The 144179-nt window shown below is 39.9% G+C and overlaps 2 protein-coding genes and 2 pseudogenes across 2 annotated transcripts; all 4 read right to left on the bottom strand.

Moving 5' to 3' along the window:
• Positions 1 to 24065: 24065 nt before the first annotated feature.
• Lix1 (limb and CNS expressed 1) lies at positions 24066 to 81069 on the bottom strand. Its single transcript, NM_001106214.1, is given in 6 exon segments — positions 24066 to 24593; positions 27178 to 27255; positions 37467 to 37562; positions 40073 to 40213; positions 58386 to 58549; positions 80554 to 81069. Coding segments are annotated over 6 exon segments (849 nt in total). The 5' UTR covers positions 80636 to 81069; the 3' UTR covers positions 24066 to 24305.
• Positions 81070 to 90653: 9584 nt separating this feature from the next.
• Positions 90654 to 107141, bottom strand: Riok2 (RIO kinase 2). The gene is given in 10 exon segments (NM_001009687.1): positions 90654 to 90942; positions 93922 to 94018; positions 96159 to 96680; positions 97919 to 98011; positions 98505 to 98696; positions 99746 to 99834; positions 102037 to 102212; positions 103218 to 103334; positions 103976 to 104114; positions 107065 to 107141. Coding segments are annotated over 10 exon segments (1656 nt in total). The 5' UTR covers positions 107131 to 107141; the 3' UTR covers positions 90654 to 90777.
• A 7226-nt stretch (positions 107142 to 114367) lies between these two features.
• On the bottom strand, positions 114368 to 115236 carry LOC108349836 (40S ribosomal protein S2 pseudogene; annotated as a pseudogene).
• A 3627-nt stretch (positions 115237 to 118863) lies between these two features.
• Positions 118864 to 126162, bottom strand: LOC148007180 (glyceraldehyde-3-phosphate dehydrogenase pseudogene; annotated as a pseudogene).
• Positions 126163 to 144179: the final 18017 nt, after the last annotated feature.

Below are 144179 nucleotides of genomic sequence, written 5' to 3'. Positions count from 1 at the left end.
TTACGTTTCCTGGCTTTCTTCCCTGCCACCCAGAGCAGCCAAGACTATTACAAGATTCACTTGAAGGGACACTGAATTAAGTAGAAAAGAAGCAGACATTGGGGTCTGACAGTTGGCTTTGACTCCCACCCACTAAGAGGGAGAAGAAGTTTATTGTTTCAGTTGATACCTGGGTTTTGGTGATATATTGTTTGTTGCTGTTATTTTTAGAGTGCCTCGCTTTCTTTATTTTGAAAGTTGGGTGTAAGAAAAGCCCTTCTTATTCCTTGGAACAAGTCCATGGCTTAGCCTACAAGCAAGAGAGACTGTTCTGTTTCACTCATTTTCTATTCCCTGTGTGCAAATGAAGCCTCAGGCAGCTTACCCAGCAGCCCTAGGAGCAGGGGCACTGCACTCCTCTCTGCAGGCAGTGTATTCATTACTGAAAACAGAATGTAATAATCCAAACCTCTAAGCAGGGTGTAATAATCCAAACCTCTAAGCAGACAGTATTGTGAGCGTAGGACGTATCTCTAAAATTTCCTTCAATGTAAGCAGACTCATAGCGTTAATCCCAGCACTGGGAGACAGAGAAACATAGATGTTTGTGAGTTTGAGGTTTAGCCGGAGCTACATAGAAAGATGCCATCTTAAAAAGGACATATTCAAGGGATATACATTTTTAAAATTCTATGTTTAATTTAAATAAAATATTGGACACGGATTACTTTTATTATATTTTGGAAGATATCTATTCATTTGGCTTATAGATCATTAATTAGGTTATTGTTGATCTTATAAAGTGTTTATAAAGTTCTTTGTTCATATATTATCCTTTCCGTTCTCGTATTTCCATTTGACTCTGTATAGATATAAATTCTAATTTTGGTTTAAATTACCACCATTCCCTCTATTTCCCAGAACATATTAATTAGTTAACATAATTCACCCATTATGCCAATATTTTGGGTGAAACAGGTCTGGTTCTACATGCTTTTTTTTGTTTTCTCTTACTTTTAAACTATATTGGTCTGTCTCTTGGTGGCTTTTAAAATATAAATCTAGAACATAAAATTCCACCAACCTTCAGCATATAATCTGTCCTTCCTGAATAGAATCATAAGGACTGAAGAGATGGATTAGTGGGCAGGAGTTCTTGCGGTGCAAACACCAACCAATCCATGGATCCTCAGCTCCCATGTAGAAAAGATAGGTGTAGCAATGAGCTTGTGTAACTCCAGCAGTTCATTCAGGTGGGATGACAGGAGAGTCTCCCGGGATCCCCGACTAGCAGGTCTAGCTTTCAACAGAAAGAAGTGGTTATCTCCATATTCTATGATACAGTGTCCTTCTCTGGCCTCTGCAGGTACAGGTGCTTACATACACAGCCCGCAAATGCAATGGGAGATACCCGTTCAGGTCACAGGTCAATTACCTGGAGATTTTATCTGGACTTCGTATCAAACCTTTCCAAGAATCGAGGTGACTCTATTAGAGCAAAGTTTAGGAAGCTGTTTCAACTTATTGTAGTCACCCAGGACTTTTATTTTTCCTTCTTACGTCTTCGTCCACTCCTGCTACTATTTTAAGGACCTTAATTATTTTAAGGATCCTATTTGGGAAGAAAGTACCAATTGTCTTAAAGATTTAATTTTCTCTACGTTGAAAGTCTTAACAGTCATTCTTTTTAGGTCATGGCCTACTGTGATATCCTGAGGCCAGCACCTTCCATAGGTAAGAGCTATGTGTTTTATTTCAGATGAGGTATTTTTGCTAGTGGCTCACTGGTTATATATGCGTAGACGACTGATGACTCTGACATCAAACACTGGCTAAGCTTGCAGAACCAGGCTCCCTGCGGTAGAAATGAAATGTTAAATAGTCTTTATGCGTTTTAAATTAATTGATTAGATGCTGAGAACCGACCCTGTACTAAACAGGTGCTGAACTACATCCCAGCCTAAAACATTGAGTAGTTTTTGAGAGTTCATAAACTGTAATTCAAACACACTGCAGTTCATAAAAACGGTGTACACTTATTCTAACAGCTCTCCATCTTAAAACAATTAAGCATTATTCATGTGTCTAGGACACAGAGGAGAGAAAAGTTACAAAAGCAGTATAAAGTAGGAAGAGAGCTTTGTCTGTGGGCACGTATCCCAACACACACCTACAGTTAAGCTTCGCTAAGGCTCAGTTCCATGGGCTTCATGAGAGTAAAGAAGCTTTGTGTAAAAGAGAAGTCAGGTTAATGAAGCCCAAGAAGAAGGAAGACCAAAATGTGGATGCTTCAGTCTGTCTTAGAAGGGAGAACAAAATATTCATGGGAGGAAATACAGGGACAAAGAATGGAGCAGAGACTGAAGAAAAAGTCATCCAGAGACTGCCCCACCTGGGCATCCATCCCAGATGCAGCCACCAAACCAAGAGCCCTACTGATAGAGATGAGGATGGTTGCAGCTAACCATTGGACTGAACAAGGGGACCCCAATGGAGGAGTTAGAAAAAAGACTGAAAGAGCTGAAGGTGTTTGAAACCCCATAGGAAGAACAACAATATCAACCAACCAAACCCCACCAGAGCTTCCAGGGACTAAGCCACCAACCAATGAGTACTCATGGAGAAACCCCTAACTCCAGCCACATAAGTAGCAGAGGATGGCATTGTCCAGCATCAATAGGAGGAAAAGCCCTTGGTCCTGTGAAGGCTTGTTTCCCCAGTGTAGGGTAGTACCAGGGTGTTGAGGTTGGAGTGGGTGGGTGGGAGTGGGAGCATCCTCACAGAAGCAGGGGGAGAGGGAAAGGGGATGGGAGAGGGGAGAAAAGGGATTACATTTGAAATGTAAATACATAAAATATCCAAGAAAAATAAAATTAAAAAAAAGTTGGGTTAATGCTGGATTTATGAGCTGAAGTTACACTGCCAATAGAGGCAGGTGCTTAAGACCAGGCATTGTGGACTCATGGGTCTGTCTTTGGGGGAAAGACTGAAGAGAACCTTTCCCACGCATTAAATAAAGAAGCCAGAACTTAAGGAAGACCTGCTTTATAGGCTGAGTGACCATGAGTAGCTCTCAGGTTACTGCAGAAGCAGAAAAGCCTAGTGGTCCTTCAGGTCTGAGGGACCAAAACTCACCCTGACACCCTGGCTCAGAATCATCAATCTATGCTAGTCTTAGTTCCCTGGTAGTGGGAGAAACAGCAGTGCCTCAGGCCACCCCTCTGGCATTATAGCTAGTATTTTAGAATATGTGTCTTTGTCCTTAAGAAGTTACAGGAGATTATGTGTTGAGTCAGGAAATCAAGATTTCTGCACTGATTGGGGGGGATCACATTTGGTAAACAAAGAGAACGAAAGCCAGCAACTCTGAATGCTTTGTTATTTCTTAAACTTTTCACTGAAGGATGAAGTGGGAATTTTAAGGGTTCTTAGGAGCAACTCCTGTCTGTGTTGCCTGGAAATTGGCAGTTCAGTTCACGGGTCAGCAGTGGCAGCTCGATCTACTCACAAGCACTTCTTCACAGATACACCAGCACTTCCAGTGCGGGAGAGTCGGAAGAGCAAACATGAATCAGCAGTGGTGGCACTACCTAGCAGGGACAGCCAGGCTTCAGCTTCTGCCTATGTCATCAGGAGGGACCCTGAGAGAAGCCAGGAAAAGTTCCCAGCTGTGTCTCTCTCAGTGAAGTGAAGAGCAACAAAAAAGTTTCAAGACCAACAGGTATTGCACAGCTAGCTCTAAAAGCAAGCCGAGCTCAGCCTCAATTCGTCACTGTCCCTGGAGTCCTTTTTATTCTCCCTCCAAACATCATGTGTCTTCCACTGGTCTTGCCTCAGCATGTGTGTCTGTCTCAGCTGACAGCCCAAGTTGGCAGAAGTGGCAAGAAACCACACTACACTGTCAGATGTTTTAGGTGTTTTTCTCTCTATGGAGTCCGGACGAAAGGAGCTCAACTATGCAGTGTAAGGTGAACCAACATATGCGTATGGGTAGGGAAGAATCCTTCATCACGTGTGGTTTCATGTGCTTGCTTTAGTTAGCAGAACATCCTTTCACCTGTGTCCACTTCAGGAAAACACTCCACATGTTTGCCCTCCAAAACACCATCCAACAAAACTGACTCTCTGAAGAACCCTTAAGTGTCCAGTTCAGATGGACCTTTTGGAAACTTTTATTTCAATCATCCTTGAAGATTCCTGTTCACTCATTAAGACAACTCAGAGCTCACACCTGTCATCCTGGGGTGGGGTGGGGTGGGACAGCAGGAGGAGGAGGATTGCCTTGAGATCAGGATCCTGTTAGCTAAGTAGTAACTTCCAGACCAGCCCAGGTCACAAAGAAAGACTGAAAATAAAAACCATGAGTTCGGGTTTGACTTTCTTCCTTAATGCTTTCCAGATGTGTCTTTTCTACCTTCCTATAGAACCCCCGTGCCACTGTCACAACACAATACAGTAACCTGGCTGGGTGTGGCTGCCCACTGTATTTTGAGCTCCTTGCATATCATGGTGCCTGTCACAGTTTTACTCTGTGACTGTTTATTAAATTAAGGGAGTAAATGAATGTAGCATTGGTCTTGCCTTCTGAGGCCAGACAGCCGTAGAACATGTCGGCTTTCTTGAGTTAGTGCTTTATCAACATCCCTGGACAATACTGCTCAAGCCTTAACTGCCAATACACGTGTGTTACATGCCCTGTGAGTTTTATAAACTGTGGTAGGACAGAGAGTTCAAACGTGAGTAAGACAGAGCTTATACTCTAGAAAGGCTTAAAATGCAGAGGCAGATAACGTTAATGTCATGTCACCTTTGAGAGAGAACCCATGGGAAGTGCCAATATGAGCAAAAGAGAGCATGTGCTTTTAGTCTGGGGTTTTATTAAGTAGTTTTGGCCCTGATAATGTTGCTAAACTTACAAAAAGGTAAAAGTTTTTTGAGATAAGATCTAATCTCTTAGACCATACTGGCCTGAGACTTCCTCTATAACCCAAGCCAGCCTCAAAGTTGTGCCAATGCTCTAGCCTCACTTCCTATTAGCGAGGTTGGGAGTTAATCGTGGATTTACCTGTTACCTATCATACATCATACTTTATTCTCATTGCTTTAAAATTGTGACATTTCACCTGAAAAAGAAACCTGAAAGGAGAATAGTATCTTCAGCTTGAATATTCAACAAATGATTTAAGAAGCTTGCGCTGGGTTCACGAGCAGGCATGCACAGGCTGGGCAGTCTTGTTTTATTCCTGGCTCTTGTATAGATGGACATGATGTCAGAGTTACATAGGGTTGAGGCACATACTGGGCTAAGAAGTAAATCCCAGATCTACTTTCTGTTACCCATTCTTTACCACTGTACCTGGAGGTGGGACCTGGGAGAATGGAACTGACCAATGAGGTGGAGTAGAGTCTCATGTAACAGCCTGCTTTGTTTACAGCATCAGCAAATTTATACCCTGACGGTTAAGAGGAATCACATGAGTAAAGTATACAATCACAAGTGCAAACCACCACGTGTGGCGGACAAATCATACACAACAAAAACATTTTTTTCATAGAGGCATATACACATCTAACAATAGCCACATATAATAAATAATATTCAAAAACTCCCTCTTATCCACTACATCTGGAGGGATGTGAAAACACACTCCAAGAACAATGTGCTCTTGAAGAAACTGAGCTCACAAGCCACTTGCTCCTTTTTCTTGGAGTTTTCTCACAAGTAAGCACTCAGAATTCTCCTCATGTGACTCCATTTTTTTTGGACTGTGTTTCAACAAACAGTATGAGCTTGGGTAAACCACATAAAGCCATTAGCTTTAGTTTTATTATCTCTAGAACATGATCGAAAAAGTTACACCGTGTGGCAGTTGGGATCATTAAAATGTAAATTATAATTGAAGTTCTCAACAAAGTTCACATCTTCATCAATATTATGAAGACATTATGGGCTCCATGGGGTGTCCATGCTTTTTCACTGCTTACTTTCCCTTGTAAGTATAATGGGCTGGTGAGACGGCTCAATGGTTGAGAGCACTGATTGCTCTTCTGGAGGTCCTGAGTTCAATTCCCAGCAACCACATGGTGGCTCACAACCATCTGTAATAGGATCCAATGCCCTGTTCTGGTGTGTCTGATGAGAGCGACAATGTACTCACATACATAAACTAAATAAGTAGATTTAAAAAGAAAAACATAATTCCTAGCCAAGAACAGCTGCTGTCTTGAGGATTTGAGGTTTTGTCAGTAGTGTTCATGTTGGAAAAAAAAAAGCCTCCAGGACAGAAGCAACAGAGTTTTACACCAGTTTCTACATCCTTAAAGTTCCTGAATGAAACTGTATGAAATAAATTGAAAAAAAGACTGAAAATGCTGTGTAACCCTGCTTTCTCTACTTGTGCTAATGAATGGATTTGACAGGAGACCAGCAACTTAGGTAAGTCCTAGGACTCCAAAGAATTGTCAGAGCAAATCTCAGCATGTCAACATGATTCCCTCCACATTAAACAGACATACCAGAAGGGTCATAGCACGGCCTGTTGGCTTCCCTGCAGCCCAGAGCCATGAAATTGACAGATGCGGTTCAGAATAGTCTTGCTTTAAGAATGATCGTCAGGCTGATAATGTCAGTGTCACTTGGAAACTTGCAGATTGATGTGTTTCATTAAGATCTACTGACTCAGAGACTGGACTTCAAAAGATCCGCAGCTGATTCTTACGCCCATGAAAGTCTGAGAAATAATGAATTGGTCAACAACGAGGAGGGATTTACACTAAGAGCCTTCTAACTTCTCATTTTATTATTATTATTATTATTATTATTATTATTATTATTATTATTATTGATAAGCCACTTAATCTCTGACTGAATTTGTACTCTATAAACTGAAGATATAATAGTTCTTACAGCACAGAGCTGTTGAAGAGCAAATACTTGGACATTTATAAAGCATTGACATAACACAGTAAGAGAAATAAGTGTTTGCATTTTACAAACTCACGTAACATAGGAATAGAAACAGAAAATTATGAGCCTCCAATCATTAAGTCAGAAGCCTCTAAGCCTGGTTTCTGCAGATGAAGAACTATGAAGAGAAATGCCAGGTTTGAGTGGGTCAGCTATGAAATCTTGTCAGATAGCTCAGGAAAGGTCAGCAAACTTCCTATCTACCGATTGCATGCCAGATACACTTATATTTTTTCTTCTATCTTTCATAATCATAAACTTTAGTTTCCCTTCAAATCTGCTGGCTAAGAAAAGCAGAGTGCTTCCCACTGCAATCGAGACATCTGTTTTTAATTATTTTCATCGCTGATGTCTAATTCTGAGATTAAAAAATGCTTGTCATGGGGTTGGGGATTTGGCTCAGTGGTAGAGCGCTTGCCTAGCAAGCGCAAGGCCCTGGGTTCGGTCCCCAGCTCTGAAAAAGAAAAAAAAAATGCTTGTCATAATGGCATTTACAAGAATATCGTCCATGTTTACAATAGGAATTTGATTTTACTCCCTAACCAATTGATAACATTCTCTGATTACATCTTGATTTGACCCTGACCAAGTTAGCTAGTTCAACAGTAGTACGTATATACATTAGAAATTAGCAATCCAGAGAAAGGCATTTGAAAGCTGTACATTGTGTACCTGTGTGATGTCTCCTGATAATTGAACTGAGTCTCATGCATGCTAAGTGTACAATCTACCACTAAAATATACTTCGAGCCCATGTAAAACACATTTTACAAGTTGTAGAAAATTAACTTTGAACTGTATATTATAATTTTTTGTAAGAATAGGGTCTCACTAAGTTGCCCTGGCTAGTTTGAATCGCTTAGACTTAAGGGATCCCTCTATGTCTGCCTGCTAATCAGCTGGGTTATGGCTCACGCACTGCACCTGGGTAAAATGAATCCAAACTCGCTACAGTTATCAAGTGTTAGAATCATTGTATGACTACTATTTTTGGCAGAAGGACAGAAACATAAACAGATATGCAAGGTAGATTATTAATGCAATTAGGAAAGATTAAGAAAACTGTGGGGAAAGACTCTAAATACTTGTACAGTACATGATTAGAGCACGATGGAATTAACATTTCAGAAACCTCACAACCTTGAAATGTTAAGCTATCAATGATTATTGCATCACAGTCACCTTTACTCTAGAGTAACTGGAGTAAATTGTTTTCATTTTGACTTATATATGCCTTCCAAAGCCTCTCCATCTTTCTACGTATAATTCCTTCAGACAGCCAAGTGGGAGAGCTCTTCATTTTATAGATACAGGTATGTGGCCAATCACAGTTAAGATACAAACTGAGTTACAGAAATCCTTTTATGAGATTTATCTTTTAAATTTTTTATTCGTGTGCATATACGTGTGAACATCTGAGTACAGCTGCCATTGGAGGCCCGAAGAGGACATCAGATCCCTTGGAGCTGGCATTGCAGGTAGTTGTGACCTCACCAGGGTGGATTCTGGGAACCTAGGTCTGGGCCCGTGCAACAGCTGCGAGTCCTCTCCACCAGTGACGCAGCTTCTTAAACCCAAGAGTCACATAAACGCCTACTCAGAGACCATGCTACTGTTTGCCTTCTGTGCTGGGTAATCTTTGTCTAAAGTAATGCAATATGTTTCTGAGAAATAAAATACTTCTGCTGGTGTAAATACTTAGAATATAATTAGAAACTATGTTGATTGAGGGCAATTGCAGTAGTAGGTCCTCCTCTCGGGTATATGGCCTCTACAGTGATGGGTAGTAAGTGTAAGAAGCTTCTCTTTTGCAATGGATGGAGACTATTACAAAAACCAAATTAGGGAATATAAGTGACTGTGGGAGACTTGGCTCCACCCTAATGGTCTATACAACACAACCCTTATGTATGAAGTTATCAAATCTAACCATCTATCTACAACACAACCCCTATGTATGAAATCACCAAAATACAATCAAATAAAAGCCTAACTTCACCTGCCAGGAGAGGGATAGACTCTGGGAAAACCTTCTCACTAGACAGGTGGGTTTTTTTGTTTTTTGTTTTATTTTGTTTCTTTGTACCAGCTTTAGCTCAGTTTGCTCTGCTAGGACATCATAATGCTAGAGGTTTTTTTTTTGTTGTTCTTTTTTTCAGAGCTGGGGACCGAACCCAGGGCCTTGTGCTTCCTAGGCAAGCGCTCTACCACTGAGCTAAATCCCCAACCCCAATGCTAGAGTTTTTAAATTCTCTTTAATTACGTGGACAACCTCTTCTCGTGCAAAAAAAGTGACTTTGTTTTACACGCTCAAAGTTTAGTTAGAGCTTAAGACTATCAGAACTCATTCGCAACAGAGGAAAATGAGAGAATGGGGGCAGGAATCTCACAGCTGTCATTGTTCCTTGGTGCATTCCAAGTGAATTTGTCAAGGAATCTGCTGTGAGGGTGAAGGACCTCATTGTTTAATAATACACTGGCTTAAGATATCATTTGCCAACCTCACTGAGGAAACTCAGTACATCACCAGCACATGGGCCCCATGTGAGCTTTTCGCTGTCCTTCTTGCTATTTGGCTCTTCAGAGTCCACCCCTTTCCCTGGATGGGGAGGGAACAATAACACACAAAGGCTGTTGTAGACTATGGGACATCTGTGTGATATTATTCCAAAACACAGCATCATGGCTTGATGGAAACCGAAGACTAGAAGCAAAAATATACAATGGCAAAGCCCAGTTAACTGGCGCTAGGGAAGAAGGCACATAAAGGAGAAATCGCCGGTATCATTTGCAAGGGGTCTTTAATGTTGTGCTTTGAATTTTCTTTCTGCTCCACAGACCTCCAATAACGGCCAAGTCATCCTCTATGGGGCAGTGCCACAGAATACACACGTCTTCCTTGTCCTTTGGTTACAGCAAAATCTGGTTTGTCGATAAGGAAGGTGACGGAGACACCGTGGCTGCTTTTCATATTTAAGACAAGCTTCAGACAGACAGAGAGCTACAATAAATGTGTATAAATTCCCTATTTGGCAGAAATGGTGGCGATGAGGATGTATTATAGGATGTTTTTTTATGGCCATGTTCTATAAGTAGTAAGTCTCTGTCTTTCCATGAAGATGCTAATGGCCTCTTATCTCTATGGCAAGTAATATTATATGATCTAAGATAATAGATATCTCTCTCTCTTTTTCCTTTTTTGGTTGAATGAAAATTCACTACTGCCAGTGGAAAACTAGAAGGACGAAGTAATATGAGTTCCTGAGTAGATTCTTTGTCAGATCACAGGATTGATTTTGAAATTTAACGTGTTTGCTTTTCATAACAAATGTGTGTGTGTGTGTGTGTGTGTGTGTGTGTGTGTGTGTGTGTGTGTGTAGTTTTAAAGAAAAAAAGCCTTGCCTATTAGAACAGCAATCACAACAATTCTGAGACGTAAAACGGTGGCATTGTGGAATTATATCACCTATGCTACATCTATAATTAGTTCACTTTTTGGAGTGTAATCTGATCTGGTAATATATGCCAGGAAGTTTTTACATGTTAAAGATTTTAAAATATTCAAGCCATATTTGTTATTAGTTTCACACAAAATAATATCACGATTCGAAAATGTAGTCAAGTTCATTTAGATGGAAAATTTCATAAAATGAGCCCTGAAAACATTTAATAGGAGAGTTTGGATATTTACTACTTGAAATAATAAATTCGAAAGAGACAGTGTTTGTGTGCTATGCATGCAGGATGGTGCCACTGAAGGTACCAGAGACTGGAAACAAAATTCCTCTGAAGAGCAAATATACTGGCTGATGACGTACTATTGTGGACAAGGATGGTAAACACAGTAACGAATGGAAAGGTGTACAGGAAATAGCATTAAATGACTAAAATGGATTGTCAATAATATGAACACAAACCAGAGCTAAACACGCTATAAAAAGGAGATAAAGCAACTTAACATTTATTAGACCTCTTTCTCCTTCTAAATATACTTTCATAAAACACGAGACTCTCTTTGCTAAAGAATGTTCAACTCTGTGGTTTCACTTTTCCAACAGAAGCATCAGATAGCTAAAGCAGAATGGAATTTGAATCATTATTCTGTGTTACCAATTGCTGAGGGTCACATCACAAACACCTCCTACAGAGCAACAGGAATCCTCGGGAACAAGACATTATTTTTTTTTTATTAACCTTTTTTGAGTAAAAATAAATTAATAGTAGTAATAAGAACATTTTCCCCTTACTATTAAAAAGAAATACACAATTTACATGAAATTTCTATGACTAATGCATGGCAAAAACCTAATTGGATATTAACCAGCATTAAATCCTGAAACTGCCACACTTTTTTTCCTTTTGGGTTTGTTTTCAGCCTTCAGCTTTAATTTAAAATGTTTTCCCGTTGTATGAAATTGTGACTTACTGCCCTTTGCTCAAGTCTATGCTTTTCCTGAAATGCTAGCCTCATACTCTACCAAACTTGTTATTTCCATTCATGATTAATTTGTTTAAGGGATCTGGATTTTATGTATTACTTTGAAATTCATTTTTTCCATCAATCCATATTGAACTTTTATATATCTGTAAAGAAAAAAAAATCTAACTTACTTATTTTGAAAACTGCATGTTGTGGACAAATACTTCCTAAGATAAATGTAATTTGAGAGTCAAATGTGAGACACATGTGCAATTACATATCTGTTTTTTCTATATATAGAAAGATTAAAAAATAGCTGATTTTGTATGCAGATGCATGTTTGCATGTGTGTGGTACAAGAGGTCAACACTGAGAATGTGTGTAGAAGGCTTGTGAGTTACTCTGTGGTTAATCTCTACCACAGAGTAACCCAGATGAACCCAGAGCTCACAGCAGGACTGGTCTAAAAGTTCTTGACATGCAAGTTTGATGACATAAATTAGATCCCACAAGCCCCCATAGAGGTGGGTAGAGAGAACTGATTCTTTAATGTTGTCCTCTGACTTCAACATGTGCTCCATGGCACGTGTGTTCACACTCATAGGTCATGTACACATCCACATCCACAAACACAAATAATAAAATACATTTCTTAAAAGATGGAAACAAATAGACAAAATATGTTTTAAAATATATTTGTCCAATATATCTGATATAATTTCTGAATGTAGCCATATAAAAATTACTAATAGGACTGGGGAGATGACTACAATGGATAACATATTTTCTGGGCTCGGGCATGAGGAAGAGTTTGGATCTTCAGATCTGGGTGGGAATAATATATGAACATTGCAGCAGCCAGTCTCTCGTCCTACCTCTCTAAAAGTGGAGGCAGGAATCCTCAGAGCAAGCTGGCCAGCTAGACTAGTTCTGTTGTGAGCTCTGGGTTCATCTGGGTGACCTGTGGTAGAGAGTAACCAGGGAAGGCTCACAACCTGTCTTCCACACATATTCCCAGCGTTGACCTCATGTATCATACACATGCAAACATGCATACTCACACAAATTCATACCAAAATATTACTGAAACCTTTTACCTCATGTTTTAAAACTCTATTATGTAGTCACAGAAGCAAACTCTACGTTAATGGTTAGTAGGTATGGTGCCTTGTCACTACCAGGTTGAACAACACAGGGAGTTATGCACTACTTAACTCCCTGCTGAGGAACATTTCAATGTTTTCCATTATAAACAATCAAATTAAAATGTGCCCAGAAAGAAGGCAAGTACTCCATTATGGGAAACATTCAAGTTCAACAGGAGTTATGAAAGAAAAAACTCCAGGTTGGGGGTGTAGGACCCAATCAGCCCTACATCCGGGAGGTCCCACTCATGAAACACGGAGACGAAAGCGATGCAATCAAGCAAGAGGTTTAATGATCTAGTGCACTGTGGTGGTCCTGTAATCGGGACAGAGGCGACCCTGAATGACAAAAGCATACCTTTTTTATACTGTTGTGGAGGACAGCCTTTGGCAAGAGTGTGAGTTGGTCCTTGATGACGCACAAGGACCTTTACACTTCTTAGCAGAGAGGAATCTTTGGCAAGTGGATGGGGGACTGCTAAGGGCCCTTCTCTTTTCGTGGTTAGCTCATTTCCTGGAAGAGGGAGTTATCTTAAATTCTTTGGACAGGGTGTTAAAGTCCCGGCCACCTGGAGTTTCCCTAAAGTAGCCATTGTCATTAAAGTCTGAATCTTACAGGGGATCATTACTTCCCAAATCAGATTGGCAATGAATAGTTATAATCTACCTGCTGTTGGAGAAGTGTGAACTCAAGTAAAATCTCTATTTTTGTTCTTTGACTCCAAAAATATTCACTTTGACATTTATTTTTCAGAAAACTTCTATCAATGCTGGGGTCTCTTCTTTTGTAATACCTACTAATCTTGAGTGTTTCCCACAATGGACTGCTTGTCTTCTTTTGGGGGGGGTGGTAATAAAAGGAGATTCTCGTTCGTGTCTAATTTCAGGACTTTTCTCTTGTACCCACTGGAGCACCTCATGGTTTACATCTGAAATCTGATCACTGAGAAAGTCCTTACTTTTCAAACCTGGTGCAGGAATGGAGGCCGTTCGCACTTAAGATTTTGGTTCAATTGTAGAAAGTGACAGTTTTCGGCACATCTACTATTGTTCTAAGCTCCCCATTTGTAAAAGTTAAACAAAAAATGCAAGGTAGCCATCTTTTCTTACTATTGAATATAAGAAGTATTTTTGCTATCAAGTCAGAGAAGCTGGCAGGGTCTATATAAAGGACTAATATATTGAATATAACTGGATATAAAGGACTTCCGGTTTCATAGTTACAAAACAACATCTGAGCAAAGAAAAGCTTTGTGTACTTTCTAGCAAATCAGATGGTTGTAAAATGATGCAAATATGTAATATTGCTTGCAAACGATGGATGATAAGCCAATACAATAGTAAGAGAAAGTAAGGCAGGAGAAAGAGAGAAAGGAAGGAAGAAAATGAAACAGATTAGCTTTATTAGGAATATATGTTAATGAGAAGGTCTTTATTACTACAAGGTAAATTACACAGAACTTTAATTCTCAACAGGACTACAAAGTAATTTGAATCAAATAAATGTAATGTGTGACAAGACAACATGAAAAAGAAACTGAAGATTGAATCTAGCAAAGAATTGTCTTCGTAGGTTCACGGGAAAATAAGGTTGCAGATTTAGAACCAAAGCTTTCTGTTTGCAATAACTATTGCGAGGAAGAGAAAACGTTCTGTTTTGAAAATTTTTAAAATTAAATTGAAGAAAAAAATTGAGGAGGAGAGATTAACAGGAAAACCATCATTTTCATTATGAGCAGAACAGATTAGCAGAGGCTTGAAGAAGCGCTTTGCAGGCTGGGTAGTGAAGAAGCGCTTGGCAAACTGGGTAGTGAAGGAGCGCGTGGCAGGCTGGGTAGTGGTGACAACTTTTGGGAAGGAAAGGGGATATGTGGAGAATAAAGACTGTCTAATTGTGAAGATGAAAACTCCCTGAGAAATAGAAACTACCCCAGAGGAGCCTGTCAAGAAGGGTGTCATATGTAGCAATGTGTCTGGGTGTGGCGACTCCTTTTCTTTGGTTGCTGAGATTCCCAAGGGGCAGGAAGAGAGCAGAGTTCCTTTATGGAGAGTCGATCTTTTTTTTAAAATAAGAGGATATCAGAAAAAGTCCCTCCCTGTGCTCTGAGGGAAAAAGGCCGGAGAGATTTTAGAGCTTTAGTTCAAAGAACTCAACAAGTCAAAGCACCGTACATCCAGATGTCATTTTCTGAACCCAATAGTGCAATTAGTCACTCACCCCCATGGGCTTGCTCCCTTCTTTTGCATAGAAAGACTTTAAGCTTAACCATTATTCTTACTCTGACACATTGTTTTCTAACTGGATGTATAGTTTCTGAGGTGGTCCCCCGTCCCTCCCCCTGTAAATCCTACTGTAAACAAGTGTGACATTTGCAATGTCTAGGATGAAGTGCCTGGATGAAGACACAGCCCATCGAACCCTCTTTTCCATTGTGTGTGAGCCAAGCCCTGTTGGCTTTTCACAGGAAGTTGGTAAATGGGGTAAGGAGATACTGTCCTTGATTCACATGAACTAATGAAAAAAGACCCCAACCATGTTGCCAAAAAAAAGGCAAAGTTGAAGGAAAGTTGTCTTAATTTATTGAACTTCATCTTTAACAAATGTCATCATTGAGGATAAAAGGAATTATATTTTGACATTTATAATTCACGGAGTCTCCTCTCTTATTTTTTAAAATTTAATTTGCACTAGTGGTTTTGTAATTAATGTTTTTTACCCAATAGACAAATAGGTAGAGATGGTAGATGATAGATAGTATTGGAATTCTGTCTAAGCTCCACCCCTTCAGCTATCTGGAAACAGCCAGGTATGCTCTGCCCCACAGTTGCCTAGCAACAGCCAGCTATGCCTGATTATATAAGGGGCTGCTTGCCCCCTCCTCTCCCTCTTACTCCCCTACTGCCCTTGCTTCTCTGTTCTCTTCCCCTCTGTCCCTGTCCCTATCTCCCCATCCCCCTCCTCTTCCCTCCACGAGCTCATGGTGACCAGCCTTTCCTCTCCTCTCCTCTCCTTCTCTCATTAAACCTCTCCACTGGGAACAATGTTGGCTTGGTGTGTTCTGTCCAGGCACGGCCGGAGATTTAAACCCTAACAGATAGCCCAGATCATTTTACTTATTAGCCGAAACGGTAAGCCATCTCATTCTTTTTAATTGTAGGTAGGTGTGGTCTCAAATTGACCTTTCAGGTTTTTCTAGCAATCTGGAATCTCAATAGCTCATCTGTGCTTTCATATTTTCTCTCTGGAAACCATCTTTCACCAAATGCTACTTACTTGCTTCTAGGTATCATCAACAAATCACTTATGGCACTAGTACAATGGGTGGACACAGTGGATCACGTCAGAATAATGTTTCCCACATTATGTTATGACTGTCTAAGTCACAGCTCACAGATCAGCAGGGCATGCTTAAGGTTTTTAAGTAACTCAGACTCAAGTAGGAATGAATAAAGGGTCTGGGCTATTGGACTGTGTATTTCTGTTCCAACTGTTAGCATTTGTTGGGTTAACAATTCCCCTTTTATTTGGGAGCATTAGCAGCCACTGTAAATGAAAGCTAGTGCCCAGCAGAAACAGAGTAGAGGAAAATTTCTCACTCACTTGCATAGCACCAATTCATCAGTTCTGAAGATATATGAAGTGGGACTGCAGAGTAATACGAGTGATTAGATTTTTGTGGGCAACAGAGTTCTTACAAATAAATGAGCAACATCCCCTTCAGGAGTCCTCAGGGTGTCTGTCTGTGTGTTCTTATGCAATTGGTCTGGAAGCATTTTTAGATTTCCCCTCTGGGGAGAACATTCATTTGAGTATCTTTAGTAGTGGCAGTTTGTCCTTGAAGGAAGAATTTGATTTTTTTTTTTTTTTTGGAAATGGTAAAATATATTCATGGTACACATCTGTTGCTTTTGTCTACCCAGAAGTCTTTTTCCCAATTTCTGGTTGAAGAGACTGCATTTCTTCTATTGTGTATGCTGTCTTTGAAGGTCTTTGAGAAGGAAATAGTTTTTAAATATCTTGGGAAATTGCCATTTTCCCCTCTGGTAACTGAACCCATATTTTGCTTCCCTCCTTTTCTACTATGTCAAAGTTGTCTAGATGGGCTTTACTTGACCACTGGTTCTAAAGAAATAGACAGGTAACACAGGTCTGACCACAGACATCAACTCAGAAACAGACTTGGGACAAAGGCATCATGATGGTTCTTGGATTGGAACTGGTTGGGCCACTTACTCAGATGGCTACCATCTTGTTGCAAGAAGAAAGTACAACAATTAAAATGGACCCAGAATTTAAGAAAGCAGACCCTGAGACATGCACAACCATGTATGTGTGTGCCCATAGCCATAAGAAACCATGTAAAGATGTCAAATCCTGGTTTGTTTTTCTGGTAGGAAAAGTCATTCTTTTTGTTTGGTTTGTTTTCAGAAATTTGATAGAAAAGACCATGATTAAACGGGGTTAGGGAGTGAAGGATAGGGAAAACATCAATCTGGAAATGAGAAGCTACCCCCAGGGAAGTGTTTTCGTATAAGGCCCTATACCCACAGCTGTTCCTTGTTCTACCTTTCGGATCTGGAGACCAAATAAGAGCCTTACACATGCTAGGTAAGTGCTTGACCATTGAGCCGAACCCCAATTGCTTGGTTTATCAGACTCAGGTCTTGTGGATCAAAATTTTAAGTGCTCTATAGCTAAGTAGTCCTGTCTGGGAAAATTGGAACCAATTTTGGTCTTGCTCTTAAAGGCACGCATACACACACACACACACACACACACACACACACACACACACACACACATACCACCACCACCACCACCACCACCACCACCACATCATCAGAGTTGAATTAATTTGTTTACAAATGAACTTATGGAACACAATTCATGCTGAAATTAGGAACTTCCTATAAATTGAAATCTGATATTTCCCATTGGAAACCAGCGATCATTAGAAATCAAAAGCTATGAGAGTAAAGTTCTGCTCCCCTTCCTATACCAGTTTTGCTCTCAAAGATATGACCAAGGTTTACTTAGATCGAAAGAAGGAGTTTTTCTATAAGCTAATAAATGGAGGTTGTGATGGTTTGAATCCCTAGTAGGGTGCTTAAAAGTAATACCAGACATTGGTGCCAGCGTGCTCTTTTGAGAGGAAATGCATAGCTCTTTGCCCCTTCTGCCAATTTCTAGCTTCCACAGGGATACTCCTCTGCATGTTCTTACCTGAGAGTCCAGAACTACACTACTCAGTGAAGGATGTATTAAGTAATTTCAGGCTGGGTTATGAAAGACTGGAGTGTGGGTCAGAAGCATGGAAAGAAGTATTAAATAACCTAGAACTGCCTAGAATTTGCTCAGTAGTCCTGCAACACAGCAGAACTTTTTTTTTTTTTATTAACTTGAGTATTTCTTATATACATTTCGAGTGTTATTCCCTTTCCCGGTTTCCGGGCAAACATCCCCCTAATCCCTCCCCCTCCCCTTCTTTATGGGTGTTCCCCTCCCCATCCTCCCCCCATTGCCGCCCTCCCCCCAACAGTCTAGTTCACTGGGGGTTCAGTCTTAGCAGGACCCAAGGCTTCCCCTTCCACTGGTGCTCTTACTAGGATATTCATTGCTACCTATGGGGTCAGAGTCCAGGGTCAGTCCATGTATAGTCTTTAGGTAGTGGCTTAGTCCCTGGAAGCTCTGGTTGCTTGGCATTGTTGTACATATGGGGTCTCGAGCCCCTTCAAGCTCTTCCAGTTCTTTCTCTGATTCCTTCAACGGGGGTTCTATTCTCAGTTCAGTGGTTTGCTGCTGGCGTTCGCCTCTGTATTTGCTGTATTCTGGCTGTGTCTCTCAGGAGCGATCTACATCCAGCTCCTGTCGGCCTACAGCAGAACTTTTTTAAAAAACAAGGACCTCTGGTGATTCTGTGTGTATGACTCACAAGCAGTATGTGAAAAAAGGAGTCCACACATACCTCGGGGCAGAATCTGGATCAGATGAGTTGTTAGTTATGAGGTGTTATAGAAAAACACCTTGGAGATTAGATTAGTCTGTGGTAGCATTTCCAGGGATAACTAGGCCATGAGAGCTCTGACCTAATCAATGGATTAATGCCTTCACGGATTTATAGTATGATGATATTGTTGGTAGTACATAGGGCATGGACACTGGTTGGAGTACGCCACTGAAAGTATGTCTTTTGGGGTTGTATTCTGTAATGGCTTTTTCCTATATTCATCTTTTCTGTTTTTTAGCTGTCATAATATAAACTGACCCCCCCATTTGTGTGTGTGTGTGTGTGTGTGTGTGTGTGTGTGTGTGTGTGACTGTGTGTACCCTTTTCCTCTTTTAGTTCTTGGTTACAGAGAAAACATGCTCAAGGAAAAGTATCTACTCTGGTAGCCTAGAAGAGATCCAAATTTGGGTTTGGGTCCAAGATCAATTGGAGCCATGGCTCTACAGGTTAGGTAATGGACTTGAGTCAGTGATGACTATAGAAAGCAGGCAGTAGCAATCAACTGTAGAACTGTCTGATGCGATATATGCAAGACCGATGCCTGGACCATGTGCTTAAAAAGTCTGATTTCACTTGAAACAGTCTGACCATGTAATATTTTTAAAGTTCTTTGGTTATTTTACATATACAACCAAAAACACTGGGGTAGAGAAAATGAGCTCTATTATACTGTAACCCTAGATGAAAACAGTATCAACACTCTAGACCATTTGCTCTAAGTTTCAGCGTAGAAGAAGGCTGTGATTTGAATTTTTATGAACACCACAAAACCAGAAGGTGACAATGTTTGGGCTACTGTTTACCTGTGAACATAGTGAAAGGTAAGAAAAACTTTGAGAGTCTGGCTTTGGCTACAAAGAAAGACACTGCAAAATAAAAATAAGAACTCTAAAACATCCAGACTATAGTCAACTAAAACAATTATTTTGGCTGAAAACATTTTTCACAAAGAAATGGGACAGTTATAAATGTTGGTATTCTGTCTAAACTCACCCTCACAGCTACCTGGCAACAGCCAGGTGTGCTCCACCCCACAGTTGCCTGGCAACAACCAACAGTGCCTAACTGTAAAGGGGGGTGCTGGCCCCCTCCTCTCCCTCTTACTCTCTCTTGCTGCTCTCATGCCCTCCTCCCTGTCCCTTCTCTCCCCACCCCTACCATTTTCCCTCCACGTGCCCATGGCCGCCCTTTCCTCTCTTCTACTCTTCTCTCATTAAACCTCTCATGTGGAACCATGTTGGCTTGGTGTGCTTTGTCCGGGCGCTAGCAGAGATTTAAACCCCAACAATAAACTTTTGGGTTTTTTCCCATTTATTTATGTCCAGATTGAGGGCACCAAAATTACCAGGATCCAAGGACTTGTTTCTTTTCCTTTTCTAGAAATAGTTGATGTTAAGAACAAAAACACTCGCAGATGACATGATAGTATATTTAAATGATCCCAAAAGTTCCACCAGAGAACTACTAAAGCTGATAAACAACTTCAGCAAAGTGGCTGGGTATAAAATTAACTCAAATAAATCAGTTGCCTTCCTCTATACAAAAGAGAAACAAGCCGAGAAAGAAATTAGAGAAACGACACCCTTCATAATAGACCCAAATAATATAAAGTACCTCGGTGTGACTTTAACCAAGCAAGTAAAAGATCTGTACAATAAGAACTTCAAGACACTGAGGAAAGAAATTGAAGAAGACCTCAGAAGATGGAAAGATCTCCCATGCTCATGGATTGGCAGGATTAATTTAGTAAAAATGGCCATTTTACCAAAAGCAATCTACAGATTCAATGCAATCCCCATCAAAATACCAACCCAATTCTTCAAAGAGTTAGACAGAACAATTTGCAAATTCATCTGGAATAACAAAAAACCCAGGATAGCTAAAGCTATCCTCAACAATAAAAGGACTTCAGGGGGAATCACTATCCCTGAACTAAAGCAGTATTACAGAGCAATAGTGATAAAAACTGCATGGTATTGGTACAGAGACAGACAGATAGACCAATGGAATAGAATTGAAGACCCAGAAATGAACCCACACACCTATGGTCACTTGATTTTTGACAAAGGAGCCAAAACCATCCAATGGAAAAAAGATAGCATTTTCAGCAAATGGTGCTGGTTCAACTGGAGGGCAACATGTAGAAGAATGCAGATCGATCCATCCTTATCACCCTGTACAAAGCTTAAGTCCAAGTGGATCAAGGACCTCCACATCAAACCAGACACACTCAAACTAATAGAAGAAAAACTAGGGAAGCATCTGGAACACATGGGCACTGGAAAAAATTTCCTGAACAAAACACCAATGGCTTATGCTCTAAGATCAAGAATCGACAAATGGGATCTCATAAAACTGCAAAGCTTCTGTAAGGCAAAGGACACGGTGGTTAGGACAAAACGGCAACCAACAGATTGGGAAAAGATCTTTACCAATCCTACAACAGACAGAGGCCTTATATCCAAAATATACAAAGAACTCAAGAAGTTAGACCGCAGGGAAACAAATAACCCTATTAAAAAATGGGGTTCAGAGCTAAACAAAGAATTCACAGCTGAGGAATGCCGAATGGCTGAGAAACACCTAAAGAAATGTTCAACATCTTTAGTCATAAGGGAAATGCAAATCAAAACAACCCTGAGATTTCACCTCACACCAGTGAGAATGGCTAAGATCAAAAACTCAGGTGACAGCAGATGCTGGCGACGATGTGGAGAAAGAGGAACACTCCTCCATTGTTGGTGGGATTGCAGACTGGTAAAACCATTCTGGAAATCAGTCTGGAAGTTCCTCAGAAAATTGGACATTGAACTGCCTGAGGATCCAGCTATACCTCTCTTGGGCATATACCCAAAAGATGCCTCAACATATAAAAGAGACACGTGCTCCACTATGTTCATCGCAGCCTTATTTATAATAGCCAGAAAATGGAAAGAACCCAGATGCCCTTCAACAGAGGAATGGATACAGAAAATGTGGTACATCTACACAATGGAATATTACTCAGCTATCAAAAACAACGAGTTTATGAAATTCGTAGGCAAATGGTTGGAACTGGAAAATATCATCCTGAGTGAGCTAACCCAATCACAGAAAGACATACATGGTATGCACTCATTGATAAGTGGCTTTTAGCCCAAATGCTTGAATTACCCTAGATCCCTAGAACAAACGAAACTCAAGACGGATGATCAAAATGTGAATGCTTCACTCCTTCTTTAAATGAGGAAAAAGAATACCCTTGGCAGGGAAGGGAGAGGCAAAGATTAAAACAGAGACTGAAGGAACACCCATTCAGAGCCTGCCCCACATGTGGCCCATACATATACAGCCACCCAATTAGACAAGATGGATGAAGCAAAGAAGTGCAGACCGACAGGAGCCGGATGTAGATCGCTCCTGAGAGACACAGCCAGAATACAGCAAATACAGAGGCGAATGCCAGCAGCAAACCACTGAACTGAGAATAGGTCCCCCGTTGAAGGAATCAGAGAAAGAACTGGAAGAGCTTGAAGGGGCTCGAGACCCCAAAAGTACAACAATGTCAAGCAACCAGAGCTTCCAGGGACTAAGCCACTACCTAAATACTATACATGGACTGACCCTGGACTCTGACCCCATAGGTAGCAATGAATATCCTAGTAAGAGCACCAGTGGAAGGGGAAGCCCTGGGTCCTGCTAAGACTGAACCCCCAGTGAACTAGACTATGGGGGGATGGCGGCAATGGGGGGAGGGTTGGGAGGGGAGCACCCATAAGGAAGGGGAGGGGGGAGGGGGATGTTTGTCCGGAAACGGGAAAGGGAATAACACTTGAAATGTATATAAGAAATACTCAAGTTAATAAAAAAAAATAAATAAAAATAAAAAAAAGAAATACTCAAGTGAATAAAAAAAAAAAAAGAACAAACACACTCGTGAACTGTAGCTTTAAAAAAATGGGTAGCCAAATTCAGAATATCGAAGGAATAATGATTTTTATTAAATCTGTAATATTCTGATAAAGTTGCCCAAGTTTAGTGCCTAGTTTGTCTTAGTTTCTTTGTTCACAACAACAACGTCGTTATATTTTGATTTTTATAAAAATTAAGCTATCATTGCCCAAACAATACAATTCTTTATTTCAGAATGATGGTAATAATATTAAAAATATGGTCTATGGGTTATTAGATCTCTCTTGTGAAGTATAAGATTATGCTTTTAAAATCATGAGCTTCAAACTAAGGGTTAGTCATGCTCTGGGCTAATCCATAAATTTGGGGGCAGGACCATATGTTTTATGAAATTGTTATATTTGGCTATGAGCTAGTCTATGGCTTTTTATCCAATTTTCCGGGAGTTCATAGCAACAACTGACACCTTCAGGGTTCCATCTTCTTAGAGACTCCTTTACTCTTGTCCTTTCCCACAGTTCAGTATTAAGAACAAGACACGAGCCAGTGTTTGTTTTGTTTCTCTCCTATGTTCCTCTGTGCCAGTGTTACAGACATGGGATACTCTTTCGACACAATGTCCTGGCTGAAGTTGATTTGCTATTAGATAGGGTCACCCATGGCCGTAACCTTTGTTACTTTTGCTGAGGCTTCTGGGAATATTCCAAGGAAAAGCAGTCTACATGATTTTCGGTTCAGAAAATTTGTACAGTGTCATGATTATAAAACAGAAGAGAAGCTGGATATTGGTCAACCCAATCTCTGTTCTTGCACCTAATCAGATATTATTCTTCTGAGGTGGACATGGCCAATACAGCAAAGATGTGCCACGTGTAAAGATCACAGCCAACATGTGGAAATGTGCTGGATTTGAAATGACAGAGATTTTGTGAAAAAAATTAAATAGAAATGTCTTTTACTTAAAAAAATTGTTCAACAAACAAACCAAAAAATCCTAATTCCTTCCCAGGATTACAAAAGCCTAAAGTTTTCTTCCTGATATTTAGTCTCATAATGGGAAGTGATGTGATTTTTTTTTGGCTAAAATATCATTTTAAAATGGAATCCGTCTAACATTACACATCATTACCTTTTTAGGACATTGGAATAGGGAAGTTATGTACTCAATTTCATCTTCTCTGAGAAATGTATGTGATAATTTTTGTTATTAGAGCTAATTTCAAAATATATGATGAGAATACAGTAATTTTCAGGAGGTTTCAAAAACATGATGACTGTTGTACATTTTTTTAAAAAAAATCACCTGTACTATTTATTTAATCTTAAGTATTTAAAACATTATTAGAAGATGGGGGTTGTGGCACATGTCATTAATCCCAGTACTCAGAAGGCAGAAGCAGGCAGATCTCTGAGTTCACGGACAGCCTGGTCTATAGAGCAAGTTCCAGGTCAGCCAGGACTACATAGAGAAACTGTGTCAAAAAAAAAAAGTTAGCATGATAGCATGATGCTTTCCCTAGTCCTGGTTGCTGTTTTCTTCCAAGACTGCTATACTGGACTTTTGTGTGAAGCAAAGCATACAGTTGAGCAAGGCTCATGTCAACTAGGCTTTCTAGATTAGATCAAACCCTGAAGGACACATTCTAAAGCATTTTGTTGTCTTTCTTTTATTTTGAAGTAGAACCACTAAGGGGATGGTTGAAAACATACATGAAGTTGCAAGTTGGGGTCTGGATCAGTCAACAACCCTAGCCTCCCATTCTGTGACCAGACTGTGTAAGAGCAGTACAGTGTTCAGGTACTGACTGTCATGCTAAAATGTCTAACAACTTCCGTCAAGTAGATTCCTGCTGCGAAAGTCCTCAGGAAACCCGAGACTAGCCTTGCTAGCCTTGCTAATGATAACCACACAGAGCTGTGAGGCTCAGTTGGTCATCACTGGGTGAGGAAGGGTCAGGGTCACAATAGATCTGTGTCAGAGCCAAGCTCAGGATTTCTTTTTTTTCTTTGTAAAATCGTAGTTCTTGTCCAGCCTTCCTGGCTTCCTCCAGCTGCCCCAGGGCTGCACGCAGCTCTTGAGAGAGAATTCCTGGTGATTCACGCTCCTTCATAATCCAGTCCAGGGCCATATGGCTACGCATCTTTTCATCTAAAGAATATTGGGAATAATAGGAGATGACTTCCTAGAACCAAGAAACAAAAGTTCAGAGTGTCAATAAAGAGGAACAGAGGTGCATGCGTGCAAGGCCTTCCATACCTCCCCAATCATATGGCCTTCAAACAACTAACTCTAACTTTAAAACTCTGAAACCAGATCTCATTGACATATTTCCGAAAAGGAAATGATGAACTAATCATGTCTCGCAAAGCCTGTCACTCCAGGCTAAGTCAAAAACCTAACACTAGAAAATACTGCAATGTTCACAAAATGAAGCTCTGGAAAATATAAGCCTGTCCTTGAAAATGTATTCCTGTAACAACTAGTTTAAATATGACTTAATTCTTCATTGGATCCTTGGGTCTCGTACCTTTGCCTTTCACAAGACAGAAACCTGAAAGAAGTTACAGACAAGTTGAGGTAGAAGAAGGTTTGGCCATGCCTATTTCAGAAATGAGGAAGGATTCAGTCACGGGGCCTTCAGAACAGGACTTTGAAATTCAAGACTCTCCTTCCCAGCTTCTGTGCTTTGTCGTTGGAACACAGTTGAAGAGTGGGGTCTTGTGAGGAGAATTTTGAGTGCTTGTAAGAAAACGCCAAGAAAGCAAGACTGTTGGGGTCAAGGTTGTCTTTGTTTTATTCAAATGTTGATTTCTGTACTGGCAGAGAGCTGAGTACTGTTCAGATTTCGGTATTGTTATTTTTATAGATCATCACCTGCCTCATACTTTGCAAGCATACATCTCCCTCACCTTCTGATTGGTTTAATAAAGATCTGATGGCTAATAGCTAAGAGGGACAGGAAAGGTAGGACTTGCGGGTCAAGATAGGAGGGAGGGGTGGAATGAGTAGGTGCCTGGTCTGAGGGAGAAGTCACAGGCCACATGGCAGACGCAGACTAGATGAGTGGGGTTAATTTAAATGAGATGAGCTAGTTGGAGGTGCCCAGCTATAGTGAGTGCCTAAAGTGTCATAAATATTAATAAGTATCTATGTGGTTATTCAGAAGCTGGTGGGCCTGAGACAGTCCATCCAAACAAGACAAGAAGAATCTTGTGATCTCTGTTTCTTTAAAAACATCTAATTGTTCTTGGAATATATTTTCATGCTCCTTCCAGGTGTAGCAGATAGGAGTGAGCTTCCTTCATATTTTTTCATTACTGTTGCCTCTAGGGAAGCCATGTGTGGCTTGTCTGCCATGTGGAGCTTGCTCTTGTGACTCTTCTTAACTCTCAAAATATATGTTGTCAGAATCTCTGAGTGAGCTGGGCTATGGCAAGAGACTTTAGTCCACCTCATTCATTGGTCAGTTCTCCCAAGCCTCACTGCCTTGAGACTGGTAAACACTTTGTTAACATAAGGAACACAAATATCCAAGTAGCCCACAATAAGCGCAGAAGAAAACAGTTCAAAAATATATGATAGAATAGGTGGCTTTCACTACTGGTATTACAAAGATACCTTTGTGATACACCGTTTCTTGCTTTTGCAAAGCAATTAAAAAATTAGCCACTCCTTTCGATTCATCTCTGAAAAAATAACCATCTATCATGCTGTCACATACATGTTTGATCACGGGGAATGGATGCGTTGCTTATTTTTATTTTCAAGAACATATGGTATTTATTTATGACCTTAACAAATTAAAAACAATCATGGAAAAGTGTTTATAACCGACCCAACATATTTCAAAGGACTTTAATAAAATCAAAGGGAAGGAAAAAAAAATAGCCCAGGCCGTTGTCAGCTACGCGTCTCTTTTCTGTCCTTGACCATTTGAGAGCCAGACTTTCTAAGCAAAGAACAAAATGGACTGGGGCTGCAGAGCCTCCACCCGCATCTTGCTGACTATTAGAGGCTTAGTTCTTCATACGAATTCTTATTAGGAAATTCTCGAAAATCAATTATTGTCTTCCAAGTTCCAATGGTGTGAAGAGAAAGCATACATCTCACAGGACAACGTGGAGAAAATATGAAACATACAGGACAAGGTTTACATTTGGTACTAAACAGAGGAAGGGTTCTTATTCTAAGTAATGAAGACATTGCAAAAACAAAGAGGGGTAACTTCTAAAATGAAGGTGACTAAATTCGAGGGTGTCCTTTTCATGATCTTTTCTGCTGCTTTTGAAGAACTTTTAATGGTTGAGAAATAACCTTTTAGTATAACGATTCTGTCTGTGTTTAATCTAGGAGGTTTTGAAAGCAACTTGTTCTCTTTCTTTCTGTACTGGAAAGTGCAAGAGGGCATAGATCCAAGGTATGAAACTGGTGGCACAAGGTAAGTCAGTACCTCACTGAGACTCCAACACTGTCTTAATGGTTACTTCACTCTGCTTCCAGTATAATGGGTGTTCAGATCAAACCTATACAAAGCCAACATTCTTACTGTGTTGCAATCTCTGATTCAGTATTTCTTCACTTGTCCCTGCTCTTAACTCAATAGGAAAATATAAATTTAAAACAAAAAAATTGCATAAACAGAGGAGGTTTTAGTCCGTAAGTGTAAAATGTAAACAAGTGTCTGAACAAAGAAAACCTCTTCGAAGTTTGCTAAGCTCCTGACCTTGTCCTCAGCACGCTAATCGGTGTCGAGCAGAACATCTCACCTGTCGAGAGCACTTTGTTTCACGGAGGGCTTTCAGGCTTCCATTCCAGTGAAGTAGTTGGAAAATGGTCATTAGTTCCTACAAAACCCAAACATCTGTCATTGATCTTAAAGAAGTACATGCCAGTAACAGCTGAGTAGACGTAAGTCTGACCCCCAGAAGCAAAGGAAACAAGATATAGCATATTGTCATATACCTTAAGGCTTTCCAAAGAATAGAGTCCTGAGGCCCCTGAAGTGTAATCCCCATTCCCTTGCTCTGTCCTATATTCAATACAAAATTACTAAATGATTGACAAGTGTCTTTGACACTAAAAATATACACATTAAAATAATTCATACACACCAAAAGTTACTTAAGTATGTCAGAACATAGGAAAACTAAAATCCAAAGTTATGTACATATCATTTTTAATAGGCAGAGACTGAAAACATTTTAAATGTTCATTTTTTAGAACAATTAAAGGACGATTTGTCCATATTACTGAACACTGCATACATAAGGGATATAAACACCCTCTAAGCTGTAATACAAAGAAGTCTGTGATGTATTGTTAACATAACAGAAAAGCACACAATGTGTGCTTTTGTGTTTTATTTTAAAAGAATAGGAGATTCCTATACACAGATTTACTTGTAAATGCCTATAAGAGTTCTTAAAAGATGCAAAAGAACCCTGTAATAGAGAGTCCTAGGATCTCACCTGGTGGCAGAACATTTACTTAGTGTGCATGAGTTTCAATATTGAATCTCCAGCACCAACACAATAAACAAAATTCGATCTGGTAACATGCCTGACTTGAGAGAAAGGGGTGGGAGGGATTCTTTGCAACATTCTAGAGGAAAGATTTTACGTTTTAAATCATATAAGTAAGTGACATTAAAGAAAACACAACTGCAATTTTAAAAATGTAAACTGAAAAATAAATATGCCTACATTCCTAAGTAAAATTTATAGGAATCCATCTGCTTTGGACCATGCTCCTTCCAAAATTTGATCCAAAATGGACCAAACAAAATAGAATCACTCATGTTAAAGTTCCCTGTCAACAATTTGAAATATATTATTCACCTGACTTTCTCAAAAATCAGGAAAGGGGGCAGGATAAAGAGAAGGAGGAAGGGAGGCATGGGGGAAGGGAAAGAAAATTTTCACCAGCATAAAAAGAGAGGTAAACTTCTCTGCTTTAAGAATGTCTTAAATAGGGCTGGAGAGATGGCTCAGTGGTTAAGAGCACTGACTGCTCTTCCAGAGGTCCTGGGTTCAAATCCCAGCAATCACATGGTGGCTCACAACCATCTGTAATGAGATCTGATGCCCTCTTCTGGTGTGTCTAAGACAGCTACGGTGTACTCATATACATTAAATAAATAAATCTTAAAAAAAAAAGAATGCCTTAAATACATGGAAACAGCATGGTTGTATTTACCCTAAAACAAAGGGTTCTGCATTCAGTGTTCTCATCCTTGAGTGAGCACAACAGGAACCTGTCAGCTCTATTCCCACTTCCCTGCATAAAGTCAAGGTGAGCAGAAGCCCAGCAGGCTGAATATTTCCATTTTCCTAATGTAGTCACAATTTTCCACTGCAATAGCTGTCTTTTACTTATTCAGGGATTTTGCTTTTGTTCTTTGTTTTGTTATTTAGCTAGACATAAATTATGGATCAATACCATAAACCACAACCATGTAATCCTGGAAAATAACATTATATAGTTAAGAAACTTCCTGCTCATGAAAATAGTTAGGAAATCTTAGCATCTAGACAGATGTCCTATTGACTATTCATAACAACAGTCTCTTACTGACTCTTCTGTTTGCTCGAGAACATGCTTTTCTTCTGAAAGGTATAATGTTAGCTTGCAGGCACGTTAAAGTTATCTGGCTTGTCTCGGAAATGTAGGATTATCAGAGGAACGAGCAGCACTAGTCTCAGTGCTACAGTGGCTATTTCTAGTTTTCATCCTGAGATACAGTTGGGCACATTGTCTCCACCATACGATGCGTATCCCAAGGGACATTGAACGTGAAGTAAAAGCAAAACCATTTGTTTCCATCGATTAAATATCACACACATATAAACTACGTTGGTCCTTCCATGCCGAACAAAGACCCCACTGTACAGTGTTCTAAGTCAAATGCCCAGAAACTTTCCCTGTTCCAGTCCTTCTCTCTGGCCCCATGCAGTTCATGATGCCAGCACATCACTACAGGAATATGAAAATGTCAGAGCACTTCAGCAGACTACTAAATCTTGCCCAATAGGGCTCTCACCGTGCTTGTCAATCCACTCATCAGAGTATCCCCAGTTGCTCAGGAGAGTAAATTTCTGCTGCCTTCCTCAATGCTCCCTTTAAAACCACACAAACTCTTGCCACTCATGTCATTGTGGCTTTGCAGCCACCAAATGAATATAAATTCTCTATGTTCTATGTTGTAATAAAAGTTTCTTTGATTTCACATTAAAAATCTACTTGAATCTTGCACTTGTTATATTTTTATTTGTGTGTCATGTATACCCATACATGTACACGTGAGTAGATGTATGCACAAATATAAAGGAATGTAGAGGTCAGAGGTGAACAGTGGATGTACTGCCTAGTAATCAGTAACTCAGCCACCCTTTTTTTATTTTCTATTTTTTGAAACAGGGTCTCAATGAACTTGGAGCTCACTGATTTGACTAGATTGCCTGGCAAGCCCTAAGTATCTTCTTGTCTCCATCTTCCCATTGCTCAGACTACAGGCTTGAGCCACCATGACTGGCTTCTTGGGCCCATGCAGAGGGCAGAGTTAAAGTCCTCATGTCTGTGTGTAAGCACTTCAGCCTGAGTTATATCTACAGCCCTGTATTTCTTTTTTAATAAAAAAAAATCACTTTGCTTCTTCAGTTGACCCCTTGCCCATCCCAGAACTGCAGTTGGTTTTAAATATATTTACTTTTTTCTAGTTCTGGAGATCAAACGCAGAGCCTTGTATATGCTTGGCAAGCCCCATACCATTGATATATACTCACGGTCCCTATATAAATTTGGCAGCCGAAAGAGAGAGGCAGGACTTGCGTTACAGCTTGTACTGTCTGTATTAGCATTTTTCCGAGATGATACTGTCTAAGTAATAACTTATTGCTAATATGGCTCTTGATGCCCTCTTTGACTGTTTTTGTTGTTGATGTATACTCTTTCTTTCTTCAGGGTCTTCTGAGACCCCATTCTCATCTCTGCACCAATGCCTGCTTCTTGCAGAATGTGCTGTTGTTCATCTACCTGGAGAACCTCCCAGAACTTTGCAACCCATGGTTATACTGTGAGCAGACCCATGAAGCTTTCTCATGCCCCTTGGCAACCTTTATCTCTCAAAGGCTCCCCAAAAGGCTGGAACTCTTCTTGTCTCTAGGAGGAAATGTCATTTTACCCTCCCACTGCTCCGGTTTATCTAAAAAGTGCTTCCTCCTGAGTGTGGCTCTGGGTCTTGCATTTCTTTACGGAAGGTGACCACCTTCTCATCCACCTTCTCTCCATCTAGCTTTTGTCCTGCTGTGTGAAAACACTTGCCATCATTGTATAAGGTATTCCTAATTATTTACACTTCTCTTCTGTTTCCTTATGTGTGACCAAATTCTCTTTTGTTGTTGTTTTGTTTGCTGGGTTTGTTTTTATTATTTATTTATTTGTTTGTTTGTTTATTTATTTATTATTTTTCCTTTTCCAAGACTGAGTCTCACTATGTAGCTCTGGCTGTTCTGAAGGTTGCGTTATGTGGACAAGGCTGATATCGAACTCAGGGGTCCACCTACCTCTTCCTCCTGAGTGGTGGGAGTTCAGTTCTCTTCACAACTTCCTGAGGATTAGTTTGTGCTTAGTCCAGTGCCGCCATGCTCTGAGTATCTATCAATGGAAATTCATGCACAACTTCCAAGGACTTCTGTAAAGCATTCTTTTCTAGTTTCACGGTGGTTCCTGCTGCCTGGTTTTTGCCCTGGCTTTGTATCTCATCAAGCCCTGACCTCCACAGGAACTTGGAGTCACCTACTCTGTGACAATTTGCTCTGTTTTTAAGTTGTGGAATTTGTGAAATAGGCTAATCCTGTAGGTTTGGGAGCCTGGCTGGGCTGAAAGGAACATGAGAGGCTCATTAGGTTGAGGTATACAAGGTAAGACTTAAACTGGGTGGGGCTATTCATGAATATTCTGGCATTGTTGCACACATGTTCATCTCTAGTACTGGGAAGGCAGCAGCAGGCAGATCGTGTGCTTTCAAGGCAATCCTGGACTACCTACTGAAACCTTGTCTTAAAAAAAATTATTATTATTGTATTTTGTTTATTAGGATGGCTTTTTGCATTCATTTCATATTTAAAATACATTGTTGTATAATATTATCTATGTTACTCACTGAGCTTGTTTTTGATGATTTTTATTGGATATTTTCTTTATTTACAATTCAAATGTTATTCCCTTTCTGTTTTCCCCCTCTAAAAACCCCCTTTCCCATCCCTCCTTCCCCTGCTTCTATGATGGTGTTCTCCCACGAACCTACCCACTCCTTTCTGCCTCCTCATCCCAGCTTCCCATAGACTGGGGCATCCAGCCTTCCTTCACAGGACCAAGGGCCTCTGCTCCCATTGCTGCCCAACAAGACCATCCTCTGTTACATATGTGAATGGAGTCATGTATAACTCCATGTGTACTCATTGGTTGTTGGTTTAATCCCTGGGAGCTCTGGAGGGTCTGGTTGGTTGATATCGTTTTTCCTATGGGGTTGCAAACCCCCTCAACTACTTCAGTCCTTTATCAAACTCCTCCATTGGGGACCCCATTCTCAGTCCAATGGTTGGCTGCAAACATCTGCCTCTGTATTTGTTAGGCTCTGGCAGAGCCTCTCAGGAGACAGTTATATCAGGCTCCTGTCAGCAAGCACTTCTTGGCATCTACAATAGTGACTGGGTTTGGTGACTGTATATGGGATGGATCCCCAGGTGAGGCAGTCTCTGGTTGGCCTTTCCTTCAGTCTCTGCTCCACACTTTGTCTCCATATTTCCTCCTGTGAATATTTTGTTCCACCTTCTAAGAGAGACTGAAGTATCCACACTTTGGTCTTCTTTCTTCTTGAGCTTCATGTGGTCTGTAAACTCTATCTTAGGTATTCCAAGCTTTTGGGTTAGTATCCACTTATCAGTGAGTGCACATCATGTGTGTTCTTTTGTGACTGGGTTAGCTCACTCAGGATGATATTTTCTAGTTCCATCCATTTGCCTAAGAATTTCATGAAGTCATTTTTTAAAAATAGCTGAGTAGTATTCCATTGTGTAGATGTACCACATTTTCTGTATCTATTCCTCTGTTGAAGGACATCTGGGTTCTTTCCAGTTGTGGCTATTATAAATAAGGCTGCTATGGACATAGTGGAGCATGTGTCTTTGTTATATGTTAGAGCATGTTGGGATATATGACCAGGACTGGTATAGTTGGGTCCTCAGGTAGTATTATGTGCAATGTTCTGAGGAACCGGTTACCAGACTGATTTCCAGAATGGTTGTGCCAGCTTGCAATCCCACCAACAATGGAGGAGTGTTTCTCTTTCTCCACATCCTCACCAGCATCTGCTGCCACCTGAGTTTTTGATCTTAGCCATTCTGATTGGTGTGAGGTGGAATCTCGGGGATTTTTTGATTTGCATTTCCCTGATGAGTAAGGATGTTGAACATTTCTTTAGGTGCTTCTCAACCATTCACTATTCCTCAACTGAGAATTCTTTGTTTAACTCTGTACCCCTAGGGAAATGACACCCTTCACAGTAGCCACAAATAATATAAAATACCTTGGTGTGACTTTAACCAAGCAAGCGAAAGATCTGTACGACAGGAACTTTAAGTCTCTGAAGAAAGAAATCAAAGAAGTTCTCAGAAGATAGAAAGATCTCCTATGCTCATGTATTGGCAGGATTAATACAGTAAAAATTGGTCATCTTGCTGAAAACAGTCTACAGATTCAATGCAATCCCCGTCAAAATTCCAACTCAGTTCTTCATAGAGTTAGAAAGAGCAATTTGTAAATTCATTTGGAATAACAAAAATCCTACGAGAGCAAAAACTATCCTCAACAATAAAAGAACTTCTGGGGGAATCACCATCCCTGACCTCAAGCAGTATTACAGAGCAATAGCGATAAAAACTGTATGGTATTGGTACAGAGACAGGCAAGTAAATCAATGGAATACAATTGAAGACCCAGAAATGAACCCACACACCTGTGATCATGTGGTCTTTGACAAAGGAACTAAAACCATCCAGTGGAAAAAAGACAGCACTTTCAACAAAAGGTACAACTGAGGGTCAGCATGGAGAAGAATGCAAATCGATACATTCCTATCCCCCTGTACAAAGCTCAAGTCCAAGTGGATCAAGGACCTCCACGTAAAACCAGAATCACTGAACTTTTTAAAGCATCTTTGGATTTTGTGCCAAGATTGATCCTTGCTTGCTCCTTGTATCACTTGCTCCTCCTTGTCTGGGCCTTTTCAGGTTTGTCTCAGCAAACTGCCCTGGGTTTTATCCTCAACCTAATCGGTTTTTTGAGCAAAGCCCCTGGTGTTTTTATTTTGCACTGAGCCCCACAAATTATATAACTGGTCTTGATCAGCAAAGTGAATTGTAAACTGAATGGTGAATAAAGCCTGTGTTTTCTTTGCTCGGCAGGGAAAATTGCAGTTGCTGCTCTCCATCCACAGCCCACAGCTCCTGTCCTACTTTGTCATTCACTTCGTTTAATCCTGCAACAACTGGGCTCTGTCCTGGAAACTGCCTGCCTGCTTTCACAATGGCTTTTCAGCCGCTCTGCGTCGCTTTGAGTTGCCTCTTCTGGGAGTTTGGGAGGCTGACTTGGTTCTGCGATTCATCAGAAATAAGAAAAACAAACACTGTAAATGGAGAACTTGGAAAACAGGTGGGCACCATCTCCCCACCCAAGAAAATGAGTTTAAGAGGAAATTTGTTTATGGGATGAGGCTTTAAAAGGCGACCTGGAGAATTTAGCACAGATGTAAATAAACAACTCTTCCTTGGGTTGCATTAGTCTTCAGAGTAAATATATTAACCAGCTTCAGTCAAATTCTGCCTAGAGTCTGACCTTGACAAGACCCAGCGCCCGCTGGTTGCGGCTCCTGTCCCTCCCACTAACAGCAGGTAGTTTTCTCCCAGGCAAGCTTACCTCACAATAGGCAGCTCCTTGCCTCCCAAGGAGTGAAGGTAAGCTGAAGCCTATTGCGATTCCTCAGCGCAGCAGGACTGGCCCACCGAAACCCAAGGGCAGTCCAGAGACACCAACCTTGTTTTTCTACGCTATAGTCAACCATTCCTAGATCCAAACACCCTTCTGTAACCACCCCCGCTCCAGGAGGGGGCACTGATTTGTGCCTTTGCAGAAACAGCACAAGTCTGTATTCTTTTCCCTTCATGTGTAGACACAAGCTGATAACATCTGCCCAGACCCTATGGAACAAGCTAGGCCACAGCAGGCAGGCGGAAGGAAAAGCTTGGCTCCCTGGGTCCTCCCTCCTGACCCGAGGATTCGGGTTTTCCTGCCTTCTATCTTTTCCCTTTGTCCTTATCCTGCCTCCCAGCCTTTAGGAAGCATTTCCAGAGTGTGGTTGAAGTGATTATATATCATTTAAATACCTTACGGTGGACCACACAGAAAGCAGACCAGCAAGACAAGGGTTAAAGAGATAGAGACCAAAGATTGAGTAGAGTCTTTCATAGTACTTAGAAGGAGTTTTAAGAAAAAAAAATAATTAAAAAAAATTGCCTTATCAGCATTGGCAGACTAAGCCACCCATGTTCAAAATCATTTTTTTTAAACTTCTGCTAAATCTCGTACAACTTCTTTGTACAGGGGTAACAGTAACAGATATAGATATATTTGAGGTTAGATTGTAGGGAAACATTATAGGCCTTTTATAGTTTCTTCTTTTTATTGTAAGGGAGGAGGTCATGAAGCATTTTGTCAGGGAGTCTTGTGAAGCTTGTGATTATATAAAGGTGTGTGTGTGTGTGTGTGTGTGTGTGTGTGTGTGTGCGCGCGCGCGCGCGCTCGCGTGCGTGTCTGTTTGCGTGCGTGTACGTGCGCGTGTGTGTATGTGTGTGCGTGCGTGTGCATGTGTGTACGTGTGTGCATGTGCATACGTGTGTGTTTGTATGTCTGTTTGGGTGTGTGTATGCGTGTGTGTGCATGCGTGTTTGCATGTGCATGTGCATACGTGTGTGTGTGTGTGTGTTTTGTGGGGGCGTGGGGGTGCTCCATCAATGAAGTAGCCTGTTTTAAAGTAATACAATCCTGCAGAGTCATCCTTAACCTTCATGGAGTGTTTACCATACGCCAGGCTCTTCTAGACTCTTCTCATTGGGCCCTATTTTACCTTCACACTGGTACTGTGAAGTAATACTGGGATTTCCTCAGATTTATACACAAATGAAAAAATAGATCTACAGATAAGGAGCAGAGTAAGACTAGAACCATCCAGTCCATTCCCTGGGTCCTTAACCACTCCAGAGAAAAGTTGGTAGCGTTGGGCTTCGGCTGCAACACAATGATTAAGTTTTGTCATGATAAACAATATTTGTCCATAACATTTTGTAGGTCTGATTACTTCTTAAAATCAAACTGAAGAAAACAGAAGCACTGTGGGTATGGCTGTACTATTACATATTAATTCTAACTTGTTCTCTGTGGTTGGATATTTTAGTGCCTTCAAGCTTAGCTCTTTATAGGGATGCACATTTCCTTCCAAATCACTGCTGAATTTTCGTCTGCCTATTGCCAGAATACGAGAATCTGATATGTAAGAAAAGGAGAGAGATTGCCTTGCATGGGTCTGAAGCCAGGAGCTCAGCCATCTCTTAAGTAAAGATAATCTCCCTCGGATAATAACAACTATTTCATATAGCTGTTGTAAGGGTTAAATTTTAGTAATGTTGTCAATACTCAATACGATGTCCCCCCAAAATATAAATAAGAATCAGGTATTGATACCATTGCTATTAATGTAATTTTCATATTACAAATACAGATACAATAAGCCAGTTGTAATTAGCCATCAGTAAGCCCAAAATGTATACAGTACAGCTAATCCAGGGAACCTCACAGGCTTGCAGAGTATGCCTTCGACACGCTCAAAACATTTGCACTGGCTTGCCATCGGGCAAAAGTTTATAATGAAGAATTAAATATCTTCTGTGATTTATTGAGCAATATACTGAAGAGACAAGGAGCTGTATTGTTTCCATGCCAACGTAAAAGTGGGAAATCGTAAATTGAGGACTGTGTGTGGTAAGTAACGGAGTTCCTCAGCTGTTACCGCTTGTCAGCTGTGGAAGACGTGGTGCTAATGTTGGTTTCTCTCCTAGGAGGGAGAGGCACATGCTTTTCAATAGAAACATCAGAACTGAAGTAGTGCTTTAGCAACTACCTCCTTAGAAACCTTTATCTGTGACTTCTGGAAATCAAGGAAGCATAAGCATTATTATATTATACACACATTATTAAAAACAAATATATAAGACGAAAAGAGTTGCACATTTCCCAAGCTTCCAGATTGGATCAGCAAACGAAAATGGTCATAAGCAATATTTTTAACTAGTAATAAATATTTGATTTTGTTTAAAGGGGATCTTAGTCCTAAAGATCTAGTTTAGTGCTACTAAGTTGCCAAACAGTCATTACTCACCTGTGTCTAAGAGATATAAAGTAGTGGATGCCCCGAGTAGTTCTGTGGGGTTTTAAATGGGTATGTCTTTTCTCCTGTGCCATGCCTCTTTCTCCTGTTATTCTCCTCTATGTTTCGGGTTAGTTTTGTTTGGGAAAAAGAAAGACTCTTTATTGTCCTCCTTTTTGTTTTAAGACGGGGGGCCTTGAAGTTTGTAGGCAGGGACTCTCATAAGAGCAGTGTACCGTGATTGCTACCTGATTTGGCTTATTGAATGTGGCTAAAATGAATTTATCATGCTGGATTCTAAAAGCAGACTCTTGGTATTAGTGCTAGTGATAAGAGTTGTGTGTCTTGGGGTTGGAGAAATGGCTCAGTAGTTAAGTGTGCATCCTATAACTTAAGCTCCAGGGAGATCTGTGATACTCTGCCCTCCACAAGCATCTGAACTTGTGCACACACACACACACACACACACACACACACACACACACTATTAAGAACAAATAGATAAGATGAAAAGAGTTGCACATTTCCCAAGCTTCCAGATTGGATCATCAAACAAATAAACGGCAGGGAGTCAGGCACCTGAAACTCCAGCATAGTCTTCCCCATGTTTGACTCCAGCATGTAGTGATAGGCTCCCACACTTGTGCTGGGGTCATCCGCATCGTCTAAAGTGCCCTTGGGAAGGAAAACAAACAAAGAAACTGTCACTGATAATTTCTTCCCTTCTTTAAATGATCAGGACCTAATCCAATGGACCTTAAGGTGCTGATATACAGTTCCTCTTGGATTAGATACTTAGTCTCACATGATTCAAGTAAAGAGTGTTTCATGATCAGCTTGAAAGTGGTTTTTGCTTAAAATGGTAGCACACTGTGTAAGTGCTGATAGGATGATGATCCCAAAGTCGGGATTCCTATATGTTTGCCCTATTAATTTGCTATATAAATTCCTATATCAATGCTTTGTGTGTGTCTGCTCTCCATGGCTGTCACTGTGGGTTACGGAAATCTTGCAACATCCAGACTGTACAACAGAACTTAAAACAACGGTGCGGTTGTACGGCCCATTGCTTTCTTCCTGCCTGTTTCTTCAAGGAAAGTTTTCATAATAAGCTGCAGTTAACAACTTGAGTGTCTGTTGGTTTATATATATTTTTTATACTCAGACCATTTAATCTTTAAGAAGCAGGAAGGGAGGCGACAGGTAGAAATGAAAGTCCTTTTAAGCTTGGTGGTAGGGAACAGCACTAGGCAGCAAACACAAGCTCTGGAGTGGCATTTCCTTCAGTACCCCATGACCTTGGATTCCCAGGACGGTGGGCAATAGCAAGGTTCTGAGGCTGAACTAACAACGGTCAGCATCAGACAGCAGCAAATATATAGCTTCGAACGCAATAACATTAACACTGCTTCTGAAATATTTATGTTGGCCTTTTAGATATCCTAGGGGAAATCCATCCGAAAGCCTGCAAGCCATATATACTCTCTCTCTTTAGAAATTGCCATGAAAAATGACAGATTACATTTACATTGAGAGCCCTTTCCTGTTCCTAAGTAAAGTCCACATGTTTATAAATCAGGCATCATTTTCCTAACTTCTCTTCCTCAAAGGCTCTTGAAATTTACAGGGTCGGAAAATAAAGGCTTCCTTTTATCTTCGGACCAGACATAGTGCAGAACTCTCCACTTTCTCCCAGCCAAGCTACTAGTCCTACTGTCCTGCTAATGCCATCCCATCTCTCCTCTAAATGATAAGCGCACTTAACAAGGGGGAAAGAGTCCCTAACAGTCCGATCATCTCCTTCAGCAGCAGCGGCCCTGTAAAGGCAGAGCCTGTCAATTTAGCTCAAGAGGCAGAAAAGGAGGTGGGGGATGGGGTTGCACTATGGCCTTCAATTTCAGTCCTCAGGAGGCAGAGGCAGGTGGATTCCTGTGATGCTAAGGCCAGACTAATTACATAGGGAGTTCCAGGACAGCTAGGACTACATTGTAAGATGCAATCTGGGGCTGGGGGTGAGGGAAAAGGGAGAAGAAGAGGCAGAGGGAGAGGAAGAAGAATAGGAGGAAACTAACAAAGTTTGCTCTGCTATAATTCAAACTCCTACTCTGGAGCACAGACAGAAAAACATCTGCTGTAGGCGGGGCCCAGATTTCCTCTGTGGCTTTCTTTTTTTTTTCCCTCCATCTTTATTAAATTGGGTATTTCTTATTTATATTTCAGTTGTTATTCCCTTGTTTCCAGGCCAACATCCCCCTCCCCTTCTCTATGAGTGTTCCCCTCCTCATCCTCCCCCCATTACTGCCCCCCCAACAACCACGTTCACTGGGGGTTCAGTCTTGGCAGGACCAAGGGCTTCCCCTTCCACTGGTGCCCTTACTAGGCTATTCATTGCTACCTATGAGGTTGGAGCCCAGGGTCAGTCCATGTATAGTCTTTGGGTAGTGGCTTAGTCCCTGGAAGCTCTGGTTTTCAGGTGGAGATACTGGGCAGGAACTCTCTACCATTTATTGGACAAGTAAATATTCAGCCGTGGATGACTGAGAAATTTTCTTATTTAAATTTCTAAGATGCATTTTGATGTGTCATTTTTCTCTCAAAGCCTTTATTATATCTGTCACAAAAAGTTTCAAAGCTTACTGGAAGATGTAAACGGCTAGAAACCATGATTATTCTAACACACAGAGCTGTCTAATCGGCCTGCACTTTTCTTTAGCGCTATAAACTGCAAGACTGCACCCTAGCTGGGGAATAAGCATTTACAGTAAGGACTTCAAGTAATTAGCAGAGCCAGTTAAGTTTGGGGGAAATTAGAACTAGTTTGTCATTTGACTATAAGTTATTCTTCCATTGCATACATTCTTGGACACTAAAAAGTACCTATATTACTCAAAAAGCAAACACAGGAATCAGTGTGATCATGTGATCTTCCTCAGTCTGAAACTTGATCTGTTTGGATCCTGGATTGTCAAGAGTATTAATTAGCAAGATGTACAATGGGCAGCCAGCTCCACCTTCGTGATTTCCAACCTAAAGTTCTATTTTGCTGAGCATTAGTAAGTCACTGGACAAAATTTAACCTGCACATTGTTGAAATGAGAAATTTGCTTGCTTTAGTATTTCCCAAGATTCAAATGTCCCCACGATGTTCTCACAGAGGCCACCTCTTGCCTCCCTTTGGTACTCACCCTGGTGGAGGCTACTGCTTCCTGAACACTCTCCATGATGAACTCCTTGGTGATCCTTCGGGAGGGCAGCTCATTGAAGAGAGAGTTGATGAGTGCCACTTTAGCAGCGTCTCGCCTGGCCTCAGCTCTACTTAAGCAGCACTTGAGAAGGAAGGAGAAGGAGCTATTAAAGAAGTCAGCATCTCACCATTCCAACACTGCTCATGTCATGGGTTCTGGACTCAGATGGTTGGCATTCAACTCTTAACAGTATACACCTTTGCACTAGTTAATTATTCTCTGCTCATGATTTCCTTCTTAGTAACACAATAGAAGAGTTGAACTTGAAATCGATTGGTTGATATAGAGAGAGCCAAGCATGATCATGATACTTGACATATTGTCGTGGTCCATGAAAACATGTCAGTCATATATATTTTGCCATCATGGCACTGATAAGAATGTGTAAGCTAATGCAAAAGGTCCTACCGTCCATACCTACTGCTTTTACACTTCTAGTCTCCCACCATTTGTTCTCCACCTTTTCCCCCAGCAGTAGTTCTCTGATTTTCTTGAGCATCACCCTTTCCACTTTGCTTATATAGTTTGGGTAGGAAACTAGTTGGTTAAGTTTAAGGGAAATTAAACTTAAAATTAAACCGGACTTAACCGAAGCCATTTGTTTTTCCCAAAGTTAGGGGTCACAGACAGCCTGTGTACTCATAACTCATTAAGTAATTTTCAAGTTTGGCAGAGCAACAAGTCACATGCAATCCTAGTCCTTTAAAGGCTGAAGGAGGGAGAAAATGATTTTGAGGCTAACCTAAGCTAGAGAGGGAGTGTGAGGTTTTGGCTGAGTTGTGGAGTACTTCCTTAGTATGCACAAGGCCCTGGGTTTGAATACCAAGGCTGTACAATAGTTTTTATCTGTGTTCCCAAACTAATATTAGTCTCCATTCTCCTAGCGGGCTTCCCTCATTGTTCACACAGGCTTGTCTGTGCATCTCACTTCCACTCTGTCCTCTAGTCTCCTTTTCTAATGCTTAAAGGTTCTCATCCTTCAAGTTCTACTTTAGTGTGGTGTTCGAGTGTCCAGAGACAGAGGTGGGAGTCCTAGAAGAGCTGGAATGAGACGATACCTTTACAGCATTTCAAGGTGGGATTACCACTCTCCAAGAGGTTTCTGTGAACACTGAGCTATAGACGCTAAGGTTCCTAGTGGGAAACTAGTCTCATGAAGAAAAGTCAAGTCAGTGGGGTAGCCAGGCAGCACGGGCTTATAAGATGTAGTCTGAGTTTTGGTGGCTGTTCTTCCTCATGCACAGTTTCTACAATGTGAAATGTGAGGCTTTCAGAAACATTATGATGCATGGCATGAAAGGAGAGGCAAAGTACCAAGGGTCACACTTTATTTTTTCAGTTTCACAGCCTCAAGGTTTTTATTCCCCCAATAGGGAAAAACCCAAATTCCTCTGTGTGTGTTCAGCATTCTTCACCCTATGCTGACCTTTCTGCCCTGTCCAGAGACACACACTTGTATCATTTAGAGCTCAGTCTCTTCTCCCCACTACTACAATCCCAGTTTGAATCCTTGTGATCAGATTCCTGATTTTCCAACCTTCCAAATAGTAGGGCTGTTCTAGTAGAACAATCATGCAGTTAACAATTGATCACTTCTTTTGGTCCCACTCCAAACTTTTGTGCTTATGGTTATGGTGTTTGTATGCTTCAACAGTCTTCAGTGTCCAAGATCAGTGCTTTAAGATCCCTATGTACAGTCAGGGCATGGAAAAGGTAGTAAATTATAAGGACATAGTGTGTGTGGTGTGTGTGTGTGTGTGTGTGTGTGTGTGTGTGTGTGTGGTGTGTGCATGTGTGTGTGTGTGTGTGTGGTGTATGGGAGAGAGAGAGAGAGAAAGAGAGAGAGAGAGAGAGAGAGAGAGAGAGAGAGAGAGAGAGAGAGGAGGTTTAAGACTTTGACTCCAGTTTATGGTGCTATTGGAAGATGGTGGAAACTTTAGGAAATGGGGCCCAGTGGAAGAGAAAGTTAAGCCATTAAAGGCATGCCCCAGAAAGAAATATTGGAAGCCTAGCACCTCTTCTCTCTCTTTTTGTCACCTGATTGAAACCATGAATGCTCTCCGCCTTGATTCACTATAGACCCCAAAGCAGAAGAGGCAATTGACTATGGACTTCTTGAGACCATATAGATCTTGGAAACCATAAGCAAAATGAACTTTTATTCTCTTAAAGTAGATTCTCTCGGATATTTGGTATGGTGAAAGGAAATGACCAAAATACTTTTAAATGAATAGAGTTGAAGTTCTAGACTATATGTATATATATGTGTGTGTGTGTGTATGTGTGTGTGTGTGTATGTGTGTGTGTGTGTGGGTATGTTGGGTCTCTTTCATGTTTGACAAGCAAGACAAGCAAGAAGGCTTTTGGTATAGCTTGAGGCAACAAACATTTCAAACTTTAGATATCTTTCAAGGGTTGAAATACTTACATTAGATCAGAGAGTTCCTGCTTACATAGTTTTATTTTGTGCTGTAGTCTTGGCCAGAAATATAAAGGACCATAAGGTTTGAGTCAGTTTGAGTGCTTTAAAGCTGCCTTTTTGGCAATTTTTGCCTACCACTCTCAAGCCAGGCTGAAGGCACTGACCATCTTTGAATATAATTGTTTGCTGGTCTTTGCCTGCTATTTCCTACCTTCATGCCTTGATTGTTACCCATTTATTTTGTGTCCCTCTTGTATCATATAATCGTGAGATAATTTCTTTGCATCCCTGCCCTGTTATGATTTGCTGAATGGATAACAGGCTGAAGTATAGACTAGTCAGTAACAATTCAATAAAACACCTGATAAAATGTGTAAGAAGTTCTTTCAAGAATAACTATATATACTTCTTATTCTTAAAAAGTACCATTTTATATACTTTTATGGTATTGTAATCCAGCAATATGAAAATATAATAACTGTGGATCAAAATTCATAAGGATAATTGGCTATTATGTTTAGACCCTGATATGAGCATTTTTGCCAATGCATAGGCAAAAAATGTCATGTTTCTTGTTCTTTGAAAAGTTAGCTTCCCATTAAAAAAGCAAAGGTTTTGCCAATATCACACAACATCTGTAACAGCAGTTCATTTTAATATCAGTTTTGCTTTATAAAATCTACAACAGAGCCTTGAGGTTTTTAGAATTTAGGAAATAAAAGTCAGATCAGAGCACTCGTAAGAAATATTTTTCTGTCTAAATAATAGCAGTTTAAGACAACGTTGTTTGTGTGTGTGTTTGTGTGTGTATGCGTTTGTGTGTTTATGTGTTTGTATGTGTGTGCACGTGTGTGTGTTTGTGTGTGTATGTGTGTGTGTTTGTGTCTTTGTGTATGCATGTGCATGTCTGTTTGCGTGCACGTGAGTGTGTGTGCCTGTGCATAGGTGTGTATATGTGTGTGTTTGTGGGTGTGTGTATGTGTGTGTGTGTGTGTGTGTATGAGAGAGAGTGCACTGCATAGTTAAAAGAAGCTATCTATTTAAGTAAGAGCAGTTAAGTACAAGATCAAAAGCAGCATGTACATTTACAGCAGTATGGCACTGCCTCATAGATCAAAGAAGAGTCAGGCAGGCCGGCCATAGACAGAGCCTTTACCAGGGAAGCAGGAAAAAAGAAGGCGGGAGACTCAGCTAATATCAAAATATGGAATCAGACACCTGTCTTTACTTGTTCAATTATTTCGGGGTATTGTTGGTTTTTTGTTTGTTTGTTTTCTTGCTTGCTTGCTTTTCCCTCCCAATGGGGAGAAAGTGTGCCTGTTAATAAGCACATAAAATAAAATCAGTTCAGAGCCATCAAAGAACTTTCCTCTCTATTGTTCTTTGTATTTCTGAAAGACAAGTTCCTCAGAATGTCTATAATGTTAGCCAGCTGCTTTCTTCTGAAACTACAAATCCAAGCCAGTAACTGCCGCCTGTTTTGGTTTTGAGAGCTTTAAGGAGGACCTTTCCCCCATAAGAACTTGTACTTGAGCAAGCAATTTAACTCATTTGCAATCTGCTTGGGGTGTCAAAGCCAAAGTCCAGATGCTTCTGTAAGAACAAGCACTTTCAGAGTCACCCCCGAACAGTGGGGGCCACTGTAAGAAAATAAAATATGGCAAGCTACAGGGTGTTTTATTGTTTTCCAATCTGGTTATCAAGGACATCAATGGGGGTAAGTGAAGTATGATGTTATTTCAAAGCAGCTCCCTGCTGGAATTAGACTTCCCTGTATGGTTTATTCTTGCTGTTTTTCCACCAGACCTCATCATAAATATAGATCTGTAAACTGTGCCTCATGTGCTCTCCATTCTTACTTGCTAATACCCAGAGACAGCTTCCATCGTCTGCACTCTGTGCAAGTTCTGAGCTTGAATATTCAACAGCCATGATCTTTAGCAAAGTCAGCTGTGGACTTCTCAGGCATGCGAAACTAGATGCTTTGTGAGTGGCCAGCAGACCCCACTCAGACGTTTTTTCCTAGCTACTCAGCTGCCTTTTATTTGTGGGTAGATTGTAAGCCATTATAATCATTAATGTCTTCTTAAAACTAAAGCAAAAACAAACAAAACCTCTCCTCCCTGTGAAGCTACAACCTCCCCTGGCCCCCGCAAAAAACAAAAAACAAACAAACAAAAAAAAACCAAAAACCCCAAAACCACAAAATGTGGTATAAGTTGGGAAAGCCATTTAAAGGTAATGATGGGCCCAAAATACAATCAATGATCCATCCCCTTTCCCAGCATTCACATTTTCACCTCAGCGTTAGTCAGTGGAGCACGGCAGAAGTGACAGTTGTATTTCTCTGTTATGGTTCATAAAAAAAACCCCATGGCTTTCAAATTGGTCCTGTCCCCATTTTCTCTGATTGCCTGTATGAGGAAAAGCTAATGATATCTGTGAGTAGCCCTATGGAAAGGCATACATGGTCAAAAATAAATAAATAAATAAATAAATAAATAAATAAATAAATAAATAAATAAATAAATAAAAACCTTTTGTCAATAACCACCTTGGAGAGTCTGGAAGGAGACCCAGTCCAACCTTCAGATAACAGCATCTCATCTCGCAGCCTGACTGGTGCCTCCAGCAGAGGGTGAGCCAGAGAGTCCCAGATAAACCGATTTCAGGGTCCTGAACACGTTTGTAAGTTTCAAGGCAATTTAGTATGCAGCAGAAGATAACTATTACAGAGACTTCGCTTGCTTCAGGTCGTTTAGAAGTTTCTTTAGCACACTCGTGGGGAGAGCTCAATAGCAGAGAGATTACAGCTGATCCTGAGCATTTGGGTGCTGTGCTAAGCACTGTAAAGTTAATATCATGTCTAGTTATTATAACAATCTTATGAGGTTGGTTTTATTATTACACTTACTTTGCAAAGGTTATGCATCCCAAGGTGTGGTTGACTTAAAAATTCACCCTCAAGTATATCTGAGCAGTAGATTATTTTGTACTTTGTAGGAAGGCTAACCCACATTTAGCCAAGATCACATACCATTCCTTAAACCCATACAGTCCTCCAGACACATTTCCCACTTGATACTCTATGGGTCACTTTTACAGAAGATTCCAAACTTGACTTTACATAAAAGAAAAACGGGAGAAAACGCAGTCCATTATAAAACAAAAAACAAAAAACAAAAAAAAACAAAACAAAAAAAAAAACCCTAGCTTATTGGGGAGGCCAATGTGTCATTAAGGTCACCTTAATGTCTTCTTTCCTATTCTCTGCTTTTCTGGACTATAGGGCAAGGCAGAGATAGAAGGATCAGCTATGGCTTGATCAGAGATCACATATAACTTTGTCTCTGGCTGGATGTGCCCTCATAGATATCATGGGGGTTACGTACTATTGTATAATGTAAGTGTTGACCAACAATTGTAAGAAGTGTTTGGTAACTCTTCAAGAGTAAAAGTCATTTCCATTAAACTTTCCAAAGTCTACTGGATAAGACAATTTCCCCAAGCCCAAATCCTTTGGCTTTGTATTTTATTTTGGAGTTTAGGTCATCAGGACCCCACAGATGATCCAATGAAGATCTCCACTGAATCTACCTAAAAACTCAAGTGCAGTAGTTCAAAACCTTGAATGTTCACGTTGCTGTTACCTGGTGACTTATTAAATATGTCTATTTCCAGGCACCCAACTGAGTCAAAACACCTAATGTTAGATGTGTGAGTCATAGTGAATGGTATGCATGTATGTATCTAGGGTAGAGAATACTGATTTCATTGAATGTGCCTGGAGGACAGTCTTTAGGAGAATATGTCTAGAGGTAAGCAGAAAATTTGGGGTGTTGGTTCTCTCCATCTCCCATGGGTCCCAGAGATTCAGCATCAGGCAAACAGTTTTACCTGCTGAGCCACCTTGCTGGCTTCCACCTTATTTGGGGACAGGATCTTTCACTGAACTCGGAGTTGACCAATTACTTAGATTGGCTGGGTAGCAAGCTTGAGGACCCAGTTCTGGGATCATAGGCATTTGTCTCTATGCCTCGCTTTTTTTTTCCTTAATGTGGGTACTGGGGATCAAACTCATAACCTCACATTTGTATAGCAAACACCAACTCCCCAGCTCCCAAATATGCATTTTAATAAGCCTTCTAGATGATTCTGAAGTCCCTAGACCCATTCTTAGCAGAATGCTATTTCAGCTGCTTCTACCTATCTCATTTCTAACTGGCAGTGGCAGAATTTGGTTTTGTAGGTCCTTGGACTTACAATATTTCATGAACATTATTGAAGAAAAGCAATGAAAATTTTAAAGTAAAATAAGTTGACATTATGTTTTTAGTCAGTCTGTGTAGAAGTTTCTTTGTCTTCATGATAAATCCCCCTCTGTGAACATAGAACAATGCTAGTTTCTCAATAGAGGAACTGTTTTCAAGTAAGGCAACATTCAGGGTAAAAAGTTCTTTGTTGGGGTTGGGGATTTAGCTCAGTGGTAGAGCACTTGCCTAGGAAGTGCAAGGCCCTGGGTTTGGTCCCCAGCTCCGAAAAAAAGAACCAAAAAAAAAAAAAAAAAAGTTCTTTGTTAGTTGACGGCTTTTCCGAATTACATTGAAGTTCTGCTTTTATTCTCGGGAGTTTTTTCTTTCTTCTGTGAACAACACAATGTCAAGATACAATTAAGATTAATCATACATATACAGCCACCCAATTAGACAAGATGGATGAAGCAAAGAAGTGCAGACCGACAGGAGCCGGATGTAGATCGCTCCTGAGAGACACAGCCAGAATACAGCAAATATAGAGGCGAATGCCAGCAGCAAACCACTGAACTGAGAATAGGTCCCCTATTGAAGGAATCAGAGAAAGAACTGGAAGAGCTTGAAGGGGCTCGAGACCCCAAAAGTACAACAATGTCAAGCAACCAGAGCTTCCAGGGACTAAGCCACTACCTAAAGACTATACATGGACTGACCCTGGACTCTGACCCCATATGTAGCAATGAATATCCTAGTAAGAGCACCAGTGGAAGGGGAAGCCCTGGGTCCTGCTAAGACTGAACCCCCAGTGAACTAGTCTATGGGGGGAGGGCGACAATGGGGGGAGGGTTGGGAGGGGAACACCCATAAGGAAGGGGAGGGGGGACGGGGATGTTTGCCCGGAAACCGGGAAAGGGAATAACACTCGAAATGTATATAAGAAATACTCAAGTTAATAAAAAAAAAAAAAGGAAAAAAAAAGATTAATCTGTAGGCTATCCTCAAATCAAATAGTAGCTAATTATGTTCTTCCTTTCTTCCTTCCTTCCTTCCTTCCTTCCTTCCTTCCTTCCTTCCTTTCTTTCTTTCCTTCTTTCTTTCTTTCTTCTTTCTTCCTTCCTTCTTTCTCTCTCTCTTTCTTCCTTCCTTTCTCTCTTTCTGGTTTTGAATGAAAAGAAGTTCTTAGAATAACTTAAATAAAATTTGATAATTATAGGCAAATTTTTAGTAGAAATGCCTAACAAGAAATTAGTATCACTTTTAGCAATTTATGAAACACTTTAGAACTGTTTATAGATGGGCTCGTTATAGGATATCTTCTTGTCATTCTGACACAACTCAGAGTGAAGAATAACTTTCATAGAACCTGTCAGTGGATTGATTTTCATCCATAACTTGTTTTAGAAAACAAGCCGGATACATGTGTCAAGTCATCATTTTTATACCCAAGATTTTATTGAATATATATCCTAGGTTCTGTTGGAAAGCATGTGGAAAGACATCAACTCCATGTTAACAGGCTTCCTAGAATTATTCATCCATGTGCTTTAAAGATTAACAAAAAAAAAATCCTTCTCATCTGAATCTACAGAGCTAAATTAAGTACACTCTACTTAGTGCATTTGAACAACAGCTGAGGAGCTGTAAAGGCATGGTGAGCAAAATTTTGAATAAATGTAATGTTAGTGTATGCAAATGTTACAAACTAAGGATATGAAAACCCAAGTTAAGGATGCATCCTTGCTGGGTTAAAGACAGATCAGTGAGAATGTAGGTAGACCTCACTCTACGGTGCGGTGCACAGTACCCAAGGGGCTCTCCCAGGCTAAGATTTTGCAAGTGACAAAACAAACAAACTGACTGCAAGAGGTGAGAATTCTTGTCCTAATCGTAGATGTTATAACATCTGTCTTTCACATGGTGGAGAACATTTTGCCTTTGCAACCTGTAGTCCACATTTCTGCACGTGACTTGCAGAGTTTTTGTGTATGGCCTGTGGGCTCTGGTCAGTGTCACCAACACCTCAGTTTCATCCTGACAGCGAGCAAGCCTTCCACAAAAAGAATTCCACAAGCCAGACCCTACTGCTCTTAGTTTTAACACTTTGACCTCTCTGGTCAAAGCATGAACATTTGCATGTGTTCCAATATATTCGGCTGTGGATATATTAGCATCCGCCCCTTCCAAATGCTGATGTGAAAAGGGCAACCTTTGAGCCTCCATCACTCGGGTTAATAGCATCCCTGCAGGTCAGGCTGGAGGCAAGTATGTAGGGAACAATTCTGAGCTCTGTGTGTACTGAGAACAGGGGTTTCTAGGCATGGGGGAGGGGGCTGGTTGGAGAGTCCGGTGTTCAGGAAAAATTCACAAGTTCCTGTTAGCTTAGAGGAATATTTCGGGCATATGGTGGGTCAGAATGTTATTTTCATAATATAAACCACCTGCCCCCCTCCTCATTTACCTCTGCTTCAAATGCTATTCTACACATGTACCTAGACCAAAGTCCCTGGTAATCATTACAATTCTAAATTGTATTATACCCCTTCAGGACTTTCTCCCTCCCTCCCTTCCTCTCTCCCTCTCTCCCTCCTCGCCTTCCTTTCTTTCTCCCTCTCTCCTTCTCTTTCCCTCCCTTGCAGACTTTCTTCCCTCTCTTTGTCTCTCTCTTCATCCTTTTTCAAGTTGAGTTGAAGACAAGATTAATTAATCAAAGCTCAAATTTTTGACTTATTTTAGTGGCTCGAGAGATGGATGGTTCAGCAGTTAAGAGCACTCTCTGCTCTTCCAGAGAATCAATGTTTGGTTTCTATCCCTGACATCAGATATCTCACAACTACCTGTAACTCCAGTTCCAGGGGGTTACACCTCTTCAGACTTTCGAGGGACCCCGCGCACACATAGCATATACTCACACGAACACTTACATACACACACATACACTTACATAAAAAGAATTCTTCTAAGAACTGGCTTATTATTATAGTAGTTTTTGTGTAAATAGAGAGGGACTAGAGGGGTGGGGGAAGGTCATGGAGAGAAAGTCAGTCTTCCCTTCTCAGCAAAGGAAAACAGTGACCATCTTCCCACAATGTCTATTACAGTGTATCCTGTGGAGATATCTGACATCCTTGTTTTTCCATGGGGCCTTTTCTAAGCTTTCCTTTCTCTATATGCTACCATTCTCCCTGGAGGTCAAGCATCCCTATTCACTTTAACAGGAAAAGAAACAGGCTAGAATTAAGGAAGAAAGCTGAAGTATAGAGGATCTTATAAAAATAATACACACTTCCAAGTTTCATGCAAGTTGTTAAAGTCTGGTGGTTAGCTGACACGCTATGAGTAGGGTCATAACTAACCTTACTATCATTAGTTATGACGGGATGTTTTTCTGTGCAGATTTCCACCAGGAAATTCTTCCTTTAGGAGTTGTTATACTGTGTAGTGTGTGGTGCATCTGAGCCTAGTACCAAAGGCAGGAAAAAAGCCCAGAATTGTTTCAAACAGTAATGTTTAGGATTAAAGCAGTATTGGTGCTGGACAGTAGACTTGATTTTTATGGCAGGAACTTCACTTATATCTGGAATGGAAAAGTGGAATTTTAAGGCGAGGACTTATTTGATTACTACCAAAAAAAAAAAAAGCATTGCAATTCTGTTTAGTCAAATATGTGAACCGATCAAATGTTCTCTCAGTCATGGGCAAAACCTCAGTTTTATAAACGGATTTTATTGTGATTTAGATATATGTTTAGTTTCTTGAATTTGGAGAAGACATGCAATTTATGAAGGTATAAAATGTGTTTTGTGTCTGATTATACAAGTAAGTAAAAGAAAACAGTATTTTCATAAGAAATGACTATGAAAAGCAGAGTTGCAAAATCATTAAAGTCCATTATATGAAGACAAAGAGCTTTGCAAGGATACCTCTGCTCTGAGTGTTTTCTCTTTGGCTTCCTACTGTACAGCCCATTGAGCAACACCAGATAGAAGTTAAAAATGGGTTGAGGGAGCTAATCAAGAATCTGCTGGTAGAGGTACTGAATGTTACAACTTCATGCACAACTGGCATTGTACAACTAGTCTAAGAATCACACGATAGCACAGGACAGCTCTGCTTACTTCCTATGAAACACTTCTGTAGGATGATGTCATACAGGTGAAGGCAGGTACAATATAGAACGAGGCCTGTCAGTGGATGAGAAGGAAGGATGGGCGGGAGAAAAGTTTTAGAGGGAGGAGGAGATGGGAGTCAAGGGGAGAAGTTGCCAAGAGAACATGGAGGCTGATGTTAAGATTCCACTCTGCACCTTTACAGATTGTTACGAATGTTCCTAAGGGAGGGATGTGTATAAGGCTTTGTGTGTCTAGGTGGGCAATTATATCTTATCAATTGGATCAGAGGTTATTGTGTTGTGTGTTCTTTCATGTGGCGATTTAAGTTCAAGAGAGTATGTGGTGGCTGTAACACTAGGCCTCCACAGAATTGGGATGTATATTTCTGGCATGGTGGCAGCCTGCCTTGGGAACTAGATAGGTACAGAGAGAAGCCATCGGCAGTGTGATATGGGATAGAACAAAGCAGGTGAGAGGCTTCGCTGACTGAGATGAAGATGTCTACCAGTATCTTGGGGCACTATGGTGCCGGATCTAGTGCGGGGTAAAAGACAGCATTTTTCATAATTTTTCAGCAACACACTTCTAACAATAGCACCCAAATAGTTAAGAAAGATACAATACCATAATAAGTTGAACACCCAACATTTTAAATACATCAAATAATACACCGATGTTTGACAGTTTTCTTTAATCATAATTTACAGTGTAAATGATTGCATAATAATAGTCTGATGTCTAAAGGAAATTTTGCTTTTGCTGATGATAAGAATGAAATCCTCAATTCCAAATTATCCTAACCAATTCTATACAGAGACCACATTATGGTCTTTAAAAAAAAAAGTGGATCACAAACTTTTAAAATAAAAATATAAAGTAAGATATTCAAGTTTTCTTTTGGGCTTAGAAACAAAAGTAGTTGCTGGGATGAGTGGGTTTCCTTCTGAGTTTATAAGGAGGACTGGATGATTAGCAAGGACCTTGTTTGTTCATATATAGAATGTGGGAAATTCCGCTGGTTTTCATGGATGTATTATGTGCCTAGGAAGGACCCCGACCTCAATTTGCAAAAAATGGCATGATGAAAACACTTTCGGAATGCACAAATCCCTACCTAATGCTTATAATATTCAATGCTTTCTTTGATAAGGAACCATATTGATGTGTTCCAATATAACTTCTTGGGAAAACTTTTTTATCAGTAGGTTGTTTTATTTACTGTTCAGATATTTTACTTTTCTTTTTCCACACTATAGTAATATGTGAAGGTCTGGTCTAAAAGGAGGTCTACAATGCTCTTTTGCATTCTCTCCATCCCTTCTCCTTCTATTTGGATTTTGTTGAGGGGGGACTTTGGTGCCAAGATTAACTGAAAGCTTCTTCTTCTTCTTCTTCTTCTTCTTCTTCTTCTTCTTCTTCTTCTTCTTCTTCTTCTTCTTCTTCTTCTTCTTCTTCTTCTTCTTCTTCTTCTTCTTCTTCTCCTTCTCCTTCTCCTTCTCCTTCTCCTCCTTCTCCTCCTCCTTCTTTTTCTTCTTCTTCCTTTTCCCCCTTTTTATTGCCTATTTTATTTATTTACATTTCAAATGTTATCCCCTTCCCAGTTTCAACTCCACCACCCCCCCTATCCCTTCCTCCCCCTACCCCCACCTCTATGAAGGTGCTCCCCCACCCGTCCACCCACTCCTGCCTCAGCAGCCTAACGTTCCCCTATCCTGGGTCATCAAGCCTCCACAGAATCAAGGGGCTCCCCTCCCAGTGATGCCAGATAAGGCAATCCTCTGTTATATATCCAGCTGGAGCCATGGGTACCTCCTGTGTACTCCTTGGATGGTTGTTTGGTCCCCGGGAGCTTTGGGGGGGGGTCTGGTTGGTTGATATTGTTGTTCTTCCTATAAGGTTGCAAGCCCCTTCAGCTCCTACAGTTCTTGCCATAACTTCCACATTGGGTTCTCTGCTCTCAACCCAATGTTTGGCTGTGTCTATCTGCATCTGTATTGGTCTGGCTCTGGCAGTGCCTAGCTGAAAGCTTCTTAATTAGCCTTCATGGACACAAGTTTGCCATTTAGTCCAATGAGAGGTGCTTTGCATAAAAATCAGTGTTAGCTTTTGTCCATCAGAGCTTTGGACAGCTTTCCTTTTAGTAGTCAGAAACCTAAGGATCGTTATGAATGCCACTGCTTTAAAGAATGAATGAGTGGAATTTCTCACAGCTTTCACGAAGCTGCTGAAAGCAGAGGGGTTAGTTCTTTAGCCAAGTCTATGCTCTACTAAGCATCTCTCATTACTTGGTGCACTTGAGGTGATGTCCATGCCCAGCAAGAAGCCTACTTTGGCATGATGGTTTCTGCATGCTTCTTCAATGGGCTTGGCATTAACAATCCATCATAAAATGATCTGCAATGCACATGGGTGGCTTTTTGGTTATGTGAAAAGACATAGCATGACGAAGCATGTAGGTGCTTGAAAGCCAGCAGCTGGCAAAACATGGTTTTAAAAAAAGCATTTAAGATGATTTTGAACTGACGAAGAAAAGGTGCAATATATCTTCACAAGAGAAATTTTTATTCTTATTTTCTTTCCTGGTTTTTCTCCCCCAATCATATTCTGGAGGGACAAATGGATTAAGGAGCTGGATTTGATTGTCAACCACCAAAGACATTTCAAAATACATTTGCTTCAGGAAGTTCTGGATCTTTTAAAGCAAGGATGTTAACAATTCTCCTGAGAACCTTAAACTAGGATGATTTAAACATTAAAAAAAAAAAAAGATGATCAGAGAAGTTGCCCAGAAGTTGACTCCCTGCTGACTAGTTGTCATTTTTATTTTTTCAAGACCACAAGGAGGATGTTGAATCTACCACCTAAGGGAAGTTGTGTCATTGGAGTCAAAATTTATGAGACAATAGGGAAAACTATAATTCTCGGGGTAGATAAAACAAAACAAGAGCACTAGAATTCTTGGATGCATGTGCTTTATATATATTTTATATGACAAATGCATTCCTTTTTAGATATATTAAATTGAGTGTATTTATTGACCGTAAACATAATGCACACCTGGGTACAAGAATAGTCATCATTGGGCAGAGAGATGGCTCAGTGATTAAGAGCACTGACTGCTCTTCCAGAGGTCCTGAGTTCAAATCCCAGCAACCACATGGTGGCTCACAACAATCTGTAATGAAATCTGATACCCTCTTCTTGGTGTGTTTGAAGACAGTGTATTTATATATAATAAGTAAATCTTTAAAAAAAAGAATAGTCATCATTGCTTGTTCATGGTCATAAAATTCAGAGAGAATGAAGGGGTCTTGGATCAATTATTTCACATTCATCCAATTTCAGTAATTTCACCATAGATATAAACAAGATAATGGTAAATGAGATATAAACAAGCCATAGATATAAACAACATGAAGGTTCAGGGTACTTTATAGCCCTTTATAGCCCTACCTGGAAAAGTTAAGTGGGATATTTTTGCAGGTTATTGATTACACACAAGAATAATGACATTACATTATTCTTGGAGTATGTTATTTAGTCATGTGGGTATTGATTCAACAAAATGTATTAGGCTGTTACCATATGAAGCAGCCGTGCTTAAGATTATGAAGGTTGTAAGGATCTGGGCCCCATCCCTGAGGTGTTTATATTTTATTACACAGACAGAACATGCACACAAGATACCTTAGCATAAGGTGCTAATAGAGAAGCACATAATTGCCTTGAGAAATCTGAAGGGGTAGATTGTTTTCAACAAAAGACACAGAGAATGTACATGGAGTATATTCTTGTGTGGAGTCCTAGAAGGCGGGGCAGGAGCACTGACTGGTAGGACACAGTGTAAGTATCAGGATGACTGGAAGAGATCAAGATATGTGGCTGAGGTGGAAGTTAGGCCAAAAGAATCAAGTGTCAGAAAAGGGACTCTGGGAGATAAAGCCTGGAAGCGAACTGGGGTAGCTGAATAGTCTGTTGCTGCAGAAGAATTTATACTTCAATAAGTTAATGGCAACCACTAGTTTTCCTCTTTACTCGAGCTTTTTCTTTGGAAATAATCTTAGAGAAGAGTTATAAAGATAATATAATTTTCTACCAGCCAGAAAGTGGTACATATTTCTGTGTGCTGTCAAATGCTTTAAGTGTCTGTGTGTGTGTGTGTGTGTGTGTGTGTGTGTGTGTGTGTGTGTGTGTGTGTGTGTAGGGGCCCTCAGAGGCTAGAGACATCAGATCCTCCTGGAGATAGAGTTATAGATGATTGTGACCCACTTGACAAGGGTGTTTTGCAATAACAGAACCTATTCTTAACCACCTAGCGATTTCTACAAATCCCTTGTGGGTTTTTCTTTAACATAATGATATTTTGTAGTATACTTGTATTACACTTCTATGACGTAAGACTTGTAAGAATTGAGACACATATCTTTTTAATTCTTATTTTCTTTTTTTTTTCGTGTCAAGCCAGGAGAGGAAGAGAGAGAGAGGAAGGAGGAGAGCAGAAGAGTCTCCTGTAGCTTTATTCACCACTTAAATAATTCTTATTTTCTTATTAATCAGAAATTCCACATCTTTCTTACTCATCTTTTTGGTGGCCCATGCCATTTTGTTAACCAAGTTTACTGTGTTTTAACCCATTTCAAAGTTTCCCCAAAGCTACCTATACACTCAATATATTCTATCTAATTAAAAAAAAACAAGATTAATGGATATAGTATCCAAAAAACCACCACCACCACCACCACCACCACCACCACCAACAACAACAACAACAACAACAAAACAACCCTCAACACCCTTTTTAAGCAGAATGCCCTACTCAATGACTCTGTCCACAATTCCCAGAGTGTGCTCCTGCCTCACCTTTCTTGGCCAGTGGCTATAGCTAAAATGGAGCTTCCATCCTAACTGCCCAACTTCCGGTCACTTTTCAGTCCTTTTGTATTCTCTGCTGACCATGCCGTGCATGCAGCCACCATCATAGCTGTTCACCCCGGAGCTCTTGGTCTTAGCTTCATTTAGTACTGAAGCATTTTCACGCTACCGTAAAAGCAGTCTTTCAGACACATATCTGGATATATTGTTCACATTCGGGGTTCTGATTTCTCTTAGTATAGAACCTGCAGTCCTTTGCAAGATGTGATGGTGGAGTGTCTAAATGTCATCTTCTATGAGTCCTTTCCACACTTACACTTTGAAAAGCATGGACGTGCTGTGGTTTCCTCTTTGGGTGTGTCTTAGCACACACCATTCCTAAGAGTGAGAAAATATATCTTTCTCAGCTGGCTAGGATACCTTCAGCCATATATGCCTCAGCTTCAATTTACAGTCCTTAATAACCCCTAACAACTACACTACTGGTTTGTTTATTAAATGATACCTTTCTTGGGCCAGTGAGATGGCTCAGCTGGTAAAGGTGCTTGCCACTGAACCTGATGACCCAAGCTTGAGCCTCAGGACCTACACGATGGAAGGAGAGAAATGACTCCCACAAGCTGTTCTCTGACCTTCACATAATCACCATGGCATAGCGAGAACACACAAACACAACACAACACACACACACGCACATGTAATATTTGAAAAAAATTAAAAGCTTAAAAACAGTATACCATTCATTATTCAAAGGATTTGAGGCAATATGAAGCAGCTATACCTGGCAATGAGATAAAATCGCATAAAATAACTAATTCAAAGGGAGAATTTAGGTAGAAATAAAAATAACATCAGGTATGATGATAATAGCCTTAGAAATGTTGAAATCTGAACACATTCATGATAAATATATACACTGAAAACTTTCATCTGGGCTTCTTAGCTGCCAAGGCTCAGAAGAAACTTGGCTGTGTGTGCTTCTCCATATGTTAGAAATGAAGCACCACCGTTAGTCCCTGAATGAGGGATGGCTTATTGCATTAAAGGGGTGCTTAGAAAGAGGACTGGTAATTTTAGAAGCGCCCTTGCTTGTGTTTGCAGTGACCCTTACATATAACTCCATAATTACCATAACTTTTTTGAACATTGATTTCCTAAGGGTATAGAATATATCCTCGGCCTGCTCGATATTTCCTATTGACTCACTGGGTAACCAGATGTTGATTGCAGTGTAGGCAAATGCTTTGCATAGAAGTGTTTAGAAATATGTCTACAGTTACACACAAAGAAAAAAAGTGTAGCCAAAAGTATTGTTCTAACTGTTGGCATTCCTCCTAGGCCCCGCCCAACAGTTACCTGGCAAAAGCCAGGTAGGCTTGACTTGCTGCAAAGGCACTGTTTGGCCTCTTCTCACTCTCTCTGCTCTCTCTCTGTGTCTGTCTCTGTTTCTCTCTCCCCCACTCCCTCTCTCCCTCTCTGTCTCCCTCTCTCTCTTACCACCTCGTATTCCTGGCTAGCCCTCCCTCTCCTCTCCCTCCCCCTCTCTGTCTCTCTCTGAGTCTCTTTCTGACTCTCTCTCTCTCTCTCTCTCTCTCTCTCTCTCTCTCTCTCTCTCTCTCCCCTCCCTCCTCATATTCCTGGCTGGCCCTCCTCTCCCCCATCCTCCTGTCTCTCTCTGTCTCTACTTCCTCCTCAACTCTCCTTCGTATACCCTTAATAAACTATTCTATACTATATCTGTCCTATGGCTGGTACCTCATGGGGAAGGAATGTCTTAGCATGGTTCTGCCAAAGGCACCCCTTCCACCTCACCGTACCAAGCTCTACAAAACATATACTTGACTTTACAAAACACAACAATAACAGTACCTGGATACCCTACAATCTAGAAGATACATCATGCTAACATATTACAAATGTACTTTCTATGAACTCTGGCTAATCGGATGGATATTTCCTATCTCAAAACTTGGAAAATTGAAAGGTTAAGTAAGTTTTTCAAAGGGTTGAAAGTAGATAGAGGCATAGGTGCTTGATCCCAGCTTTCAACTGGGATAATGCTTTGATGTAAGGTAGGCTTTGTGTATTTTTATTTTAATATTTAGTTAGTTAGTTTTGACACAAGGCTTTATTATGTAGCCCTAGCTGGCCTAGAACTCTGTGTAATCAGGCTGACCTTCAACTTACAGAGAGCCATCTGTCTCTGTGCTGGATTAAAGGTATATGCCACAAGGATGTAATACTTAATTACAACAAAATTATGATAGTGTGGACTTTCAACTGTTAGAAAAGCCCCGATGGAAGACTTCACCACTGTTTTCTAGTCCTATACATTTTTTTTCCAAGAATCTTCTTGAAGGAAAGAGCAATAGATATCTTGGAAACAAAATGCTATTCTATAAAATCTGTTGTTTTTTAGGAAAGTATCAGGGCACATCACAAAAATCGGAGCATCTGACTGATTTTTCCAGCACGTGTGAGAGATATACGTCAGCTTTATCTACTGTATCAAAAGAATCCTACTAACTACTTTGTGAGAGGCTAATCCTGCTCTAACCCAGTTACCTTGTGCTAATGCGGGTGCTGGCTGCTCTTACCTGGAAGTTGCCAAAGCAGCTCCCTCCGGGGAGAGTCACATAGCTCACAAAGGGAGGCCCAGAGGAAGGCATTGACTCATAGACCACCAGCCCCTCACTGGAGAATGTGGCTCTCTGCTGCTGCTTGCTTTCCCAAAATTCCTGTAACATGGACACGACATTCACTGCAAAAGACAAGAAAGAGCATCAGTTAGAAGAGTGGACATACATCAGGTGTTTAAGGCTGGATTCTGCCACCTGTCCATTTTAAACCGCATGAAAGCAGCATGGGGGGCTGCTTTCAACTGTGAAGACACGTTAGTTAAGCACGGGAAAAGAACGTTAAAATATATAACTTTAACACACGTGTATAGTTCCTTTTTAAATTACGTTTCGTTTATTATGTATATGAGAGAGAGAATGTGGGTGTATGTGGGGGAATGAGCATGTGTTGGCACCTATAAGAAGGTCAGAGGACAGCCTTGGGGAGATGGCTCCCCTTTCTATTATGTGGATCCTAGAAATCAATTCAGGTTGTCAGGCTTGGTGGCTGAGCCATCCAACTGGCCTATGTGTACGTTTCCTAATGAGTAAGACTTAAGCAGTTTTAGTACCCCAATTCTAACAAGGTTGCAGTATATATCAAATTTGTTTTATAAATTATATTAATATCAAAACTTAAAAATCTGACCATTCATCTCTGAAAATCTGCCTTGGTAGACTTTTCCAGACCTGTGATTATCTACAGCCCATATCCAGTTTCTCAGGCTCAACCCTGAAAAATGAAGGCACATTGTGAAGTAAAATCTAAGCGAGGTAATATTAATCTGGTCTTACTATTTCTATGACTTAAGAGGAGAAATTTAGAAAGAAGAAAACTCTTTTATGTTTCCTCTGCCCCAATCTCAAGGAAAATCAAAGGCAATTGTCAAATAAGCAAGAGGCTGGAAAGGCCATAAGTAAACTAATAACTCGGAGTCTTTGTAAAGACAAGGTCTGTTAGAAGACGTTGGAAATCACAGGAATGGGTAGGGCCATGTGTTTTAGATTAAATGACCTGTGATAGCCTGCAGAGGTTCCAGATCAAATTAGGCTGGTTTGTTTATCCTGTACTGCAAATTGAATTTGGGAAATTAACAAGGATAATGGAATTGTGGAGTCAAACGTGACCTTATGAGTCATGTAGGCTAAGCTTCGCCTGACGCAGGAATCCCTTGCCAGCATCGCTTCCAGGACAGCTGTCAGTCTGGCCTGTACACAGACAGTTTCAATCGCTGATGTTTCTAAGGGAAGGTGAGCTGAAGTCTGCTTTTCTTTAAGGTTTTTGGAAGGGGTCTACCTGCATTTCTGGTGAGCTCAGGGCATATTTGAAGGCAACACTGGATGTTTGTAGGTTTTGCTCGTGGCGTAATTTGCTCACCTTTCCTTGAAGTACCATATAGTCTTTATGGTTGGGACTGGGGATTTGGCCAAAGCTTATGGATTTAAGAGGCAACAGTCCAAGACTTCTGTTGGAAATTCTCCTTTGTTCATGTGTGCGTTGAAGGTATAGGAGATAGGTGGTTTGAGAAGGAAGTGAACACACAGAAGGGTGGCACAGGAGATGGAAGAGAAAAGCCTTCCAGGCTGAACACCTGGGGCCACCTTTGCACAAACTAGGCTCCTTCCTTGCTTTACTGTGAATTATCTGAAACAATCTGTCTGCTGTTCCTTTAAGCCTTGTTGAACTGCTCTCTCTTGCTTGCATTTGAAAGTGTACAAATGCATGGAATGGGGATTAGCTCAGTAGAAGAGTGGAGAGCACTTGCCTAACAAGCTGGGTTTTTCTCCAGCACAACAATGCAGTTTTGGATGTTTCAAAATGCTGGCCCTTGCCTCCTTCCTGAAGTCAAGAGCATCTCAGCATTTGATCTAGCAGCAGAAGCACTGCACATCCACAGCTCTAAGCTGCTTCTGAGACTACAAGGATCTGACACCTTCTCCTTAGGTCAGGGAAGTTCAGAAGTTTGCTAAGGAATTGGATATCTTTGTACCTTAAAAAACTAGTTCGGTATTTAAGTGTCTTGGGAAATATTGAGAAAAAATAGGCTTAACAGAGGAAAAATGGATTAATATAGGAAAGGGGTTAAGTTGGTGAATACAGAAATTTTATTGACAGATTTAAAAGTGTTTTATACTAGTTAATAAAACTCAAAATATGAACTAGATTTTTTATATGGTTAGCTGTTTGTGACCCATGTCACTTTTCCTTTCCAGTTCTGAGAAGACAAAGGTTTATGAAGAATCTAGTTTATGTTTCTCTCTACGTGCAATTAGCCCTCTGAATTTATCCAAAGATATCCTGAAGCCTGAAGCATAAGATGGAAACCAGTGGCAGTTTGTTCTACTACTCAACAAAGACTAGTACTCAACAAAGACTAGTGCCTTCCCATTCTAAGTTCATCATTGAGTGAGATTGTTCTTCAGATTAGGGTAGAAAACGGAAGGCTCATGATTATCTAGATAAGATACACACAAGAATTTGGGCCCACATAAATAAATTATTAGAACTAAAGAGTTTGAACGTTTAAATTTAGATTTCTGCATGAATAAAAAAGAAAAAGAAACCCAGCTTTTTGACTTTTTCCTTATGTAACCACAAAAGATTCCTTTGATGGTACTACAGATGTCGTCACCCTTAAAAGTACAACATATGTGCATGCACACAGACAATGCATATTTCTATCTCCTCTTGTGACTGGAAACTAAGATGTATGGAGTGCGGGCGAAAGAAGGCAAGCTTTGCTGTCTGCGACTCTAAAGGTCAGTTATATCCGAGGGTGTTCTATTTATAAAACACACGCTCCTTTTTTTGTTTACGGAGCATCAGTAAGGTTTATAGACTATTTCAAAGAAACTGTGAAGACAATGATTCACTGCATAGTTTACTCTCTACATGCCTCAGCTCCAAATCTTGTCTTCTCCCTGTTATAAAATAAACTTGAGGTACCAAGTGTGGGATAGTCCTCATTTCTGTGTCTGCCCAGCTCTCTAATAATTCATGATCTTTCTCCTGGGTATTATTTCCTTAGTCATACTCTTGACCTATTTTTAAATGTGTACTCTCTGCTTGTTGCTTCTCAGCAGCTATAAATGTGTTTGAGACAGTGGATGAATAATAAGATAATCAATTAAATGTATCACTTTTCCTTGGAACTATTTGTGGTTACTGGTTATTGAAATTTTCATGTTATAGTCAAGCTGCTAGTAAGAATATCCTATGTTAACTGTCTCTGCTTCCTTAATGTTCTTTACATGCCATAGCCTGGCTTCCTTCTGCACTATTCCAGTGGAATTCTTTAACAAGTATCACCAATTCGTGATTTTTCAGTCTTCATTTATTTGACTTCTTAGTTTGACAATACATATTCTATCTGTATCACCTCTTGTAGCTAATGGTGTACAGTATACAGAGTGTGAACCATGCATGTTGTATGTTCAGAGCCAAGATTATAGCGAAGTCATGTGATATGACATAAATAAGCAGTGCCCTAAGTACCCTGGATACAGTATGCATTTGATTTTGAATTAACTTTTGGTCATTGCCAAATGACCTTGGCTGTTGCCAATGGTTTTTGTCACCTCCATATTCAGTTGACTACATGTGGGGTCACCACAGCAGCTTGAGAAGCTGCTCTCTATGACACATTGTTTGGAGCTAGGCATTGTTTCTCTCAAAGATTAGTAAGGTTTCTTTTGTAGTCTCTACTTTCTGTCAATGGATACTAAAGCAAAATGGTTATTATCAACAACCAAGACAAGGAGCATGATAGTGACCCTTGGTTGGCTACCTGGAGAAAGCACACAGTGTTTGGCTGATGCTGGAGACACAACAAGAAGATAAGCACATTTGCTTTTGCAAGGTTGCAAGGTAATTGATGCCAAGTGATATGGCTGCCATAGAGAAGTATGATGCCCAATGGCTGAGTTGGCATTGTAAGAGGAAGTAGAGAGAACTCTCAGGAGATCCTAGAAACTATTCAAAACTCGGTTCTCTTTCATAACTTCTATCATCTTAGAATATCTGAGAATTAAAAAAAGCAATTTACTTCTAAGTAATACTGTCTGTCAAACTGTTTAATCCATCCTCTTGCCTTGAATAGCTTCCTTAGATGCAGTGCTAAATCTCTTCAGTATTTTGAATGTTTTGTATGTTGATAAGACAATTTACTATACAGTTTATAGACATTACCATGGCTACTATCATCCCTGTTTAATGTATTCTAAAATTTGACCATAATTGTGTTTTTGGAGTAGCAATTAGACTGCCCAGTAGCTCTTCCCTATGGCAGGTTTCCATTTTCTCCTTCTGCAGGTTTCCCATTTTTATTTCAAAGTCCAGCATTGAGGCTTTCACAACTAATGAAAACAAAACTAAAGAATACAACAATAACAACAAAAACAACAACAAAAACCAAGAAATACCTTGGCTATCTGACCTTTAACCACACCAGCAGAAATCTTTCACTGGCTTCAGCAAGAACATTCTCTTTAGTCTTTGGACTCATGAGCCTTGTTGTTTGGCCAGGACTTAACTCAAGCTCTCCCTCCTACCTTGAATGCTTCTGCCCACTACACTTCAGATGAAAAACCACCTCCTCCATCATGCCTTATTCACTGAGTGTAGCCCACATGCCTCTCCTGTCCTGAGCTCTCATTCCATTAGTGGCCCTGTGTCTTAGCACTTAATCTCCTATAAACCATGCTCATAAAATGGATATGGTGCTCCTGGCTAAATTTATCAAGTCAGACTTGGCTAGACTTTCTTCTGGCTAGAAGTATGGAATGTCTTGTGGTAACAATTCATCTAATAAACTATAGTTTTCTGTGATTTAATTCACAGCAGATTATGGGATCCAGGAAGGGATGAACTCTGGTTCATTCTACTCTGCTCTGATTGGGTAGCTACCAAGAGGATATAGCTATCATCTTAGAAACCGGCATCATGTTCATTTGGAATCTAAATAACACTTTGCATAATCTGAACATTTGTGCAACTGACTGAATGTACAGGGAGTAAGTGAATTTCCCTGATTCTGGGAGATTTCATGATATAGGAATAGAAAGAATAGAAGCAATGGGAAAGTTCTGTAATAGGCTTTATGTATGAATCTTAGTGGTTCTAAAACATCATGACTGTGACAGTTGTAACCTGCCCAGTTAGATACAGTAGAGGGAGTGAAGAAAGGGGAAGCCTAGTCAGAGTTAGCACATGACTGATAGTTGTGGCCTCACTTGGGTTATATCGTTATTAACTATGGCTCCAGGAAATTGCGAATGGGGATGGTAGGTTCATTTGTCTTGAGTGCCAACTTTATTGATTTATGTTTCATGCCTAGAATGCTCTACTGAAAATATCTTCTAAGATCAGTGGAATAGAACATCTCAATTAACAAGCAATTGTACACTATGCAGTCTATGTGTGACCCCCTAACCTTGAAGTATCAGAAAATTCAAAACAGGCTTCTCAGCCCACAGACATTTACAGTCTGTCTGGAGAAATAATGTGTTCATTATAAAATTAGTGAATAAAACATTAGAGTGCCAAACTGTAGAATAGAGTGAATGTTAATATTTAAAGCTTAAAATATCATGGCACAGTAATTAAATAATTTTAAGGTAAAAAGAAGATGGGTGTGAACTGAGGTTTCTAAGAAATGTCTATGTAGGAGGAGCCTAATTTGAGCTCTCCGTAGGAAAATGAGATAGACAGGTACTGGGGGAAAGAAGAAAAATTGTACTCTCAAAGCAATAACACTGACATTAAATTTAAAAAAAAAACGAGAAACAATTATTCATTGTTTGAAGAATTTCATAAGGAGGTGATTGGACAGCAGATTAGAGATTTCTAGCAGTTTCTGAGTTCTTTACAAGTCTGAAATTATCAAGTGTTTGGCCACAGGAGAATGTGGGTGGTAAAGCAAGGCATAGGAGTGGAACTATGAACAGTAGACAAAGACCAGGTGAAATACAGAAAGCTTTAACCTCAGATTTGTAAAAACAAACAATGAATCTTAATAGTGAGCAATAGATAAAATCGTAGAAAAGGGGAGGACACTCTTTTGCAGGGTTTTACACAAGAACAAAGGAAGCTCTCTAACACACAATCTGATACTCTGTGAAAACATAGTTTAAGATGAGAGATATGTGGTCTACACGGTGAGCAGAGGCTAAAGGTCCCTGTATGTCCTAGCTTAATCTCCAGGGCCACCTGAGGAGCCACCTTAAGAATATGCTTAGAGACCAGGACAAGGTGGCACATGGCTTCAGTGTCAGCATTCCAGAGACAAAAACAGGCAAATCTCTGAGTTTGAGGCCAGCCTGGTCTACAGAGTTAGTTTCAGGGCTACACAATAAGACCCTGTCTGGCTGTTCCTCAGAAAATTGGACATAGTACTACCTGAGGACCCAGCTATACCACTCCTGGGCATATACCCAGAAGATGCTCCAACACAGAATAAGAAGAATACATTCTCCACTATGTTCATAGCAGCCTTATTTATAATAGTCAGAAGCTGGAAAGAACCCAGATGTCCTTCAACAGAGGAATGGATACAGAAAATGTGATATATTTACACAATGGAGTACTACTCAGCTACTTAAAACAATGACTTCATGAAATTCTTAGGCAAATGGATGGAATTAGAAAATATCATCCTGAGTGAGGTAACCCAATCACAAAAGAACACACATGACATGCACTCACTAATAAGTGGATATTAGCCCGAAAGCTCGGAATATCCAAGATACAATTTACAGACCACATGAAGCTCAAAAAGAAGGAAGACCAAAGTGTAGAAGCTTCAGTCCTCTTAGAAAGAGGAACAAAGAGCTTCCAGGGACTAAGCCACTACCCAAAGACTATACATGGACTGACCCTGGACTCTGACCTCATAGGTAGCAATGAATAGCCTAGTAAGAGCACCAGTGGAAGAGGAAGCCCTTGGTCCTGCCAAGACTGAACCCCCAGTGAACATGATTGTTGGGGGAAGGGCAGTAATGGGGGGAGGATGGGGAGGGGAACACTCATAGAGAAGGGGAGGGGGGGTTAGGGGGATTTTGACCTTAAAACCAGGAAAGGGAATAACAGTTGAAATGTAAATAAGAAATACCCAATTTCATAAAGATGAAAAAAATTCATCTTCAAGACACACGCACAAAAAAGAAAAAAAAAGAAAGGGGAACAAAGTACTCAAGGGAGGTAGAGGGTGGGAGGGACTTGGGAGGAAGAGAATGGGGAATGGGGTAGGATCAGGTAGGGAAAGAGATGGGGATGATATACAGAGGGTCAGGAATTTGAACAGAGGTTTGTAGCAGTGAGAGATGGGGAACTGGAAATAGCCAGCAGCAAGTCCCCGATGCCAGGAAAGCAAGAGGCTCCCAGGATCTAACAGAGATGAGGTTAGCTGAAATACCCAACGAAGGGGAGGGAGAACCTGTTGAGACCATATCTAGAGGTTAGGCAGGGCCCCCAGTTGGGGGATGGAGTCACCCACTCATCTTTAAATTTTTAACCTAGAATGGCTCCTGTTTAAAGGAAATATGGAGAAGTGTGGAGCAGAGACTGAAGGAAAGGACATCCAGTGACTGACCAACCTAGGGATCCATCCCATATACAGGCACCAAACCCAGACACTATGATGATGTCAAGAAGTGCATGCTGACAGGAGCCTGATATAGCTGTCTCCTGAGAGACTCTGCCAGCGCATGACAAATACAGAGGCAGATGCTCATAGCCAACCACTGGACTGAGCAAGGGGACCCCAATGAAGGAGTTAGAGACAGGACTGAAGGAACTGAAGGGGTTTTCAACCCCATAGGAAGAACAATATCAACCAAGCAGACCCTCCCACAACTCCCAGGTGTTTTAGTCAAATCACCAACCAAAGAGTACGTATGGAGGGACCCATGGCTCCAGCCACATATGTAGCAGAGGATGGCATTGTCTGGTATCAATAAGAGGAGAGGCCTTTGGTCCTGTGAAAGCTTGATTCCCCAGTGTAGGGGAATGTCAGGGCGGTGAAGTGGGAGTATGTGGGTGGGTGGGGGAGCACCCTTATAGAAGCAGGGGGAGTGGGGAGGGGAAATGGGATTTCTGGACAGGAAACTGGGAAAGGGAATAACATTTGAAATGTAAATACATAAAATATCCAATTAAAAAAACAAAAACAAAAACAAACCCACCAAACTAACAAACAGTGAACTTGCAGTAAAATCCTTATGTCAGGATAAGGCCCTGCACTTGCTCTTTTATATCCCCAAGATCCAAAGGCCTACCCATCACTGGATTAATAGAAGACTGCCCGATAATTAGTTTGAGCCCAGAACTGGCTATGACTTGGATAGAGGCACATACATAGGTTTACATGGCCCAGATGCACAGAGGGAGGTTACATTTGGAAACTACAGAGGGACATCTAGAAGGAGGAGCAAGAGCAGGTGTGTTGAATACATGTTTGGAAAGAGACTGCTGGCCAGGCACACAGGATGCCACAGTATTCAGGGCTCACCACCCCATCACAGAAGCCTTTGGTTTTACTGCCCTGCTTCTGCAAGAACTTCCAGAAGACTTATCTGGCAAAAAAAACCCTTACTAGTCTAACCTGTTAGGACTTTAGAGCAAAAATGAGTTAATATCATTCTTTTCTCCATGCCAGGTAAACTGCGGAACTGTTTGGCAAAACATTTGAAAAAAAGTTAAACATCCTATCTTCTGTTCCTTAGCCCAAAGTTTTTTTTTTTTTTTTTTTTTTTTATCATCTGGCTCTGTGTTGGGTTCATTGTGTTTTTCCCTTAGCATTTTTTTCATACCTTCATCTCGTACGCTTTTATTCTCTCTGTGTAATTTTTAACTCTATTAGATTATAACCATTATGGACCTACATACACTTCTGTGTGTGTCTGTGAAGCTGTTTCCAGCAAGGCTGGAACAAAAGGTACCTGGATATAGCTGTCACCATCCGGGCTGCAGGGCTGGACTGAATAGGAGAACGAAGTGAGCATTTGTCTGTCTCTGCTTCCCAACTGTAGCTGCAATGTGACCAGCTCCCTCACCCTCCAGCCATCTTGCCTTCTCTTTGATGTAGACTGCACCCTAAAGACGTGATCCCAGATAAACTCTTCCTTTTTGGCAATTGCTTCTCTCAAGTACTTTCTCACAGAAATAAGAAAAGTAACAAATGTACTATCCTACTCGATTCTTCATTCCTTCCTCCACTGCTTATTAATTTTATTATTAATTATTAATACTATTTTCACTCATTAACTTTTAAATTCCTCGTTAGTCCAGTTCTCTTTAAATTACTGTTTCTGTGGTCTGTGTTTACTCATTGGGTAGTAATGAAGATTCAGACTTCAAAAAATGGCTGTTCATCAAGAGGTCTCTCAAATAAAATTATAGTTATATAAGGAGATATGAATATGTATATGTCCTAAAATATATGGAAATTGCAACTTAGAAACAAAAATATGGAAAAATGAGGCAATTATAAGTTCAAGTGTCTTCTTAGAGGAGAATGAGTTTGAGGCCAGCCTGGGCTAACAGAGACTTTACATTTAATATATAATAATAATAAAAAGGAAATAGATAAACAAACAAACAAAGAAACCAACAACAACTAGCAAACAAAAGAAGCAACTTGGGCAAAAAAAAAATCCTTCAAGTTCAATAAGATGAGATTGAGAGATTATTACATTCAGATAACAATAAAGAAGTTCAAGCAATCATGACCATATTTTTTAAGAATTCTGACAGATTAACAAGGGACCAATCTGAAGACTTTGTGGTATAAAAAAAATTGAGATAGAAAACTAAGGTATAAAAAAACTATTTAATAAAATTATGGTTAAAAAATTCTCAAAGTAAAGGTATGGATGTCAAGGAAAAGAGATAGATAGAAACTTTATAGATATGTCTAGAAGGAAAACCTTCCAGGTTACACTGAAGACAGAACGCCAAGAAAACTGAAAGAATATTAAAAGAAGAAAACACCAGCTTACCTTTAAAGAGGAACTCTTCAAGGTTATCTCAGAACCCTAGCAGGACCTCTAAAACCAAAAGAAAAGCATCAACTGATCTATTTAAGTCCTGAGAATAATAGCTGCTTTTCAAGATCACTGTATCCAGCAAAGCCATCCCTTAGAACTGAGAGGCGTAAACACACAAAGTGCACCAATTCACAACTACTAAGCCATCATCACAGAAGACATTTGACATAACCTAAATGACAACGAAGAAGAAAGATGGTCACAATTGTAAGAGCATGAGAAAGAATGAGTTTAATTAGGAGAGTAAGCAATCAAACATAATTGTCAAAGATTCAAACATTTTTTGTCTAATAAACAGGAAACCTCGACTATGATGACGAAGGAAAGAAAAGAACAAAGAATTACTCAGATTGAAAAAAACATACATAGAATTAACACATATCTCTTAAACAATCTGCAATGTAAACTTTACTCTTCAATTAAAAAGAAAGTTTGTCTGTGGATAAACTAACAGGATTCAACCATCTGTTGTGCCTAAGAAATGCATCCCATTGACAAAAACACAGGGAAGGAAATGAAAGGGCAGACAATAATTCTTCAACAAATGAAAGCAAGATGGAGTATCTATATAAGAACTTGACAAAACATTCAAACAAAATTAATGAGGCAAGTCACTACATATCTGTAATGTTTAATTTTATGTCACCTTGACATAAGCTAGAATCATCAGGAGGAGGGAGCCTTCATAAGATATGGATGTAGGAGATTTTTTTAAGTAGTGATTAATAGAGGAAGGCTCAGCTCATTGTGTTTGGTGCAATTCCTAGGCTCACGATCCTGATTTCTAGCTAAAAAATTGGCTGAGCAAGCCATGAGGGGCAAACCAATTAACACATCCCTCTTGCTGGCCTTTGTATCAACTCTGGCCTCCTGGTTCCTACCCTGTGTTAAGTTCCTGTCCTGATTTCCTTTGATGATGAACTGTGATATAGAAAGAAATGTAAGCAGAATACCCCCCCCACACACACCCCCCCAAGTTGCTTTGGTCATGGTGTTTCATCTCAGCAATAGAAACTCTAATGAAGACAATACTAATTAAAAAATCATTAAGAAAATATAATGATTGTCAGTATGTGTTAACCAAATATCCATGTACCCAATGCCACGATAATTGGGCATAAAAGGACAGTGAACGATTTTAATAAATATATCACTGTTATCAATAGATAGGCCACAGAGAAAAAAAGTTAATTTAAAACAACTTCAGAATTAAACTGTACCACAGATAGAAATGGACTTAACCAACAACTGCAGAATATTCTACCCAATAGCTGTAAAATGAATGCGCTTAAAGAGCGTATTGTTTAACTTTCTCCAAAAGACATCATGTTAACATCTTAACAGAACAAAACGTTGAAATAACTTGTTACGTATTATCGGAAGATAATGGGGCAAAACTAAAAATGAATAGCAAGGGGAAAATATACAAATACTCCTAAATCAACTAATATATACTTGAGAAATCAGTAGATGACTGGAGAAATTAGAGGGGAATCTGACGCTTCCTCGAATCAAATGAAGATTGTAGTGTTGTCATGTAGTCTAGGCTCCATGCCACAGTTACCTGGCAACACATGTATGCCTGACTCACTGGCTGCTTGCCCCTCCTCTCTCTTATTCCTCTTGCTCTGTTGCTCTTGCTCCGGCTCCTTACCTTCTCTCTCTCCATTCCCCTCCCCTTTCTCTCTCCATGTGCTCATGGCTGGCCTCTAGTCCTCTTCTCTCTCTCTCTCCTTTTTGTCAACTCCCCTTTCCATAAACTCTATTCTACACTATACTGTCACGTGGTGGCTGTTACCTCAGAGGGGAAAGGGATGCTCAGCATAGGCCCACAGAGGCACTTCCTTCCCCAACACCTGACTGCACATCCACCAAACATTTTCCTTCTCTTTTATCTTTTATAAAACACAACAGGTAGAACTGTGAGACAAAAGGAAGGCAGTTTAAAGACGAAAGTTTGTAGCCATGAATGCCTAAACTTATAAAAATTAAGCCTATTTTGATTAAATAAGTCCATAGTATACTATTAGGTCTTATAAAAGCAAGAATAATTCAATGAAAATACAAAGTAAAAAATGATAAAGATCAGAGCTGACTCTAATGGAATGGGAATAAAAAATAATACAGAGAACTGATGTAGAGTTGGTTCTTTAAAAATAAATAAATAAACAAACAAACAAATAGAAAATCCCTTGACAAACTAACTTAGAGAAAGAAAAGATAAAAAGCAAATAAAATTAGGCACGATAAATTATGACAGAAATTACAGCAGATAGCATTTGTCTCAAACAATACATAGGGGATATTTTGAAAAAGTCTTATTTAATAAATCTGAAAAGCTTAAAATAAATGGATACATTTTCAGATACATTTGACATACCAAAGTTGAACCAAGAGAATATCAAAAAGCCCAAGAATATCTCTAACAGCCAATACTATTGGAGCAATAAGGAGTGTCCTTTTAAAGAAAAGCTCAAGACTGGATTGGATATATTTTCTGCTAAATTCTACCAGAAACTTAGAGAAAAGTTAACACTAAGAAGGATATGGTGTCTGTCTTAATCAGGGTTTTACTGCTGTGAAGAGGCACCATGACCAAGGCAACTCTTAAAAGGACAACATTTAATTGGGGCTGGCTTACACATTCAGAGGTTCAGTCCATTATTATCAAGGTGGGGGGTGGGGGGACATGGCAGTGTCCAAAGCAGGTGTGGTACAGGAAGAACTGAACTGAGAGTTGACTTCCAAGCAGCTAGAAGGAGGGTCTTATAGCCCACACCCACAGGGCCACACCTACTCCAACAGAGCCACACCTTTTAATAGGCCCTGGGCCACCATATGTAAACTATCACAGTATCTATGGTGGTTTGAATGAGAATGGCCTCCCAAGGCTCATAGATTCGGATGCTTACTAGGGAATGGCACTATTTCAAAGGATTAAGAGGTGTGTACTTATCAGAATAGCTATGGCCATATTAGAGGAAGTGTGTTTTGAGGTTTCCAAAGCTCAAGAGGGACCCAGTGACTTTTTCTCCCTGTTGCCTGTGGATCCAGATGTAGAACTCTCAGTTACTTCTCCAACCATATTTACCTGCATGTCACCGTGTTCCCGGCCATTATGATAATGAACTGAACCTCTGAAATTTTAAGCAAGCCCCAATTAAATGCTTTACTTTATAAAACTTGCTGTGATCATATTGACTAACAATAGTACAGTGACTAAGACAGGGCCGGACTCCTATAATCATAGAGGCAAAAGCAGGAAGATTATGAGTTTGAGATTAGAGTAGGCTATATAGCAAATTCAAGCCACATCCTGTCTCAAAAACCATGGATTGGGAATATTTTGGTGATATACGATATATATGATATGTTATATATATATATGATGTGTGTGTGTTTATAGTATGTACATGGCCCTTGTCTGATATATATAGTACCACAAAATAGAAGATATAATAGGAAGAGGAGGATAAGGAGGAGAAAGAAGAAGAAGTAGAGAAAGAGAGGAGAAAAAGAAATAATACACCCCTCCTTAATCAATAATCATCAGAGTATTCCATAAAGTAAGAAAGGGGGATACTGTCAAACTCATGCTACAAAGCCAGATCACCATGATGATAAAACGGGGCTACACGATGCATGCAGAAACAGACATATGCATGTGTATATACACAGAGAGAGAAAGAAAAATAGGAGGTATGAGATTTTATGTGCTTTGTGGATTCTAAAGTGGTTTTCTATGTGAATTGAAAGATAAGCACTAATTGATATACATTAAAACGTTTACTGCATTTTGTCTACTGCATTTTTATCGTTAAGAGATGGACAGTTCCTGAATCGTTAGAGGCTTGAGAGTAGAATCAGACAAGCCTTGGTTTGAATCCCGTTTGTACCATAGTTAGATACCTAACTGATCCAAACTGAGTTCCTCATCTGAGGAAAGAAATGTGTCTTCAAAAACAAAATGCAGCAGGGGTAGTGATGACACAGGCCTTTAATCCTAGCACTTGGGAGGCAGAGGCAGGTGGATCTGTGTGAATTCAAGGCCAGCCTGGTCTACAGAGCAAATTCCAGGACAGCCAAAGCTACACAGAGAAACCCTGTCACAAAAAGCAGCAGCAGCAGTAGCAGCAGCAGCAACAATAACAACAACAACAATAACAACAACAACAACACGAAAGACAGACAGACAGAAGGAAAGGAAGGGAGGAAGGAAGGGAGGAAGGGAGGGAGGGAGGGAGGGAGGGAGGGAGGGAGGGAGGGAGGGAGGAAAGAAGATGCTCAGAGTAGGGTTCCTCACATGCTAAATACTAGTGCCATAGCTGTTGTGATCAGAGATGTTGAAAGAAGACATAATTATATGTTTGCATATTGCATCTCTGAGGCTAATTGCTCATAGAGTTTTGGAAACCTTATCATTAAATACTCTATAAATAGTTGGTATGTCTGAGACTTCTCTCATGAAATACATTGTGTTATTTATTGCCCAAATCCACCAGGAGTTCAGAGACTGAAGAAAGCAAGCTCTTTTATAAACACTCATTGGTTAACTCAAAAATTTAGAATGGCCAAAAAGTGGATGAAATGTTTCATGTCTCAATATCTCCAGATAATAGTATCCTCCATTTTCACTTTCTCATACTAAAGGCAATGGATCTTCTCTTAGCAAAACCTACAGAGGCTTTCTTAAATTATTTTTATTAAAAATAAAATACTTTTATTTTAAATTAATACTTAGCCACTTCATGTGCCTCAAGAAAGTAGAAACAATGTATTTCATGACTCAGTTCAATTACTTAAAATGCAAGCCCTAGAAGAGACCATGCATTCACACACATATACACAAAGGATCATAAGAGTCTGTTATAAATCTACTACAAAAAAAAAAAACAATTTCTTTCATCTTATATCAGAAAATTTTTTAGCTGAATAAAATATCCCTTGCCAAAAACAATTAAGACAGTTGGAAAGGCTGATGTTTACAAATCGTTTAAGCAGCTTTCAAGATATCTTATTTTCAAATTGATTCTCTGCTTTTAAACAGATGGATTTATGTTCGTGATATTTTAATATCACCTCTAATTAAAAAACACTGTTAACAGGTGACATTTTACATCATCTTAAGTAGTATTTACTATTCCAGCAACTTGTTCTAATTAGTGTGATTTTTTCTGATTTTATTAAGGAAAGAAAGAGGAAAAGGGCTCTCAAATAATGTAAAAGGCCGTCTCGTGATATATTAATTTATGATGCACGCACAGTAGGGTGAAAAACGGGGTGCCTATGGATCTCCTGCTGGGCCTGGCTGGGTCCCAGAAACTATCAGCCATGCCAGGTGTCCAGGAATTTACAATGATTCCTAGCTTTGACTTTAGACAGGCCACTGAACTCTTGTGGACCCTGCCCCTGTGTTCTGCAGCAAAAGGCGAGTCTTGGCCCCTTTCCTTTTATGTAAAAGCTCTTTTAAGGCAGCTGCCCTGGCCCGGTGGGACAGGCAGCTGGAGTCCTCTCTGTTCCCAGCAGGGGCGCTCTTCAAGGGTTGTGCCCCAGCTCCTTCAGCGGCTGGAAGGCTGACTGGCTTTTGTTTGGTTTTTCTTTCCTTTTTTTTTTTCACTTCCATCCCCCTACCCCAAACATTTCTCTGAAGAAATGGAAATCTTTTCAGTTGTTTTACATAGTTAACCTTTCAGGAGGGTCTACAAAAAATTTAAAAGAAATATCCTTCCATTATTTTTCCCCCCCCGGGGGCGGGCATTACTTTTCACCTTTAGAATTTAAAAAGGTTGAACTGTACATTCTTTTATGAGAAAAGTTAAAGAGCATTTATGTTTTATATATCTATATCTATTATAGATCTATATCATATCATATAGATAGATATAGATATCTATATATTTGCACGGACACGAGGGGATGGGAGGGAGAGAAAGTATGAAGGAACTAAAGGAACCCACAAAGGCCAATTAAATTGTTTGTATCACACTTAAAACAACAGCAGCAGCCGCACGGTAGAGTTCACATGTGCATTTTACATGTGTAGCATGGGCCAGATGATGTCATCCAATGTTAAAAGCTGCATAGATGTGACCTATTTACCTACCGTGGGTATCTATCTTCCCTCATGTTCTATTGGGCACTGTCATTATCCTGTATTTGAGTCACTTGCCCGGAGCACTATTGTGAGATAACTAGCTGAAGATCAGTTTTATGAAAATGATTGAATCTGTAAAAATATGGTTTTAGGTACATCATGTATTTCCCTGGAAATAATGATTTAAAGAATGCTTTTCTAGTATCTGCCACAGGGTCAATGTATAAGACACAAATGAAACTGGGCCATAAGAAGGATGTTCTAGCAACCCATAGCTGGAGTCATACTGTGAGGATGGTTGTAGGGATGGTAAATTCTGATACTGTGGAATGATTCTTGAGGTTAGCTCGAGACAGCTTCCTGGCTGAACTGTCTGAAGTGCCTTTTTGTCTTTCGGGTCTCTTCTTTCACGGTTCCTCCTGCCTATATCTTTGTCAACTTATCCCTAAATGTAGTCATTCTCTGACAATTGTGTCGATTGAGGAAGGCTTAGAATAGTCGGGAAAGTTTATTTCATGATTAAGGAAAATACTTGACAATGGGAAAACTCTTCCCTTTCACAGGGGGAAAAGTAGCCAATCAGTAGTTTAAATATGCCTGCCATATACCTTCCAGGTACCTGGACCTGTAGAAGGCATCTGGCATGTGACAAAAATAGGAGGTCCGTCTCTGCCCTGGGACTTATAACTTAAGTTATGGACAAAACCACCCCGGGGAAATTATAACAGGTAGTTCAGAAGCTAGTCAAGAAATGCTGATGAAAAGGCATAGGCCCAAAGTACCAACAGGGTGGTGGGTTAGTGATATGTCCTCACAGCTGCTCACAGGATGAGATCGAAGTAGGGATCAACTGATTATCACCGCATTAGTGGATACAAATAAAGCCAACGAAAAATTAAAACCGTAACATTCCAGTGACTCCAGAGAGACAACGGAGAGAACGGCGGGATGGAGTCATTGTCTCTTCTGCTAGCTTTAAGCTTTCAATGGGATTCTTTTTCTTTTAAAATGGAATTGTTTTAAATACCTCTTCAGACTAAACTTACATGGGCATTTGAACATGGAGGAAAAGAAATAAAAGCCTTTGGGGTTAAAACGTGAATATGAAATATATTAAATAAAAATTCCTTTATGAAAGGCTTCTAAAGTTGTCTAACATTTCTTAAATCAATCTGTAGCACATAATCAGTAAAACCATATCATTTAAACAGAAAGATCATAACTTAGAACCTCACCCTTGAGCAGCTGTATCCTATTATGGGCTGTAACTTAGCACATGAGTTTCAGAAGTTGTTAAAATTGAGTTCGAGCTAACAAATCTCAACTCTTAAATGAAATAAAATAAAATAATAAAAATCTGTGGTGAGATGGGGCAGCAGCCTATGAAGAGGTCCCATGGGAGAAGTGTCTATCACATTTTATTTTGTCCTGTTAAATGTATTTATATATGACGAAAAAGGTATTAAGACAGATATGGCCTTTAAGTGACTGAGAAGTTACTCCCCTCTTTAAAAGACTTTGAAATATTTTCTCCTTGGACTGTCTTTCAATATTTAAACTGTCAAATGAGCATTTGCTGATAAAAGATAAAGAGAACATCTTTTATACTGCTGATAGCTGAGCTGAAGCTTGCATTTTATCGCATGAATTCAAATAAACGTCATCGTATCCTGTTACAAATAAAATAAAATTGGCATTTGAACAGGCTTCCATAAAACGTGCATTTCTAGTTTAAATACTAAAAGTATCAACATTTACTCCATTGCAATTAAGATGGGATCATTGTTCTGGACTGAAATGGTGTTCTTTCCAGGGCTGTTTATATGGCAGAATACACTGCAGCATTTCTTACATTTACATTTCTTACATCCATCCCTCTCTGTGAAATGTGAAAACTATAAATGTATCATCAAATTTATAGATTTCAAGTAACGACACTAAAGAGAATGGGGTGGAAAAATACTTGACTTGAGAGAATTTTTGTTCTCCCAGGCTATATACTGCCAGATTCATGATTACTAAGATGTTTTTAATAGCCCTGTAGTCTGGTCTGAGTTTTCCAAAGAGTAGAAATGAGCTCTTTGAAGTTAAGTATTCACCTATCTGATATATATAAAACCTTTCATGCAGAGAAATGTTTTTCAAATAAAAAAAAAGTTAATGCACCTCAAATATGTGAGAAATTTGCATCTCACTGAGCAACATTTAGCAAAGACTCCATCTTACCTTTTCATCAGACAGTGTGGGGAAAAAAATCCCAATGAAATCTAACATATAACCTTATAAAGCCAACCTGTCACCCACTAACTCTTGTAGCTGAAATGACAATCAAGACAGTTTTAAAGCTATCTCTTGGATAAAGTTGTTTTGATTTGGTTTTCAGTGAGTGCAAGTAACTTCTTTCCAGAGATATATTTACCATTCGCTAACCTTACAGTCTTGCCTGGGTTGACCAATGGTTTCCTACAGTTCTTCCTAATGTAGGTATCAGTACACACACCTCCAGCAGATAACATCTAGGTTTTGTCCCAAGACACATAAAGCCATAAACTTCTGCATAGTCATCCCTAACTCCTGTACCTGTGTGTCAGCAAGATTCAACCTGCTTCTTCTATTCAGCTCCCATTCAATCCGTGAACCTTGTATATGGCCTTTGGCCAAGTGGCTTCTCCTCCTCTAGAAATGTCCCCATTTCTCCATTTCTGTTACACTGTGTTCAGATACAACTACTTATTAGGCTCCCCCAACTCCCAGAAATGCTCAATTTTCTCTCCTCTCTGCTCTCTCTTACAGGCCTGATAATAGGGTAACTGGCAGGTCTAAGAGGCAGTGTTGTGTAGTGAGTGACTAAAGGTAAGGAGTTGGAAGATAGTATTTGTATCTAGCCTCCAACCCCTACTACAGTGGACCTAGTATGGACATGTATACAATGAGGATTTATCATCCCATTTTCTATAAAATGAATGAAGTAGCACTCTGCAGATTAGGTAGTCAACTATCTTATCTTTTTATGATGTGAAACATTAGTGCCTGGGTTAGGATCTGCTGTACACCCATTTAGAAATCATGCAGTAGTTTCTTTTGAGAAAACCAAGGAATGGTCAAACAGTCGCGAACCAATGGCAAGTTCATGCTCGACAGAAGGACAGGGGCTGCTCTTAAGACAGCCCATCCTTGCTTGTGACTCACGACCTATGGAATGAAACTGGATGGCAGAGAGCTCAGAGTAGAAGGAAGCATGGACATAGGCCACAATCTCTCTGCAAACAGATTCTGTCCGGCCGCGTGGAGCTATCCAGTGCTGCCTGTGGCGGAGATGCTCCTGTTGGAGATCAGCTTCATGCCAGCCTTCAGAAGCAAACTTCATATGGGGAGCCCACCTTATCTCAAACTTCCCTCATTTGAATGTCCGCTAGGAAGTAAAGGAAAAATGCCGTGGGGTTCCTTTCCTTTTAAAAAGAGAAAACACCACCTTTAAAAACACACAGTTATCATAGAAGAACAGCTTATCTAAACTGTAACAGACTGAACATATTGTAAAACGCAGTCTGAGGGCTGAGCCATGCACTCGACATTATATCCTTAAGCAAATGTAACTGTTCCCACATGGCTCTGCCCCAGACCAGAAAACTCTTCAGAGTGCTTTCCCTAATCAACTTGAAGAGAAAATTTCCCCGCTGCTGCTTGTTTGTAAGCAAATCAAAAGCCAACCGAGGGTGATGAATGGCTCAGGAGGCCAATTTTTGCTCTCTGTACTGTGTGTCCAAAGAGTAAAGGAAACACCACTTTGCATTCACAGAAGAGATGTTTAGAAACAGTGAGGCCGTTTCTTTTTAATACTCCTTTGTTCACTCGAGTTGCGTTTTATAATTTCTCCAAGTCCCTTTTCATCTTCCAGGGAAGCAAGGAAACAATTCTTTTTATGTGTTCCTCCTGGCAGAGACTAGATGGGTGGCGGCAGGGGAGGAGCCTGGAGTGAGTGAGCCAGGAGGACAGGAAGAAGACTTTTAAGAACTGCCATTAAGGCTGGTGACAGCTTTTTAGGTGGCCAGCAGGAGCGTGGTGGCAGTAATTTAAAGTTGTGCCAAAGTAATAAAGTCCATGAGCCAGATTGACATGTATAGCCCCCACAGTTGCCCGGATGTGGCTTGCTCCTCAAACAGACGTCTGATGTCCTGACATCAGAAAGTAAACCCATTTCTACTCTTCCGCCAAGACCGGTAGAGACATTTGTCATTTAGCTTACATCATTTGGTCATTTTGTTTCCAGCTTAGCGAAGCCGGAAAGGAGAGGACCTAACGTTCTCATATTCACAACTCACTGAGCTGAGCAGCTGCAGAGCGAGCAGTTCATTCCAGAGTTAAGTCCGCAATGACAGATGCTAATGTTGGGAATTTTGTTGTTGTTAATGAATGAAATATGTAAAATGCGACACAGTTTTTGCATATGAAAAAAATGCTGTGTGGATTACAAGAGTCTCAGAAGAAAACAACAATAAAATATGGCATTCTTGCAAAAGTTTTGGTGACATTGTCCCTTTAAAAACTCCAAGTCTCTCTTCTAAACTTCTAAACTATATGGAATTGGAAGAAATTAGTTCAGCTTAAAAACTGGACCATACAGCCTCAGATGTGAACTTTTCCCTCCATTCCCTTTAACTGCTTCTACTCTCCAAATTCTAGATGTAAGTTCTTACGGTTTATTCAAAGTTTTGGACATGCCAAAGCCTTTTACCCTTCACTAAGAATTGAATGCGTTGAAGGAGAAAGGCATTCTTTCCTTCTCTCTCCCTGAGAGAAACATACCAAGCCAGAATAGACTCCAGGCTAAGATCGAGGATGGAGTGATTTTTATTATTTCTAACATAGCTATTGACAAATGCTTGAAGGCAATATTTTTTTTAAATTAAGAAAGAAAGTAATTTTCATTTTATGCCTTAGAGGACAGATTGGTTACAATTTAATTTCTAAGAGGGAAATTTTATAGAATAAAGAGGCCAGACTTTTCTCTCTTTCTCTTTTTTTTCATCACACATATGAGAAATATAAGCTTCAGGGACATCTGGAAAGGACCATTTTTCACTAATCAGAAAGCAAAATCCAAACCACTGGTACTTTGATGGGGACACACATCACTAGAGTCACAAGGAGGAAAGCTGTAACGTATTGCAGGCTAAAAACATTCCATATGCATTTTCACCTTTTGGGCAGATCCAAAGCACAATTCTATTTCAGAAGCCCTTTGTAATCTGACACCCACTGTAGATAAGATACACTATGAAGATAGTCTGTTTTGCAGCAGTGAGAAATCAAATTGGTTCCAGAAGCGAACTTTCATGACAAATGGTTTAATAGTATTGCTGGAATTGTAAACCTTGACTGAATTATTTCTCATAATCATTTTAGAAAAAAAGGTTTAAAAATAACTTTGCCGTGCCATGTGGGGTGGGGGTGGGGATGTGGGGAATGAGGCTGAAGTGAGAAGGCATCTCATTTTATTGGCATTATAATTTGTTATTAAAATGTAGGAGCTGGGTGGTTAACATTAAATTTTGTTCGCTACAAATAATTTCAGATAAAAAAACAATACCTGACTTAATAAGTCTAGTTCTGCTGTGGAAGATTAAGTAGATTAACAGTGAGCAGTGCATTTTTTTATTATCATTTCCAAGTTATTTTTAGTTCTCACTGAGGTCCAGTCAGCTTTGTTTTATTCAAAAAGCATCTGGAAAAGTTCATTAAGACTTGGCAGTTTTTAGACTTTAGAAAAAGGGTCATCTACACATTATTGTCTTGGCAAAATAGCCCAGAGTCCTGTGGATGTAGGTAAGATGAAATCATTCTCCTGACTGAAGTCGGGAACAATTTAAATACCGCTTAGCCCACAGCACACAACTACAAAGACCTAGCAGAAATCGTAGTTAAATAGGAAGTGACTAGACACTTAGGACTATTTTCTAAAAAGTCAGGAAAAAAAAAGGTTGGTTTTTTTCCCCCTTCAGTACTTACAGTCTTTGAAGACCAAAGCCGGGTCTCTGTGAGGCAAGGCTTGGGCAATGATGTGCCTCAGAGATTCCAAGGTTCTGTCCATCTCGGGTCTGCCTGTGCAAGCCTCCTGCACAGTCTCCTCATGCCTGAGTTCTTCCAGCTCTGGACTGAATTTGTGCAGCTCATTGATGCACTGGATTACCAAAGAATCCCTTTTAACATCTGCCAATCAGACATTTCCCAGAATCTAAAGACCCTCAGGGCCCTCCTCTCAGGCTCACTTATCTTTGTTGTATGCTGAGCTAATTAGCCTGAAAGGCTGGCTGACAGGCTGGTTCCCATGGCTTCGTTCTGTTAAACACACCCACCTACAGGCAGGCTGAGGAAACTCACTAATCATGAGAGCAGATCTCTTCTCCAACCAGATTTTGCCTGGACGCTGTGCTGCTTTCCCATTTGGGCATTTTTTTTTTTAAACCTTCCATCTTTAAATGTGCTGTCCCTGGAATCTAGAGTCTAGAGGCATCTTCCTGCAATTTCCTGCACTTTCCTTCCAAGGGGAATGCTTGGGATGGCCATTACTGAATAACCACTACAACCAACAGAATGTAAATTCCCCTTTGAAAAAAAGGTGCTATAAAGATTATGATTGGAGTTAGGTCATGCATTATGTCTGATATCAGAATCCTCCCTGCCATGATAGTCACTTCTGGTGAGCAGCAGCAAACAATACCTAGTGGACTATTTTATAGTTTGCCTGACCACACTTGTTTTCCTGTTCCCCTCCAAAACAAATGATTCCAAAGATTGACTTTAATTAATCCCGATATCACTCATTCATAATTTATTCTGTTCCACATTTCAGGGTGAGGCCCTGGAGAAATGGCTCAGTGTGTAAGGACTCCTGTAAAAGCAAGAGAACTTAGTTCAAGTCCCCAGCATGTGTGTAAAAGCAAGGCATGGTTGCATGTACACAGCTGCTAGGGCGGGGAAGCTGAGACAGGTGGATCTCAGGACCTGCCTACCAGTCAAGTTAGCAGGAGTGGGTAGTTTCACATTCTCTAAAAGATGCTGCTTTAAAAACGAAGGTGGACAGTGACAGAAGCCATCTACCATCATCCTCTGGAATGCCCCTGCATATACCTCAGACACCACCACTGCCACCATCACACCACCACCACTGCCGCTAACGCCGCCATCACCAAAAGCAACAGCAGCAACAAGAGTGACAAGAATTTCTAGTGAGGAAGAACAAAAAGAGACACCTTATTCTTTGCTATTTATGCTCTCTACAGCGTCCATAATTCTGTGTAAAATAATATGTTGACAAGAGACAAACATGTCATGTGATCGTGCATCACACTTCAATACTATGTGACATCAGAAATAAGCGCCCTATCTTTAATGGCTGTACACTATTGTTGAGGAGCTGTGAAAGATTTCTTTGCTCCATTTAAAGTCTTTTTGACACAGAACTCCCCACAGATTGTTTTCTCATGTTCCTTCCAATTTTCACATTCCATCATCATGAAATTAATTCTTTAAAGACCGTATAAATAGAATGTCTTTCATGTGATCAATTTTTTCAGCTAGCTGCAGAAGGGTGGGCTTAATAGGACACAGAAAGGGGAAAAGTAGCAGCGATAGTAAATGTTATTCTAATGACTATTCCCTGGCAAATACTCACAGGAAATATAGGCCACCCAGAGGAAAATTCAGGACTGTCCTACAGATAAAAGCATTAAACGAAATGATACATAGATCTACGTATACTTCATATATATGCCTGAACCTGAGTGAAGAGACTTACTTTGGGTCACAAAGTATATTATATATGGCCTGTATCAAATTTCGAGCACATGTGGGCATGAGTGCACATGTGGTGTGTGTGTGTGTGTTTTGCTGAAGACCAAACCCAGCGACTTGCACAGGCTAGATAATCTATCTTTGAGCAATAGCTTCAGGCCAGAAAAATATGAATGTTACTGTCTGTAGTCCAAGAATTATAAATGTATTAATTTTTTATTTTGGGGAAAGAAGTTCTTAATTTTAAAAACAATCTGAATGACTGGTGTATGAAAAAAAACTGTTACACAGCAAATAGACACATGGTATGAATGAAGGTAAGTACTTTGAGAGTCACATAGTATCGGAAACCAAGACAATTAATGCTCTCATTATAGAACCAGGACAAATAATATAGGTTTCCTAAAAGAGTGATACTGATAATAGGAAACAGAAAAGTTAGGAATGATCAATGCCTGGAGCTCAATCAGTGAATGGGCTTTTCCTGTAGATTGAAATTGAATGTAATAATTCTTTAAAACATTTTATTTATTTTATGTGTATTGGTGTTTTGCCTGCATACGTGTCTGCACCAGATGTATACCTGGTGTCTGTGCATGTTGGGACTTAAACCTGGTTCCTCTGGAAAAGCAGCCATCTCTTGAGACTCAAACTCTTATCTTAAAAATAGCGTGATAGAAGGAAGAATGTGGGCTCAATAAGGACTAGGTTTTAATTTTGTCATCTAGCTGTGAAAATTGATTCATCTCTGAGTTTACATTTATCATGCATCAAGTCAGGGAGTTAATCTGAATGTTCCCTTTACGTTCAAAAACCTATGATTTTATGGTTATACATAAACACAAATATTAGCACGGATTTTTCTAGACATGTAGAACGTCATACATTCATTTCACAAATGCTAGACTGATATTCAGAAAGCCACTTCTAGTGCCATTCAACCTAATCATTCGTTTACAGCAAACATAACCAGTATCAATACAATAAATTCAAAGACGCTCACTGCCAGAGCGACATAGTAAGAAGACTATGAGCCTCTTCACAAGACCTTCAGAGAAAATTTACCAGGACAGTTCCGAGAAACATTATAGTCTTTTATGATTCTCGTTTAATAAATGAAAACAGTAATTCCAATAAAGGCAGATTACACAACGTCGCAGCCAGCATTGTTTCCTCATTAAGTCCAATCTTTGAATAAAAGTTTTCCTAAGCCTCTGCTCACACATTCTTCTCTAAAGGCACATAAACATTCTGAAGGCTCCTGGGGTGGGGGAGGGGTGGCACACTCCTTTAATCCCAGGACTCGGGAGGTAGAGGCAGGCGGATCTCTGGGTGTTTGAGACCAGCTTGGTCTACAGAGCTGGTGTCAGGACAGCCAGGACAGCCAGGACTACACAGAGAAACCCTGTCTCAAAAGAAACAAACAAAATTCTTAGATCAAACTTCTGTTGTTAGCAGTCAGAAAAACTACTGCACGCTTTCCTTACTTTCTTTGATGTAAAAGCATGCCACTGAGCAACGTCTCACAGCTCGCAAGCTTTCGCCGCGAGCATTAACTACCTGAAGGTTATGCCAAAGGCACAGTAAAAATAGGGAAATGAGGTAAGAGACTGCAGTAAAGAAAAGGATGCTCTAACAAACACTGCCAGAGGACTGGCGTCCAACTGACACGCTCGATGATGGACGCTCAGCACCCAACGGTAAAAGAGGGCGCTTTTAGCGAAGCCGTACACATTCTAAGCTTCCAGAGGGACACACGGAACGCGAGGGAAGAGCTTTGCTCGTTTCCCAGTAGCGTGTTTATTATTAAGTAACAAGTCATTATACATTTATAAGAGTGGTGGGGGCTACCAGTTGGAATTTAGAAAACACTGAGTGTACCAGAGGGTCACACTTAGTTAAAAATGCAAAAGAAAACTACTCATGTCAACAGTTTGCTGTATTCTGGAGACGGTGACCAACGTGGTCAAGGCAGCTCCAAAGGATAGGGCTGTAGTCGTAGCCTCAACTAACGTTCACTCTTTTAAAAAATTATTCCTATTGTGTGTAAGAGAGTGAATGGTGAGTGTGAGGTGCACATGCTTTGGAACACATGTGGAGACCAAAGGAGCTTTGGGGAGCTGGGTCTCTTCCCACAGGGATTCTGATGATCCAACTCAGGTAGTCAGGCTTGTATGCCAAACACCTTTACTCAGTGAGCCATCTCAGAGGCCACTGACATATTTTTATTTCTAGTGAATCAGATAACAGGAAGGAGGGAAGGGAGACCCTGAGGGAGAGCTGGGAACATTATCCCCTTTGAAATAATGTTTCACTTCCCTTGATGCTAAAGTTTATGACAAGATAGAGGAAATCAAGAGGAAGCTAAGGCATGGAGTTAACGTGTTAAGACAGAGCGAATGGTTTACAGACACTGACAGATTCCAATGAGGATGGGCAGGGTGTACTGGAAGGACCAGATGGGGAACTGTCAAAAGAGGCCAAAGCCATGATCAGTAGTATTTCCCAGGGAGGGTGGGAGGAGAAAGGAGACTCAGAAGTTGATGTTGTTGAGGTCACCTCAGCAAGAAAGAAGCTAGAAAGGAGAATAAGTGGCTCTTAAGCATCCACTTTAATAATTAAAAGAAGGGAAGGGACCGCTCAGAGTCTTGTTGCCTGTTGGGAGGAGTCTGAGGTGGTGTTTGGATAAAGGCTTTTATGAGAGACAGCTGAAAAGGGAATTGCCAACACTGTCCTAATAACAGTTTAAAAACACAGGTAAATGGTGGACTTTTACTCCAGGCTTTTTATCCACTGTTATTTGATGACACTAGAAAACTGTCAATAGCAAGCAATCAGTTGAACCACACGATAAAAATAATGACTATCCCATCTGCAGAGTAAGGGAATGTATGTTTCTTCATTGTTATAAAAATAGTTTTAAAAAGCAGTTAAAACTGTCCTTATCCTTGCTAGGGATGTCTGAATTTGCCCTCATAGCCAGACAGGACAATAAAAATAAAGTCTTCACCCACCAGAGCTCCTTGGTTGGTGAATAAATTTGGGGTTCCTGCATGGATGTATGTTACTTGGACTCTTATATGACCAATTGCCTAGCCCTGTCTTAGAATTCGGTCTCTGAGAGAAGCACAGTTTATTCTTTAAGACATACCTTACAGGTCTAGCATATCGTTAGGAAAGGTTTTCCCCACAGATTAACATTGTTGGAATAAACTTGGAATTGTTTAAAGCTGGAAGAATTTGGCTGCTCCATTTTTAAAGATCAGAGATAAAGATGTCCAGCCATTTGGTCGTTAGATATGTGTCCATGAACACTGAACTGATACTTTAATGGTGGCTGGCTTACTTCCAAACAAGGATTGCTTAAAAATTTTGGTTCACGGAGAGATTTTTGTTAATGGCTTTTTCTTTAAAACAGTATTTACCCTCAAAGTCTAATCAATTATTAGTTCTTGTTCTTGCCCTCTCCTAAACTTTCCCCTTCAGGACTGGGATTTAAACGAGTGGTTGTTTGAGAAAATTGACACAAGATATGGTTATAGACTGAGATTTGTGGAGAGGCCACTGAACTCCAGCTGTGTTTGAGCCACTCCTACAGAGCGTGTTGGGGGCTGAGACACCATTTTTAAAGGTCATGTTTCTGGAGGTATGGTTATGCAGAATGCTTAAATTTTGCAAAAGTAATGATATATATATATATATATATATATATATATATATATATATATATCATGGAGAGAGAGAGAGAGAGAGAGAGAGAGAGAGAGAGAGAGAGGGAAAGAGAGAGAGAAAAGAGACAGACAGGGACAGAGACAAAGAGATACTAGAAAAAAAAGTATCAGCTTAAAACAAACATAGGAGGGAATGTTTATTGGTTACAAACAAATGACTTAAGTATGGGATTGGCTGATGATGCAGGGTTCCAGCAACCAGTCATTTCACAGCTTTATCTATTTTAGATGAACTTGCCTGTAAACGTTACATCATCCGTAGACCCTTGATTCAGTTCCAGCTACTTAGGCTTCCTTTAAAAAGTTCATGCCCTTCCATTTCACACTGTAAACTATAATTTCCTCGTACTTCCTAAGCTGTCATGACCAGAGGACCACACTTAGCAAGAATTCTGCTGACAAAGAACTATGTCTTTTCAAAATATGAGGAATAGGAAACAGCACACAAAGGAGACCTATTTTCCCACAAGTCGTAAACCAGAGAAAGCCCAAAGTACAACACAGTAAAGTCTTCTACTCCTCTAAAAATTACTTGGGTAGCCTTGAGCTCAATGACAAAGTGCTCCCTCCTGTGCCCCTCTCCCCAAACTCCAAGATTGTGCTCATAGAGGACTCACCTATAGAAATGGAATTTCTTGAACATGTGAAGGAAAGAAAGGTTGTGCTTCCTAAAAAGTGATGTATGGCAGGATAGACACCAAAATCTGGTCGTGCGAACTGTCTCCTTAGCAATTCTTAGTGCCTGAAAGGTAAGACAGGTGTGGTGCCCAGTGACTCCAGAGACCCCAGTCGGGTACACGCTCCACACCACCCCAAATGCGCTGTCCCGCGAGTCCCCTTGCCTTCAGTCATCAGCTTCATCTTGCCACCGACCCTCTCCCAACTTTACTCATTCTGTGACTTGAGGCAAGCGAGTTGCCATTTAAAGGTGTTTGCTTACAGCTACTACTAAAATGAGGTTCTAGAGAATCTCCATAACTCTAGTATGACAGATTAGACTCTGTTCCACAATGGTTCTGCCTTTTAAATTCCAGTCCAAATTCCTTTCAAGCCATTTTAAACATTGACAAGTATCCCCGAGTCCCACATATGCCTCTTTAAAATCAAGTCCCTGTGCTACTCAAAACCTAGTTGCCTTTCACTAATGCATCATTTTCCATTCCACTGAGGTCATGTGACTTGGTTCCTTTTGACTACAGCAAATCACACCACACTTCTCTCATCCAAATTTTCTGCATGAATTCCTCCTTTGCATTCTTTCTCAGTCTGTCTATTCAATCAAATCCCTCTTCCACAGATTACTTCCCCCAGGAACACTGCCCTGCACCCTTTGTTCATCTGCATCAGTTGGGTACCAGGCTCTCCTTCTGTCATAAGGTTGGTCTGCTTAGTCGTAAATCGTCTGAGGCGATGCACCAATAACAAATTGTATCTTAAAAACCCATGTACTTCCCCCTGGTACCTTTATGTTTCCAAGGTTTTGGAAAATGGATGTAGGAATAACATATATTTTCTACCTCTTGATCTAGGACAAACAGTAGAATTATAGTAGTGTTTAAGTGGTCACTTTCTTTAATAACAAAAAGGGGGGAGGCATATATTGTGATAATCATACCAAGCAACCAATTTATATTATGAGGTATACTTAAGAAATTGCATTGATATTTTGATGTTATTGGTGTGTGTGTGTGTGTGTGTGCGCGCGCGCAAAGGTCAACATTGTCCTCCTTTATTGCCCTTCACCTTACTGAGTTCCTCTCAGTGAAATGGAAGCATGCCATTTTGGCTAAGCTGGCTGGCCAGCCTGTCCCAGAGACTCACCTACGTCTGAATCCTCACCACTGGAGTTACCGACATGCATCACAGTGTATGCCTTTTTTCAAGGGTGCTAAGGATTGAAATTTTAGGTCCTTCTGCTTGCACAGTTAGCTCTTTACCCAGTGAACCACCTCCTTCCTCTACATAATTTTATCTTTTCAAAACAATTTAACGTGTTTTTAATGGTATTACTATTAATTCAGTTGTATTAAGGTGACATTACCTATAGCAAACCAATGGTAAATTAAGGTAGAGCCTAATGCTCTACTGAGAGATGTTCTGAGGGACAAGAGACATAGATAATGAGCCTCTGTCCTTCTTGGAGGTGGCTGCTAAACCTGGAGATAGCATCAGAGATAAATTGGGTAGCAATTTGTCCCAAGTTTTACCAAGTACCTGGCAAAAAGAATGCTTATTTCAAGTTGCACTAACCCTATGGTTAGATGGTTAGCACCCTTTAAACATTCTAACGTCCTGGACTGAGTTCAAAGCCATCTGCATGCTGAATAGATCAATGGCCACCAGTACCAGGTTAGTACAAATATAAGCCACATGCATGGAAAAACTATTCAACTATTAAAGAAACTGGAAAGCAAAGCTTCTCTCAAACATGTTTTGGTTGGTGCGGGTTTGGGTGGATACTGACTTAGGGTTTCATCTATGCTATCAGTCTGAGTTGTAATACTAGAAAGGACCACAGCTTACATCTAAATAAAATGGAAAAGACGGTTAGTCCAGTTAACTTTCTTTAGTAACTTCAGCTCCACCACGCCATGTTTGAAGTACTACATTAAGCTTTCTTTGTCCCCGCCCCTCCTCCCCCAGAGAGTGTTTCTTTGTGTAAGCTCGGCTCTCCAGGAACTCAATCTCTGGACCAGGCTGACCTCAAATTCTAATACCTACCTGCTGAGGGCCACCATGCCTGGCGATTTACTTATTCTTTTTTGAGACAGGGTCTTTCTACACAGCTCTGGGTGTCCTGAAACTATGTAGACCAGGATGCCTACTGAGTGCTTGGAATTAAAAGAAGGCATCACCATCCCGGCTCTTTGTAAGTTTGTGGTCACAGAGTAGCACAAAAAAAAAAGTGAAAAAAATAACTCTACCATCGAGTTACACATTTAGTCCTTTTTTACAAACATTCTTTCATCTAGTCTTCACTCTATGATAGACACTAGCACATCTTCCTTGTACATCCTGGTCCCCCAGGAACATATACACTCGAAACATACAGATTTAATGCATTAGGAACAGGTTTAGTTTTGCCTTTTCATTGTTGACCATGGATATTTTTCAATGTAGGTTAGAACTTGTCTGGAAAGATAAACTTTTTTTTTCCACCCAACTGATACCATCCCAAAAACCTTTATTACAAAACAAAGTCACTGTAGCATTCGGATCCTAGTTTCCAAATTAAAACACACACAAAGCCGCCCCCCATTCAAATTCCCTATCACTTAGTACTAAAGCTTTAGTAGGTACTAAGAACTCTGTCTGATTAGGTTGAATCCTGTTTCTGATTTGAATTTGTTCAGCAGGTCACTTGAAATCTTAGGCCGTTAAGGGTAAAGACCATGTAAATCTGTCTTCTAATTTTATCAAATAGAATTGAGCTTCTTATGTATGGGTTGTGAAGTAAAGCCAAGAAAAATGAGGTCATACACTTTTATTCCCAATTTGCTTTTCAATACTTCAGATATAAGAAAATATACTACAAAATAAACATTTTGGGGACTTATTAAACTGTCTTCAGCATTAGTTCATGTTATAAAAACACTTTCAGCAGAGTATAAAAAATGAGAATCTGAGCTTAAAGAAACAACTACATTTTAAAGTAGGGCTGTATCAACCCTTCCAAAACCAGCCTAATTTTCAGAGAAACTGTAGCCGATATATTCATATAGCCAAACGTTTAAATGAACTTAGATAATCATCAGCTACAAATAGCCAGAGAATTAATTTCGCTTAGGTAAAATGGAATCTGGTTGTTAATCACGCCACTGTTGGCAAACACTGCCACCTGGTGGTCATTTCTCGATGGAGAGGCTCTGCTACTAGAGGTTTGATCGGGAAGCTGAAGGAGTGACCTCGGGTGCCTGGACTAACCCTCATCTCCATCTTACTGAATCACAATGTGCTGGAGGAGTGAAGCATGACAGTGTTATTTTCTTTCCCGTACTAGATACTTGTTAACACTGACGTAGGAACCCATTCTAGAGTCATCCATACACTCTTCATTCTCTCTCACTCTCCCACCTCCCTTAGCCACACTTCTGCTCAAACCCGGGGAAAGCTGACAACTGTAAAAATCCTGGTAGGACTCTCTAAAACTTCTTTCCCCAGGAGCACACAGCCAATGAGAGCAGTAACTACCCTTGACTGCTTTATCTTGACCACAGAAGTCTAAGGAAACGGAAGTCTCATTCCAACAGCGAAATAACTGTATCGCCTCATGTAATCCTAAAACCAACTCACCAATGCAGTAAACGCCAACTGTGATGCGTGCAGGAGAAGGGGAGAGAGAACTACAGCCGCAGTAAGTTGTTCTATTCCTTATTACACGTGAAGCCAGGATCTGAGGCAAGTCACCAACGTGAGTAAGGCAGAGCTCAAACATCACAATGAAATAAAAATGATGTCTATGTTTTATAATTACTGCTAATGAAGTTTTTTAACACAAGTTATTTTAGATTTAAATCAGTTATCTGAAAAACTTAGAAACAGAGTGCTTAGCGGAATTACTATTAAATTAGTCTTTGGAAGCCATTGAGTCTAATAAGGGTTTATTTCCATAATTTCCATAAATATTGGCTTTGGTCTTAAAAAGACCAATATACTGGCTAAAAATAGAATTACAGTATCTAAAAAAAATATACAGATCAGAAATTTATTAGTCTCCCCAAAAGTTGTCTGCTTCCAAACTCGATTTGATATTCTGCATGTTTTCCCTCCGCTGCTTGGTAAATATATTGGCTTCTCCTTTCTGCAGCCGGCGTCTGGCAGCTGCCTTCTGCTGCCTCGTCAGCTGACGCTTCACCTTCTGCTTCACCAGTTCCTGGAAAGAGTTTGTAAGTTAGTGTCACTGAGAACCATCTTGAGAAGGTACAGAGAAATCATTAAAACAAAAAGATTTACAACCCTGGTATCTTTCAAATTTAGATGCTGAAGATGAATTTTTAAGATCCTAACACCACCATAAGAACTAGTAGATAAACCAGGAGAAACTGTTATGACTGCATTCCTTGCAGAAATACAGATTATACAGCAAAAGCGGTCAGTTTAAATTACCAACCACCACAGTGCCACCTAGTGACCATCATGAACACCGAGGGGGGGGGAAAACCAGGATGAAATCTTTTTCTTCTTTCTTGGTAAAAAACATGGTTTTGTAATTGATTATTTGTTTGCTTGTCCATTCGTCTGTCCATCCATCCATCCATTAATTCAATTTTTAAGGTAAACTCTCATGTAGCCTGGGTGCCCAGGCTGGCCTTAAACTGGAATGTAGTCAGATAACCTGGATTTTCTAGCTCTTGCTTTCCTTTCCAAAGGCTGGAATTATGTAACAGCACCTTGTTTGTGGTGCTCTGGATAGAAAAGAGGACTGAGGGCAGCAGTCACTCATGGGAAGTCTTCACAGGGTTTTCTAGAGATACAGAACAATGTCTCATAAAAATATTCTCCCATTGATCTAGCCACATGTATATTTATTAAAAGGCAACAATTAATTACTTAATTCTGTTACATGTTTTCAAGAAGAGAATTTATAACTGACTGACTTGTTAAGAGTTTATATATAGCCTAATAGCCAATAGATAGAAAAGCAAGAGAGAACAAGGGAGAGAGCTAGGAAGGATCAGGGGTGAAGGGAAACTGAGATCAGAATGTACTGTGGGAAAAATTATTTCCAATTAAAAAAGTTCAAGGCCGGGTTTGGGGATTTAGCTCAGTGGTAGAGTGCTTACCTAGCAAGCGCAAGGCCCTGGGTTCAGTTCCCAGCTCCGAAAGAAAAAAAAAAGAGAAAAAAAAAAAAAAAAGTTCAAGGCCAGCCTTGCCTGCACAGAAATCTTTGTTCATGGAGTTAGGCTGAAGGTCTGATTCCCCCTTAGGGACAGGCTCATGCACTACAATTCACAAAGCTCGGGACAAATCCTTGAAGACTAAAACCACAACACACTTTTAAGATCAACCCCTGCCTGGTTAAGTGGAAAGAGCCCGAGGAGCCCAGCACCTATTTACATAAGCACAGCCACACACAGAGGGCAGCACGAGTTAGAACCTGATTCTGATTCTGTTTTTGTAAAGTCAAAGAAAGAGGGCCAATAAATCCCAGGAAGAACAGAGTATAAAAGCAAAAAGGTTATTATGAACTGCGAGAGATCTATAATGAAGACTATCTTTTAATATAATACACGCTTCTCAGGTTTTAATTTTATGTTCAGAAAGTCAAGTAAATTATCCAATCCTTAGAAAGAGAACGTGAATGTAATTACGTTTTGAGAATTCCACCATTATTGGTCTGGCAAATCCTAAATGTTTCTAAAAAGCCCCAGAACTGTAATATAAACTATTAACTATTTTTCATGTTATTCTGTTGTGCATGCACGCACCCTTGTGTGTACAGGTGTGTTAACACATGTGGATTTATGGGTACTGAAGCCAGGTCAGTTAGTTGTGTAGGCTTCCTCTACCACTCCCCATCTGTGCTCTGTGACAGTCTCTCACTGAACTAGGAGCTCAGCAAGCTCCAGGAACTCTCTGGTCTCCACCTGTCCGTGCGGAGTTACGGACATATCCACTACGCCTGGCTTTTTATGTGCATTGGGGACACACTCTCATTCTGAATAGCTCTCATTTAATATTAGATTTCATTTTATCCAAAACATCCCAACATTCGCTAATAACATCTGAATTTTTATAAGCTTAGAAAAATGAAGTTATTCCTCTCTCGAGTTTACTTTGTATACAGCCATTTCACCGTATCATTTCTTCTCTTCTCAACCATTTCCTTCTTCGTTCACTATGAGGAAATTATCTCTAAAAATTAGCTTTAATAACACAATATTACTTAAATAGAAGAAATGAACACAACAAAATTGTCTTTAATGTATTAAATTTGATAAATTACTAATTTGTTGCACGGCTACTGCCAAGTTTATTTTCTTAATGATAGACAGAAAATAATTTTTAAAAAGCACAATTAAACAGTAGTCTTCAAAACACTGCACGATCCTGAAGTGGGGCGTGTGGGCGGGTTGTAAACTTACACAGTGGCTTCTGTTGACTGCCAAAGAATCAGGAAAGGAAGCAAACCCAACAGATTTGCTTGATTCCTGAGAGAAATAATTACTTGTAAATCCCTGCTCTTTCCAAATGTCAGATATGAATGAGACCTATCATCGTGACCCAAATGTGCATGGAGTTAGAGAAACATTCCTCCACAGGTCACAGAGAGGCGTCTGCTCCGTGGGGTGTGGAGATCTCCACAGCGATTCGTCCTTCTGGCTAGGTCAGACAAAGGCTGGCTTGCATGTCAGAAGCTCAGCTGCGGCTACAATATTTTGCTCACCGTCCTGTCTAGAAAATATCCCTCTTGTACACTGTTTGGATTCAAATGCTAAATGCCCAAGGAACCAACGAAACCCTCATAGCAGACATTTAAAATCACCTATTTCCCAAATGTAAGCAGTGGGGGCGGTATGCCTCTACACTTCAGACATATTGCTACCTTTGTGCAAAGTCATATAACCTTCTTTGTTAAAAACAAAGACTGAATCACATGGGGAACTACAAAAATCCCATCTGGATGCAAAATACATTAACATTTTATCCCTAAAATTCAAACTAATTTATATCTGCCTTGTCCCTGGAAGCTTTGCTTACTCCAGGTGAACCCTCTTGTCTCTTACTAAACTTCTCCATGCTTATCATTTTATAAGGACAACATATGAGATCCAAGTATCTCAATGACCTCAAGTCCTCACAGTCCCAGGGTCACTGCTCTGTCTGCCGCTCTGGCACGTGTGGTACTTACTGGAGGGATTGTGGAGCAGCTCAGGACACTGCCGGTAGACGTAACACTCAAGGTTCTTGTTCTATGCTGAGTAACACTGCTCACACTGTCTTCATCTCTAGAACAGATAAAATTTAAAAACAATTTATCTTGTTAATTTTTATAACGAAAGATTAATGTGTATTTTTTTGCAGTGAAGCTTGAGAAGAAATGCCTCAGAATTATATTTATAAAAGTGTAAGTGCAAGTACCTGCAACTCAGTCCACTGTATTTTAACACGCATAGAATGTTCTGACACAATGTTGCCATCAAACTTTCCAAACAGAATGTTTTGTAACTGAAATGTATCCATTTCCTTACAATTCATTTGTTTTTCACTAAATTATAAAAATCTCTTTCTCACACTCTTCATATCATTTTGCCACATTCTGAACAAAAGCAGAGTACAGATACAATATTCTCATTCTCTTTGTGAGACAGGGTCTCCTTTGTATCCAAGGCTGATCCTCCTACCTCAGGCCTCTAGCCCTCAACACTACTGCAAGGATTTCCAGTATATACCACCATGGCCAGCAGACACAGTTCTCAGAAACTGCACTGAGTCAGAATAAATACTACCATCATGGATACATCTATACTTTTAAGTGCTGAATATTTTAATATAAACATGTACATGAACCCAGAAAACATTAACTTTTAATAGCCAGTATTTTTCTGAAACATCTATTTTTTAAAATTACATTTATTTATCTTTCTGTGTAGATGGCACATGCCACAGCATGCATGTGGAGATCAGACAACAATTTGTAAGAGGCAGTTTTTTCCTTCCACCATGTGGGTCCTGGGAATCAAACTTGGGTCAGGCTTGGTAGGAAGTGACTGCGAAGATAAAGGTGCTCTTAAGGCGCACAGATTTAACTGGTGGGGAGGAAGATCTGGAGGTGGTAACTCTGGAGCTGGCCCTGGTTATGAAAATGAAGGTGAACTGGATTGGATATGGTAACCAGAGCAGGGACCATGGAATTGGTTATGACGACTATGGAGGAGGAAGCTATGGGATGTGGACATTATTATCAGCCACACTGTAAATTTGGTCCAGTGAACACCGGAAAATTTGGTGGTTGCAGGAACAAGGTGGAGGAAACAGGTATTGGAGATAGTTGAGGAAATGGTGGCTATGGAGAGAGAGGCTAATACAGCTTCTTACTTGCCATGAGTTCCATAGTGCACTTGGAATAGGACAGGAACCCAGAGGAACAAAATCGCTTCCAGTATGGAAAAAACAACGATAAGGAAGGCCTATCTGAGTCATACAAACATCTGCAGTGATGTGGCAGAAGACAGCAGAACAGAGAGCGGGGCTCTTACCTTCTTACTTCTCTTTTTAGTGGCTTCTAAGAGCGTAGACAGAGCATTCCCTTTTTGGTAATGCTAAGGTTACCGATCTCAGGTGATGTAAAATTTTTTAAAAATGTTTTTCAAAGTTTTGAAAAGTATCAGTTGGGATCATGATACAAGGACACAAAGTTTTTGTTTTCTTAAAAATTAGTTAAGCCATTATTTACTTAAAGTTTAATAATGTAATTCTAAAGCAGTAAGAGATGTGCCCCTGAACAGGCACTGGAAAATGCATAACAATACTCTGTTGATCTAGTTTTGTCAATAATGTTTTGACATAAATGAAATCACTACTGCAATAAACTATTGTCTGCTTCTGCATAAACTATCCCAAGTCTAGAAATTAGGTTTTAGGATGTTTGCTAATATGAGCTTAACACTTTCAAAACAAAAAACAAACTTAAAACATAATACTATTATGTGGGTTTAAGTGCGTGTGAAAAAACAAAATGCTAGAAGCCCCCAAGCTCCGGGAAACATGCTCTGTAGAAAGTCAACACAGCAATAACATTTACCGCATGTGTCACATGCTCACACCCTCTGCATAGTTTATACATTAAACGCATCAACGAAACAGAACAATTTAACCTGTCTAAAACCAGACCTATTTATTAAGAGATGTACGTTAATTCAATGAGTCTTAGTTTAAGGTAGAAGTCCGTGAAATTTAGTCAATAGAGTAGTGGAAATCAGATTAATTGAAAAGACAAATTTCTTTTAATATGATAAAGTTAACTTTCATTTTTACACACGATGATGGATGACACGATTATGTCACAGTATTTTTTTTTTTTCAAATATGCCCCCTTCACAGAATCAAAGATCTCAAGATTAATGGTAAAAGCAAACAAAATTATACCTGAAAGGCCTGAACTCCTTGTTCAATGATGACAGGGCAATGAGATCGGGGAGTTCATCCTCCCCCTCTGCACAGCCAGCAGGGCTGCTCTGACCCGGCTGGCCATCATGCCCGGGATCATCTTCAGTTCTAGTGCTCTCCTCAGAAACCTCAGCAACAGACTTATGGGTAAGAACCTGCCTTCCCACTTCTTCTACAGCTTGATGTAACTTAGTTACTTCAAAACTGGACACATCAGCACTCTCCTCAGGTAAGCTGTCCTCCTTCATCTGTTTGCTGTCTGCAGATGAGAAGCAACAGGAGCTACCTGATTCATCCGCTGGGTTTGGTTCATTTTCCAATTCTGACCTCTGAACTTTGGCTCTTTCTAACATTTCTTCATCAGAGAGTGACAAGTCAGATTCCTCTTCTGTTTCAGTAATTTTATCATCCGGACCTACTGGATGTAGCAGTTCATCATCTGCCTGCATTTCCTTCGTGTAACCACTGGCAGAGACCTCAACATCGAGAGAATCCTCTCTCCTAGGGAGCGAAGGAATCAGTATTAAACAACACATAAAAAAAAGATATCCGAGATGAATAGCAACACTCTAATAAATGTAAAGAGAGTTCAGTCGGTCTTCCATATTTTAATTTTAAACACACGATTTAAATTACTCAACTATGCAAATATGAGATTTAAATAAAATAAAAACACAATTAATAGTAAATTAACTTTCAAAAAAGAGCTAAAGATTGTTGTTTAAAATATGCAGCAATAAAACTCAAAACAGAGAATATCTTAAAAGCATATAAAGCCAATAGAGAAAGATTAGCTCAAGAAATATAAATAATATGAATAAAAGAACCACATCAGGCTGTAGACATGGCTTAGCACGTGCTACTGTCCTAGTGGAAGGGGGCTCGTTCCGACCACCTACTCTGGCCTAACTCTTCCGGCCTCCGCTGGCACTTGCGCTTCTCTGCACTTACCCAGTGAGCTAGTCAGTGTCTGTCAACTCAGCACAGGCTAGAATCCCACGGGAAGAAGGAGCCTCAATGGAGGAAATGACCACGCTGGCTGGTAAGTAAGTCTGTGGGCATTTTGTTGATTCATGACCAACATGGTAGAGGCCAGTTCACTGAGGGTTGTGTCACCTTCTGGAAGGCTTAAGAAATGAAACTGAACAAGCCAAGAAACAGCACTCCTCCATGGCTTTCCCTTCAGTTCCTGCCTCCAGGTACTGTCCTGAGTTCCTGACTCAGCTTCCCTGGATGAGTCTGTGATCTGTGAGTCGAACAAACCCTTCCTCCCTAAGCTGCTTTTGGTCATGGTGTTTCATCACAACCACTGAAACCCTAATTAAGACACAGAAATACACATAACACAGCACAAAACTTAACCAAAACAACAACAAAAAAACCCCACCATCAATTTCATTAAGATTTGACCCTTGATTTCTTAAAAATAGGTATGAACATTTTATACAACATTCAAAATAAGAAGGTAAATTCAACATCCAAAACTACAATTGTAGAGTCTGGAGAGACAGCTCAATGGTTAAGAGCGCTGGATGCTCTTCCAGAAGTCCTCAGTTTGATTCCCAGCAACTACCTGGTGCCTCACAACCAATTTATAATGGGATCTGATGCCCTCTTCTGGCACGCACCGTATATACAGACAGAATAATCATACACACATTGTCTGGACACTCACTTTAGAATTAAGCAAATAATCTACTGAAGGGGCTCTATCATGATAAGCAGTGCTGAATACAGACCTGATATCACTGAAGGTTGGGTAGAGCTCACTTTCATAGTTAAAACGTTTCAGGAAGAACTCTCGAATGCATTTAACATCTCTGTCAAAATACCTGTAAAGTAAACACCCAATAAATTATTTTCTATTTACGGCTCATTTACCTACTTCTACACAGGACACATACTCTTTCCGCCTCTGAACAAGCTTTGGTCTTAAAACCCAAACTTCTTCTTGAGGTCCTGTTTGAATAAAAGACTCCCTGGCTAAGAAAGCTTGATTTGAGTGTCATGGCCAAATTCCTTTAGTGATATCCACATTGTAGTTTATGTATAAATAAGATAGGTGGACAGTCCATTCCAGCACGCACAGGACTAGCGTGATGATTGGGTTTAAAATTGGATCTAAGTATATTTTTTCTTTTAAAAATTTTTTTCAAGATTTTCTTACAGGGTAAATTCTAGTATTTAAATATCTCTTAATTGAATAACAAATCTCCATGATTGAAACCATTTACTGATCCAAGCAGAAAACTGGAAAATTATGAATAAAAAGTGATTCTATGATATCCAAACTCATCCAAAACTCGAATCAGTCTTAGCATATACCATTCAGCGTTCGGGTGGGAAGTGGAAACCATCTGTGGAAAATCAATCATGGTGATGTGGTCATCTTTGTCCAACATGAGGTTGAATTCATTGAAATCTCCATGAATCAGCCCATGGTTTCCCAGTTTGACTATCAGTTCCATAGCTTCGTCATACACTGATGCAGGGTCTTCAACATGATGTATCTGACACCTGAGAGCACCAACAGGCATGTGTACATGGTCATCATTTCCATTCCCGATCTTGCCAGCTTCCTCCTCATTCTCAGCACAGGTACAAGTTCCAACTACTAAAAGGTCACATACCCTGTTCCAATCCTGTCTGCTTCCCACTATCACATCCTTTCTCACATCTTCCTTACAGCTCACCTCTATTTACACTAATTACTCCATTTCCTAATTTCACTCCTTCTACTTTCCATGATCCATTTTTAATTTAATAGACTTCCTTCCACCCCATTTAAACAAAATAGTCAAGACTTAATTTTTTCTATGCTGCTAAATTCTTATTCATTTCCATTTCTAGTCAGTTAAATTCTTTCCTCTTCTTGAAATTTCTTTCTTTTCTGAATTATCAGGGGGGGCCAGGCCTTTCAGATTTTCTTTCCTTATCGTATATCACTGAAGCCAAAGGCCTCACTATGACCGATTTCCCACTTCTTTAACGTCCAAATGCAACCCATGTAACTATGTTGCTGCCTGGAGAACACAGCCGAGAGTCTGGGCACCTTCCTCACTTCTCTGACTGTCTCTGAGATCAGAGCTTTTACCATCTCTTGCCTAAACGGCTCTAGTTTTCCTGACATATCTTCCCTCATTACTTCTCAGCTCTCACTGTTCACAGCTTCCCTTCCTCCTGCCCCAGTTCACCTAAGTCACTCTGCTCTAAACACTGGTTTGTTCCATGGCCATGAGCACCCACAGATCAATACCCTTCCTTTACCTGGACTATTGCACTTACTGATACACTAGTTATTACTGTTTAGTCTGAGGGCAGGGGGAACTTTATCTTATTCACTGAGGTGTTTGGTATGCAACAGATTCTTCATAAATACTGAACAAATCAATGAACAAATGGCACAGATTACAAACTGGATGGAACTGGGTTTCCAATTTGCTTTTTATACTGCTTTAGAAATTTTTAACCTCTAAGAAGCAACATTCCATTAGCATGCTTTACTTAAAAACCACGAGCCTTAAATTCTACTGGGACCTCTGCTTTTAAGCTTAATGGGTACTCACAGGGGGTAGCCATTGATAAGCTCCATGATCACTGCGTGGCGATTGTAGTCAACTGGCTTTGGAACTGGGAATTTCCGCTCATGTAATGCCTAAACGGAAAAACATGAGAAGCCAATAAAATCATGTTGTTAAAAGAACAAAAGCATGTATCTTCCTTAAGTAAGGCTTTAGAAAATTTAGTCTACCTTAGGGTATTTAATACACGGTTTAGTTACAGTAAGAACTAGCTATACATAAAAACAATACAAGTTTCTTTGAATTAACTTTCCCTCTTAAAACATACAATTACTATGTATTATGTACATTTTTTTTTTTTTTTTAAAGATTTATTTATTTATTATATATAAGTACACTGTAGCTGTCTTCAGACACATCAGAAGAGGGCATCAGATCCCATTACAGATGGTTGTGAGCCACCATGTGGTTGCTGGGAATTGAACTCAGGACCTCTGGAAGAGCAGTCAGTGCTCTTAACCACTGAGCCAACTCTCCGGCCCGTATTATGTACATTAAGTCATAAACACACATGTAAAAAATTGTATAGTTCTTTAGGATATTTCCTTTCTATTGATCTGTGGATATGTGCTTACAATATTGTAGTAGATTTATGTTTCCTGGCATAAGAAGTAAGTTATCTTGAAGGTCAGGCATTTTAGTCTGTAAATCACTGATGGTGCTCCTCAGAATGCACCGTATGATACACATAAGTGACAAGTGGATATATCACAGCAGTCTAAGCCAGAAGGGCCAATATCAGACCAGATGCTATCTATACCAATGCATAATTTAAAAGTATCTACAGTGGATGTAGATATTTTATTTCAATCTGAACCACCTTTGTATTTTTTGTTGACCAGTTTGCAAAACTCTCTTTAATTAAACTGTGTAGTACAATTGAATTAATATCAAAAGTATAGCCAGGACAGTCACTTCAATACCATCTACACACACACACACAGGGCTCACATCCATTCATGTCTTGGTCAATACTTGGTCTTCTGCAAAATTCTTTCCTTAAAGTCCAATCATATCCATTTATGAATTCACTCAACTCTCATTCACTTCATTCTATCTTCTTCTTTACTTTAACCTTAATATCTAAACTGTTCTCTGTGTCTGTTATCTTCCACAACTTGAAGCGGTCTAAACTGGCTAGTCCTTTGCTATCTGTTCCTTTACCTTGCATTAGCGCAGTACTTAATTTTAAAAGCTTTCTGCCAACCGCCACCTTCTGTGGATAGGAACTGAAATACACTCTACTTCCAGAAAATTTTATTTTATTTTTAAAGAGTTGTGCATCAAAATGTCTTGGCAGCAAAACAGCATAATATAATCTTAAAAATTATAAATGGTTGTCTCCAACAGTGTTTTTTAGCCTGTGGGTTGCAAAAAGCCCTTAAACAGGGGTTGCCAAAGTCATTGAAAAACAGATATTTACATTTACAGTAGCACAATTACTATGAAATTATAAAGCAGCAATAAAAATAATTTAATGGTTGGTGGTCATCAAAACATGAAGGACTGTATCAAAGAGTTGCAGGATTAGGAAGGCTGAGAACTACTGGTCTAGAATTTATGTTACAGTGCAACTCTCAAGTCACACCTTAATCTTTATCTTACTCTTTTCCTCTTGGGAAAACATTAATGCATAAAAAGCACCCACTACGGTTTGGAGGGAATATCTAACAATTTCTTACAAGGTGCTAACTTACAGTATAAAAAAAAGCAGTGTAACATATAATATCAGACTTGCTTATTTATGCTGCTTTAAGGGATTCTCCTAACACTATTAACAACTCAAGGGCCAGATTAAATAAATAAAGTATTCAATCAAACTAAAGCCTAAGTTGTCATGATGGCCTAGTGGGTATCCCATCCCGGAGATGCTCAGTGGAAGGAAACAAGTGAGTCCCGCAAGTTGTCTACACATACACACAAATATAAAAGCAAACACTAAAATAATGAATTCTAACACAGGGAAGTAGATCTTAACAAACCCTGCTAGCCATAACTATGTTCTTTTCTTCAATTTAGTTGTGAAACAAGGTTTCCAGATACCATTTTCAATAAAAAGGGCATTCAGAGCCACACATGAAATTTGCATTACAATAAACACCAGTTTTAAGAGGAAGCTGCTGGGAAAAAGAGCATAATCAAAAGAGTTGATCCCAGGGACTGTGTATGTCTGGGGTCAGATAGATAGTTGTCATTGGGACTTTTATAAGTTTGACTAAAATGAGCTACGTTTTTCTTTTTTTTTTTTTGAGAAATGTAAAATCATTAAAAAGTACCTTCATATAGGCAAATTCCTTCATGGCAGAGAGACGAGATAAATAAATCCAAGAAACATTATGTCTGTGCTTATGGTAATCACGCTTGTTTTTCAGATTTCGAAAGGAGGTTCTCCCCAGTCGGTGCAGCTTCAGTGCAAACTGCTGCCCTTCTTCATTTGCAACAATGTAAATATCTAGAGCAAAAATGGTAAAGGCATTGTTAGGATACTTTTGATATAACTGGTGGAATGGTTCAACCTTCCTCTGCTTTCATCTGTATCCAGTGTCTTTCCTACTGACAGTCTTCGGCAGAACACTTCCTATCCTAATGACCACCCAGAGTGTGTTCTCGTGTAACTGTACAAAAAGGCAGAGACATACTTCACCAATGGGTGCCCCTGCTTTCAAAGACATTACATCCTCAGTCCAAGAGAGGTTATTTAATACCTTCTATTTCAACATGCTCAACTCATAGGCTTTGATAACTAATACGTTAGAATGTCAGAATATAACCCTGTAAGTAAATCTCCTTGATAAGCAGTTTGTAATGCTGACATTTAGAACACACTCTAAGTATTTTAAGAAATTTTCATTATATTTGTATTAAAAACAGACTGTTATACCTTACTGACAATATATATCGTAAATCAGTAAATATTTTTGAAACTTGGTAATATCAAAATTTATGTATTTTTCCCATTGTGGAATGAATTGTGCTTCTCAAAAATTCCCACACTGAAGTACTAGATTCTAATGTATGTATCTAAAGGTAGGGACTACCATTACTACTCATAATGAGGAATGTATGAAACTCAACTCACTACTGCTTGGAAACTGGTAAAAATCAACCAAAGAGTATGTACCCACTGAAAACAGTGCACAATTCTGAAACAGGAATCAGCAAGAGTGAAGAGCAGACAAAAATTAAAGTACAGAACCCTGAGTAATGCTTACTTTCCCTCTTGGTTACAATCGTATGTGAACACAAAAACAATCCTGAATACATGCAAATGCAGTTGTATTTACACAGAAAATTTCTCAGATTAAATAAGAAATAGTCTTAGCTATGGGATCTAATCAGCAAAACATTAACTGAAATGTAGATTTAAAATAACATTCATTTTATTGTATTTTCTATTTTTGCAATGTTAATGCTTACCATTTTACCATTTAACCAATTTTTTACTATTAGAACGTACCTGACTCTTTGCCGACACCTATCTGGTTTCCAACAGAATCAACTACCTGTCTGGAAGACAGGGTTTTCAAAGCTAGGTAATCATAGCCAGCATTTGTCAACCGATAGCCCTGGACAGCTAGACAAAAATGAGGTAAGGGCATTAGTTGTACTGTAGCAACGGGACACATTCACACAAGGCAAGCATTTAAAGACAGGAAGTATTAGCTAGAGAAACTGAATGACCCAGACTTGGAAGTTTGCAGTTTCTTCTCTTTTATAATGTGATTCATGTATAGATACTGTTTGAGGGTCTGTGACAAGATAATGTGCAAAAACTAAAAGGAAGTATTTAAGCTCAAAATATTTTATGTTGAACTGACAATGAATTCATGCCTGTTTTTGTATATACCCATTACCGCCTTTACTTTTCCCAGTAACTACTTTACCTTATATTTATAAAAGATCTGTGACAGGTTTTCAAGCCTTCAACCCTCATCACAGATGGCTTGAGAAGCGACCCTCTGGAGTCCTGTGACAGGCTGAATTTTCCAAAGGTGGTGGTAATGGACAACTATCTGATTTCTTCTGCAATGCACTCTAGACACTTTCTCTGTCCTCTGCGTGGGCTCTGGGATTGTTTTGACCAATTTGAATGGCAGAAGAATGTGTCAGTTCATGGCTGCCTAGTCAGGCAACCTGTATGTCATGCCCTTTGAAGGCCAGCTCTACAGAAAGCAGATTAGCTGAAGACTGACAGATGTCACACGAAATACTTACTTTTAGTACGTTCCCATGCTATAAGTTTATGCTTCACCAATTCTCTTAAGATTTTATTACAGCCACCGTGTTTCAGGCTGGCTATAGAAGCAACCAAACTGCAGGGAACGATCTCATGGTTTTTCATGCCCATTTCAACCTGAAATTAAAGGAATCATTAGGATACGTAAGTAACACAGAGTCTTGTCTATTAGAATCTTGCTAGGAAATGAGCCTCTCAAAACTCTCCCAACTGAGTAGATCTCAAGTCACAGCTATGTAGCCTAAAAGTCCGAGACTCTGAGAAATGTACTGTTAAGCAAATGGAGGCCACAAAGTACTAATGGACACTAGCCTAGCTATGCTGTCACTACACTGCATGATCTCAGGGGATTATTGTTGAATACATGGCCTGTGGCAAAAGAAAAAGGTTAAGGCAGCATGTGACTAGAATTCTATGACAGTTATTCTTGTCTCTACCATGTTAAATTCATTCTTGATAAACACAGTTAATAGTGATTGCCTCTCATGTTTTCAAAAACTACAGATATTCCAGATATTAAGCATCAATGAGAAAGCACAGTACATAGGCATGGATTTTGGTAACTACTGGGGAGAATTTTTATCCCTGGAGATTCAGAAGCAGCAGCTCAAGGCAGAACAAGAATTCTAGCTGAGAGATCATTTTCAAGAAAGGAGAGACATGTGAGAATGAGTACAAGGAAAGGACACAAGGTATTGTTGGAAGGAGTTTTAGAAAATGGTATCTACCTAACCCAAGGGACAGATGACATAGAAGCAATTAACACGCGATGACTGGTAGAGCCCATGCAGTTAAGGCCAGAAAACAGTTCTGCCTAAGAAACAAAAGGGCAAGAGTTTTATACTGAGAAAACTGGGAAACTCTTAAAGAAGCATTCTCAAAAGAGATATGTAAAGAGAGACAGGCAGAGTGGCACGTGCCTCTAACCACAGCACTCTGGAGGTGAGGGAGGCAGATTTCTGAGTTCAAGGCCAGCATGGTCTACAGAGTTGAGTTCCAGAACAGTCGGAGCTACAGAAAAGAAACAAACAAAGGAGAGACAGAGAGTGGGAGACAGACAAACATAAGAGGTTACATTTCGGATATTAATCTAGTAGAAATATACAAAACTAAAATGGACAAAAACTGGAAGGAATGTACTGGAGAATTAATACAGTGCTCTAGCTGTGGTGAAAACAGTAAGCAGCAAGGGCGGTGGTAACAAGAGGAGGGGATTAAAGAGTTCTGCTCCTTCATATGGGGTAGATGTTCCTTGTGTGGAGGGCCGAGGTTCATGTCAGGGGTCTTTCTAGACTGTTCTCCATTGAATTAGGAAGCAGTGTGGAAGAGTCAGACAACAACATATGAGAGGGTAAAAGGAATGAAGAGGGGTTGGGGATTTAGCTCAGTGGTAGAGCGCTTGCCTAGCACGTGCAAGGCCCTGGGTTCGGTCCCCAGCTGGGGGGGGGGGGATGAAGAGTCAAAATTTTGAAGCAAAGAAAAAGGGTTATTAAAATATAAATGAGATGGGGATGTGAAAAACTGGGGGAGGGGGAGTTTACACTAAACGTGCAACAAGTCAAAAAAATGACAATGGATACAGAGGCAAAGAAGTCCAGAGAAAGAGGGAGCGGGAAAAGGAAGACAGCACTGGTAGGTAGCATCCATCTGGCTTCTTAACGTAAAGTTCAATGACTACATAATTCTTTAGGGAGCTTAGAAATTCTCAAAGAAAAATCTTTTACTCTGGTGTCCCACCATAACTGACCACTAGAAAGTTTTAACTCATAACTCATTTTTATGTTCTGTCCCCACTTCCCCAATCCTCCAACACTGTTGACGACCCCATTTTTGTCAAGATGCAGAGAAATGAGTGAATGTGCTGAAAAGGAAAGTCATTATTTAAAAATAGCATTTAAGGAAAAAGTGTAGGTTAATTAAGTATTTAAGGAAAAAGTGTAGGTTAATTAAGCTATAGGAAAAAAGGAATTACACACCAAAGTTCATATGGACCTTACAGTTGATTAATTTGGAAATGTTACCTAGGCTACAAAGGCTTAATACAGGAACCAAGCAACTCAGATAACATATTCTATTATGTAACACAGTCCTTATTATTAAAAGCCAACGACTTCTAAACAAAGACCGACTTATTCTAACCTTAGATATAAGTCCGATCTCTGTGCCTCTCAATACTAAAACTACACAATCATATTTTGTTGTTTTTCTAATGAAAACATTCATGGGCTTCCATATAAATTGTTTACTAGGCCTGCAAGGGTTTATATGGTTTGGTTCTCATTTTCTATGCATGCCCCCAACCATTAGAACCAATCATACTGGCTTTTCTTTTTTATGAAGACTTTCACTATCATCTTTGGGTTTCTGCTCGTCTGCCTCCAACTCTCTCCAAGGACACCTATTCTCCTGTAGGTAATATTTCCTTGGTTCAGAGTTGGGGACAAATTTTGTAATTTGATTAACAGCAAAGATAAGATTCTTGGATTCAGTCTCCATCACTATAAAACTCAGACAGTACTCTTCCCTCACCTTCCAACACACGGATACTTTCTATTCCTTTATCCTTTGCTACCTTCACCGTACTTACTACTTAATAATTACATTGTTAACATATTTATTGAATTGCTCCTGGACCAAGAGGCATCCCTTATCCTCCTTTGTTTTGCACTCTGCTGAACAGCTTAAATTTGTCAGTGAAACCTGACAAATGTGTTTTCTTCAACATTATGTGGCTGGGTCTATTACTGGGGGCCCAACAGGCCTCCTTCGAGGATTTAACCCCCCCACCCTTCCCTAGTTGGAAAGCCAAAGATCAGTGAAATTTTCCGGGCCAGAGACGCAAGCACTTCTGGAGCAAAAGAAGAAGAAAGGAAGAACCATGTTTAGGAAAAGATAGTTTTTTTTTTTTCCACAAAACTTCATGAAAATTAGACCTTGGTGTCCTTTACCAAGACCCCGGCTTGGCCAACAATCCACAGATCAGAGCACTCACTCAGCTCCCAGCGGCCTTAGAATAGCAGGAAGAGGACATCACCGAATGGATAAGCAAGAAAAGTGTATTCCTTACCGCAGTCAGAACTCTGAAGTCATCTCGACTCATGTACCTTAGCTTGGCCACATTCACCTTCCCCATGCTTGCCCAGCTCCAGCACCGACACTCCCGGGGAGGACGCAAAGTCGCTGGGTAATCTCGCAAGCTTTCCGCCGCCGCCTGCCCGCGCACGCGCTCTGTATTTACGGTGCTTCTCGCTGGATAAGAACACGTGCTCCAGTGGCACTGAAAAACGCTATATTTTCTTGTCTTAGTAGCTAAAAATCATGCAGAAGTGATTTTTCAGCCTGTAAATAACCACTTTACATGCGACTGATTTGGCAAGTTGCAAATGTATTACATAATATACCTCGTTACTTTTCAAAGCTGCCAGGACCCGATCGGAAATAAGGACGGGCTTCCGCATGCAACTGTCTCTACGTCACGAGAGGGGCGTGGCTTATCAGTTCCCTGCCAACTCTAGGTTTAGTGCAGCAACGTAAAGTCAGGGAAGAAAGTGTGCAAACGAGAACCCAGGCCAGCAAAGCCACTGGGAAGATGGCCAAAGAGCGCCACGCGCGGTCTCTCGGCTGCCCCACGCTTGTCTGGCGAAGGACAACCGGGCAAGGGGTTGCCCCGCTGGCTTAAGACGTGGATCCTAGGACTGGTTAGGCGGAGCTGCTCACTCAACTATCCAGTGTCCGCTTCCAAAGAAAGCGCGCGCCTGGATGTTTCTGGGGCCTAGGAGCATTTGGAAGGCTTTATGGGCGTTTTCCATACTGAACTTGCAGCTCTTCGCCATGCGTACCTACTGGTAACCAAGAGAATGTACCCAGGACAAAGACGTTTATACTGTTTATACCTTCACGACAGCAGCAGCTTAGTAGCAACAATGTGACTCGTATGACGTTCAGTATCTGTGTTTCTCATTTCACGAATTATTTATATTTCAGTCCTTCAAGGTGCAGATCTTTTCTGATGTGCTCTTAGGTTAAGCTTGGGTTCTGTATATTAGCGTCCGCTGTTATGATCTGCTTTATCCTTGGGAGATTGTAATTACTTTTTGCGGGGGGAGGTACTATATGCAAACTACATTAAGGATTGGGATTAAGATACTCTCAGGTTCCTTCCCTGCTCCACTTCCGGTTTCCAAGAAACAATGTATTCATTTCCTTCTTTGGAGAGTGGTGCTGAGTGTTGTTCCAAGGAGCTAGAGGGCAGATAGCAGACTGTAGAATCCGATTTCTTTCCAGATAAAGTAGTTGGTACTTAAAATTATCAAATCGAACAAAAGAGCAATCCTTTGTCATCTCTATGCTCCTGCCTTTGCGGCCTTGTATACTTGAATTACCGGATACTAGGCTTATCTAATTAGGACTTAACTAATTAAGACTTTTCCAATTAATGAAATTTTTTTCTACATTAACATTAGAAAAATGTAAAAAAAAGTTTGACGAAGCTTTGATCGTCTGTCTCCTATCAGCCACGACTAATTGAGTGGATTTGGATCCAAGTTCTGCAATATTGGAGTAGAGTCCAGATTTCCCATCTTTTCAATATTTTTTTTCAAATAAAATTTTCTTAGTAATCAAGTCATTTATGAGGAAAGGATTCAAATTCAGTCTTCCTTTCTTACCACACTTAAACCAGTGGTTCTCAACCATGCTAATGCTGCGATCCTTTAATACAATTTCTTATGTTATGGTGACCCCAACAATAGAGTTATTTTTGTTGCTACTTCATAACTGTAATCTTGCTACTATTATGATTTGTAATGTAAATAAATATTTTTGGAGATACAGTTTTACCAAAAAGGTCTGGACCCACAGGCTGAGAACTTCTCAAACAGCCTATTGTTCATTCATTCACCATTTATCAAATACAGATACCAGATTTTTGCTAGGCCCCGGGGAAACTCAATCCCAAGTCCTAAAACTTAAACTTATGGGGAGGAGATATGTAAAAAAACACTGGATGTAACAGAAAAGCCAAGGACTCAGGATGTTGAATTTCCTTTTCCCAGACTTTGCCACTATAGTCAAGCTCATAATACACATTTTGCTTCTCATAAAGTAAGGATCTTGTGTCTAAAGTTCTAACGTTTTTAGTCTGGAATTCAGTGTATTTTTTTTTCTTTTTTTTCTTTTTTTTTTTTCTCAGAGCTGGGGACTGAACCCAGGGCCTTACGCTTGCTAGGCAAGTGCTCTACAACTGAACTAAATCCCCAACCCTGGAATTCAGTGTATTTAACACTATATCATCCTTTTGAATCAGTTTATAATCATATCTATTAGTTCTTATGCAACTGCCATAGACAGTTGTCTTTGAAAACTGGGTGGGGACGGTGGTGACACGTGCCTTTAATCCTAGAATTTGGGAGGCAAAGGCAAGCAAGCTCTTGAGTTCCAGGCCAGCCTGGTCTATAGAGTCAGTTCTAAGACATCCAGGGCTACCCTGAAAAAACCTGTCTCCAAAACCAAAACCAAAACCAACCAACCAAAACCAAAGAAAGAAAGAAAGAAAGAAGAGAAAGGAAGGAAGAAAGAAAGAAAAGGAAACAGCTTCTATTTTATACAACTGGTCCAAAAATACTTTCTACATTTTCAGTTCCTAAAATGGGTTCTAGTTATATTTAATGAAAGGCAGTCACCATGGTAAACGTCCAAATATTATAGTTTCCCCCACAGACAAGTTTATAAATACTTAGAAATATCTGTTGGAACTCTAACATGCTTTAGAAAATTTTGTAACAAGACTCCCGACCTGAGTAAGCCTCCAGACCTTAGCACAACTGACTCCGTGGTGGAAGTGCGATTCAGGCCGCAAAACTCAGCAGGTAGACAGCACCGCCCGCCAAAACTAAAACAGAGGCCTGATCCATCAAAGCCCATAGTTCTGGGAAAGTATCAAAATGTGCTATTCATCGCTTTTTAGCTCTTTTAGCTTCACTTCTGGCTAACTGTTCTTGTTAACCAAAGTGTGTCAAATCAGAACATTGTTTTTGAGAAAGGCTCAGGGCTGCACTGGAATCTCAATCCCACTGTAGTTGCCAGCCAGCTAATAAAGACTTCCTATTGGCTTAAACCCATGACCAAGCAGTCTTCTCTGGTGAATACCACACAATAATTTTTGACATGTGAATGCTTCATGCTGGTTTTAGAAGCCACTGTTTCTGAGACAGGTTCATGGTTCATATGACTTAAATGGCTTTCCCTTTCAAATAGGTCTTCAGTGAATGCAATTGTTGGTTCTCCTCAAATGTTCAGCTTGGTTAAGCTGCTGTAGACAGTCGAAGGACACCAAACATGTTGGAATCAGCTTTTTAAAACAGTGAAGGGGGTTTCCTATGTCACTATTACACTTGATACCCCTAACGCATTTCTGAACCTTGAGTGTGCTTGCCAAGGAAGTCAAAGGTTGTCCTAAAGTGATGTGCGGCCGTCACTCTTAGTTCTTGTTGAGATGATTTGTTTTATAGAAGCAAATATAACATATGCCTGTACGAAATAAAAGCTTTTAGAGGTCATCAAAGCATAGCTTGGTGTTGACCACTTTTAGACTTCTCACTATTTCTACAGATATTAGTGTTGGTACAAGAGGTATAGTTTGCACCTCTCATAAAGTCACTGAAACAACTGATTGTTCAGCTTGTGAATAAATGGAAGCCATTTGGACTTTGCTGCCATGGCTGCTTTGGTCAGTTTTCTACCCTTGTGATTCATATCGCATTTTATTTTTAGTTTTCTAAGGAACCCCTATATTGTTTTTCAAATTTGCCAGACAGATTTACATTTCTACAATGGATTAATGGATACAGAAAAAAAATGTGCTATTTACACAATGGAATATATTTACCCACAAAGATGAATGAAATGGTGACATTTGCATGAAAATGAGTGGAATTGGAGGCCCTCACATTAACAAAATAAGCCAGATTCAGGAAGAAAAACATAACCTATGTTGAGTCTGGGTTTTAAAAAGTCATGAGAGTCGGGTTGGGGATTTAGCTCAGTGGTAGAGCGCTTGCCTAGCAACCGAAAGGCTCTGGGTTCGGTCCCCAGCTCCAGAAAAGAAAAAAAAAAAAAAAGACAAAAAAAAGACATGAGAGTAGAGTAGTGGGCTACGGAAATATGGTTATGCCATCTCATGAAAATATTCCTGTGAATACATTAAGTGTTAAAACTATCCTGGGTAAAACTGGACTCTGTACTAGCCCTAAATTCCTAAGGTAAACTGGTCCTATACAATATGACCTTGAGCTAAAGGTTACCTGCCTGACCATATAGCTGTTACCTCTCCACTGCTGTAAACAGCTTCTGCAAACAACGCTTGTTATCTGTATACATTACAATTGTGTTTTTTTTTTTTTACCCTTAAAAACTTAAACCAAATGGAAGTCAGGGTTGCTTCCTCTTAATCTGCCTGGGACTGGTGGTTAATGAAGACTCCATTCTGCTTATTCAGGCCTCTTGGGATTTTTTCTCTTCAGGTGCCCTGTAACAGTAGAAGAGGACAGAAAGAGAGAGAGAGAGAGAGAGAGAGAGAGAGAGAGAGAGAGAGGAGAGGGTAAAAGGCAATGACTATAATTAAGGTACATAAAAATGCATGTGTGATAATTGCCTTGTAAAAGTCACTATTTTGTGCAACAAACTCATGCTAATAAAAAGTACATTCATAAGATGGCATTAGGTAGTTCAATATTCATTTTTATTTTGAACTCATTCATGATTGTTGGCAGAATCTGATTGTCCCAAATACTGATGATTTCATTTTTCTTATTTTCAATAATGGCTACTCATTACCAGCTGGACACATGTTCCCTGAACCAGTGACTGACTGTCTTTTTAAGTCTTACTAGAGTGAGTTCTGGGTTGCATACTTAAGTTTTTACTAAGGGCATAACCCATATAAATTCTGAAACACAGTGTGAGTCTTGGATTTAAAATAATTGGGCATACAGTTCCCTCTTTGTTCAGTCTAATCTCCTGTAGATGGATTGAAGCAGCTTCAACCATGCAGCTGACAACAGTAGTCTAAGGGAGTGTCTGAAAGTTAAGGTAGGACTCTCATCCCTAGGGAACCTCACAGAGAAGGCTTCTTTCTCATTCTGCTCTACCTACTTACTCTGAATTTCACAAGAGAAAGGCTCTCTATTTGTGCTATTGTGGAGTCTTTGAGTACCTGACTTTTTAGTTTAATATATTCTGATTAGTTTCCCCCTCCTTCAATTCCCCCAGATCCTCCATGTTAACTCAGGAGCACCACACCTTTTCTTTCTCATTAGAAGAGCTGGGTGCGATGGTGCCCACCTTTAATCCCAGCACTCTGGAGGAAAAAGGCAGGTTGAGGTGAGGCTTTGTTGGAGTAGTTGTGGCCTTACTGGAGTAGGTGTGCCACTGTGGGTTTGGGATTTAAAATCCTTATCCTCGCTGCCTGGAAGTCAGTCTTCTAGCAACCTTCCGATGAAGGTGTAGAACTCTCCTCCTGCACCATGCCTGTCTGAATGCTGCCGTGCTCTCCCATCTAAGGAACTGACATCTGAACCTGTAAGCTAGATATAATTAAATGTTTTCTACGAGTTACCTTCAGTATGGTCCTTGTTCACAGCAGTAAAAGCATAACTATGGCAGGGAGGCAGCCAAGAACCAATGGAGGAGACCTTGGCTGTGACTCAGTACACTGAGGATATGGAACCTGAAGAGGCCACATCCTGTAGCCAGGCAGGAACCCCAGTGGAGACACCAACCCACCCACAATTTCAACCCAAAATTTATCCTGTCTACAAGAAATGCAGGCATGGGCCAGGGAGCAGAGACTGAGGGAATGGCCAACCAATAACCAGCCCAACTTGAGACCCATCCCATGGGCAAGCACCATCCCTATTAATCATACTCTATTATGCTGGCAAACAGGAGCATGTTGTCCTCTGAGAGGCTTCACCCAGCAGCTGATGCAGACAAATACAGACACTCACAGCTAAACAGTGAATGGAACCTGGGGACTCTTATGGAAGAAGAGGAGGAAGGATTGTGGGCCCTGAAGGAGATAGGAACTCCACAGGAAGACCAACAAAATCAACTAAACTATACCCCTGGGGGTCTTAGAAGCTGAACCACTAACCAAAGAACATACGTGGGCTGAACCTAGGCCTCCCTGAACATATGTAGCAGATGTGCAGCTTGGCCTTCATGATGGTCACGAACAACTGGAGTGGGGCCTATCCCAAAAGCTGTTGTTTGTACTTGTATGTCTACTACCTGGGCTGCCTTATCTGGCCTCAGTGGGAGAGGAAGCACTTAGCCTCACAGAGACCTGAAGTACCTTGGTGGGGAGGCATACCCACAAGGCCCGCCACCCACTCAGAGGAGAAGGGGGCGAATATGGGAGAAAGGTTGAGGAAGGGATTGACTGGGAGGGGGCCAGTGAACAGGAAGTAAAGTGAATAAAAATTTACTAAGAAATAAAGCTTACTACAATAATTGAAATAAAAAAGAAACAAAGGAAGAAAAAAGGCAAAAAGAGCACAAGAGACAGAGATAATGCATTTATATTATATATACACAGAAATCCCATAGAAAACAAAATTGGAAACCATAATGTATAAGAAAAATATCTGTAAGGTAAAAAATGCCAAGAAAAACTTTTGTTATTTTGTCTTTTTTTTTTTTTCCAGAGCTGAGGACCAAACCCAGGGCCTTGTGCTTGCTAGGCAAACGCTCTACCACTGAGCTAAATCCCCAACCCCTAAACTTTGAAAAATAATATTAAGTTCATTTTCTGCTTGCCTTCTAGTGTTGGGAAGGTGCTTGCCCTTAAGTGTGTTTTGTATACCCAATCAGATTCAGTAGGAGAAGATGAATTCTTTCTATGTCAGCAGTTGTCAACTGAAGATAGCATTTGGGTTAGGGATGGGCTGTGCACTTTCCTCTCCTCTGGGATCCCATCTCCAGCGGACATGTATGCACCCTATGTGTGCTGCCACAGTGTCTATTTGACCTTTTAGGGGCTTTCATCCTGTTGTGTCTAGAAACTCTTGATTCTTTGGTGTCTTCCACTCTCACCAGCTCTAATCTCTCCACCTCCTTTTTCACAGAGTTCCCCTGAGCCCTGAGGAGAGGGATCTGATAGAGACATCCCTTTTAGGACCCAGTGTTTCAAGGACTCTCACTGTGCATTGTTTGACTGTAGGTTTCTGTATTTGTTCCCATCTGCTATAGGAGGAAGCTTCTCTGATGATGGCTGAGCAAAATACGGATCTAAGAATGTAGCGTTGTGTCGCTGCATTCCTTTTTTTTTTTTTAACAGACTTAATTCATTTCTTTTTCTTGTATAAAAACCCTTATGTGGTAGCCACAGCTGGTGCCTGCGTTCTCTGAACAGAGACACTGGTATGGGTTTTCACAAGACGGCCAGTGAATTCCTGATAAGGGGACTTGGTGAACACAGTCTCTTTCCAGAGGTCAGGGGTCAGGTAGCTGTAGGTTTTGGAGATGGCATCAAAGGTGACCTTGGCAAAGTTGCCCAGGCTGTAGTGCAACCCCTGGCTGTAGTGTAGCAATAATCTATACCGGCCATCATCAGTAGCTTCTTGGGCACAGGAACAGAGACAATGCCAGTGTCTCTGGGGGCAGGGACGAGACGCACCAGCACAGACTCACAGCCGCCTGTCACCTTGCATGGCACAGTGTGGGGCTTGCCAATCTTGTTCCCCCAGAAGCCTCTCCGCATGGGAATGATAGAAAGCTTGGCCAAGATGATGGTCGGTCAGATGAAAGTGGCAACCTCCTTGGAACACTTAACACCAAGACCAACGTGTCCATTGTAGTCCCCAATAGTGACGAAAGCCTTGAACCTGGTCCGCTGGCCAGCCCGAGTCTGCTTCTGCACTGGCATGATTTTCAGAACATCATCCTTCAGAGATACACCCAGGAAAAAGCCTTAATAATCTCAGAGTCCTTAATGGGCAGGGAGAACAGGTAGATCTCCTCCAAGGACTTGATCTTCATGTCCTTAACCAGGCGCCACAGCTTGGTGATGGGAATCCACTCCTTGTCTTCAGCTTTACCTCCACGAGCCCCACGGCCTCGACCACGACCGACTGTGGCTCCTAAGACCGCTTCCGAATCCTCCGCAGAAGCCTCAGCGGCTTCCTAATCCTGGGCCCCCGGGTCCTCCGGACCCTCTCCCTGCACTGGCGTCATCCGCCATTTGGTGTTTTCCTGAAGAAGAAGGCTACATTCCTTTAGAAGAAGTGTTAGGTTTTCCCCCTTGGTCCGTGGTCTGTCTAGTTTAAGGTTCTTGGTCACCTGAGCAGCATCAGGCATGCATTTCGTCTCATGCAGTGGGCTGTCAATCAGGAAGTGGTTGATCTCTCCCATGTTTGTGCCACTATTACAGCAGCGTATCCTTCAGGCCGTTTGCTATTGTTGAGCACAGGGTTTGTAGCTTGGTCAGTATTGACCTTTTTCCTCTGGTAGCACACAGTGTACCTTCCAGTACTACATCAGTCAGTAGAGACAAAGGATCTAGCTAGGCACCACTTTGACTTCTCCATGTTCAATGAGTTATGTCGGCGCTGTCTTCAGCAAAAGGACTTAAGAATCACTTTTTAGAGCGCAACCAACAGCCTTGGCAATAGATTCGGTCGTTTGGGAATTTTTATGAGGCCCCTCTGGTCAACAATTCAATTAGATTTGGCCCATTCCTGGCACTGGAGGCTTCACTTCGTTGTGAGGATATTTAGTTATGGATTTGTCTTCCTCCTTTTTTGCTGATACCACTTAGATTTCTTCAGTGTCTTAAAGTTTTATTGTCCAAATCTTTTATAGGTTTGCTTACAGTTACATCTAGATAGGTTTTTTTTTTTTTTCTTGAGGCTATGGTGAAAGTTATTGTTTTTCTTATTCCTTTCTCGGTATTTGTCAGTAGAAAGACTACTGATTTTTCCTGGAAGTTTTTTTTTTTTTTTTTTTTTATCAGCTGTAGAACGTTCCTGTTATTTAAGGGTCATTTATGTATAAAATCCTGAAATCCACAAATAAAGATACTTCTACTTCTTCCTTTCCTATTTGTATCCCTCTGGTCTACTTCCGTTGTCTGATTGCTCTGGCTAAAACTTCAAGTACTATATTGAATAAGTAGGGAGAGAGTGGGCAGCCTTGTCTAGTTTCTAGTCTTAGTGTAGATGTTTGAGTTTCTTTATGCTTTGGCTGATGTTGGCTGATGGCTTTCTGTAATTTGACTTTATTATCGCTAGTCTCTCCAGGACTTTTATCATGAAGGTGTGTTGGATTTTGTCAAAGGCCTTTTCTGCATCTATGAGATGATAATATGGGCTTTGCCTCTCAGTCGTTTTCTGTGGTGGATTAAATTTATCAACTTACATTTGTTGAGACATCCCTGCAGCACTGGTGTGACGCCTACTTGCTCATGATGGATGATGTTTTTCATGTGTTTTTGGATTCAGTTTGCAAGTCTTTTATTGAGGATTTTTGCTTATATGCTCATATATGCTGTAGGGAAATTGCTCTGTAATTCTTTTCCTATGTTAGTGTTTGTGTGGTTTAGATATCATGGCAATTGTTGCCTCGTTAAAAAGAATTAGGCTGTGTTCCCTCTGTTTCTATTTTTGGAGAATAGTTTGAGGAGTACTGGTATTAATTCTTCTTTGAAAGTCTGATAGAATTCTGTGTTGAATCCATCTAGTCCTTGGCTTCTTTTGGCTGGGAGACTTTTTCTTTCTTCTATTTTACTAGAGTTATAGCTTCAATTAAATTGCTTATCTGATCTTGGTTTAACTTTAATAGAATATCAAGTATTAAATAGTACAAATCAAGAAATTTATTACTTTTATTTCAATTTTTTCCAATTTGGTAGAGTACAGATTTCTAAAGTATATCCTTATGGTTTTCTGGATTTCCTAAGAGTATGTTTTCAATGTCCTACTTTTCGTCATACACACAAAAATTGGTTGATTGATTTAACTCTTAGAAGTTTGGAGGTGACTTTGTGAAAGAGGGATTCTAGCTTCTGAGGCATGATCACTATCTGATCATACAGGTATCTCATGGCAAATGCTGGCCAGGACCGCTGACTCTATGACCTGGTACCTGAAGGTCATAATGAGGGTGAGCTAAGGAATACAAACTGTAGTTAGGATAGTTTAAACGATTCAGATAAAGCATATGAAGGAAACCCTACTCTTTTCTTCCTGGTCAAAATGACTGTGCAAACCAAGTTCCACATCTTAACAGAGCACCTGATATTTTTCTTAGTGGGGAAAGACTAATGGCTCTGGTGTTAAGAATAGCAACAAAATAGAGATGTCAGTTCTGAAAACTTCCTTCAGCTTTATACAGAGGATAAAACAGGGACAATTAGACAAGAAAGGCAGCATAAGGCATCCAGACCAGGAAGGATCTCTATTCACAGATGACATAATTTCTATGCAGAAATTCCAAGGCATACATACACAGGAAAAAGATATATCAGAACTAATGAGTTCAGCATGCTGTAAGATATTTGGTTAATGTGAGCTGTCTTTGATGAGAGGACCGAGGAGACAGCAGAACTAAACAGTACTGGGACACAAACAGCATTGCTAGAAAAGCTGCTGAAACTTGAACTTTGGATCATTATTCCTTGTCTTTTTTTAAAATCCTCATAGTTATTTATTTGAACTATGTAGTCAATGGCAACACGATGTTAGGTAGCTAGAGGAAGTCCTACTGGCTTGCCATTTGTTCTCCTTTTACATCCTTTTCACTGTCCTTCCTGTTTCTGTGTTATTCCTTTAAATTCCCATCTTGATAAATAGACCATGCTGATAGAATTTTAGATTGGAGATTATAGGAAGTGACACCTTATGTGTAACACCCCTTCAAGTCTAAAATGATCTCAAAGCACAAAAGTTTCGAGACATCTGTAATCTACACGTTTTCTTATTTATTCTGTGTGTTTTGAGTGAATTTTGACCTTTACTCCTCATAGAGAATCCATTTACCAATAATGCTGTGTGACCAGAATTTTATAGCCATCCATTTATTTTTCTTTTTAAAATGAGCAGTTTTTACATTCATCAATTCAGTCACCATGTGTTGAATCCCAGAACAGAATTCTTGTTTCTATGAGAGCAGATTATCGATTGGTTGAGAAATGTGAACATTAGTGTTTATCTTAGCCAGTGTTCTCTTGCTGTGAAGAGATACCATGACCACAGCAACTCTTATAAAATAAACCATCTTATTGGGGTTTGCTCACAGTTTTAGAGGTTTAATGCGTTTTCATCAGGGCACACAAGCAGATATGTACTGGAAAAGCACCTCAGAGTTCGACCTCTGGATAGGCAGGCAGAAGGAAGAGAGAGACTATGGGTTTGAAATAGATTTTTGAAACTTCAAAGCCTATCCCCAGTGACACACTACCCCCCAAAAAGTCACACCTCCTAATCCTCTCAAATAGTTCCACTCCCTGGTGATTAAGTATTCAAATTTATGAGCCTATGGAGTCCATTCTCATTCAAATTTCCACAGAGTTCTTGATCCATTGGGTAATCCCAACACATTAAAACCCACTACTCACATTTTAATTGTATATTATAGACTATTTTGTCTATTAACACCCATAAAACTCAGATAAAGTTTCTGTGCTACAAATGGTAAACTTTTTATGGGTGTTTTTGTGTGTGCTCATGCTATATGTGGGTATGAGAAGTGTAATTAAGGTGCATATGTTGAAGAGTTTTGTGTGAGTTGGGATAGGGACTCCTCATCAACTTAGGGCCTCTCTCTTGCTCTCAGTACCCTTCCTGGGCTGGGGTGGGTGGCCCAGGGTTTCTTACTCCTTGGAGGCCATGTAGGCCATGAGGTTCACCACCCTGTTGCTGTAGCTGTATTCATTGTCATACTAGGAAATGAACTTTAAAAAGTTGTCATTGAGAGCAATGCCATCCCCAGCAGCAAAGGTGGAAGTGGGAGTTGCTGTTGAAGTCACAGGAGATAACCTGGTCCTCAGTGTAGCCAAGGATACCCTTTAATGGGCCCTCAGATGCCTGCTTCACTACCTTCTTGATGTCATCATACTTGACAGGTTTCTCCAGGCAGCATATCAGATCCACAACAGATACATTGGAGGTAGGAACACGGAAGGCCATGGTGGTGAGCTTCCCATTAAGCTCTGGGATGACCTTGCCCACAGCCCTGGTAGCATCAGTGGATGCAGAGATGATATTCTGGGCTGCACCACGGCTATCATGCCACAGCTTTCCAGAGGGGCCATCCACAGTCTTCTGAGTGGCAGTGATAGTGTGGACTGTGGTCATGAGCCCTTCCATGATGCCAAAGTTATGACAGATGACCTTGGCCAGAGGGGCTAAGCAGTTGGTGGTGCAGGATGCATTGCTGACAATCTTGAGTGAGTTGTCATATTTCTCATGGTTCACACCCATCACAAACATGAGGGCATCAGCCAAAGGGGTGGAGTTGGTAACCCTTTTGGCCTTACCCTTCAAGTGAGCCCCAGCCTTCTCCATGGTATTAAAGATGCAAGTTGACTCCATGACAGACTCAGCACCATCATCACCCATTTGATGTTAGCAAGATCTTGCTCCTGGAAGATGGTGATGGGCTTCCTGTGGATGACAAGCTTCCTGTTTTCAACCTTGACTGTGGCATTGAATTTGCCATGGTTAGAGTCATACTGGAACATGTAGACAATGTTGTTGAGGTCAATGAAGGGGTCATTGATTGCAGCAATCTCCACTTTGCCAGATGCAGAGAAAGCAGCCCTGGTAACCAGGTGCCCAATACAGCCAAATCCGTTCACACCGACCTGAATTCACTATCTTGTCTATGGGATGAGGCTGGCACTGCACGAGAAGATGTGGTTGTCTCTGGAACAGGGAGGAGCAGAGAGCCCTGAGTATCAGTTTTATCATCTTACTCCACCCAGTTGTCAATTTGTTAAAGCTGGAACATCATCAAGATTTATTGACATTCCTGATCTAGAACTTTTATTGCTTGCATCTCTGTGGCAACATCTCACTTCTGCTTTATTGCCCAGAAGGCTTACATGTTGCCTTTATGTTTAAGGGCAAAGGCTACCACCAGTGCCTTTCAATCTTCTGTCCAGCCCTGTGCTTACATGGTGAACACTTCGAGGACTTTTCCTACCATTTGTTTGAATCTGGGATGGCTGTTCTGGTTTCTGCCATCCATTCCTCAAATGATCTAATTAACCCTCATTTACTGGAGCTTTCATTTCATGTGCATTGTAAATAGTTTATCCTGATCAGCTTTCTTCAAGGGTAAATACTGACAAAAAAACCCCTTAAATATCAGCTGGTAAAAAAAAATGCCCTTTGGCATTTGCTTTTAATATTTAAGAAACACCAATTTTCTGAATGACAGAAACATACATTTAAAAATGGTACAGCGTTGACCCTTGTTAAAGTTGGATAGTGGATATATTATTTTATTTTGTGGATACATGAGAATTTTCACAGTATGAAGTAAAAAAAGAAATATAGAGAGGAATTGAAAATACTAGCTTTTAGTCACATAGGAAGGGTGTCTAGTGGTTAAAAGCAGCACACTCCTTGTTTATCTGTCATATATAGGTTAGTGCATTTTCTATACTTTGTTCTATTCTTAGAACTTCTTTATGAAAATTATACTTTTGTTTCACTTTGAAATTCTTGTCATACTTGATTGTCCCAGGCAAGGGATTGGATTTTAAACAAAGATATTATGATTTGAATATGAAATGTTCCCCAAAGGCTGAGATGTTTTGAGTATTTGTTCTCCAGCTGGTGATGCTATTTGGGAAGTGTATAAAACCCGGCTGGAGTTAGTGGATCACTGGAGATGGACCTCAAGTCTTCATAGCCCAACTTCATTTCCTGCTCACTTTATGCCTTTTGACTGTGGATGCAATGTTACCAAAACATCCTCCTGTTCCTGCCACCATGCCTTCCCTATCTGATGTCGTGTCTTCCCCATCATGATGAAGTATGGTCTTGAACTGTGGGCCCAAATAAACACTCTCTTTTAAGTAGCATTTGTCAAGGTATTTTATTATATGGTAACAGAAAAGTTAACTAAGAAATAGGCTGTCCAAAATTTGGTCCTGTTAATATCTGGAGCTGGATAATTACTGGTGTTATTGTTTGTTTGTTTGTTTTTTGTTGTTTTGAAGGCTGTCCTGATTGCTGTTGAATGTTTGGCAATAGTCCTACTCTATAGCAAGAAGAGACAAGTTGCCAGTGGCACTGCTGTGTGTGTCTTCTTTCCATTCCAGCATGGCAACCTAACATGTCTCTAGACATTGATAAATGTCTCTCAAGGAAAAGGTCAAAGTTACATAGAGTACCAAAGTGCTGAATTATGATGAAACAACCTTTAGGTGAATTTTATCTCTGTATGCTAACGGGGTTGATAAAAGCAGTCAGACACCATAGATTTTCTATGCTAGGATAAAAGATTGGTTATGGGTATTATAAATAACTAGTTTAAGCAGAAGGTATTGTTTCTAGAATTTTTTAAAAACAATAACATTGGTTTGATACCTGGACCCCCTCAGTTTCAAGTTTTATTTTATGTCGTGTTTCTCTTTTTGCATAAAATTCTCATAGGGTTCATGAATGTCCTACTTTTTATTTTTGATACTTTTTAAATACAAATCTTCTGAGAGTTACTATTTTCATCATTTGTAGAATATGACCTTTTTTCTTCCTATAAATGGATACAACTGCATAGTACTAGTATTTTATTTTTCAGTGTAATGCCAGTTTCACAGTATCTTTTGCTTAGGTTTGAGGGGGTATGGAAATTTATTTGATAAATTTTGTGGTTCTGGGCACAGTGTAAATGAGACATTTTCAAGTGCTGCAGTATATAAATAAGTGAATATTTTCCTTGGCTCAGTCTTGTACCATAACTAGCCAGTAACTCTTGCATTAACTTCTTCAACTGTAAGTGCGCTCATACATACTTCTGATTTAATAAAAACCTTAAAGTAGGTTTTTGTACTAATATATTTATAACGCGCAGGTGTTTGACATAGAAACATAAATTACACATGAGTAAAATTGGTTCAGGGAAATACTAAAATGTGCTAGGGAGGATATTAAAATATTATTTTACAATCCAACATGAACATTTTTCAGAACTAGTTGAGAGTTCAGGGCTCTGTTACATGATCCATTTTCTCTCTTGAACATTTCTAGTCTTAAGTGGTTTTTATCCTTTCTCAATTTCTCTTGAAAAATTTTAAATTCTGATTTTACTAGTCTAATTGTACAGTTTCTTCTTTTGGAACACATATCAAGATCTGAGTACTGAAAACAATCCATATAATTTTCCCAATGCTTTTATTTGTTAGTTCTTTTTAATTACACTTTTAAATAGAAACTGTACAGCATATGTGTCTTGCTTCATAAGAACCACAAATATGCTAGTCAGCCTATTTAGAGTCATAGGCATATTTTATGCTATAGTAAAAAATAGTGACCACATTTTAAGCTAATGTGAGAAAAACAACATTGTTATATGAATTCTGTTAAGGCATTGAAGCTGGTGAAGGGTGGTCCCTGAAATTCAAGCATGCTAATTTAATTTGCTTCATTAAAGGTATGCATTTAACATACTAATTGAGTGCTCACTAAGTGGCAGTTGTAAATTTTTATGTATTTTTATTAAATGTATTTTTATTAGATGGTTTATTTCACTGTGCTGCTCAGGTAGGACTTAAATTCCTGAGCTCAGGCCATCCTCCTGCTTCAGCCTCCGGAGACACTGGCCCTACCCTTTCTCACCTTCAGCTTTCTTTTTGACGATTGTTTCTCATGAATTACCCATTTTTTCAGGTAATAAAATTTTGATATAAGCGAAAATAGGATCAATGATTATTGAGAAATTAACCAAAATTAATTAGATAACTAACAAATTGACAATCTTAATTACACACTTGTTTGCAGAATGACATTCATATGGCCAAGTTCCTCCTCTTTTGTGGTGACCCTAGTTGACCCCGTCTCAGGAGACTGTCTCTTATTGCTGATTTGCAAGGAGGTTTGTACCCCCTACCCAGAGTCACACTAGACTCCCAATCTTCCCCGGTGCATCTGTTCTTTTTGATAGTAGCTGTGATCTGATGATATCATAGAGTTCATCATAGGGTTCTTAGTTCACTCTTCCCCTTCCAAATTTTTTTTAAAAAATTTGCCTTTTGTCCTTAGCATGTAGATTGATTCAGAGAACTCCATTGTGTTACAAGGATCCTTGTAGCTGGCAGCTAGGTCTTTGCTAACAGCTATTTATGCTACCGTTCTCTGGTTCTTAGCAGTTCAAACTGAAAACCCTGGAAGATCTTTGAAGTATGAACAGCTGACCCAAAAAGACTGATAGTCCATACCATTAGTCATTATATTTCAGTTGTTAAATTTATTGCTTATTCAAATTATAGTGACTACCATTTTGGTCATGTGTTATGCCATGGGCTTCACTTGTAATTTCTGAAACAGCTCACTGTCCTTATTGCGGTAGGTTCTCGGACTAGTACATTTACTTCAGGCTGGGTAATTTGTGAAAAAAAGTTTATTATCTTACGGTCCAAAGGTTCTCAAGCATGGCTCAGCATCCATTTGGTTTCTGTCAAGGGTTCTTATCGTGTATCACAACTAAAGGGAGAAACGGAAGGGGAAAGATGTGCATTCCTGAGGAAGATCTAAGAAGGAAAGTCATTGGCCAGCTTTCAGAATCCTCTCATTTTTAAAGATGCCTCTACTTGATAAAGACTTTCTCTATTTTCTATTATTTAACCAGAAATTCCATTTTATAATATTTAGTAGATTTATAGTATATGTCCTAGTACCTATGTGACTTTTTATTTTATTCATTTATTAGAATATTGTTTACTTAACTATGTTTTAGGGGATGAGTATGGAATGATGAATAAAACTGTCCCATCTTCTACCCTTACTGAGCTTGTAGTCTACTGGGGAAGATAGACTAATCATCAAAGGTTTTTGAAGGAGCTCTACACGACCTGCCCTTCTTTTTATATCCACACTTGGCATTGTCATTTGTATTGGCTGGTTTTGTGTCAACTTGACACAATCTAGAGTCATCAGAGAGGAAGCAGCCTCAATTGAGAAAATGCCTCCAGAAGATCCAGTTGTAGGACATTTTCTGTTATGATAAATGGGGGAGAGCCCAGCCCATTGTGGGTGGTGCCATTCCCTGGCTGGTAGTGCTCGGTTCTATAAGAAGGCAGGCTGAGCAATCCAGCGAAAGCCTCCATCAGCTCTTGCCTCCAGGCTCCTACCCTGCTTGAGTTCCTGTCCTGATTTCTTCCATTGATGGAGTATGAGCTGGAAGTGTAAGCCATATAAGCCCCTTCCTTCCCAACTTGCCTTTGGTCATTGTTGCAGCAACAGAAACCCAAACTAAGACATCATTGAAAACAGAAAATGTTTTGGTAACATTTAAACTTTATTCCACTTTCCACAATGCATTTGAAACTTTTCTTTATCAAGAGTTTATGGCTCTAGCATTGATTGTCTGGAAAATTTGTTCTTATAACTTTCTTTTTGAAGTTCTTTAAAAAAATCTATCTATCTATCTATCTATCTATCTATCTATCATCCATCATCTATCTATCTATCTATCTATCTATCTATCTATCTATCTATCTATCTATCTATCATCTATCTATCTATCTATCTATCTATCTATCTATCTATCTATCATCTATCTATCTATCTATCTATCTATCTATCTATCTATCTATCTATCTATCTATCTATCTAATATGTATGGGTGTTTGTGTACCATGTGCAAGCTTGGTGCCTGTCGGGGACAGAAGAGGATGCTGTATCTATCTTCTTGACTTACTGATGGTTGGGACTCACCATGTAGATTCTGGGAATTGAACTGGTATCATCTGGAAGAACAGCCAAGACTCTTCTTGAGCTATTTCTCCAGCTCACTTTCTTGAGTGTTCATACACTCTTGAGTTTAAGCGGTCTAGGAGACCCAGCCCATTGTCTCCTAGACTGCTTTCAGTGGTTTAAAAATCCTTCCATGATGTAAACAATGTTAATTACTTAGGATTGGACTTCCTATGCAGGAACTCTTTCCTGGGGATGATTTCTCTCTCCGCAGCCATGACCATATGTGTCTCTTCATGTAGGGGTGGAATCACATGGAATTCCCTTTTCATGTTTACACATGTTAACTATTATTGTCATTGTGTTTGCCTTGTTCAGACAACTAAAGTGTTGAGATTTTGTAGGTACAGTTTTCCATGTAATTAGGGAAATTCATAGGGGAAAGCATCTAGTAAGTACTGTCCAGAGCCCCTGGCTCTTAAACCCCCCCACTCCTCCCATGTTTTTTTCTGAGATTCAGGTGTAGAGGTTGGGTTGCAAATGTATCAATTGGTGTTCAACATCCCAGAGCCCCTGACTCTCTGCATTTTGACCAGCTGTGGGTCTGTGTAATAATCTCTACCTATTGAGAACAGAAGGTTCTTTGATGAGGGCTGAGAGCTATGCTTATCTGTGGAATTAGGGTAAGCATTGAAAGTACAGTTAGAAATTATATTGGTTTAGGAAAATGGAAGTAGTAGGTTTCCATCTCAAGTCTATTATCACTCCAGCTATGGGTAGGGTGTCAGAGAGAGTTTTCGTTATGATTGTAATGCTACACGTCAATGTTAATATCCCGCCACTTTTTAAAAAATAGGTTGATGTTTCCTTATTTCATAAATGCCATATTTACTTTTTTCTTGACAAATGAGAGATAATTAACAGGATAAAAAAAGTAAAGCATTCTTTATTAACCCTTGGACATCAGAACAATCTTGTAAAAAGTGTAGACCTTAGAACAGCTATTTTGAGCATTTATATATTTACATAAACCTGGTGGTGCTCATCTTTGTTGATCCTTGCCCAAAGGTGTATGTTGTTTGGTCTGTATGGATGGTTCTGAAAAGTGGGATCAAAGGCAAATACTTAATAGTAGAGAATTTTTATGCAGACAAATTCATATTTCAATTTCTGGAAAACTGTACTGTCTGACCACAGTAAACCTGCTTTCCTTCAGAGCAGCTGTTGGCTGAGTTGAGGGGTGGCATACTCGGACTATAGTTCTGTGTGTCATCATCTCAGCCACTGCTTCCTGGACTTTCAAAATGCTATTGAATACCACTTATGGCTGGTAATTACTGAAATCTTTTACTTTATTTGGTCTGTAGTCCTGAAACTTTTAATTAATTCATTTCTTTTTTTGTTTGTTTGTTTTTTTTTTTTTTTTTGAGACAATCAAATATCCTGGCTGTCCTGGATATTTGAGTTTATAATTTACAATTTTAAAAATATTTCAGGGTTTATTTCAAAGTTTGTCTGTACTTTCTTTAATAACTTTAGTTTTATCCGTATGTGTATAAGTGAAATTGCCTCACAGCTCACTGATATTCTGTTCACTTTTTAGTCTCTTATTTTTCTCCTTTCGTTTTATTTTGAAGAGTTTTTCCCAGTATATCTTTTGTGTTTCTATCAATATGTCTTCAGGCTTATACCCAGCCTTGTAGCAGACTACCTGCTGCGCTGCCCTCCCTTCTTTTGGTCCATGCAGACCTTCTCTTCTAACTGTCCTTCCCCACAGTAATCCCATTATCCTACTGACAACCTGCTGGCTAGTTCCACCATGGAAGCAGGTAAGCTAACTGCAGATCTTCACTTCTCCAAAACCAATCTCCCAATTTCACCTCGAACTCTGAAGCAAACCACTGTCCCCCAATCTCTAGTTGAGCTCAAAGATCTTCTCCTCCAAACTACCTTCATATTCATCCTGTTTTCTAAGCCAGCAACACAGCAGGTATTCCCTGGGAACCTATTGACCAATTCTGCCATGGTAGTAAGTAGGCTAGTCAGCTAAGCAGAAAGGTGAGCCTCATATCTTTTAACTCCTCCTCCTCCTCTTCTTCAAGTCCAATTCCCCAGTCGCATCCCCAAATTTGTAGTAGACTATCTGCATAACCTTTGCTCAATTTTTGTCCTCATTCTCGGGGAACTAAGAAGAACCTGATGGAACATCCTGCTTTCCTCCCTCCTACAGACACCTCCAGCCCCATCCTCTTAGCCCATACTAAGGATCATCTCCCAATATCTAGGTATCAGGAAACTCCAGTGGCTACATTCATCATGATCCCAGAATTTCCTACGAGACAGCACACAGCTACCACACCCTCCTAAGAACCAGAAAGGACAACAGAATCCAAGGAATGAAATACCCACCTAATGAAACAAGACAAAATATCATCACCTCGAATTTCAATTATCCCTAAGTCAGATTTCTAGATGACAGCATAAAAACACAATCAGGAATATTTAAGACAACATGTCTTCACCAACAGCACTACTGCAGTAGACCTGAGAATTAGAACAGGGCTGACATATAAGACAAGAATCTTCAAACAGCCTTTATGAATAGACTAGATGTCCTTAAAGAGGAAATGAATAAATTCTTTAAAGAAATCAATGAAATGGGCACTGGAAAAAATTTCCTGAACAAAACACCAATGGCTTATGCCCTAAGATCAAGAATCGACAAATGGGATCTCATAAAACTGCAAAGCTTCTGTAAGACAAAGGACACTGTGGTTAGGACAAAACGGCAACCAACAGATTGGGAAAAGATCTTTACCAATCCTACAACAGATAGAGGCCTTATATCCAAAATATACAAAGAACTCAAGAAGTTAGACCACAGGGAGACAAATAACCCTATTAAAAATGGGGTTCAGAGCTAAACAAACAATTCACAGCTGAGGAATGCCGAATGGCTGAGAAACACCTAAAGAAATGTTCAACATCTTTAGTCATAAGGGAAATGCAAATCAAAACAACCCTGAGATTTCACCTCACACCAGTGAGAATGGCTAAGATCAAAAACTCAGGTGACAGCAGATGCTGGCGAGGATGTGGAGAAAGAGGAACACTCCTCCATTGTTGGTGGGGTTGCAGACTGACAGAACCATTCTGGAAATCAGTCTGGAGGTTCCTCAGAAAATTGGACATTGAACTGCCTGAGGATCCAGCTATACCCCTCTTGGGCATATACCCAAAAGATGCCCCAACATATAAAAAAGACACGTGCTCCACTATGTTCATCGCAGCCTTATTTATAATAGCCAGAAACTGGAAAGAACCCAGATGCCCTTCAACAGAGGAATGGATACAGAAAATGTGGTACATATACACAATGGAATATTACTCAGCTATCAAAAACAATGACTTTATGAAATTTGTAGGCAAATGGTTGGAACTGGAAAATATCATCCTGAGTGAGGTAACCCAATCACAGAAAGACACACATGGTATGCACTCATTGATAAGTGGCTATTAGCCCAAATGCTTGAATTACCCTAGATGCCTAGAACAAATGAAACTCAAGACGGATGACCAAAATGTGAATGCTTCACTCCTTCTTTAAAAGGGGAACAAGAATACCCTTGGCAGGGAATAGAGAGTCAAAGATTAAAACAGACACAGAAGAAACACCCATTCAGAGCCTGCCCCACATGTGGCCCATGCATATACAGTCATCCAATTAGACAAGATGGATGAAGCAAAGAAGTGCAGGCCGACAGGAGCCAGATATAGATCTGTCCTGAGAGACACAGCCAGAATACAGCAAATACAGAGGTGAATGCCAGCAGCAAATCACTGAACTGAGAATAGGACCCCTGTTGAAGGAATCAGAGAAAGAACTGGAAGAGCTTGAAGTGGCTCGAGACTCCATATGTACAACAATGTCAAGCAACCAGAGCTTCCAGGGACTAAGCCACTACCTAAAGACTATACATGGACTGACCCTGGACTCTGACCTCATAGGTAGCAATGAATATCCTAGTAAGAGCACCAGTGGAAGGGGAAGCCCTGGGTCCTGCTAAGACTGAACCCCCAGTGAACTAGACTGTTGGGGGGAGGGCGGCAATGGGGGGAGGGTGGGGAGGGCAACACCCATAAGGAAGGGGAGGGGGGAGGGGGATGTTTGCCCGGAAACCGGGAAAGGGAATAACACTCGAAATGTATATTAGAAATACTCAAGTTAATAAAAAAAAAAGTAAAAAAAAAAAAAGGAAATCAATGAAAGCACAAGGAGTGGAAGGAAATGAGTAATACAGGTCAAGACTTGAAAGAGGAAGTAATCAATAAAGGAAACCCAACCTGAGGGAAATCTGGAGAGTAAAAAATTTAGTGACATAAACAGGAATCTTAGAGGCAAGCCTAGTCAACTGAAGACAAGAAATGGAAGAGAGAATCACATTGAGTACACAGTAGAAGAAATGTATCCTTAGTCACAGAAAATGTTGACTCTGAAAACATTCTGGCACAATACATTTAGGAAAGCTGGGCCACTGAGAAACAGCCAAATCTAAAAATAATAGGAATAGAAGGAGAAAAGTGTTCCAAGTCAAAGTCACAGATAAGATTTTTTTTATTAATTATTTTATGTTTACATTTCAAATGTCCTCCTTCCCAGTCTCCCCTCCATGAACCCCCACCCTATTCCCCTCCCCTTTGCCTCTAAGAGGTACACACCCACCTACTTCTATCTCACTCTTCTAGCAACCCCCTTCTCTGGGGCATCAAGCCTCCATAGGACAAAAGCCTTCCCTTCCATTGATGCCAAATAAGGCAATCCTTTGCAACATATCCAGCTGGAATCATGGGTCCCCAAAGTGTACTCTTTGGTTGGTGGTTTGGTCCTTGGGATCTCTGAGGGATCCAGTTAGTTGATATTGTTGTTCTTCCTATAGGGTTGCAATCCCCTTCAGCTCCTTCAGTCCTTCCCATAACTCTTCCATAGGGGTCCCCAGACTTAGTCCAATGGTTTACTGTGAGCAACTATCTTAGGTGCTGACAGAGCCTCTCAGAGGATAGCCATACCAGGTTCCTGTCTATAAGCACATCTTGGCATCAGCAATTGTATTGGGGTTTGGTATCTGCGGATGGGATGGATCCCAAGATGGGGTGGTCTCTGTAATGGCCTTTTCTTCAGTCTCTGCTCCATTTTGGTCCTTGCATTTCTTTTAGACAGGAACAATTCTGGGTTAAAATTGTTGAGATGGGTGGGTGGCCCCATACCTCAACTGAGGACGATGTCTATCTACTGGAGGTGGACTCTTCCTGTTCTATTTCCTCACTGTTGGGCATTTAGGCTGATGTCATCTCCATTGGGTCTGGGGAGCATCTCCATTCCCTGGCATCTAGAACTTTCTAGTGGTTCCCCATCCCCCACTCCCCATTCCTCACTGCTACATATTTCTATTCATTCTCCTGGCCTTCTGGGCTTTGGTCTCTTCCCATACTTGATCCTGCCCCCTTTCTTCTCTCTCCCTTCCCTTTCCCACCTAGGTCCCTCCCTCTCTCTGATTCCTATGATTATTTTGGTCCTCTTGTAAATAGGATTGAAGCATCCACACTTTGGTCTTACTTCTTGTTTAGCTTCATATGGTCTGTGAGTTGGATCAAGGGTATTCTGAGCTTTCGAACTAATATCCACTTATCAGTGAATACATATGATATATGTCTTTTTGGGTTTTGGTTACCTCACTCGGGATTATATTTTCTAGTTCCATTCATTTGCCTGCAAAATTCATGAAGTCCTTGTTTTTAATAGCTGAGTAGTATTCCACTGTGTAAATGTACCACATTTTCTCTATCCATTCTTCTGTTAAGGGACATCTGGGTTGTTTCCAGCTTCTGACTATTGTAAATAAGGCTGATATGAACATAGTGGAACACATTTGGTTTGCACAGATTAAAACAAAAATATGATTTTGTTAGACACTTGGGAATATATTCGTTTACTCAGCCATCATAATTGAAAAACTGAGTTATGAGATCATGCTTTGGTGATAATTAAATTTCATATTTTTGCCTTCAAAATGTTTGTGTGCATTTTCCCACAAAATTAAAGGTCAGGGAATGAATTGTTTTGGTAAAGATTGCTGGCTATACTTACTAAATGCAAAGAGAATAGCTTATATAAAATTAAGTATTACCATAAATTAAATAATCTAAATTTACATTCATGATATTTTCAAGTTCTCTAAACAAATTAACATGCAATTTCAAAGTTTTCCTTAGGCTTTCTATAAAACTAAGAGACTTGTTGGGATCTCAATTTTCAGAGAAATTATTAAAATCAAAATTATATATTCTTTTATTCAGTTCACTGGTAACTGGTTTTATTGGTTCACAGTAAAACAATACAAGTTACAGTATTTACCTCACATAGTAGTTGTAAAGTACTATGGCTTAATAGGGGGTTGCTTCACACACTTGTAATGCTTCCCAGAGAAGTGAAGGTTTGGGAAAGTTTGCCTCTCCTCTTGGGATAAGAATTTGAAAACTTGGTTTAAAATAAGGTTGGTAACCAGAATGGACTCTTAAGTTTTACCATGGAATGAATATGAATGATATACCATGCAAGCTAATCTGGGCACGAGTTTAGGATAATAAGTTGTTTTTATTTTATTTATTTTTTTTCCAAGACAGTGTTTCTCTACCTAGCCCTGGCTGTCTTGGAATTCATTATATATTGATCGTGAACTCATAAGAATCTCTGTTTCATCTGCTTGGATGCTAAGATTCCTGGAGTGAGCTATTAATCATGGCTCAAGTATTTTTTTTTCTTGTGTCATTAGCCAAAGGATTTCTAAGCATAGTATTTTATCTATAGTTTCTCCTGATCGATTTGAAGAAAATATTTACCTTTATTCTAACGTAAACTAATTTGTTGATGCATTGTTCTTAACATAATTCAACTTGATGGTGGGGTCTTCCTTACAGTATTTTTTAGAGCTTCTGCAATAGTATTTCCCTGTTAGACATTTTGGAGGCATTTCAGCATAGACATTAATAGGTAAAGCCTGGAGTAGAAAGCCTGGATTTCAATCAGGGCTATGCCACTCATTCATTATTGACTTTAGGTAGATCATATTTAACCTGTCTATTTCTTTTCCTCATCTGTAAATGCCAACAATAACCATATTCTTAGGTTTAGTTAATATGTAAATACATTATTCTTTTAGTCTGTAACATTGCCTTTGTCCATGTTCTCTCCCCCTTCTTGTTATAAGATTATTGTAGTTTTTGTCTTTCTTTTGTGGTGCTAAAGATCAAACCTAAAGACTCTGGCATGGGAATCACCTGCTGTGCCACTGAGCGATCAGCCTATTGTAGTTTACTTTGTGTTAATCTTAACAGAATACACGGGCTGAGTAGTAGAACAGAGTTTTATTTGGTTCTGGAGGAGAAGTTCATGGTTAGGGGGCTTGCACCAGATAGTAAATCGCCTTTCTGTTGCATCATCTGTGGTGGAAGGTGAAGGAGAAAGGAAGGGAAAATGAACAAAAATTTAAAACCAAACCAAAACCAAAACCAAACAAACAAAAAGAGGAGATGGGGAGGGAGAGAAGTAGAGGGAGAGAAAGAAGAAAGAGAATTAGAGGAGAGAGGAAGGAGAAGGAAGAAAAAAGAGAGAGATTTCCCTTCTTGTGAGAAGAAACTTTATTTTTATAATAAACTTAATCTAAAGATAACCAAACTCATTCCATAACATTAATCCATGCACGATTATACTTAAACATCAATGCCCGTGTCCAATCCTGTCATATGATGTGTTGCACATTGATGACATTTAGACGGCACATTCACATTATAGCAAGTACGTAATCAATACGATCAGTAAGAGTTAGTATCTTAATGACACAAAAATAATACCTTGAGAGGAGGCTTTGTTTCTCAGTAAGGAATAGTGTTTATCCTTGGCCTTAGCTATTGGGCTGTTACAAGTAAATATTTGACTTTAGGCAGTTTATGTATTTATAACTTGTATGTTCATTTTTTTGAAAGCATTCAGCATTGATTTTAGAAAGTAGAGGTGGTGGCATTAAGTAATTTCATTACAGACTTTAAATGTGGAGTTACAAAATAAGAGTCACATTTTTCTTTTTTAAAAAAATGTATTTCTTAAATTACTTTATTAGCATTTCAAATGTTGTCCCCCCTACTTCCTGGTTTTCCACCCCCCACAGAGTTCTTTACCCCATTACCCTCCACTTTGCCTCTCAGAAGGTACTTTCCCATCCACCCTCCCACCCACCACCCTCATGCACACACCTGCCTTCACCTCACACCCTCAGCATCCTCCTTTCCTGGGGCATCAAGTCTCTATAGGATTAGGCCCATCCTCTCCCACTGAGGTGAGACAAGGCCGCCCTCTGCTACATATGTGGTGGGGACCACAGACCGACCCATGAATGCTCTTTGGTTGGTGGTTTAGAATCTGGAAGCTATGAGGGGTCTGGATTAGTGTATACTGTTGTTCTTCCTATGAGGTTGCCAGCCCCTTCAGCTCCTTCTATCCTTCCCCTAACTCTTCCATAGCGGTCCTCAACCTCAGTCTCCAATGGTTGGCTTTAAGTAACTGCATCTGTCTCAGTCAGCTGCTGGGAGAGCCCCTCAGAGGACAGCCATGCTAGGCTTCTGTCTTCAAGCACAACATAGCATCAGTAATAGTGTCTGGGTTTGGTGCTTCTGCATGGGATGGATCCCAAGCTGGGCTGGTCATTGGATGGCCTTTCCTTCAGTCTCTGTTCAATATTTTTCCCTGCATTTCCTTCAGTTAGGAACAAATCTAGGTCAAAGCTTTTGAAGACGGGTGGGTGGTCTCAACTTGCTGGGAATGGGGGCTGTCTATCTATTGGAGGTAGTCTCTTTGGAGTCTATCTCCCCACTGTTGTGCATTTCTGTTAAGGTTATTGTCCATTGAGTCCTGGGGGTCTCTCCCATCCCAGGTCTCTGGGAATTCCTAGAGGTTCTCCCCCACCCCCACAGCTACATATTTTCATTCTTCTCATGGCCTTCTGGGCTTCTATCCTGTCTCCCCCCACTCTTTCTCTTCCCCTTCCCTTCTCTCTCCCAAATCTCTCCCTCTTTCTGTCTCCCATGCTTATTTTGTTCTGCCTTCTAAATGGGACTGAAGCCTCCTCACTTGGGCTTTCCTTCTTGCTAAACTTCATATGATCTGTGAGTTTTATAATGGGTATTCTGTACTCTTTTGCCTAATATACAGTTATTAGCAATTACATTGCATGCATGTCCTTTTGAATCTGAGTTACTTCAGTCAGGATGATATTTTCTAGTTCCATCCATTTGCCTACAAAACTGATGTCCTTGTTTTTGATAGCTGAATAATATTTCATTGTGTAATGAACCACATTTTCTGTATCCATTCTTTAGTTGAGGAGTATCTGGGTTATTTCTACCTTCTGACTCTTACAAATAACACTGCTATGAACAGACCCTTGTCCTTATGTTATGGTGGAGCATCTTTTGGGTATATGATCAGAAATTTATAAGAAGGCAAATTTATAAGAAGGTAAAATTTATAAGAAGGCACTTGATCCGGCACCATAGTGTCACATGATATCTGTGGGTTATTTTCATCTCAGTCAACAAAATGTCTTACCCACTAAACTCCATCCTATATCACACTGCCGATGGCTATTCTCTGAGCCCAGCAACAATCTCTCTACCCATCTAGTTCCTAAGGCAGGTTGCCACCATGGCAGGCATACACATCCCAATTCCATGGTGGCCCAGTGTGTCCAGCCATCACACACTCTTTTGAACTCAATTAAATCAACACATGAAAGAACACAAAACACAATAACCTCTGATCCAATTGATAAGATATAATTTGCTCATCTAGACATACAAAGCCCTGTACACATCCATGCCTTAAGAATAATCATAACAACCTGTAGGTGAATCTTAACATCTGCTGTCATATTCTCTCTTGGCTGCTCCCTTTTCTCTTCTCTTCTCTAAAACTTTTCTCCCACCCATCCTTCCTTTTCGTCCAATGACAGGACTTGTTCTATCCTATACTTGCCTTTACCTGCATAATGACATCATCCTACAGTAGTATAGCTGGGTCTTCAGGTAGAACTATTTCCAATTTTCTGAGGAACTGCCAGATTGATTTCCAGACTGGCTGTACGAGGTTATAATTCCACCAGCAATGGAGGAATGGTCCTCCTTGTCCACGTTCTTGCCAGCCTGTGCTGTCAGCTGAGCTTTTGATCTTAGTCATTCTCATTGGTGTGAGGTGGAATCTCAGAGTTCATTTGATTTGCATTTCCCTGATGACTAAGGATGTTGAACATTTTTTTAAGTGCTTCTCAGCCATTCAAGATTCCTCACTTGAGAATTTTCTGTTTAGCTCTGTACCCCATTTTTAAATTGGGTTATTTGGGGTTTTGTTGAAGTCTAATTTCTTCAGTTCTCTATATATTTTGGATATTAGCGCTCTATTGGATTTAGGGTTAGTGAAGGATCTTTTCCCAATCTGTTGATTGCTGTATTGTCATATTCACAATGTTTTATGCTTTACAGAAGCTTTTCAGTTTCATCTGTTCCATTTGTCAACTGTTTATCTTAGAGTGTGAGCCACTGGTGTTCTGTTCTAAAAATGTTCCCCTGTGACCATGTGATCAAGGTTATTTCCCAATTTTTCCTCTATTAGATTCAGTATGTCTGGTTTTATGTGAAAGCCCTTAATCCACTTGGATTTGAACTTGGTACAAGGTGATTGATATGTATCTATTTTCATTTGTCTACATGCAGACCACTGGTTAGACAAGCACCATTTGTTGAAGATGCTTTCTTTTTTCCACTGTACGGTTTTGGCTTCTTTGTCAAAGATCAAGTGTCCATAGGTATGTGGGTTTATTTCTGGATCTTCAATTCTATTTCATTGATCAACCCCTCTGTTTCTGTACCAATACCATGCAGTTTTTATTACTATTGCTCTGTAATACAGCTTGAGGTTGGAGATGGTGATTCCCCCAGAAGTTCCTTTATTGTTGAGAATTGTTTTGGCTAAACATACAAGAAGCATATAGAACCCTAATTAGATTGGGCCAGAAAAGAAAATCCTCCCAGCACATAATAATCAAAATATAAATTCTACAGAACTAAGAATATTAAAAACGATAAGAGAAAAAGTTGAGGTAACATACAAACATATACCTATCAGAATCACTTCAGATTTCTCAACAGAGACTCTAAAAGCTAGAAGGGCCTAGGCAGATATCCTACAACCTCTAAAAGACCCGCAGGTGCCAACCTAGTTTACTGTATCCAGAAAAATCATCTGTATCAATCATCACAGAAAGAGAAAACAAAATATTTCAAGACAAAACCAAATTCAACCACTATCTATCCACAAATCCAGCCCTACAGAAAATACTAGAAGGAAAACTGCAACCCAAGAAGGATAACTACATCCATGAAAACACAGGAAATAAGTACTTCTATTCCAGCAAAAACAAGGAAAGCACACACACACACACACACACACACACACACACACACACACACACACCACCACCACCACCACCACCACCACCACCACCACCATCAAAATAGGAGGAAATAACAATCACTGGTCATTAATATCTCTCAACACCAATAGATGCAATTCCCCAATACAAAGACATTGGCTAACAGAAAGGACGTGAAAACAGGATCTATCATTCTGTTGCATACAAGAAACACACCTCAGCCATAAAGATGAATATTACCTTAGAGTAAAGGGCTGGAAAAAAGTTTTCCAAACCAATGCTTTTTCTTGATATCCAGTTTTTGAATTCTTTATATGTATTTTGGGCATTAGCCCTCTATCAGATGTGTAGTTGCTAAAATCTTCCCCATTTTGTAGCCTGCTACTTTGTCTGAATGATGGTGTCCTTTGCCATACAGAAGTTTGCAGTTCCATGGGTCCCATTTATTACTTGTTGATTTTAGTATCTGTGATAATGATGTCCTAGTCAGAAAGTCCTTTCCTATGCCAATGAGTTGAAGGCTATTCCAGTAGCGGAGAAATTCTTAACATGATTTGCAAGATTGAGTCCCGAGGTTTACAATAGTCCTGTTCAGGACCTAGCACACCAACTGGTTATCCAATACCAAACCGTAAGTCCTGAAAACATACTGTTAACATTAGACAGACTGATAAGATTGTACTTACATATACAGAAGCATGTGTGTGTCCATGTATGTTGTATTTAATACTAATTAATGAAAGAAAGAAGCCATGAGCTTTGAAAAGAGCAAGGAGTGATATATGGGAAGGTTTGGAGGGAGGTAGGGGGAAATGATGTAATTATGTTATACCCTCAAAAGTTAAAATAAATAATTAAAAAATACTCTTAAAGATAAATAAAACTCCCTTATTGTTTAAAATTGTTTAAATATTAAGTTTGGATATGATAGCAGACGTGCGTATGTAGGTCAATTTTGTTAGCATATTTCTTCATTACTTAATATAAAACCATATGCATTATACACATAGCTCTATCTAAATGCTGGGAAACAATAGACACAAAGTAATGTATTTTAAAAGTGGCTTTGAAATCAATATTCTTTAAAGACAAATCATCTACCATACATAGAAAACATTTTATCTGAAACTGTAAATTCATATACCTCCAGATGAAAATTTACCAAAATTTTGAAAAATATCTTAAAAGTATTCAAATAATTCCCACTATTTATATGTAATCTTTGTTCTCAGTGCTGCAGAGAGGATCTTTTACTTGAAATGCGGGTGTCAGTGAAGATAGCTGCACTGCATTGCTATGACGTAGCTTCTGATTTCAGGACTTGCTTGCCCCTCTAGAGGGCAGTGCTCCACTTCTGCATGTCAAACCCAGGGAAGCCAGGCTGCCTTCCTGAGAGGTCGGACATGGTTCTTGTGGCTCACTGTCTCTTATTTCAAATAGTCATTTAACGAGACAGGCTTTGAATCAAAAAATATCACAATTTCCCCCCAAATATTTGATTTGGAATTTTAAGGACAATTTCTTTGGCTTTTCTGTGTTTTCTAACACCAGGTAGAAGGCTATTGACTTATACTCCACACTTAGTTTATAACAGAGTACTATTTCCTGAAAAATAAATCTTATTTATCCTTAAAATATGTTTCACTTAAGGTTCCATATTTGTCACCAGACATGCTTAATGAAACAAAAATTAAAAAAAAAACAACTAAAACAAAACCCAGGAGAATTCTGGTTTCAGTTTTCTAGTTTCCACCCATGGCTCTTGTTATTCATGTGCTTCCTTCAGTTTTGCTTTGTCTTTTAAATCTATATATAGAAGCTGGTGAAGCGTTATTGTAACAAATTTTATATTTAATATCATTACATCTTAGACTACCCCTCTTGTACCATAGCCAATCTTTCTTTCTCTTCTTTCTCGTCCACCTCATGGCTTTCCCTTCCCTCATCTCCTACCTCTTCTCCTTAAAAATTTTCACAAAACAGACTTGTTAAAAGAACGAGAACAATGTTATCTTGCCTGTCCACTTCGAGATCCTTAAAAGTAAATACAGAATTTATTCATGTGATAGGAAGAATGACAGTTCTAAAGATCTCTAGGCTCTTCTGTCTGATTTGAAGGGATTTTACAGATTTTTTCCCCCAACAGAACTCATTTAGTCATGAGAACCCTTTAAGTCTGTGTCTTGAAATTAGAGCTGGAAGCTTGGTAGGTATATTGAAAAAAAGTGACAGATTTTCTGTTCAGGAGAAGGTCTTTATTGATGGTATTGAACTGGAGGGGAGCCATGACCTTACAGTGGACCTTAGTGACTGGGAGCAGTCCCTGGTAGACCAGAAAACTAGTACCCAATTCTATAAACACAAGAAACTGAACTCTGCCAAAGCCAGTAATTGTGGAAATAGGCCCAAACTCCAGATGAGAATAAGTGTCAACACTTTTCTTTCAGTTTTGTGACATACCAAACAAGCTTTAGCCATGCCTAGACATTGGAACTATAACAGCTGTAAGATAATAACTAGGTAGAAAGACTAGGTATAATAACTAGGTTCTATTTTAAGAATCTAGGGTTGTTGTTAGGCAGTGGTAGAGACCATGTAAACAGTAAGTAAAGTTCTTTAATATCACATGTAAGGAGTTTTTAGAAAAGTGCAAGGTGTCATATGATTAGATATGAAACAACAGTGCCCAGCACGTGGTGGTTTGCCAATGCGCAGCTCCTTTTCTCTACAGTATTTGCTCTTGGCTCAACTTCAGGCCTAGCTCCATAGGTAAGACTCAGTGAGTTCATACATTTAGAGCATACTAATCCAACATGTGACCAAAGCTCTTCTAACCTAAATAAACCTTGAGGGCATTTGGGTAGGAGTGTTGGGGTATATGCTTTTATATTCTTCTAAGCCGGATGATGTGAATGTTGAAAATTATGGGTTTTGAGGATTCAAAGGTGACTGTGAAGTCTATCAAAGGCCTTTAGGTTGCACCTGAAGATGAAGCAATTCCCACACATAACTAAGGAATACTGACTGTGGCAAAACAGTTCTTTCTAGGGAAGAGCATGACAGTTGGTCACCCTGAAAGCAAATATACAAATAACATTATGTAAATCAATCTGGGCACACTTATGTATTTACTAACAATTAGAGAAAAAGAGGCCATGGAATTGAAAGAGACCAAAAATGGCCAGGTATGGAGGGTTTGGATGGATGAAGTGGAAAGGGAAAATATTGTAATTATGTATTTTTTTAAAAAGTTAGGTGATATAAAGAGACCAATGGTATAAAAATGCTTCTAGGTCCCTTCCAGTCCTGGATTAATATAAATATTCTTATTGACAGTTCGTTTGTTGTTGACAATATACCTTCCTCTTTAAAAACATTTGATTTTTGCATTGAATTAATTTCTTACAATTAAGAATAGCTAACTGACATACCAGCCATCAAAATCTCCTTGAATTTTATTAAAGCTTTCATCTTTCAATAAGATAATATTTTTCTGTCAAATGACTGATTTTTTTATACCTTTCCTTTAGTTTTTACCTATTTTTTAAGTCTAAATATAAAAATTGGTAAAATAATTGTACTGAAAATATAATATTTATTATTTTTATGTGATGGAATAGTCCATGAAAATCTGAATTGTGGTTTTCATGATATTCTTGTCATGACATGTATTTGATGAACATTTATTATTGGTTTTATCTAACATTTTTATTTGTTTCACAGTTTTTAAATGTTGCATACAAAGTTATGGACTTTGCTATATTTTCATATGTATAAATCAGCCTAATTTGTTTTATTTTCCTTTGTTTTACTAACTTCCCTTGTGTCCCTTGCCCCTTGCTTGATTCCTCTTCCTCCTCTCAATAGTTACTGCATCTGCTGAAATGGCTTTGATAATATATATATATATACATATATATATATGTATATATATATACACAGAGACACACACACACACATATATATATTCTATACTATATATTCTTTTATTTTCTTTAACTATAGATATAATTTCCCCCCAAATGATGTCATAATAGCAGACCTTATTGGTCTTCAGTTTGTTGTACCTGAGATAGCCCTTTTTTTTTTTTCTGCCAAGGAGAATTTATGAAGAATGCTTTTTTTTTTTTTTTGGGAATTAAAGAGTTTATTACAGTTGGGGTTACACATGTGGCTGTGGGGAGATGAGAGTCCATGGAACCGCTTCTCTGGTCTTTGAGTCTGTCAGGGGTGAAGGGAGTGCTCTTACTCCTCTTATTAATGCAGAGAAAATGCCACTTTTTTTGTGTGTGTGTGTGTCTAGGAAGTTGTCCATTTCCTGCAGATTTTCAAGTTTTTTTTTTTATTAACTTGAGTATTTCTTATATACATTTCGAGTGTTATTCCCTTTCCCGGTTTCCGGGCAAACATCCCCCTAATCCCTCCCCCTCCCCTTCTTTATGGGTGTTCCCCTCCCCATCCTCCCCCCATTGCCGCCCTCCCCCCAACAATCTAGTTCACTGGGGTTCAGTCTTAGCAGGACCCAAGGCTTCCCCATCCACTGGTGCTCTTACTAGGATATTCATTGCTACCTATGAGGTCAGAGTCCAGGGTCAGTCCATGTATAGTCTTTAGGTAGTGGCTTAGCCCCTGGAAGCTCTGGTTGCTTGGCATTGTTGTCCATATGGGGTCTCGAGCCCCTTCAAGCTCTTCCAGTTCTTTCTCTGATTCCTTCAACGGGGGTCCTATTCTCAGTTCAGTGGTTTGCTGCTGGCATTCGCCTCTGTATTTGCTGTATTCTGGCTGTGTCTCTCAGGAGCGATCTACATCCGGCTGCTGTCGGCCTGCACTTCTTTGCTTCATCCATCTTGTCTAATTGGATGGCTGTATATGTATGGGCCACATGTGGGGCAGGCTCTGAATGGGTGTTCCTTCTGTGTCTGTTTTAATCTTTGCCTCTCTATTCCCTGCCAAGGGTATTCTTATTCCCCTTTTAAAGAAGGAGTGAAGCATTCACATTTTGGTCATCCGTCTTGAGTTTCATTTGTTCTAGGCATCTAGGGTAATTCAAGCATTTGGGCTAATAGCCACTTATCAATGAGTGCATACCATGTGTGTTTTTCTGTGATTGGGTTACCTCACTCAGGATGATATTTTCCAGTTCCAACCATTTGCCTACGAATTTCATAAAGTCATTGTTTTTGATAGCTGAGTAATATTCCATTGTGTATATGTACATTTTCTGTATCCATTCCTCTGTTGAAGGGCATCTGGGTTCTTTCCAGCTCCTGGCTATTATAAATAAGGCTGCAATGAACATAGTGGAGCACGTGTCTTTTTTATATGTTGGGGCATCTTTTGGGTATATGCCCAAGAGAGGTATAGGTGGATCCTCAGGCAGTTCAATGTCCAATTTTCTGAGGAACCTCCAGACTGATTTCCAGAATGGTTGTACCAGTTTGCAATCCCACCAACAATGGAGGAGTGTTCCTCTTTCTCCGCATCCTCGCCAGCATCTGCTGTCATCTGAGTTTTTGTTCTTAGCCATTCTCACTGGTGTGAGGTGAAATCTCAGGGGTGTTTTGACTTGCATTTCCCTTATGACTAAAGATGTTGAACATTTCTTTAGGTGTTTCTCAGCCATTCGGCATTCCTCAGCTGTGAATTCTTTGTTTAGCTCTGAACCCCATTTTTTAATAGGGTTATTTGTCTCCCTGTGGTCTAGCTTCTTGAGTTCTTTGTATATTTTGGATATAAGGCCTCTATCTGTTGTAGGATTGGTAAAGATCTTTTCCCAATCTGTTGGTTGCCGTTTTGTCCTAACCACAGTGTCCTTTGACTTACAGAAGCTTTGCAGTTTTATGAGATCCCATTTGTTGATTCTTGATCTTAGAGCATAAGCCATTGGTGTTTTGTTCAGGAAATTTTTTCCAGTGCCCATGTGTTCGAGATGCTGCCCTAGTTTTTCTTCTATTAGTTTGAGTGTATCTGGTTTGATGTGGAGGTCCTTGATCCACTTGGACTTAAGCTTTGTACAGGGTGATAAGCATGGATCGATCTGCATTCGTCTACATGTTGACCTCTAGTTGAACCAGCACCATTTGCTGAAAATGCTATCTTTTTTCCATTGGATGGTTTTGGCTCCTTTGTCAAAAATCAAGTGCCCATAGGTGAGTGGGTTCATTTCTGGGTCTTCAATTCTGTTCCATTGGTCTATCTGTCTGTCTCTGTACCAATACCATGCAGTTTTTATCACTATTGCTCTGTAATACTGCTTGAGTTCAGGGATAGTGATTCCCCCTGAAGTCCTTTTATTGTTGAGGATAGTTTTAGCTATCCTGGGCTTTTTGTTATTCCAGATGAATTTGCAAATTGTTCTGTCTAACTCTTTGAAGAATTGAATTAGTATTTTGATGGGGATTGCATTGAATCTGTAGATTGCTTTTGGTAAAATGGCCATTTTTACTATATTAATCCTGCCAATCCATGAGCATGGGAGATCTTTCCATCTTCTGAGGTCTTCTTCAATTTCTTTCTTCAGTGTCTTGAAGTTCTTACTGTCAAATCTTTTACTTGCTTGGTTAAAGTCACACTGAGGTACTTTATATTATTTGGGTCTATTATGAAGGTGTCGTTTCCCTAATTTCTTTCTCGGCTTGTTTCTCTTTTGTGTAGAGGAAAGCTACTGATATATTTGAGTTAATTTTATACCCAGCCACTTTGCTGAAGTTGTTTATCAGCTTTAGTAGTTCTCTGGTGGAACTTTTTGGATCACTTAAATATACTATCATATATATCATCTGCAAATAGTGATATTTTTACTTCTTCTTTTCCGATCTGTATCCCCTTGACCTCCTTTTGTTGTCTGATTGCTCTGGCTAGAAGAAGAATGCTTTAAACCACAGTTTGATTTAGAATAAATTACAAGCATGGTTGCACAAATCATTCTCACTTTCTATACAGTCAGTTTAATTGGAGGCAGATCAGGCTAACTCATAAGAGGTGGGTTTCAGTTTATAAACAGACTTCATAAGGATGAGGAACAGTTGAATCGCATGTACAAACTGATTGATAGATACAATGGTTGTTGGAACTTTTTACAATTTGGGAAATTTTAGCTCCTCCTTAAAATCCACACTGTGTTAATTTATGTTAAACCAGACTTAATGTTTAAAATTTTAACCCTGTAAACCAAATAAAAGAGTGAGATAACCCTTTTCTACAATGATCTTGAATAATAGTATTTTAGAATGAGAATTTACTTAAAATGAATGCACAGAAAAATACTTCCATTTCTGCAAACATTTAAAAGTAGAGGGTGGAATAGCTGGATCTTGAGGTAGAACCAGTTCCATTTTCCCGAGAAACCACCAAATTGATTTCCAGAATAGTTGTATAAGTTTGCACTTCCACCAGCAATCTAGGAGGGTTCTCCTTGCTCCACATCCTCACCAGTTTGCGCTGTCTCTTGTGTTTTTGATCTTAGCCATTCTGATTGGTGTGAGGTGGAATCACAGAGTCATTTTGATTTGCATTTCCCTGATGACTAAGGATGTTGAACATTTCTTTAAGTGTTTCTTGGCCATTTCTCTGTTGAGAATTCTGTTTAGTTCTGTACCCCATTTTTTTTAAATTGTGTTATCTGGGTGGTTGTTGTCTAACTTGTTGAGTTCTTTATATGTTTTGGATACTAGGCCTCTGACAGATGTAGGGTTGATAAAGATCTTTTCCTAATCTGTAGGCTGTTG

Source organism: Rattus norvegicus, chromosome 1 (genome assembly GCF_021556685.1).
Source record: "Rattus norvegicus strain SHRSP/BbbUtx chromosome 1, alternate assembly SHRSP_T2T, whole genome shotgun sequence".
Classification (NCBI taxonomy): Eukaryota; Metazoa; Chordata; class Mammalia; order Rodentia; family Muridae; genus Rattus; species Rattus norvegicus.
The sequence above is the reverse complement of the archived record's forward strand: the minus strand, read 5'-3'. Positions and strand labels throughout refer to the sequence as shown.